Genomic DNA, 144179 nt, shown 5'->3' with positions numbered 1-144179 from the left:
GAGAGAGAGAGAGAGAGAGAGAGAGAGAGAGACTCAGTGCTCCTATGCCTTGTTTGTGTTAGGCTAGAGCCCTCTTGCTGAGCTACAATTCAGCCCTATACTCTGAGTTCTGAGCTTTTGCCAGCCTGGGATAGTCATGGGAAGATGCATTGTCAGGGCACCATGTATCTTCCAGAAGCTGCAGCTCTCAGTCAGCCACACAACCACCAGGGTACACAACACTCTACAGTGTGCTTTGCTGTGGAGGACAGTGTTTAAGTTGCAGTATTCTTTTAGAATGTAACTTCATCACAGGTGGGGGTTTCACAATTATTCGGCAAAGAGCTGCCACTGTAAAATCCTCTATTGGCAGGATATGAAGGGGTCACATGTATTAAATTTTCAATTTGCAACATCAGTTTAGGGTTGCTTATCAGAATCAAAGTTCTGGTTTATCAGAATGGAAGTTGAGAAACATCATATTCTGTTTAATTTTTGTTTTGTTTCTAATTTTTATTTTTAAATTAAGATAAAACTTCTTTCTCTCCAGTTTCTCGTATTCATATCCCACTCCTGGCTCTCACTCAAATTTGTAGCCTCTTTTTCTTTCTTTGTTTCTGGAAGCAAAGGGAACCTACCCAGTCCATTTAGTGCACTGAGTGTTGCTTGAATGTACACGATTTTAAGGCTGATCACTCAGTACTGGATAACCAATACATGAGTGTGCTTAATGTGCCTTTAGCTATTGTCTCATTTCATTGTGAAGCAAACACCGCCAACCTACCACTGATGAAATGTGTTTCACTGCTTGCTCGTCTGGAATTGACTCAGCAGCCCTACTGACCTCAGCTCAGAGACAACTAGCTTCTGTCTGAACCAATAATACAAGGCTGGAGTGACAGTCTGCCCACATTTCTTTTCTTGTGTGTGTATGTGTGTGTGTTGTATGTGTGTGTGTTGTGTGTGTGTGTGTATAAGTAGCATACATGGGTGCACATGCACAAGGAGGCCAGAGATTGATATCAAGTGCCTCCACTATCACTCTCTCCCCTACCTCTTGACATAGGTTCTGTCATTAAATCCCAAGCTCACCAACTGGTCATTAGGTTACAAGTGAGTTCTGAGGGTTGGCATGTCTCTCGTGCGTGTGTGTTCAACTTGTCAATTAGTCTTAGGATGTGCACAGCCACATTTAGCTTTTATGTGGATTCTTGGGACCCGAACTTGGGTCCTCAAGGCTGTGCAGCAGGCACTCTACCAGCTGAGTCATCTCCCCAACCCCTCTTCCTACATTTCTCAAACTCTTGACTCCCAGAGTCAAGAACAATGGTGTTCTCTTGGTGATGCAGAGATGCCAGAGAGTAGGCCACACGCAGCTTGCTCTCTTTCAAGACTTTTCTTATGACAAGTCCTAGAGGATCTTATTAGCCAAGGCAAGCCATGCAGCTAAGCCCAGTGCTAAGGGACTGACAGTTGCAGGACACATAAGCAGAAGTGGAACGAATTTCCTGACATTTCCAGAATATGAAGGACAAGCCTGCCTCCTTCTGTCTTCCCTCTTCTACCTAAACATAAGACCGTTGAGCATTAAAACATATGTGGTTGGATTATCAAGTGTTTAAGAAAACCAAAACACAAAATATGCAAGCATGAGGACATTCAAAGTAGTTTTGAGTAAAGCATGATAGTGCCCTTAAGAAGTGAGACAGGAGGTAAGGCTCATTGCAAGTCTGAAGCCATCATGTGTTACAGAGTGAGACTGTATCTTGAGCAGGAGGGGAGACCAATAAAATGAATATACAAAATAAAGTTTTATGCTAACATAAGTTAATGGACTCCTTAACAGTTGAGGGAAAGAAAATGCACTTGAGAGGCTGGAGAGGTAGTGCGGTGGTCAGCACTCGAGAGGCTGGAGTGCGGTGATCAGCACTTGAGAGGCTAGAGAGGTGGTCAGCACTTGAGAGGCTGGAGAGGTGGTGAGGTGGTCAGCACTTGAGAGGCTGGAGAGGTGGTGAGGTGGTCAGCACTTGAGAGGCTGGAGAGGTGGTGCGGTGGCCAGCACTTGCTGTGCAAGAACAGGACCTGGGGTTGACTTCCCAGAACCCACATACAAGCCAGATGCAGTAGGGTGAGGGTCTACAATGCCAGCACTCCATGGGACAGGAGGGATGGGGAAAGGAAGCTCATGGACTATTGAAGGCTGGCCAGGTGAAGTCAGAAGAGTGGGTGTTGACGCCCAAACTTTGGAAGTTTGCACTACTCCAACAAGCTTGTTTCTGCTTTTTACTAAAATAAACCCACCAATAAAATGTACACGGATGTTTCTTTTCCTTTCTAGCCTGTATTTATAACATTCTAAAAACAGCAAGCTACTTGTTTGTTGTGCTGATTTGTGTGAGTAAAAGCAAGGATTCCACAGAAAGTCCCTCCTCCACACTGATATGCTCACTGATAAAAACAATCTTTCTGAGTCACTACTTGGTGTAAATGTTTTGAGAACTTTAGCATCATCCTTCCCTCTAGTTCAGCTAGAATTTAACCTAAGAAGATAATCTCACAGTAAAAGATGATGTCTCCTCCAGAAAATGCTTCTCCTAGCACTATTTATTATAGCCCCAGAATGGAAACAAACTTTGTGTCTAAAAATAGAGACACATTCTTAAATAAATCATGTTTGCAACCACGTAATGTACTGTTCTGCAGAAAGTAAATAAATAATTTGTGATCATATTTGAAGAATCAGTTGAGGACTATCCTGGAAAGATTCAAAGCAAATTTACATTTCCCTTAAAACTAATAAAGTGATTTAAAAAAATAGGTAATAACAGGAGGGAGAGAATCCCACACTCAGACAGGAGGCCAAGTGCTGGCCATGCTTTAAAAGTAGCAGGCAGGGCCAAAGAGCACCTGGTGATCCATAAGCAACAGGCTGTGAGAGTGGAGAGAGCAGAGGGGAAGAGAGGGGAGGGGAGAGAGAGCAGAAGGATCCCCAACATGTCCTGTCACCTGCTCAGAGTGTGAGAGGATTGCTGAGATGTGGAGGAAGAAAGAATGTAGAGGGAGAAGCAGGAAGACCACTGGCAGAACTGCCGTGACTCACCATGCTGGTTGTTTCTAGACAGGGGAAGAAGATGCAAGGGCAGAAAGAGCCAATAATATGACACATAAATATAGCTCAACAATAAACAAGGCTTTACCAGGACAGAGAGTGAAAAAGAAAAAGATGAGCCTGTTAGTGGCAATGAGAGGGTATGGGAGTAAGAGCAAGATGAACTGAAGAATCTTCCCATTCTCATCTGAGAGTGCCCAGACCCAAACCCTTAGGATCTCACCTCTTAAAACTTCTGAGTCATTACAGCATTATCCGCAGTAGTGCAAGCATGCACTGACAACCCAGATGCTGCAGCACCCACACCGTGAGTGTCATGGGAATAGTTCTGAGTCTCATAATCACATGTTGGTCACCAGAGGACCCTACATGCAATACTAAATCATAAGATTAAATGGTGCTAAAAAAAATTCCTGTCATGTAATGATGTCATAGCCATCACAACAGCACAGTGCTATGTGTGACTGACATATCTGTAATGAGGTCAACAGCATTGCCAGGTATATGAAAGAACAGCAGGTACAGCTACAGACAGGGAAAACACTAAGGATAGAAACTGATCAAGGTCCTGGTGGATGCATATATCACACTTTGCTATAGAAAACTGTGCTGTATGACACTACACTATATTTCTACTTGTAGGTTTTAACTTCCATAAGACAGAATGCCAAGACAGCAGCAATAACCTCCCAGATGTTTCTTTACTGAGTCTCCAGATTATTTATTTTAGATTTATCTATTTTATGTACATAAATACTTCGCCTGCGTGCATGTATGTGCACCATGTATGTGTCTAGCGCCTGAAGATGGCCCCTGAAACTGGAATTGCATATAGAATGTTCTGAGTCACCAGGTGGCTTCTGAGAACTGAAGTGCATCCTTTGCAAGAGCAACAACTCCTGAGCCACCTCTCTAGTCCCAAAACTATTATTTTTTAAAAAGAGGAGAAGAAGGAGGAAGAGGAGCAGCAAGAGGAGTCAGGATGGAAGTTTTGCTGCTCACCTGTTATTCCGATTCTGGGGGAAAGAAGATGAGATCAGGAGTTCAAGGCCAGCTTTAGGTACACAGCAAACTGGGGGCCAAGCTGTCTAAAGCAATGAGGGAAGGCACGAGAGGGGTGACTGTGAGCACATGCGAAGGCAGTGCTTCATCCATGGCCTGGGCTGCAGAAAGGCTGGGTGGACACTCATGGACACGACCTCAGGAGGAAGATGTCAATGTCCAGAGGAAATGGGCTGGGTGTTAAACTGCAGAACCAAGGTAAGTCAGTCATTCAAAGGTTCTTTGGAGCCCATGGTGAAGAAACAGCTTATCTCAGATACTCTCACTAAAGAAAAAAAACTAGAGAGCACTATTTTAAAAACCTAAATAACCTAAAAGTGACCAAAAACTACAGCTTCAGCAGTACGAGAAAATCCTGTATAAAACAGGTCATCTGAGTCAGGCCCATGGTGCACACCTATAGTACGCACAACTGAAAAACTGGGGCAGGAGGATCACTGGGAGTCCAGGCGTTTGGGACAATCCTGGGCAACACAGCATGAGACCTGGCCCCTTAAAAAAGCACTGGCTGGCTGGGTGGTGGTGGTGGTAGCACACACCTCTAATCCCAGACAGCACTCAGAAGGCAGGCAGATCTCCGTTGAGTCTGAGGCCAGCCTGGTCTACAAAATAAGTTCCAGGGCAGGCTCCAAAGCTACAGAGAAACCCTGTTTCAAAAAACAAAACAAAAAAAAGAAGGAAGGAAGGAAGGAAGGAAAGAAGGAAGGAAGGAAGGAAGGGTGAATTTTTAGACTAACATGGCCAAAACAAAAACAAAGACAAACCAAAAAACCTAAACAAACAAACAAAAACAAAAACCAATGAGTCAATATAGGATAAATAGAGCTAAAGGTATTTAGCTAGTCAGCCAGGGCTTATTTTTCAGAAGACAGAAAAGTGAACAGCTGTCTAAACAGTTCATGGTGTTAATATTAGACAAAGCCAACAGGGTCATTAAGTTTTAAAAATAAAGTTCAACACGCAGATTAAAAGTAAAACCTAGCATATTGGTGATGCAGGGTAGAACATAGGTATTTTCGCAAAAGTCCTTTTTCTTAGCAAAAGAACCCCACCTAGCTTTGCTGTCCTTGTTTGGTAGTTGGAGTGTTTCTGAAGTACACACAGATTCTTCGACATTCCTCTTCCTGTGCCTGCCTTCCGTCCCTGTGCCAAAATACCTGAGATAGACAAGCTTTCAAGAGTAAAGTTAAGGCTGGAGCATTGACTCAGCAGTTAAGAGCACAGGCAGAGGACCGGGGTTTAGTTCGCAGCTCACTACAACCTGTAACTCAGCTCTAGGGGATCCAACACTCAGTTCTGGCCTCCGCAGGCACTCACACACATGCAGATGCATACCCATACATGTAAAAAAAATATTAATCTTTTGAAAGTAAGAAAATGGTTATTATGAATCACAGTTTCAGACTCCCAATCTATTTGGGACCTTTGGAACCACAAGTCATAACATCATGATGAGAGTGCACAGTGGAGGAGACCCTCTTTCATCATGGCCAGAGAGCAAAAGGGAAAAGAAAAGAATGGGAACCACACTATGTCCCAACCTTCTAGGGTGATCCCAGTGACCCCAGATGTCCCTCCTCTTAAAGGCTCTGGCATCTATCTCCTACTGGAACCATGGACCATGAAGCAAGCTTTTTTTTGTACATGTCTTTGGGTGCCATTTCAGATCCAACTTCCATCGTGCTGTCTTCTTGTTGTGGACCTTCTGATGAATAGTGAGTGTGGTATGTGTCTTGCTTGATTGGATGAGTCATGAACGGCAGTGCCGGCTCCTCTCCAACATCATGGTACCTGCGATAGAGGAAGCCAGTTGCCCTGTTGTGTACAGCCCTACTCAGAGATTCACAGGGCCCGTGGCCAGTGGCCATGCTGCTGCGACATCTCTGGGGGCAGTTCCTGTGGCCCACCTGTGCTTTCACAGGTCTAGTATTTTTACCCTAATCTGGTATTTTTGCTACAACTTCATCAAGATCCCAAGCAACAATAAGAAACTAACCTGTTGTAAACTTTGAACCCTCACTAAATGTGAGATTTGAAAATGTTTTTGTAAACAGGTAAATTTCTTTTATGGGAAAAACAATTTGTTATGCACAATGCCACAGGATTGGTACTTTCTAAACTGAGGGCAAATCTGTAATTTTTTCTGAAATTGACAAATGAAACTTACACATGCTTGTTGTGCACAACATGCTGCTTTGGGAGGTGTTCACACCGTGGAATGATTGATCTTCACCAACACCCTCACGTCTTCTCACAGTTCTGATTGAGTGCTGTTCTCAGCAGTTCTCAGCGCTTCCAGTGGCTCCGGGGAAATCTTCACTGAAGCAAGCAAGAGCAATCTTATCTTGCAACAGTTCAGGATGGTGAGACACTACTGTTCTCAGCAACAGAAAACTGCTGCTCACAGTTATGGAGGCTGAGGGTTGGATTCCACAGAGGACACTAGGTCCTTCCTCTCATGTCTTTACAAGGGAGAAAATAAGTAAAAAGGGGAAGGGGAGAGGGAGAAGAGACTGTCCTCTTTTCTTCTTAAGGACACTAATCCCATGATTGGTAGCTCTGCTATCAAGACTTCAACTAAACCTATTTCGCCCCAAACCCCCTTCACCAATTATCATCATGGTGGAGGTTAAGACTTTAAAACATAATGGGGAGCATTCTTCCTGTCTGACTTGGAATATCTATGAGCCCCACTACTCGAGCAATGGTCAGAGCAGCCAGGAGTGAGCACCCCAAAATATTTCAGAGTGAAAACATTTGCTCAAGTATGTGGAGGTCAGAGATTTACAATGAGTGTCTTCCACTATCACCTCACCTCATATACTGGGACAGATTGCCTCACTTGAACAAAGAACTGACTTATTCAGCTAGTTCAGTGAGCTAGCTTGCCCTAGGACCCCTCATCTCTACTTCTGGAGCTCTGGGGTTAGAAGTGGACTAATGCTTCCAGCAGCATCTATGTGGGTGCTGACTATCTCAACGCCAATCCTCTGCTTATGTAAAGATCATTTTACTCAATGAGACATCTTTCAAGTCCTTCTTTATACCTCCCAAGTTCCCCCACATCATCGGAGGAAGTCGGACTCATGAAACTTCATTCTCATCACAGAGGCCTCTGAGTCCCACTGCTGTCGTCCTTGAAACCCCATCTCAATAGAAATGTCTGCACAAGTGAGTATCTATTGATTTAGGATGTGGGAAACCCCACCCAGCCTGGACTGACCACAGGGTTCAGAATGCACATCCTATGGAAACTTTGTGAAAATCTTCTCTTTCAACATGGCTGTTAATACTAAGCCACATGAGAAAGTAATTCTCAAGGAAGTTTTCCCTCCCTCTTTGAAGTAGTTGACATTTGAAAGCACTCAAATTACTTCCCAATAAGAAAAACTGTCTCCAGGCAAAAGCTGTCTTGAATGTTAAGCCTACATGTTTTCTACGCTGCAACTTTTGTTTTCCAAAGTTCATTCTTCCACAGCCTGCCTCTGCTCTACTTTTTTTTTTCCAAGGTGTGTACTTTGCTGTTGGTATCTGTCTCATTGGTCTGGATGGGCTGGAGAAGCAAACCTGATGAAATCTGACTCAGCTCAAGGCTCTGTCCAGCTCATTATCTATATTTGGCATGTTCTCTCTTGTCTATCACTTTTCTTTTTCTTCCTTTAATTTTTCTTGTGTTCTTTGATCTCTATATGCTTTTATATCAGGATATAATTTGTCATTTAGACAAAAGGAAAGCCAGCCACTTAAGGATAACTTTAAAAGGTGGCAAGGAAGAGTAGGGAAAAAAATCTGTGCTTTGGATGTTCAGTCAGACTCCAAGGATAAAGATGCCACTGGCCTCTCAAAATTGCCTCAGTTTCTCATCCAAAGACAGGCCTCCTCCAAAACTGTTAGGTTCTGAAGTCAGTTACAGTGCCACTTGCTAGACAACTTTTTGTGAGGCAAGTCCCTTTCTCTGCACACTTAGAAGAATACTGGGCGAAACAGGCATCAGTGAGTTTTGAGAGCCATATCCTTAAAAGTCAATGTATCAGTTGGGGAGGGGGCTGTAAAATGACTCAGTCAGGAAAGTGTTTGACACATAAGCGTGAGAACTTGAGTTCAGTCCTCAGAATCCATGTGAAAAAGCAGGTGCAGTAAAGTGTGCTTACAATCTCAGTGCAGAGGCAGGAGCATTCCTTGGGCTCACTCTCCAAGTAGCCCACCTAAACAGTGACTTCCAGGGTAGATAGCTTCTGAGGAATAATTTTGGGAGGTCCCCTCGGAATCACACACACAGTCTGTGAATGTTCCAGCCTCCCCTACAACAGTGCGTCCTAGTAAATGTATCTACTGGTGGCTTTCTCTTAAAGGAGACTACCCCTGCTTCTGTTGGCTTCACAAAGCTTGGTTAGTAGTCCCTGCAAATGCAAAGTGTTTCTCGATTACTTTCTTTTACTGATTAGAAAGGAGAAACTGGTTCACTTATATTCTGAAATTGTCATCATATTCTATCAATCCAGACACTCTCAGCCTGCTCCTGTTACCAACACTCTAACTCAGAACCTTCTCTTGCCCCATGCCACCAGCTCATCACATATCTGTCTAACTTTCAGTATGGTTGGAAGTGACAATCCTACTGGAAATTTCACTACCGTGGAGTACAGACCTTTCTCCACCCCTCTAACAGTCTGTTTTCTCCACTGGGAGATGCTGTAAGGTTCCATCCAGGACAGAGAACATGGCCACATAATTCTAAAGTAGGGAGGAGAGGAGAGAAATGAGAAAGGATATTTAGTTTACCTCACTGGATTTCAATTGAGGCAATTAAGATATTTTACAATGTGTGTGTGTGTGTGTGTGTGGTGTGTGCATGTGCACGTGTGTGTGTGTGACGTGCCTATGTGGGGGTGGTGTATGTGTGTGGGGGTGTATGCGGAGGCCTGAGGATGTTGGGAACCATTCTGGATTGTTCTTCTTATTCAATGAGACAGGATCTCTCAGTCAAACCCAGAGCTTGATGATCTGGTTAGTCTTGTTAGCCAGTTTTGGGGATGCCCTGTGTCTACCTTCTGAGACTGGATGGCATTTATGAGATTTTGAGACCCTTAACTCTGTTCCTCATGTTTGCAAGATCTTTAACCTGAGCTTTTTTCCAAGCATAATCAAGGCATATTTATACAAACTTCTCTCATGCTGTCATGTTTATGCCAAATCAGAGCTCAGGATTCTAAGGTCTGCACTTCAGAATACAGCTTTATCATCATCTCTCAGTGACAGCACCAAACTCTAAGTTGCATATGGAAAGTGAACACCTGAAGACCATCATTCACTTCATACCCTTTGGGGACTTTTGGCCTCTGTCTGGGATACAAGTGTCATTGCATAGTAAGTCCATTTTTGCCCTTTTCCCAGTGACTCACCTTGACTGAGGTGGGCAAAGGCGACTATGGATGACTTTCCGGTGATAAATGTTTGATGATAAGGCAATCCTCCTCATAACCCAAGACTCAATCACATTAACCACGTTAGCATTATTTCTGGAGAAACACAAGCATTTTAAGATATTAACCACTCATGGACTCCCCAGCAGGTCAATATCCAAGCTGAGAACATTGATCTGACAGTTATTGGGGGTTTTAATAGCATGATTATTTTAAAGTTTATTCAAATTTTTTTCCGTTTCCTGCCCTCCCCCCCTTTCTTTATGGATTTGAGTACCTTGGCCCATGGTGAGCATCTGTGGTCCACTGTGAACATCTGTGGTCCACTGTAAGCATCTGTGGTCCACTGTGAACATCTGTGGTCCACTGTGAGCATCTGTGGTCCATGGTTAGCATCTGTGGTCTACGGTGAGCATCTGTAGTCCACGGTGAGTATCTGTGGTCCACTGTGAACATCTGCAGTCCATGGTGAGCATCTGTGGTCCACTGTGAACATCTGTAGTCCATGGTGAGCATCTGTGGTCCACTGTGAACATCTGTGGTCCACTGTGAGCATCTGTGGTCCATGGTGAGCATCTGTGGTCTACGGTGAGCATCTGTGGTCTACGGTGAGCATCTGTGGTCCACTGTGAACATCTGTGGTCCACTGTGAACATCTGTAGTCCACTGTGAGCATCTGTGGTCCATGGTTAGCATCTGTGGTCTACGGTGAGCATCTGTAGTCCACGGTGAGTATCTGTGGTCCACTGTGAACATCTGTGGTCCACTGTGAGCATCTGTGGTCCATGGTTAGCATCTGTGGTCTACGGTGAGCATCTGTAGTCCACGGTGAGTATCTGTGGTCCACTGTGAACATCTGTGGTCCACTGTGAGCATCTGTGGTCCATGGTTAGCATCTGTGGTCTACGGTGAGCATCTGTAGTCCACGGTGAGTATCTGTGGTCCACTGTGAACATCTGTAGTCCATGGTGAGCATCTGTGGTCCACTGTGAACATCTGTAGTCCATGGTGAGCATCTGTGGTCCACTGTGAACATCTGTGGTCCACTGTGAGCATCTGTGGTCCATGGTGAGCATCTGTGGTCCATGGTGAGCATCTGTGGTCTACGGTGAGCATCTGTGGTCTACGGTGAGCATCTGTGGTCCACTGTGAACATCTGTGGTCCACTGTGAACATCTGTAGTCCATGGTGAGCATCTGTGGTCCACTGTGAACATCTGTGGTCCACTGTAAGCATCTGTAGTCCACTGTGAACATCTGTGGTCCGCTGTGAGCATCTGTGGTCCACTGTGAGCATCTGTGGTCCACAGTGAGCATCTGTGGTCCACTGTGAGTATCCATGACCCACTGTGAGCATCATATGCTTCTCCTGCTTTCAGGAAGGATAACAGATGAACTCTATTGCTGAAATTATTTTTAAGCTGAGGGGTTTTCCATTATTTCCCACATTATCCTCACCCAAACTCTTAATGATGTATGTGTGATGGAAAGAAGACATTTTAATATGTAAGTGTTCACAGTCTACTTTATGCCTGCTGTGTGGATTCTACCCCTCTCCTGCCATTTTAGGAATTCTTTCTTGGCCAGTCTCATTCTTGGTATTTTCACTATATAAAATTTGGAGACAGGAGACAGTAGGTCAGAGGGGTGTGAAGAAAAGGAAGGGTTTTAGCTTTGGGGTCAGCTCTGAGCTGTCTCCTGTGGAGAATGCAGGTAACGAGCAAAGCAGATATGAAACTATAAAAAGAAGCTCAATTTCAAACTGATATATTAAGAAAGAGATGTGATGGGGTATGAAGAAGATGGAAAAGCCTTTCAAGACTGTTGTTGGAGAAATCTGAGGTTTTGGGGAGACTCAGTAAGAAACAGAGAGTTTGAAAGAAGTACAGAAGAACAGGGTTGCTGTGTGTTATATTGAAAGAATCTCACACATTCCTTGAGAAATGCCCTTACAAGACGAATGTTCTTTGTCAGTTTCTTCATATTAGTAATGTTATAACTGGTCCATGTAATCTGCTTTCCCACACAAAAGTGCTCGTGCACGCTCACACAGGCACGCGCAGTTGTGCTGTCTGCCACTGTGATGAAACATTCTGACAGAATAGCTTAGAAGAAAAGGTTCTCTTAGACTTACATGTTATGGTCTGTCAATGAGAGAAGTCAGGGCAGGAGCTCAAGCAGAAACTGTGGAGAAAAGCCATATTTCTATTTGGTTTGGATTGGTTTTTGTGACAGTATCTCTCTACGTAGCCCTGGCTTTCCTGGAACTCACTCTGTAGACTAGGCTGGCCTTGAAATCACAGCTTCCCAAGTCCTGGGATTAAAGATGTGAACCAAGATCAGTTAGCTTTCTCATACAAATTTTTCACCCACAGTGGGTTGGGCCCTCTTAGTTCAGTTAACAGTTGAGAGAATCTCCTGAAGACGTGTCCACAGACAAATATGATGTGGGCAGCCCTTCATTGTAGACTCCCTTCTCAAGTGACTCTAGGCTGTGTCAAGGTACTAGTAAACCAACTAGGACAAGTGTCTTCACCACATTTAGTTTAAGATTTTAAAAGTGAACTTGTATTTCAAGAATACAAAGTTACTAATACAGATAACAATGATGTTTTTGCTTTTAGACAGATTTCAAAATGTACTGTAGAAAATTTACACAAGGTTATTTTGGGCACACATGGTCAATAGTGTTGATAGTTGCTAACTGATCCTCCCGTCATTGAACCACAGAATTAGAGACTAGGCTTCCCATTCTCCCTTGCAGCTCTGAGCTGCATTGATGGGAAGGGGGTGCAAATTTTGTACAAATACCTGCAAGTACATTACATAGGCAGGCGTGCTGGCACTTATCTACAACCCTGGCACTCAGTAACAGGGCGGGGAAGATCATGAGTTCAAGGCCAGTAATAGAAAATCCCAACCATTTGGATGAGAATGTCATAGGAGAAACCCTGCGAGATGGAGCCAAGTCTCCACACATGCTGTTGCCCACAGGGTGAGTCTGAGTTTTGTCACCATCACAAGTGTTCAAGACACTCACCTTGTAAAGAGGAAAGACTGGTGTGAGTTCAGTTTTAGTAGTTTCCATCTATAATTGGACCTGTGGTGAGGTAGTGGAGCAGAACTGCTCATCTCTTAACCACGAAGTCAAAGAGAGAAAGAGGGAGGCCCAGCCACTTCTTCAGGACATCCCTCCCTACTGACCTCCCACTAAGATCCACCTCTCACAGTTCCACAGCTTCCCAATGGTGCTACCCTGGGAGTATAGCCTTTGGCATGCAGGCTTTGGGAGACATGTATGGTTCCAGTTTTAACACCTTCCTAAACTGGGTAGTTAGCCACTTCCCACCAGCCTGTATGTGGGAGACATATCAGAAGTCTGAAAGCTGCACACCAGTTCCATGGTGTGTCAAAGACATAATCTTGGCCATGGGTTCTGTTCATGTGAATCACAGTTCCAATGCTAACAGTTGTGCTGGCTTCTTGTGCATGGTACACCCTCACCGTGGCTCCGCCACACCCTCACCGTGGCTCTGGCACACACCACGCTTCAGTGGCACGACATTCTGGAGCTTGTACCAGAAATGAGACAAGTTTGTTGGTGTAGTTCTGTGCTGCTGCAGTGTGCTTGAGATTCAGTACAGTTTGCTGCCTTAGACCTTCCCCTCTCTCCACTCAATGTTCAAATGATGTTTCACATGTTTTCATGTCATGTATGTATACCTCTTTCCATAAAACCACTAGAGTGGACTCTTTTTAGCCCTGACTGTTTTACATCACAGACATGTCTCAATTACAGCTTTTCACAAAATAAAGAAGATACTAGTGTGTAGGAACACCAGGAGAACATCCTCTGTCTTGCTATTGTTGTGGAAGACGATGGATTTTAGAAATGAATGGTGCTTGTCTAAAGAGAAGAGAGGAAGGAAATAGCTCAAGAATTGTCGAAGAGCTACAACTGGATCAACATCCTCCCTTCTTTTGCACAAAGAATCAGCAAATATTTTCTATAAAAGGCCAACCAGAAAATATTTTAGGCTGCAAGAACCATGTACTCTCTTTTACTATAATTCAACTGTGATTTTTTTGAAAGGCAATTGTACCCATAGATATTACCCACACAGATGGGTGTAGATATGTCCTAAGAAAATTTTGTTCACAAGAAGAGGTAGTAGATAAATTTAGCATGTAGGTCACAGACAGTTAATCTTCCATAGTAATGTTACCCTGGATTTTCAGATTGAGAGCCACCTAAAACCAACACTACAATCCTCATCCTGTCATGTACCTGGTGTAATCTTGTGATTAAAGTTGGCCTAGGAGATAAAAACAGAGAAGATCTAGCCGGCTTCCCGGAAAGACCACCAAAGAGCCAGTGGGATAAGGACACCGTCAGCCCTCTCTCTCCTCTATTTCTGCTCTCTGAAACTCTGGTTACAATTTTATTTTATATTTTCCATCTTTATTTAGGTGCATATGTGTTTCCATGTGTGGACACACGTGTGGGTGTACTTAGACACACAAGCCTAAGGCTGATGTCAGTATCCACCTGATTCAGTAAGCAGGGTCTTTCAATCAAACCCAGGGCTGGCCAATAAAGCAAGTTTCACTAGAGAGCTTGAGTTGGGGACCTCCCACAAATGCCTTCTGAGACTGGAATTCAAGATAGGCATGTGCACTCAAGGTTATGTGCCTGACACATATGTGTAAAGATCTGAGCTCAAATCCCAAGAACCCAGGTAAATCTGACTAGGAGAGCACACATCTGTATTCCCTACAGTATTCTGACCACAAAATGGGAGATGAAGACAGGCGAACCCAAAGACGCTCACAGGTCAGCTAACCTGGCACACACAACAACAAAACAAGGAACCCTAGCTCATACAAGATGTAAGATGAGGACTGGCACCCAACGTGGTCCTTTAAACATGCATATACGATGGCACACACATGCCCACACTTGTACACAAGCAAACACACATCCACAAACATCATATGCATTTGTACCATGAAATAGAGAAAAGCAATTTCATGAAAAGAAACTAAAAGAAGTCTAAATTTAATATGCATTTTAGATTAAAACTTCATAATTGAACCGCTCAGTAACTGTCCAGTCAACTGACAGTACACATAGAGTCCAAACGCAATCTCTGAACTAGAGAAATAATTTTCTTAGATGGTTTTACAGGTATTTCTCTGATTTATATGTGTGTGTGTGTGTGTGTGTGTGTGTGTGTGTGTATCAGAAAACAGATTTTTTTTTCTTTCCTTCACAATACCCAACCCCATCTGCAAGGAGAAGGCCTTATGGGGCATTGTTTTTCCTTGTTAAGAGGCCTTGGCTAACCTAGGCTACAGCTAAGTTACTACAACTATGCTATTCAAAGTGTGGTCCCCGACTGGTCCTGTGGAGCAATAACTGCAGGAACCCCATGACTCAGAGCAACAGTAGGATTCCTGAGAGACATTTCTGTGAGAGTTCTCACAGGTGATGGTGTGCCAGAGGCCTTGAACCAGACCAATGATATCGCAATGGGTGGGGCCAATTGGACAAAGGATGTACTTAGTGACACACGGCAGCACCAATGCCACTAGGATGAATGAAGAGGTGTTGGAAAGACAGAAGACCGATATTTTCTGTTTGTTTGCTTTGTTTTTACTTGATTTTGGGGGGTTTCTCTTGGGGGGATGCTGCAAGGATAAGGGGGAATATTGAAGGAAGTGGGAGGTAAGGGGGATTGGGGTACATGATATAAAATTCCCAAAGAATCAATAAAGAATTATGCTATTAAGAAAAAAATGGTACCTGAATCATCCTAAGGACTTTCTGGGGCTACAGACTCTCCAATGAATATCTTAAAAAATATGATGGGAGTAAGGCTTCTGGTTTACCACAATGACATGAAGAAACAACACCCCCACCACACACCACACACACACACACACACACACACACACACACACACACTTCCAATTCTTTCAAAATACTGAGCTCCTAAGTAAAATTCTTCTGTATTTCTAAACTAGCAACCAAACCTAACCATTTTCAGAGGAAAATGAAAATGAAAGATGTCTCTGAGTATGACCTTTTCCTTTTATAGGCCCACAGCACCTGGTTGGGATTGGGCTCATCTCTGGTTCTAAGAATGAAGAATGAGCCTGGAGCAATAAATCCCAATGACAAAACTTCACACCTGCAGAACCACTTAGGGCTCCCACAGAGTCTGTTAAACTCTGATAAGTAAAACTAATCATTTTGCTCTTTGAAGAATCAATTTTATTGAGCGTCTGCAACAAGAAACTAGCATTTAATATTTTCACTGTGCATTTGTCATTTTATGAGTGCTAAAATTTAAAGACTATGTGCACTTATATTACAACAGATAAATTGTTTTCTTTTTGTCTCAAATCTCACCTTGCAGTCCTACTGGGTTAGTGCAATAAAACCCATGCTGCAGAGAACTGGAGGCAAGTCTCGATATCACTACAGTGTGATAATACAAACTCTAAAGAAAATCTGAGTGATGCTAGGGTTAGAATGTTAAAGGCAGTGCAACAAAACAAAACAAAGCAAAGCAACTTTGGTCTCTGTCAGAGAAGGACTCAACCTTGTCACAAGATTCAACAGCAACCAAGAAAAAAATTAGTCTCCTTCAAACAATGAGGATTTGGAGTAAATGTAAAATGAATTAAATGTCCCCTTCTTCAGAGGGATTGAAAACATGAGGCAGGTTCCTATTATAATTTGACTGTGGTCTTCACTAGATGTGAAAAGATATATCTTGCAACATCTCAAATATACTTCTAGGGGGCTGGAGAGATGGCTCAGTGATTAAGAGCCTGCTTGTCTAAAGGTCCTGAGTTCAATTCCCAGCAACCACATGGTAGCTTACAACCATCTGTAATGAGAAATCTAGTGCCCTCTTCTGGCCTGCAGGCATGCATGTAGGCAGAATGCTATATACACAATAAATAAACAAATCTTTAAAAAAAAAAGATCCACTTTTATCTACAGTTCAATGAATAATCTCGGAATAAATAGTATTGACTACAGATAAAATGCCATAGTGAAGGGTTACCCATCACATTGTTCCTTGCTATGGTCTGTCACCAAAGACTCATGTGTGAAAGGTGGTCAACATGGTGCTCATGGGGTTTGGGGGCCAATGGAAGGTCTGCAGATCACTAGGGTGTGGCCTTGAGGAGTGAGTGGGACTCCTGTACCCCGTCCATCTCTTTCCTTCTTTCCCACTTCCTTCACTTTGTTGTACTATGTTCTTTGTCATTACCATCAACAATCCCACCAGAGGTAAAACAATGGCTTTACCCAATCATGGACTGGAGTATCTAAAATAATGCTTTTTCTTTGTTAGTTATCACATGTATTTGTTGTGGTGATGAAATGCTAAGCAACAAGTTCTGCATCCCACCAAGTTTCTAAACTTTGGTTGGAATATTCAGAAATGTTGGCAAGTATATTTTCTCTTTGGGAGGAAAAAAAGGGGAGAGTGAGGTTCTCAGGACCATTAGTGCCTGGACTTGGCAGAATTTTAACGCATTTCCATTTCCTTCTTACAATTCAGACATAATCCTTACATACTTCCAAGGTTATTTATCATTAGTTTGCACAGTAAGTGACTAAATCAAAGATTTACTTAAATGCCAAGATCAGATAGGAGAGGATTCACCATGCAGTCTCTTATCTGGCAATATAAAGGCCCTCCATCCCGCTTGCCCAGGACTTACATGATATTTTCAGGGCTAAATTCAACTGCATTATACGCAATGCCTGCCTGTGCACCTCATGTATGCGTGTCTGCGTGTATGTGAACATGAGTGCTCAAATATGCATTGACATGGTTTTCTTCAGGTTTAATATTAGAGATTAGACAAATGACTATTCAAATGCTAAAGCTTTTTCTAGTTTGTCGCCTGTGCAAGGGAGTCAATAATGATCCATCAAATAAAAATTAAGCACAGAAAACTCCAAATTTCAATATCTGCGTTGTTAAGTGAAAAGGGTGATGTGGGATTTCCCTCTGTATGCTGTGATTACCACTGGTAAATAAAGGAACTGCTTTGGACCTTTAACAGAGCTATAGGGAAACAGCTAGGCAGGGAAAACTAAGCTGAATGCTGGGAGAAAGGAAGCAGAGCTAGGGAGAAGCCATGGAGCCTCTGCCAGAGACAGACACGCTGAAACTTTGCTGGTAGGCCATGACCTCATGGTGATGCACAGATTAATGGAGGTGGGTTAAATTAAGATGTAAGCATTAGCCAATAATAAATTAGAGCTAATGGACCAAGCAGTGATTTAATTGTTACCGTTTCTGTGTGATTATTTCGGGGCTGAGCACCTGGAAACGAACAAGCAGCCTCCTCAAAACAAAAAGGGAAATTCCCTAGATAGAAATGCCCCTATGAACACACAGATCCATGGTTCTTTTGAAATTCTGTTTTCCTCTCTGCTCTAGAAAGAGGGCTCAGCAGGAAGGGCTCATGGTGCAGACAAAAAGGAACTTCCACTTTCTTGTCAGGTCATTTTTCTAACTCTTCACAGGATTTCAGAATTGGCCTTAGCTGCTTCTTTAAAGGCCACAGACCCTGAGTTGTTTAGCCTTCCTACTGTGTGTGCTGTGTGTATGTACATGTGGTGTACAAACATCAGGCTGTGAGCTTGTACATGCAGGGGCCAGAAGACATGGGTGTCCTCTTTATCACTATCCACCTTACCGCTTTGAGACAGCCTCTCACTGATCCAGAAGCTGCCTGTTTAGGGCGGCCAGTGAGCCTCTAGGTCTGCCTGTGTCCACATTCAATGGTGGGGTCATAAACACTGCAGCTATGCTCAGCTTCTTATGTAGGTGTCGGAGACTTGACTCAGGGCCTCATGTATATGCACCAAATGCTCTTACCCACCAAACCATTTCCCCAGGCCCTAGCCTACAACTTGTTGGACCAAAAATATTAGAAGTTCATTTATCACCAGGACATTGACTATGAAATTTTTATAATTAAAACAATGAGAATCCATGACTAGATAATTTTTTAAAAGAAGCATTCCTACCATCATTTGAGGCTATAACTTAAGTAGGCATATTAGGAAATTTTAAATATTTATGTTTCATTTCTAGTAAAACTATATTTCAGTGTAACCAAAAATCCCCATTTGATAAGAGAAAACTTTATTTTACAGAACAATGGCACCTATAAAAAAAAAGAAATTGCAATCTTTAATGAGATCATTAATCCGAATAAGGGAATCAATTAGTTTTACAGGATTACCAACTTGTTTTAGAAGCAAAAATAGAATAGTTGTGAAGAATCAAGCATTCCCCAACCTCCAAAATCATAACAAAGATCTTTCTAGTACAGGAGATAGAGTAACCACGGAGAGAGTATATTTTTTGCACCCTGTCAATTCGGTTGCACTTATGGGAACTCCCACTGTGACAGACAATGAGATGGAAGCCATTCCCTGTGAAGGATCCTGCGAAAATGCTTAATGTGAATTGAGCAAATTTTAGGTCTAACTTGTAATATGTTAAAAGTAGGGGGGGGGAAGTGAAAGAATCAAATGGAAGAAACAGTATGCACAAAAAGAAATTAAGAAGGGAATTATTCCGGTGGGTCATTGGTCCAGTCAATGCGGTTACTCTGTGTGTGATGGGAAAACCTTACATATAATGCTGGCATCCAAACAGAGAAAAAACAGACAACAATCACATTCAAAGTGTGGCCCTGATTTTGACCCTCCTTTGGAGAGACTATCCATAAAGGGAACTTGGGAAATAACTGAGGATTTCGAAAGTGGATGGACAACAAAGATAATTTTTTTTTCAAACTTGACTGATTCAAGCATGGTGGTGCACATCTGTAGTCTCAGCACATGGGAAGCAAATGATCCAAAATTTCATCCTTTGCTACAGAGTGAGTTCAAGGCTAGCCTGAGCTGTGTCAGACCCTACCTTCATCTCTCCACAAGAAGCTTCATTTATGAAAATGAAGATCATTAACTTAAGAAAGCATTGAAAACTTACCTGTGTTTTTATTTAAATTTCCTGAAAGGATGATCAAAATCTTATTAGTAGATGATCCCTGGGTGGTGGAAAAGAGCTTTACTTTCTTATTTTGCTTCCCTAATTTCCAGTTTTCTCACGAACACACATGGTTTTTACAGCATTACGAACATGGAGATTTATTAAGAAAGTAAAAGAATTCTAGCTTTGGGGTGGGAGCTCATTGAAATTAGAGTTTCAGAGCTAATTACTGCAGTCATTTTTAATAACTTTAAATAGATTCTTTTTAAAAGCCAGGTGTGATTGCTCTCACCTATAATCCCAGGACTGAGAAGGCTGTGGTCACGCTACTTCAACCCTGGCATGGTCTACCTACTGTCAAGACTTGTAGTCCTACATGGTGAAAAACAAATAATCAAACATAAACGAGTATACTGCATGGGAAAGACTCTCTATCGGGTCTGCTGAGGTCGTCCAGAGGACAGAAATCCACCATTGTTGCAGTTAAAGAAAACACCCTAACCATTAATGTTACATCTTATATGTTTATGTGTTGGCAAAATCAAAAACAAATCTTGAAGTATGTAATATCAAAAGAAATTTTTGAAACTTTAAATGCTAGGGAATGTCCGTGAAGAAGTGTACAGACTATAATACACTAGTGATCTACAAGATCAGAGGTTAGCTTCAGCAGCTCCAACCTCTGGTCTGTTCTGGAGGCAAGAGCACAGAGGGCAGCTACTGCAGGAGTGAGCTCTGTTTCCAGGAAGATCAGTGGTCAGCACCAGGCTCTGGAGCACCTCCAATGTTTCAGTAAAGAGCTCCCTCTGGGGCATAATCAACAGGACTGGGGCCAGACCATCACTTCACCTCCTCTGTCCACCCCTGAAGTCATCATCTTCAAACAAAAATTCTTTTTTCTTTACTTCTTAGCAGCTGTCTGACCTTGAGCTCAGATTCTTAACTGTGGAGTCTATGATCAGGCTGGGCCTCAGACATTCCTGGGAGTTTTAAATGACGTGATAAACAAGAAAGCTCTGAACAGTGCTTGGTGCCCCAAAGCTCCGTGGATATCAGCTCTCTGTGCTCTTTCTTTTCTCCCACATGCAAGGACTCCATCATTCACCTACTCACTTCAAACTGTAAGTCTCCCATCAGCTCCCCACCTTTCCCAGAATCATGCTTGCCTGCAGATTGCTTCGTTCTGATTCGTTTATTCTAAATTATGTTTGTTTAATTACTCATTGAGGAGTCTCATTACTCATTGAGTGTCTCGCTGGGTGGCCCCAGTTGACTTTCAATTTGCAGTCATCGTCCTGTCTCAGGCTTCTGAGTTCTGGGATAACAGACGTATGCTACTACACCTGGCTCTGGCTGCTTCGTGGTTATATAATAAAAGCCAAAGTAACAGTTGTAAGATACAGAGCTCCTGTGATATAGCCCCACATGGCTAGGCAACCTCATAATGTTCACAAATGCTTTTATCTCCCAAATTTCAGCTTCACACCACAGCAAACCCTGCATCATCTTCTTCTTCTTCTTCTCCTTCTTCTTCTTCTTCTTCTTCTTCTTCTTCTTCTTCTTCTTCTTCTTCTTCTTCTTCTTTTGGATTTTCGAGACAGGGTTTCCTCTGTAGTTTTTGGTGCCCGTCCTGGAACTAGCTCTTGTAGACCAGGCTGGCCTGGAACTCACAAAGATCCTCCTGCCTCTGCCTCCCAAGTGCTGGGATTAAAGGCGTGTGCCACCACCGCACGGCACCCTGCATCTTCTTAAGACATGACTTTGAGCAGAAATTTAGCTTACAGATATTTGAAAAGAAAATAAAGGATATAAAACTCTCCTCATCTGCCCCCTTCAGGTAAAGAAACATTTAACAATAATTGAAGAAATTGCTGTTTCCAGTTACTGGTGACGTAAAATTGTACCCATCATTATGAGATTTTGCTTCTAAAAATAACCTGTACTACTAATTGAAACTCTTTTTAACTCTTAAAAAAAAATGGAAAATGTAACTCATGATTCGCTTTATACTCTCCCAAAGAGTTTCAGTGAAATACTGGCCTTTAATATAAAAACGAAAACATGGTTGCTCACTAGTTTAAAATAATTGGTTGAAGCCAGGCAGTGGTGGTGCATGCCTTTAATCCCAAAACTTAGGAGGCAGAGGCAAGGCCAACCTGATCTACAGAGGGAATTCTAGGATAGGCTCCAAAGCTACAGAGAAACCCTGTTTCGGAAAAAAAAAAAAAAAAGAAAGAAAGAAAAAAAGAAAGAAAGAAAGAAAGAAGCCCTGATTGATATCAAGGGAGATTTGAAGCTGAAGCTGTAATTTCAGCAAAACCTTTTGCATAATTCGTGGCTAGGGCTAAAAAGTATGGTCAGAAAGCCACTCCCTATGTCAATCTATTTCTTGCCTTGAAATGACTCTTAGGGATGACAGCATTGTGAAGTTAAAAATGTTTACTAGCAACAGGAAATATTAGACTATAAAACTCACTAGCAAATAAATTAATAAATTTAGAAAATCATAATCAAATTCATAATACATTAATGCTAACAAAATACTTAAAATCATAACAATTTGTTAAGAGTTATAGGATATAAAGAAATATAAATTATGATATCAAAAAGGTAGGGGTATCAAAGTGTAGGATATTGGGGATGTGCTTGTGTGCGTGTATGCATGTGTGTGTGAGTAGTTGTGTGCACATGCATATACTTTTGGGCACACTGGTATTCATGAAGTGGGCAGAGAATTCTTAAGAACATTCCACTCTCATTTTTTGAGACAGAATTTCTCACTGAACTTGATGCTCACCTATTCAGCAAGACTAGCTGGCCAGCGAGCCCCAGAGATCCCTCTGACTGCACCATACTAAACTCCGAGTGCTGGAGTTACAGACATGTGCACCATCCTGAGCGTTAGTATGTGTTCTGGAGACCTGCACTCGGGTCCTCATGTTTGTGCACAAACCCTTTAATGTCTGGGCCACCTGTCTCCCTAGCCCAGCTAAGTAATTTTGTGTGACATAATTTGTTATCCACTTGTTGGCCTGGCATAATTGTTATTAGATGTTTTATGGTAAGCTTCATGGTAACCACAAAACAAAAGTCTATGGGAGGTTTACAAGAGACGTCGGCACTGAAAAAAAAAAAAAAAAACAAGCCTTTATAATCTGAAGCTGGAGTCTAGTGTTTAAATCACTATTATACCCTGATTTGGATAAAGAGCATGAAACAATTAGATTACATTGCTTTTACTAAAGTAAATGAGTTGGTAATATTAACAGCTATTATTGTTCATTAACAATATTTTGTGGGAGCAGAATATTTTTGTATTAAAATACATAAATTTTAAGTCTATAGATAAAATATTTACTGTATCTTTGCTTTGATTCTCTTCTTTCTTTTGCTCTGGGGCTTGAACCCACAGCTTTGCACAAATAAGACAAGTAAGCACTCTGCCATCCAGCTATGCCTGCTCTCTGTCTTTGAGTTGTGAAAGATTTCCTTTTCACCTGCTTTAAAATCTGTGTAAAAAATAGTGCAGTGGTATGCCTGCTTACAAACAATTACTATAGGTTAGAGCAATATGTTTACTGATAAAAGTGCAATCAAAGGATTTGGTGAGCATTATTCTAGAGTGATTTTTCTCAATTTATGACTCAGGAAGTAGACTTCTGGTTGGGGTGTGCATGCTGCAGCCCAAAAGAACTGAATTTGGGCATGATAGGCTGAGACCTAGAACCTGCCTTTCTCATGGGTAGCCACCGGTTCCAGAGGCTCACGGCCCTCCTGTGGAGAAGCAGCAGGAGACAGGCAGGAGGTGTAGCTGTGAATATCTTCAGGTTCAAGCCACCTGCCTCCTACGAAGCCTACTTTATTCAAGAGCATGCACACCTGGTTGTCAGTGAAGACAAAGTTTCCCAAAGGATGATTCTGTAACCATCCCACACCCTTTAAAAATATAGATTGTGCCAGGAATATTTTACTGTTCTAGGGGTTCAGTTTGTGTTAACAGCTCTGGGACCATTAGAAGCTGTACATTCATGGAAAGCCTTCGTAACTATAATTTCAATTCACTTTTTTTTTCTTTTTTTTTTTTTCAATTCACTTTTTAAAGGGGCGTACAGGCGCTAAAGTGCACACAGAAGTCAGATGACAAATGACAGGATCTGTTCCCTCTGTATGTATTCTGGGGACTGGAAACAAGTCCCTTTACCTGATGAACCAGCTCAACAGTCCTAGATGTTTAGAAATATGGAAATAAGTACTATAACTTTCAAATGTTTTACGTAAACTTCATGGTAACCAAAAACAAATAAACAAACAAACAAAAACAACCATCTATTGGAAACATGCAAGGGACCACAGTTTTTAAAAACAAATCTTCCAACAAACATCCTGCGGAATGCTTAGGTACCTCTGCTGTCTGGGACTTTGTGTACCGCAGGACCCAGTGTAGCTGTGTGTGTCGTTGTTTTTGTTGTTGATCATGTGAGCTCAGACTACCTCAGGTGTCCATCTTTGCTTTTCACCTTGTCTGAAACAGGGTCTCACTGGTTTCCCTGTGCTCAGGCCAGCTGGCCCACAAACTTCCTGAGATTTTCTTGTCTCTGCCTGCCATTTTACCATAGGAACACTGGGATTATAGATCTACTGCTGTGCCCAGCTTTATATGGAATCTAGAAATTGAAATTTGGGTCTTTATGCTTGCATGAGCTTTAGTCATGGAGCTGTCTCCTCATCCCCACCACAGTGCAGCTTTAACCCCAGCATCTGTTCTTATGACTTAACATTCAGACCTTGAGGAAACACTTCTATGTATTGTTTGCCTTCTACCCTCAAACTCAAGGATGATCAAACCTGAAAAGATTACAACCATCAGAACACTGATGTTTCTAGCAGAGAAAAGCAACTCAATCGGTGGATAAACCCCATCACAGAAAGTATGGCTACAGCACAGCCTTGTCTCATGCAACACGATTCCCACCCCATCGCCCATCTGGGGGCTGGTGGGGCTAACATCATCTTCTTGCTTTTCCAATGCATGGTTCTGGAAGCATGGAAGTAATCTTTGCAGAAGCTGTACCTGGCAACAAAAGAACATCAGGGAATATTGAAGCTGGGGGTGTAACTTAGTCATTAGAATTCTAGCCTTAAGGCACAAAGCCACGAGAGTGCTTCCCAGCACTGCAGAAACCAAGCATGGCATGCCTGTAATCCCAGTACTCGTGAACTATGAACATGTCTTTATCCTAGCACTCATGAACATGCCTATAATCCCAGTACTCAAGAGGTAGAGGCAGGAGGATCGATGTCATCATCAGCTACATAGTCTTCGAGGCCAGGTTGGGATACATGCGATCCTCTCCCCCAGAAGACCATGATGTAATTTAAAACATAAGTAAATCAATAAATATGCAAATCTAGAGAAGACATTCATGATTCTGATACCAATACTATACACTGAAACCCAACTGTTCCTAAAGCAATAATATTGTAATAATTACATACATGCAAAACATTTTAAACTTAAATAAAAGTTAAAGAAAAATTCACCATTGCTTAAATTGTATGTTCATTATAATTTTCCTTTTCTTTTTAAATTTTTGTGTGCCATTTCACAAATAAATATAAAGATAGTTCTATGTTAAAATTCTTCATAATTATTTTGTTGTATATTCCTTGATGAAAATTCTCTTAAGATTTTGGACATTCTCTGGTTTCTAACCCTTTAAAACACAAATCATGAGAGAATATTTGCTCTGATAACACAATTAGTGATTTTTATTGAAAAAAACATATATCATGATATAGATACATTATAAATTATTATTTATGTGTTTCATCTTATTTCTCATCTTGTGATTATAAACTTAGCCACAAAATATCCAGAAACTTGCAATAACAAATTTATTGTGTCAGAGACTTTCTCAACAAAAATCTTAATTTCATATTGATTTCTCGGGGCTGGAGAGATGGCTCAGAGGTTAAGAGCATTGCCTGCTCTTCCAAAGGACCCGAGTTCAATTCCTAGCAACCACATGGTGGCTCACAACCCTCACAACCATCTGTAATGAGATCTGGTGCCCTCTTCTGGCCTGCAGACATACACACAGACAGAAAAAAAAAAATGAATCCCAGGAGCAGGGGCAGACCCAGGCCCTACAGGTCCCCCTTTAAAAAAAAGGTTTAAAAGAAAAATGTTCAGCGCTCACAAGTATCTGTAGCTCCAGCTCAAGAATCATATAGATTTCTCCCCAGAATAATGTTTTATTTGCTAAGACATATTCTCTCTAGTAGTATATTTATTTGATGTATAACTTGTAAAATTTAGGCACATGATGTGTGGGCTTTTGACTATTTTCTTGTCTTAGACTCCACAAACATTAGCTACAGGTCAGAGACAAAACAAACAAAAGAGACAAAACAATGTGAGAAGGCCCTGTGAGATGACAGAACTGCTTGGGAGCCCAAGATTCTGCTTCAAAACAAGGCCACTTGCGACCAAGGCTGTGTCTGCTCTTACAAGACAACGCTACTGCAGGATCTCCAGGGCCATTCCAAGGCATGCTATTCTTCATCTTCAGTAGGATCTCCTCCACTCTGCAGGAACCTGGATCTGGAGAATGAGCTCTGAAAGCGAAGGTGAAGTGTGGCTCTTGTTAGCACAGGGTTGGAGCTGTGCAAAGCCACCCTACGCCAGGTGACAGAAGCCTGCTCGCTCCTTACCTAGGCAAGATGTCACCCTGCAGAGTGAAGAAAGAAGTGCCTCCGTGACTTTTCTGCTGATATCCGCCCGAGGAGCTGCCTGAAAGAACGGTATCAGGACAAAGGCCCTGGAGTGAGGCTGCTACAAGTCCAGGAGGAGTAGAGACGTTTGAATATTGAAAGGTTCCTCTTATCCTAGACCTCAGGCCATTTCAGTTGCCCGTTACCCAGAGAAGAACCTTTTATTCTGGGCCTATGACATCACAGCACACTTAAAAATCACCAATGAAAACAAAATATCCAAAGACAGCTGATGGCTTCAGGTCACAGTGACTTTACAAAGGATTCCATATCTGCTGATGGTTCTCTGAGGGAAGTAGCCAGTCTCCCCATTCCAGGACAAATGGGAATTTCTCTCCACAAGCACCAAGGATTGTTTCACCACCACGCATACATACAAACAAGGCCTCTCTCCAATCCTGCTATCCCATCTATTTATAGGTACAAAAGTTTTGTACTAGTGAGTGGGGTGGGGGTATTAGGGGTAGAGAGTTTGGCATAGACCAGGGGAGGAGGAAGAAAAATCAGGACCTAAGTTCAGTACATTTTTTCTTACTGTACTTCCCCCCACTTTTTTATTCTTTCAACGGAAGCCCTAAAATCTCTCTGGAAACTCAGAGGGTTTGGGCATAAAACTTGAAAAAGCCTGATGTAAGAAATGAAAATACTGTTTTTCAATCAGGCTCAAATTTCTGAAATAACGTTCTCTTTTTGCATGTTTTTGGGAAGGATGTTGGTAATATGGTTACAAAATCTTTAGCAGACACATAAAATGGTCATTCTATCGTCTTTGAGTTCCCTCATGCCTGTGCACAGATGATTTGTAGATTGAGTGGATTTAGGCAATCTTTATATCAGATACCCTAAACCTTTGAGATGAGGTTTGTTTTCCTGTGCTTTCCTAATGGGGTTGCAAGAGAGGCCAGGCCTATGTCTTTCAAATCAAATTCAATGTCTTTCTTGGCACGGGGCTTTTCATGCAGTTGCCCCACAAATAGTTATGATTAATTATTAAAAAAACAGCAAAATAAAGTTTAAACTTTTGTGGGTGCTTTTCTGTCTTGGGACCTGGTTAACTAATCAGCCAGAAAATAGTAATTCCTAAAAATTAACCAACATTACCCATTTACAAAGATATAGCATTAAAACCTAGACACTTAAAGATATATTGAAAACTAATAAGAGAAGGAAGGGAAGAAGAAAGGAAGGAAGGAAGGAAGGAAGGAAGGAAGGAGAAAAAAGGGAGGGAGAGGGATAGAGGGATGAAAGAAAAGGCATGGGAAAAGAAGAAGGAAGAACGTATAGGCATAGGAAAAGAAGAAGGAGGGGAAGATGGAGGGAGGGAAGAGGGGGACAGAGTTTTAAAAATACAAGCTAAAACAATGTACCACCAACTGAGCTGGTTCTCTATAAACACACACAGAAAGTCCCACCAGTGGGTGGGAGAGCAGTTTCCACAGTTTCTCTCCCAGCTCTCCAGGTTGTAGCAGCTTTTATTATCTAAAAAGCACTTTTCTTGAGTCACTAAGATCATCTTGGTACAATATATTATTTAGGGCATTGACTAAGTACTGTAAACACAGAGGAAACCTCAAATATAAGGACCAAAATAAGATGTTTATTTGCTTCTCTTAGTAGCTCAAAGTTGAGAGCCAGTGAACATTGTCCTCTTTTGAGCAAATTCCAAATGACCTGGAGCTGCAGAGGTGGCTCACAGGTTAAGAGCACTTGATAATCTTGCAGAGGACACAGGCTTGATTAGCAGCACCCACATGGCAGCTCACAACCATTTCTAACTACAGCTCTAGGGCATACAATACCATATTCTGGCCTCTGAGGGCACCAGACATTCACATAATGTATATGCATGCATCCAGGGAAAAAAAACACACACACACACACACATACATACCTACACACACACACACACACACACACACACACACACACCACTGCCTGTTTTAGCTCCTGAAAATTGTTTTTATATTTTTACATAATTACAAAACCTGGAAAGACAATATTTGTAGCATGGGAAGACTATGACATTCAATCTTCAGTGTCTATTTGAATAAAATTTATTTGATTTATTGAAATATACCAACACTCCTTCAACTCGTAGTCAAGAGTGGCCAATAGTTGCTTTTGCAAATAATGGCAAAGTTGATTGATAAAACCTAGTCTGTGTGACCCCAGAGACTGAACAATGACTGTGCTGCCCTTTTACAGAAGCTGTCAAATCCAGTGGAACAGAAGGCTCTCTCCCATGCTGTGAGTTTCTTCCATCTCTGGGGATGCTGTTTGCAGCAGCAATGGTCATGGTGTGCTATGCACTGGATATTTTTTCTCAAAAATCATATGCTGAAGCCCAATGCAACTGAATTTGGAAATATCTTTGTGATTGTTAATATTGGTTGTCAATTTAATAAGACCTAGAATTCCCTAAAATACCAGCTCTGACTGCTATGAGATAGTTTATTCTATACAGGACAGGGATGCTGCACCCATAAAATCTCAATAACACAGTTGTCTAAATAGCCCACAATGATAGCCCCAGTTGACATGCCAATGTGAAAAGGGAGACACTCACAGACTCCACATCTAGAGGGAGAGCTGCAAGCAATCAGAGCTGCTGAGAGAGAAGACTCAGTCTTCTCCAGGGAGGCCAGTGGCCAACAGGATATCCAAGCTGTTTAGTCCTAAACACGTACACACATGAGCAACACTAAATGAAATCAGTAAGTGTGTGTGTGTGTGTGTGTGTGTGTGTGTGTGTGTGTGGTTTAGAGAGGGAGAAGGAGAAAGAGGCGGAGGAGCAGAAGAAAGGTTAGGGTTTGAAATAAAGTGATAGACTGGAGTGAACCTAGACAGAGGTGGAGGGAAAGGAGGCAGGGTGGAAATGCACTCACATGAGTTTTAACAATAAAAAGGTTGGACTTAAATTGAAAGGGAGACAGATTCTGAGCAAGAAAGAGCCATGAGCCACTGCTGCTGAGTTCAGTTTCAACTTTATATAAACCAAGCACAGAAAACAGTGCTACCTGCCTTTAGGTTGATCTCCCACCTTGATTGACAGAATCAGGATTAACTAGTTGTTATGATAGGTATACTCTTTTCCTTTTCTCCCTTTCTTTCTTCCTTCCTTCCTTCCTTTCTTTTTTTGTTGTTTTATTTTGTTTTTCAAAAACATATTTTTCTCTGTGTAGCCCTGGCTGTCCTGGAACTCACTGTGTCTGTCTGGCCTTGAACTCAGAGATCCATCTGCCTTTGCCTCCTGAGTGCTGGAATTAAAGACATGTGCCACCATGGCCTGGCAAATTGTCTTAATCTAGTTACTAGATTTAAATTCTAGTAGGATGGTTGTGCTTTAAGACAAGGACGACTCAATCCTTCCCTTCCCTCTCTCAACACAAAGGGAAGGCACTAGAAGTTTCTAGGCAAACTTGGGAGGGAGGGATAACCTGTAAGCTACACAGATTGATGCAGTCACAGTCACTTCACTGATGCTCTTACTCAGATATTTTATACATAGATACCGGTGCAACTATAAGATGAAATCAGAGAGTCTAGATTGGTGAGTCTTGTGAAATTCTGGCACACACTGAATTATATACACAGGAATTAAAATTTAAAATCTTGTTATCTGACATCCATTAGATTCCCTACTAGGCAGGGCTCAAGTTTTGCTATATTCATTACACTAAGTTTCTTCCTTCCTTCCTTCCTTCCTTCCTTTTTTCCTCCCTTTTGTCCTGTCGCCCAAGATAGGGTTTGACTGCACTGACCAGGCCTCCAACTCCTAGGCTCAAGTAATCCTCCCGACCTCTTCACAGTACTATAAGTATAACCACTTTTGACATAAAGGAAAATTGTTTTGCAAGGGACATAATTTTACTATTGGAGTGCTTCCAGATCCCCAAAGGACACCAATATAGCTGTGTTTTCTGTGCACAACACAGCAGACCCCAAGCTGTCCATCCTAAGTTCCTAGCTGTTGAATGCTGTGCAGGGATTCCCTCTGTCCTCTTTCAACATCTATGAAATAGAACGAGACACTGCATTTGGGCCTCAGTTTATTGATTTCTTATAATTTTTGTTATATATATATTTAATTACAGTGACAAAATACTTTCATTTTTAAATGGACAGGGTAAATTTGACTGACAAATATTCTCAAAGGTGTTTATCTTGCAGGCACTGTGGTACATAGCTATATTCAGCTCTCAGGAGGATGAAGCAGGAGGATCCTGGTTTTAAGGCCAACCTGGGTTACATAGTGAGACTCTGTCTTTAAAAAAAAAAAACTTTTCAAATTATTGGGACTGGAGAAATGGCTCAGCAGTTAAAAGATCTTGTTGTTCTTGCAGAAAACCTAGATTCAATTTCCAACAACCATAGCATAGCTAACAACCATCTGTGACTCTAGTCAAAGGGACTCTGATGCCCTCTTTTGACTTCTCAGGTACCAGACATGTATTTGTTGCACAGACATACATGTGGGAAGCAAATCACTTACACATATAAAATAAAAATCTAAAATTATAATACTAATAAAGCTCTTATCTTGATTAGATGCTTTGTGTGAAAAAAAAATAGCTAATGTCCATGGAAAACTAAGCAAAGAGAAGGAGGCAGTTTACTAAATACTGTAACAACAACCCCATCTTACCCCATATAGGGACCAATCACTTCCTTGTCACTGAAAATCTGAGTGCTGGTGCCCCTGACTTTCAGGAACATGCTGCTGAAACTATTGTCCTGCTTCTGAGTTGATAAAAGGCAAGCCCGAACATCTGCATTAGAGCCACAGACGGGACCCCTGCCAGTGCTGGGTCCTGATATGACAGACGGAATAATAGTGAACATCTTTAGAACATAAGACAGCTAGTAAAAACTGAAGAGTAAACGTATTAGAACACGCTGGTCATTCTGTGGTGTCTCTCAGTCTCATTAGGGTAGCCTACACCTGGAAAGGGATTCCCCCAAAACAGAAAAGTTACTTCAAATTAATGGGGAGAAATCCCCTAGTAAATTCAATGGGCTAACCAGGTACTCAATAGAAAACTTTTAACTATCAATTTGTGTCTCAATTAACAAGACAATTAAGTTTCAGAAGAATTGAAGAGCCAAATGTAAACAAATTTTAACCATACTAAAAGGAAGTGTAGGGGGCTACAGAGATGACTCAGTGGTTAAGAGTGCAGACTGCAGCAGGGCCGGGGTTCGGTTCCCATCACCTATGCTGAGTGTTTCACAACCATCTGACCACCAGCTACAGGGAGTCTAATTCCCATCACCTATGCTGAGTGTTTCACAACCATCTGACCACCAGCTACAGGGAGTCTAATTCCCATCACCTATGCTGAGTGTTTCACAACCATCTGACCACCAGCTACAGGGAGTCTAATTCCCATCACCTATGCTGAGTGTTTCACAACCATCTGACCACCAGCTACAGGGAGTCTAATTCCCATCACCTATGCTGAGTGTTTCACAACCATCTGACCACCAGCTACAGGGAGTCTAATTCCCATCACCTATGCTGAGTGTTTCACAACCATCTGAACACCAGCTACAGGGAGTCTAATTCCCATCACCTATGCTGAGTGTTTCACAACCATCTGAACACCAGCTACAGGGAGTCTAATTCCCATCACCTATGCTGAGTGTTTCACAACCATCTGAACACCAGCTACAGGGAGTCTAATTCCCATCACCTATGCTGAGTGTTTCACAACCATCTGAACACCAGCTACAGGGAGTCTAACAATCTCTTCTGACCCCTATGATAATTCCTCACTAATGTGGCATACACTTACTTAGCTACACACACACACACACACACACACACACACACACACCACGTAAAAATAAAATACATCTTTTTAAAAGGAAAATGAGAAAGAAAAAGTTCTTCAGTAAGAGATGTAGGCAGAGACTGCTCTTAGGAGACAAAACCAAACATTACAAAAAGAAAAACTGATATACGGGTCATGCTTAAACCTTCCAGAAGACAAAGAAAGCAAGGGTAAAAGGGGAGCACAGAGTCAGCAAGACATTTATTATATGTAACCCCACATACATACACACACATACATACACACACACATACACACACACACATACACACACAACATACATACACACATACATATACACATACACACATATACATACACACATATACATACACACACATACACACACAACATACATACACACACATACACACACATACACACACAACATACATACACACATACATATACACATACACACATATACATACACACATATACATACACACACATACATACACATACATACACAATACATACACACAAGCTCTCTAAATCAGTAAGCCATCTAAAAGAATAAGCAAATGTAACTTGATTTAAAAAATCAAAGAGCTTCTCAAGTCACGGTGCTGCATATCAGTAATTTTAGAAATAAGGGGTCTGAGCAAGAAGTCTCATGAGTTCAAAGCCAGCCTGGACCACAAAAAGTCAAAATACTTCTATTAACAATAATAATAAAGAAAAGGTTCTCAAACAATGAGAAACTTTTCACTATCTGTCCAGGCATACTATAAACATTGGATTACAGATACTGCATATTATACGAGGAAAGGGGTCCTCGGGGGGTTGGGGTGAGGTGAGGTGGGAAAAAGACTTAAAACGAAAAATAAATATGGAAATGTTGATTAATTTATAACTGAAAAACTGTCTACTTCAATTCTACTACCATGTAAGCTATTTATAGAAAAGATGCTTAAGCATGAATAGGAAGAATCATATACAAGAATGCATAGAAATTTTATAAAAATGAGAACTGGAGCGGAAATGTTTGTGTGGGAAGGACTGGATAAATTGTGGAGCATTGTGCGACCATTTGAAAGGATCTGCAGTTATATATAGTGTGTACAAAAGTTCTCTATGACATCAGTTAGTGAAAATGTAAGTATTTCAGTTTAATAGCAAGCAATTTTGTTCAGCATGGGTGTGAGAGTGCATGTTCTTGTATACAGTTTGGTCTAGTTTATTTACAGACTGAAAGGAAAACTAATGTGTTTCTAATCCTGTATGTGAAGGCATGAAGAATGTGTGTATAGGGCAGTACTCACAGTTTGGGGGTTCCTTTGAAGAATGCAAGGCCAACTTGGGCTGTCTGCTATTCTTAAGAATAACTTACGGAAAAGGCCCCACTCTTCCAGCCGTTGCTATTTATGCAGTTCAATTGGAAATGAGCCAAAGGCATCGAGGGACACCTTTCGGAGCCTACTCCTATGCCCACCTTTCCCATTGGACTACTCTCCCAGAGCACCAACTTCTGGATTCTCCAGTCAGCTTGGCCAACTGTGAAGTGAGCCTGGTCACTGTTCATGCCCTTGCTATCTTAAAACATTTGAGTAGAAATGGAGTCTTTTATAGCATTTGTTCATTCTCTGTCAGTAGGTTTTAAAGTGGGAAAGTGAGTTTAAAAACACTTTTTTCTCCCCAAGCACTTTGACCAACGATAATTCTGAAAGGTACCTTGGTATAAATCTCAAAACACCAAAAGCAACACCTCCACACACATACACACACACACACACACACACACACACACACAGTAAGGTGAAAATAACATATATCTGTAATTATATCCTAAGTTAAATAAAACAGTTAAAAAATTGCCCAATGTCCTTTAACATCTTTTTAATTTCAGAAATGGCAATGTTACTTCCACATTAAAAAAAACACAATAGAAATAGTGTAAGGAAAATTTATAATAAACTTATCATTATTGTTTTACACTTTAGTAAATTCAGGCTAAACCAACATCGAATTAACCAGAATTAAGTTTAGGCCTCTGGTTTTCTGCCTTCTGAGCTGGGGCTCGGTTTCCTCCTTCCCTAGAGCATAGGGCACCTTCCACATGTCCTTCACTCTTGCAACAGCTGCCTAAAAAGGCAACTTTCACCTCTGGGGTTGGCAATACAGCAAGCACTTCACAGACAGGAATGGTGAAACAATGTGAGAGTCTGAGTAAAAATCAATTTAGGAAAAGGTAAAATTTCATATGATATGATAAAAGTGTCTGGGCTGTTGTAAAGGAATACGCTTCCCACTCGCACACAGGCTGCAGCCTGGAACTATTCGGAAGACACTTTCATTTTTAACAAGAGCCCTCTACTGCCCCTCCATTGAAAAATAGACCCTAATCATTAAGCCCCGATCGAATGGAGATGTGATATTAATTTTCAGTGACCTCACCTGAGAGGAAGGTGTGTGTGTCTGTGACAAATAAAAGTTGCTTTTAAAAAAAGATGAAGGAGGAAGAGGAGGAGGAGGAGGAGGAGGAAGAAGAAGAAGAAGAAGAAGAAGAAGAAGAAGAAGAAGAGAAGAAGTCTGTATATCTAATGGGGAGGACTAACCAGCCAACGTATCGTGAAGTACCTGGATTTTTTAATGCATGTAAATACATTGAAATACTAAGAAAAACCAACAAAATTGCCTTGTTCTGCACTACAGTAGCATTACTGTAGCACACAGCTCCGTAAACCAGTAGGATATTATGAAATTATGATCACATTAGCCATCGCCCCAGGGAAAGGCAATTGACGAGGATGGAAGTCAGAAGGGAAGGTTGGAACTGAGTTCATACCAGTGCCTGCAGACCATCTCCGCACAGGGACCACGGAAGAGAATGGGCCCTTTCTTCCTATGGATTGTCAGCTGTGCCTGCCTCTGCTTTGAACTTGCCGGCAGAAAAGGGGTGGTTGAAATTGTTAAGATGTGTCCCTGCTGTTTAAGCCGCTGCGGTGGCCGCTGTGAACCGGAGAGCCTGTCCTTAACTTACTGCACAAGCTCAGAGCGAAAGACAGCGAATGCGACCAAGGAACGTTGTATAACAGAAATCCGGGAACAGCACAAAATGCGATCAAACCATAGTGCGCATCTGCCTGGCGCACAAAAATGAAAAGCCACCCTCCTTTCTGATTTAGATTGTGCCTTGCTGGGTTTGAGGAGATTGAAGAATAGAGAGTGCTGTTAGTCTTGGAAATAACCGCTTTATTATATACTTTAGCCGCTTCTAGAGCACAAAAAAAAATGTGGACTCTTAGGTGTGGCTCAGCTCTGCATGGCCATGTTAAGGCAGAAAGGTTCAAATGATGCTAATTCTGTTAGGCTTTCAAAAGTCTGCTTTAGCTCTTAAAAGAAATGACGGCAGCAAGAGCAGCAGAGCCTAGCCATCCTCGCAGGCGACTTGATGCTCCACTTCGCGGACTCTCTAAACTGCACAATTTCTGTGGCAGTGATTACAGAACACCGCATAGAGCTTGTGGTAGTTGCTCTTTCTCCTTACTCCAGATGCCTTCAGGTTCCAACCTGAAGATCCAACGTCCCAAGCTTGATCTCCTGCACACCTGGACTACAGCAGCAGGGATACCTGAGCTCGTCTCGCCCCCCCTCTACCTTTCCACATCCCTACCTCTTTAGAGCTTGTCCTGAGAAGCACGCGCTTTCCTGGCCTTCACCTCCATAGCCTGGACTTCGCTGGACAGCCCAATGACACCAAGAGAGATTGCTGGGTGCCAGAAACTCTAACCTCCAGCTAATCAGAAGGGAAACACCTGGTGCATCTCCGCGACCTTTTCGCGTCCAGCCACGCGTGGTGACATTTCCAGCACAGGGAGCAGCTAAGACACAGGATTTGCACCATCGCGACCTCTGGAGCCCCAGGCTTCGGGCAGCTTCTTGGATTACTCCCCTGAGCAGGAAGGAGAAAGCCTGCTTTCCTGGCTCTGCGAGGCTAGAGCAAGCGGAGCGGCGCCCCGCTGGGAGAATGCTGTTGCCTGGGGCTCGGGGAGCGGCCAGCCGCAGCTTCTCCGCGAGGGGTTAACTGCGGCTCCTGCGGCCAGGCGGGCGCGATCGCTTCCTCTCCTGCTGCCCCGGAACATGGATATTGCGCCCACAAGATGTTCGCGGGTAGAACCAGGCAGTCAGGAAACATGAGAAGGCCTCGGTATTCCGGGTCCCGGGCCGCGAGCGTGGCGAGCGTCCGTTTGGGTAAATAAAGCCGAGACGACGGCGGTGGCGGCGTTGAGCTCGTCGAAGCCTTCGCCGAGAACATGCGTCGGGGATGGGAGTGTGCCTAGCTCTGAAGAGGATCAGCCAGCCGCTGGCTGAGGGCTCGGCGGCCACAGGTACGGCCCTGGGTCCCCTCCCCTGCTCCCAGCCCCAGGCTCGCCCAGGCTGAGTCGCAGCTGCTCCCCAGCAATCAGCACGCCGGGGTTTGCCCTCCCCTCCCCCACCTCTGTCTGAGGTCGAGTGGGGGGCGCTCCTGGGTGTTGGTCAAGGCTGGAGGGAGGATCTGGGAACCAGTTGGCAGCCCACCTGGCTGCCTTTGCTTTGCTTTCTAATTATCCACGGGCCAGTTCCGCAGGGAGCGCGCTCCCCAGCACAGCTAGGAGAAAATCTGGGTAAGTGCAGAGCACAAGAGCAGAAATGGGTTGTAAGGGACCTTTCACGGGACCAAGGAAGAATTAGGAATTATAGGTCGTAACTGCCCCCACGCCCCACACTGACCCATTGTAATGGTTCGGATATCTAGGACGTGTGCCAACCTCCTGCCACCGCGCCCGCAGTTGCAGACCTGGACCATGGCGGTGTTTGCAGTCTGTGGGAAAGGTCCTAGATAGCTAACCTCACCATGACTTTGCTAGAGAAAAGGCGCTGTTGTGTCTAGTACTGGGCTGTGTGGAAAGAGGTGGAGTGTCGGGGAAGGACGCCTGCACCAGCAAAGAGGCGTGATCGGCAATCGTCTAAACAGGGGCGCCTGGCTCACAAACTTGCTTTGACTCTTATCGCCAAGGCTGTATGCGCACCCCGACCGGTACCTATCTGCTGAGGATTCAGCCCTAGGGCGCAACGCTGTGGCCACGAGAGATCTGACTTCACTTTCCATACCAACACTGACAGTGGCCGTCGCTTAGTCGCTGTGGCTTTTCCTAAGTATTGCGTGTGGCCGCCACTGCAGTGACTAGAGGGCGGGGCAGGGGGCGTAGGCGAGTGTAGGCGCTGCGCACTCGAGAAGCAGGATGTGTGTGTTGAGGAGGTGCTGGCAGCTCTATGTGAACGGCTCGGAGTAGACCGAGATACCAGGAGCTGCCCAGGGGGAGATCTGACCGCTGGGCATGGTCCAGATCTCGCGGCGATATTACAGTTTTTCTGCGGTGGTGCGGCCTTGCTCCAGATGCCCGCACCTGGCGGACTGAGGTCTCCAAAACGCTCCAACTCCAGAGGTGAGCTGCGAGCTGTCCGCAAGGCCGGTGGCCACAATCTGAAAGGTGCGAGGGTCACTGCCTGCTATGAGGCTTCAGACTTCTGAAATGGGCTCAAATTCCTAAGGACTGTAATCTTCAGAAACCCAGGTCCTGGCGCCTTCGCTTTGAGCGCCCCAGAAAAATTCGGGAATTTGTTATACATTTGACCTGAGACCATTCAGTTTTCTGTGTGGGGCTCTACTAACTTTCTCCGCTATCCTTATTTCAGCGGGAAACTTTAACCGAAAGAAGCAGGGGACTCCTCTATATGGTCCAAGATCTAGAAAACATGGACATCCATCCCTTGACACCAAGACCTGGGACCACTGACCCGCCCTTGTTGACGAAATTATTCGTGTTACCCAAAATCGTCTCATCCCTCCAACTCCTTCTGCTTACCCTAGAAGAGGCTTTATTCTCTGTGTGGTGCTTAACGAATGTCCCTTTCTCCTCCTTCTCCTCTTCCTCCAGTCTTCCTCCTTTTTCTTTTTATTCTAATTCTGTTTCACTGTCCTAATTGTGTGTCTATTAGAGACCGAAAAGTTCGTTTGGAAATTGCGTTCTTTACCTCGGTAGGTAAATTATTTCTGTTTGAAGTTCCTAGAGGTGTGGGAGTTTGACTGCCCAGAGGATAAGGGCAGGGACCTGTCCCAGGAGTGCTGTGTAGGTAGCCTGGTGCTGAAGAAGGCCGTTCACTAGTCTACTAGCAGCAATCCAGCCCTGGCCCTCAGCTCAGCAGCCCTGGAGTCCCCGTCAGGTTTAGGGCTCCTGAGCTGTGGGAACCTGAGCACAGTCGGGAGTAACGTGATGCGCCTTGATCTTCTAGAACCGGAGCCCTGCTGCGGAGTTCCTGGAGCCCGGCTCCAACGTGCTGCGGCAAGGCCGCGGATCCCTGCCAGCCCGCACCATGAACACCATTGTCTTCAACAAGCTCGGGGGAGCGGTGCTTTTTGAGGACCGAGGTACCCCAGAGCGGGAACGTGGCAGCAGGCCATACGGTGGCATCTTGGACAATCCACACACACGCCCGGAGGTGGGCATTCCAGATGGCCCGCCCCACAAGGACAACCTCGGCCTGAGACACCGGAGGACTGGGTATGCTCATCGGCCTGTGCGGACCCGGGAGTCCGGAGGGTAGGAGCGGCGAGTTGCGGGGAGGGTGTGTGAAGCGCAAACCAAAATTTGGGAATAGGGGCTCTGCAGCTTCCCTCCTGGACTCAAACACCCGATTCTTAAGGATTTACCTTCCCATAACGGGAGGGACTAATTCCGTAGAACAGTTCAAAAGAGACTTGGTGGAAATTGAGTTGGTGCCCAGTCCTCCCACACCTAGAGGTCCCTGACAATCTGGGACCTGGCGTAGTTTCTTGCTTTCTCTGCGTATCGAGGGAGTAGATTGAGTGCTGTACTCTGTGACTGAGTAAAGTCATCGAGTCAAACAGACAGTTGGTCCCAGGTAAGGTCTCCGTCACGGGAGGATGTCACCTTGGCCTCAAGGTTCCCTTGGCCTGGGACTAGGTCTGTTCCCATACGGGCGTCCCTGGTGCTCATAGCTCGGCGGAGTCCGCGGCGAGCCCGGAGGAGGAGGCTGCAGACCTGCCGGCTTTCGGTTTCTAGGGTTAAGAGGGTTGTCGTCGCCCGGGAGCTTTGGGGTGAGCCATCTGCAGAGTGGCAGTAGGGTAGTGTGTGCCTGGCCAGGTCTTGGCAGTTCCTAAAGCGGCCGGCCTCCTCCTAAACCACAACACCAGCTGCTTGTTTTGCCGCACTGATGCTTAGTAATAGAGATTAGGTTGTCTCAAACTGTTAAAACCAGTCAGCTAGGATGGAATTGCATTTCAAAGAGTTAGAAGCTGAGGTCCGGGAGGCAGGGGCGCAGGCGCTGGAGCGGGGACTGTGTTGGGAGCTCTCGCAGTTGTGCGGCGACACCTCCCGGAGCCTCTCGGGAGCGCATCACCCCATACCAACTCTAGAGTGATGGTTGCTTTATTTGCTCCTCTTGCAAGTCTGCTTTTCTAGCGTCTTTTACAAACCTTCACCTATTGGGACGACGTTTCACACGTTCCACTCTTCCTACGAGGGAAAGAGGCTCTAGACTGCTTTGTAGGGTCTGCTGTTTCCCCAGCTTCCCGCATTTCCAAAGGATCAAATGAAATAGGGAGTCTAGGCAGTTGTTTCCGCCGTTGGAGTACGTGTTCCCTGACCTTTGGCGAACCAGCAGTCCCAGGACCTTAGCAAGATGACTTAGAGGGCCGACCCTCCCGCTGAGGCCAGAGCCTCATAATGGTCTATAGAAGCAGGCAAAGGAAGGATCAGTTAGCTCTGGATCCAGATCCGCAGTCTAGAGAATAGTTTTCCACGTGGCATTCGCCCCTACCCCCTGCAATCCTGCCTTGCTGGGATCAAGAAAGCTCCCCTTTTCAAAATAAACGCAAGGCCTTGCACTGGCACAGGACCCCATGGTCAAACAGGCTATTTAGAGAGATGCACAGGAGCCACTGCTCTCACCGAGAAGTGAAAAGTAGTGGGTTTCCTTTTCTTGCTTTGCCTCAACTGTGGGGGCTCTTAGAGTTGAGATGCATAAGGATAGAGAGCCAGGATTGCTGGGGGTGGGGTTCAGTTAAGCCTAGGCTTGGTGCTGACATCATAGAAATACGACCTATCATGTAGTCCTTTGGGCCACCAAAAAGGTGCCACTAACACGTCCCTCTCCTCTCCTCATGTGCCAGGGTCCGACAGAATGGAGGGAAGGTGAGGCACAAGCGACAGGCCCTTCAAGACATGGCGCGGCCTCTTAAGCAGTGGCTTTATAAGCACCGTGACAACCCTTACCCCACGAAGACCGAGAAGATATTGTTGGCCCTCGGTTCGCAGATGACACTAGTGCAGGTAATCCAGACCCCTCAAACCGGGGTCTTTCCTCCTCGCCAGCAGTTGAGGAGCAGAAACGCAGTGCTACTGTGGTTGCGTCTCTCTCTAGGAAGGGTGGTGACCAGGCGGGTCCAGATACCCTGGTTTCTGTTGCGAAGGAGGATGAGGGCTAGGCATAGGTGCCAGGTCCTATCGTAGAAAAGAGATTTCACCTCTAACAATCACCTTGGTGCGAATGATTGGGTCCAGAAGGAGTTTGTGTGATGCGTTGTTGGGGTGACGGGAACAGAAGGCCTGCTGGAATGTAAGAAGGTGAGGGGTATGGGTCTGGAATCATAGCCGCGATGGATAAGGGTGGTGCAACCCACTGTGGTTTTCAGTCTCTAGTGTTTGTCAGTTACTAGGGAGTCTGCTTAGAGCACAGATTGTTGCATCCTGCTTTGCTCATCGTTCCTGATTGGGTAGTTCCGGGTCGGGGCCATAACATGCATGTCTAACAAGTTCCTAGGTGGTGCTGAAGATGCTTGTCCAGCTTTGAGAACCTGGGGCCTGAGGGTGCATATTGGAACCCAAGTTAAAGCACACTACAGATTCAGATTAAGTAAGAACAGCCATTATTCAGAGGTAAGCCAGAAAGCAAGAAAGCTGGGAAGAAGGCAGCCTCATCATGGCACACACTGTTTTCTCCTGGGCTGAGGAGAGAAGATTTCAGATTGTGAGTGGCCGGTTCACTTTGTCAATTGTAGAGAAATCATGCCAGCGTGTTTTTTCCCTAGTAGACAAACACTGTTTGTGTTTAATTAGCTTTTCTGAGCACAATCTTCCCCCAAACCATCCGTACAGAGCCATTACACCTTTTTTACCAAGGTGCAGGGCAGCTATGGGTAAAGGATAGAGGGACAAATCCCGGAGGGAATGCGTTCCCGTTACAGTGCAATTTTCTTTACATAGTGATGTGAACTTCGGTGTAAACAACAGATTTAGAAAGAGGAGGCCGCAGGGTGAGCGGGCAAGCTCCATATATTATAGTAGCACAAGTGAGAAAGTTTGGACATCTCATCAAACATATGAGGACACTGTGAGATCCAAAATAAAGCTGCACTCGATAACATAAAAATCTCTTTCCAGAGTATTTCCAGTTTCATTTAAGAATTACTGGAAAGTTTGACAAAGCATTTGCGCTGGCTTGTAACAAGTCTCCACAAAATTCCAACATGTATTTTTCTGCTTATTTTCAGAAAACAGTTTTAGAGAGAAACATCTGCTTTCTTTCCTATCAACAGGAAATTGTAATAATGGTGATTTGCCACAGCACTGGAGGCAGAAACTAATTCCTCAGTCTTGGCTTGAGATCTGTTTAACACAAAACTGTGAACCTTGCAAAAGCAGTTTTCTAAATAGTTATTACAATAAGAAAAACTTGACTTATGAAAACAAATGTATATGCTTCAATATTAACTTGAACAGGCCACTTACATACTCCCACTTACAGAGAAGCATGAATTCTAGCAGAAAGTTCTACAATCAATTACATTATTCTGGATAATCACGTGGCTTCACTGCTGTTCATATGTAAAACACATTTATTTGACATGTTTTTAAAAATAGTGTTTAGTCATTAAAAAGTAGAATTTGTAGCTATGAGAGAAAATTTATATTTTAATTGTTAGCTTGAATGAACTGAAATGCAAAGTTATACTCTTAATTTAGTTATATAGTTACTTGCTACTTGTAATCATAGCTTCAATACTGCTTTCACACTTATATCTTGGTAACATGACTACATTTTTCAAATTTATGTGAATTTTTCATTCAAAATTATTTATTCTTTTATACAGTTCAGAACATAAAATATGTAATTCTTAAGTGAGGAAAAGATTGTTTGCAATTAAATGATACACGTATAACAATGATTTTTTATTATTTTCAGTAAGATAAATTTCTTAAACTTTAAAATGATAAGTGGAAACTTGAAATGTATAAAATTTCCACTTAGGATCTTATTTATAATCCACCTTAGGTTCAGTTATTTTCCACCATGGACAATGGCATATGCAAAAGATATATGTAATATGTGATGTATACCCACACATCCACTTATATAGGAATTTATATGAGTCAAGCATGAATTAAACATCCAAAGTATAATCCAGCTTCATGGAAACTGTATAAATTATGCAAATACTTTACACTTTTGGAGGAAAAGCATCGAGCTCGTGTCCTGAGTCAGTCTCTCCCTGTGAGTCACTTAATCCTGTGGAGTGAGGTTTCTTCAGAAGAGTGCTCACGTCTTACTCATGGGGTTCACACCGTAGCATGGCTCTCTCCGGGCAGCACACTATCCCTACGTGCTTGTAGATCGATTAGCGTTCTTCTGGGAAATGGCATTTGAATCACATAGCTTTCCAGAATGTCTTTCTGACAATTGCAGGAAAGCTGGAACTCTTGTTTTAGTTTCAGAACATAGCAGAGAACACACAGCTTATTAACTTCATCCTACAGAGTGAAATCTTCAGAACAAGAACAAGTATGACTCATTTTGTTTTCAAAATGTCTACAAATATATCGCACATGCACGCCTGCAGGCAGATGTGAAAGCTGCCCTTGCTTCTGTCCGAACTCATGATTCTTGTTGAGTACAGGGCCTGCACTTGCTTCTTCCTCATGGCTTGTTACAACAGCTGTGACCATAACTATTTTATTCTTCAACAGAATATCTTATGTTTGAGCATTTATTTTACATTTAACATTTTCCTCTGAGTGTGCGTCAAACTGTTCCTGTACTGTAATTCTCCTTTCCTTTGCTCCTCTTGAACTGCCGAGGGAAGGTGTGAAACCTGGTCAGCAATCTCCCTTGAAGCACAGAAGTAAAAAGATGGAAATATGTTTTAGTACCTTTTCTGATACATAGAATCCTGGAGGACACTACAGGAGTACCTACAGTTTTTCATCCCTGAGAAAATGAATTAACTAATGATCATGTGACTCTCGCATATTGTTTGTTATTCATTCACCTTAACATTTTGGTCCTAATTTGCTATCACTGTGCTTAACTTTTCTTTGTACATATCATTTTTATGAGAGCATTAAAAGGAGAGTATTTCTTTATGACATGGTTTGGTGTCAACCAAACAAAATCTTATGCTTGATTTGGTTTGTATTATAAAAATATTCTATGTATTCTTAAAATAGGAATAGCCTGTGCTTTTGTGGAGCAATAACAAATAGTATGAGATGGAAAGTTTGTATCATCACAAGATATGGAGCTTCCAAAGAACAATGCTTGTGTGTTGAGACTGTTTTGCCAGTATATAACTCGCATTCCTGTGATGTATTCATGGACATTTGATAAAATCATAGCATTACAAAAAATTTGTTTACACCATTGGTCTAGTTGTTTTTGCTGGTAGTTGAGTACTTATTCTGAGAAAATACTTGTTACATATTCAACAAAATCTTAGACAAGGCCTTATATGTCATTCCAAGTGCTATTGGTACAGAGAGAAGATCCCCAGTATTTACGTAATAATTCAGACTAGGTTTGTTAGTTTAATATGTTCAAAACTGGAGAGACTCCAGCTCATTCCTTTGGGTTCACACTGCAGTTTCTCTGTTCACACAACACACCTAAGCACCTTTAGTAAGGATGTGTGGAAAATACTTTCTCTTCCAGCTTCTAGACACTTGGCTCTTTAAGCCTTTGCTATAAAATATGCAGTTTTAAAAGCACTTCTGACATTAAAATGCTGTTCCAGAATCTACCTTTGGTAAGAGAATATGCACAACCACATGAAGGAATCCAAAGTAAGTGTAAAATGTCGAAAATGGGAGTCTATATTTTTACTGTCAGTGACACAGAAATTTACATTTAGTCAATGAGGAAAAATGCAAAATATTCAAATTTACCAACCATTAGTTCTTCACAGAAGTCAATATTAAACACCCCAGGCTGCACTTAGCTGTTAAGCTGTACTATACATTTCTGGTGATAAAATACAGACAGCATATGTATGCTAGCAGATTTGGTGTTGGTCAAACTTATGAAACAAGTTTAGAAAAAGCCTATGTTAAAGATCACTGACCTTTCTGAAAAATCATGTGATGCCATTATAATAGGTTGAGAACTAGGAATATTTAACACATTAAAAAGTAGATGATCTCTTATTGTGAAAAGCCAATTAATTCCCTTTAACACTTAATATTCTTCCATTTTTATGCATTAGAATTATAGTACACTATGATTTTAGTTATTATATTAAACATAATTAGTGTATTATGTTTGTTTATCTTTTAACTAGAAGGCCATTTCACTTTTACTATATAAAGTGTCATGAGGATTGGGTTTGATACTGTATCATATGTGTATAACACATCAGGATTGGGTTTTATACCGTATCATATGTGTATAACACATGTTAGTGAACACTGGTTAAGATCTAGCTGAGTCCTATGAATGTGCTATAAACACAGGAGAAGTTGCAGGCTGAGTCCTGTGTGTGAGAGGTGTAAAGACAGGCCTACTCACACACCACTGATTCCAACAAACAGTGCTGGGACTAGGAAGCAGGTCGGACAGTGAGCTGCAGAGAGGCTGGTGGATAGACGGCTGCTTCACAGCTCTTCTCTTAGAGAAGATGAAGATGTTAGGAAACATCTGATCCATTTTACAACAGGTGAAGGGCTGTCTGTCTTTCTGTCTGTCTGTTTCACACCAAGGAGCAAACCCAGAGCTGTACATGTGCTAGGCAAATGCTCTCCCACTACGTCACATCCCAGCCCTGGATGAAGTATGTGAAGGTCAGGAAAAGTTGGAGTGAATGAACTAAATGTACATGACATGCCATGGTTTTAGATAATTCAGAACAGAAAACCAGGCCACTTTATACCACAGTCACATTAGTGATTAGGACATTAGTGACGACATGAAGAAGTAAATTGATTAAGTTAAAACATTACATCGCATTTGAATTTAATGTTCATTTTTAAGATCCATTTAAAAAAACAGAATGGAAACTAGGGAAGTTTGAAAGAATGTTTTTAAAGTTCCCAACTAATAATCATGAGGATTTCATGAAAATTTGGGCAGTGAGTGAGAGAACCAGAGGGGAGGGAGGGAAAGGTAGTGACCAGCAGCTCTTTGCTTCCACAGTGAATGACTGACCTTGGTCTCAGATTATCACTGTTGTTATAGGGGTTCAGGTGTGACATTTGTAGATTTGTGTGTGTGTGTGTGCATGTGTGTGTTGCGCACACGCGTGTGTGCATGTATGCGTGTTAATATTCTTTACAAGACCTGCACTTTACACCACAGCTAGTATGCAATAGCTACTCCCTGTATATTTGCTGGACGTTGCCTACGTGTGGAGGATGGAGAGACTGAGAATTTGAATCACTGAACCATAGTCATAATGGTTCAGCTTGGCCGGTATAGAAGTTGATGACTAAGACTTTTGAAGGGATCTGGTACACACTGTGAAAGAACAGCTTTTCAAGGTAGAAGGGGACAATGTGAATGCAGTCAATGTTGACTTTATATTTAAAAAATACATGCTAGACAAGGAAAAAACCGTAATTTTTCTTTTTTAAATAGTAATCACTATAGTTTAAGTAATAATTAGATATTGATCAATTTAAAAAAATACTTACTTGTATTTATAATACTTATACTCTACTATAAATGCCCTAAATAAATTTATAGTATGACTAAGAAACAAAAAAAAGAATTTTCTACTGAAAACATTAACACACAAACTATTATAGTAATAATATAATATTACTATATATATTTGTGTTCTGGAACAAATTCACAGAAAAATTATATTTGTATAGTTCATATTTTTTTTAAATATTTATTTATTTATTTATTTATTATATATACAATATTCTGTCTTGTGTATGTCTGCAGGCCAGAAGAGGGCACCAGACCTCATTACAGATGGTTGTGAGCCATCATGTGGTTGCTGGGAATTGAACTCAGGACCTTTGGAAGAGCAGGCAATGCTCTTAACCACTGAGCCATCTCTCCAGCCCCTATAGTTCATATTTTTAAAAGCAAATTTTGTCCTTTTAATTTTTTTAAAGAGCTATATGCTGTCCATATCCTGATAGCACTTTTTATCCTCTAGGAACCCAATGGCTTGAAGGAAGACTGAAGATCATTTCTTTGTCTTCACTGATGTTTCAACAGCAGATTTTTAGTTTCTAGCAGGTGTTCTGGCCCCCCTTCCCCACTCCTCTGATGGCTCCACCTTTGATCCTTTTCTACCTTCTATGTTAAGTGTCTAGTTTCCTTAATTGGCTTCCAGAGCTTGGCCCTGGACTCTCTTCAGTTCGCCTACTCACAACTTCGCCTGAAGGTGAACCTCTAAACCTGTTCTTTAAGTCTTATGCTCACCTTTTGTTTTCCTGTTGAACCTTCATCTGTGTGCTTCTCTAGTACCTTAGCTTAGACATTCCCCCAACAGGACACCGGCACATCTTCAGAAAGATTTCTTATTTTTTAAAATTTCAGTGCAACACAAGTTGGTTGACTCAACGTCACCATTAAATTTCCACTCATTGTATTTGTGGATTCTTGTATCATTTCTCCTCCCTCCCTTTCCCCCTCCCTTTTCCCCTTGAGATGGTGCCTCCCACTTTTCCCAAAGCTGACCCCAAATCCTGGCCTAAGTGATTCTCCTGCCTCAGCCTCCCAAGTAGCTAAGATCACAGGTGTATAGCAGCAACACTGGTCTTGGATCCTTTAAAAGAAAGTAATTGCATAATCGCCATGTTTTAATGCTTTGTTAATTGAAAAACTGATGCTGTTTTAGGTGTCCAATTGGTTTGCTAATGCTAGACGTCGGCTGAAGAACACTGTTCGTCAGCCAGATTTGAGCTGGGCCTTAAGAATAAAGCTATACAACAAGTACGTGCAAGGCAACGCTGAGCGGCTCAGCGTGAGTAGCGACGACTCCTGCTCTGAAGGTTCGTTCAGATTCTATGTTCCTGTCTTTGCTTTGCCATTATATAAGTCCACCTAGGTGCTGTCTTAATGGATGACCACAAATATTGTAATGCCACAAATTTATTTTTTAATGAGGCAGCTTCATCCTTACGGTATATAAAGCAACAGGAATTATAGCCATTCCCTCTGTTTGTGGATTTGTCATGTGTGGAGAAAGAATTTTCCTTAAAATTAAATAACCTATGGGAAATTACATAGGCTCCTGTTTCTTTTTACCTAAAAATTAATCTTGTATATTAAAAATACTTCCGCATATGGCATATATTCTTCAATTTTGCATATTTAATGACTGTGATAGTTGCGCAGCTAGGGAACGTATGTGCAAACACTAGTTGGTGATGTTTTTCCCTTTAGATGGAGAAAATCCCCCAAGAAATCACACGAACGAAGTGGGCTACAGCACCCCTGCCCATCACACTGTCATTAAAGGGGAGAACTCAGTGATAAAAGCCGGAGTGAGGCCGGAATCAAGGGCAGCCGAGGACTACGTGTCGCCTCCCAAGTACAAGAGCAGCTTGTTGAACCGTTACCTTAACGACTCTTTGAGACATGTCATGGCCACAAGCACTGCCATGATGGGAAAAACAAGGCAAAGAAACCATTCGGGATCTTTTAGCTCCAATGAATTTGAGGAAGAGTTGGTGTCTCCGTCGTCATCAGAAACTGAAGGCAACTTTGTCTATCGCACAGGTAAGTCCAGGCTTTGTTGTAATTATGGTAACCTGTGTAAGACAGAAATCTGTGGCAAAGGGATTTATTATAACAGATATAAGAAAGCCAGAAGATACTTGATTTGCATAATTAGCATAAGATAATTATGGGTTGCCATAATTAATTCTGGTGTAAAGCTTTTGATTTTTTAAAACTGGCAATGGCTAAATTTATTAGTCGATCATGGTCTCAGAGAGCCTGAGATACTTTGCTCTTTAATAGTAAGGCTAAAAATATTCATTCTTACAGATAATTTTAATCATGATGATGTGATAACAGTATTGATTAAGAAATCAATATTTTGTGTGTGCATCTGTGTATGGGCCCATGTGTGCCAGATACCTTCCTCTATTGTTCTCAGCTTTATTCTTTGAGATTTGGTCTCTCATTGGATCCAGAAATCCTCCTGTCTCTGACACACCAGCACTGGGGTTACAGGCACATGTAACCCCATCATGCTTAGCTTTTTTATGTGGGTGCTGGGGATCTGAACTCAGGTCCTCATGCCCATGCAACAAGTTTGCTTTCCCTCTGAGTTATTTTGCTTGCCTGACAATAACAATATTTAAGAGATGCCTATGCTTCCTTTATAAGTAATCATAAAAGGATTGTGCTGGACTGTGGCAAGCCATGCAAATGTTCCATCTTTTCTTTTACATGCTTTGAATTCTAGAAGTGATAGAAAATTAATACAAATTAACACACCTGCCAGTATTTTTAGAAGGAGAAACACAAACCTAGATCTACTTACTTTGGAAACTTCACTTTTATACCTAGAAAGTACAAGTTGGGCTGATAAGTAGTTTTGAAGATTTTATATTCATTCCAGAAATATTAAGCTGATTTCCACATGTCCAAAGCATTCAGTGGAGTAGCAGGTTGGTAAAAATTTCTATCTTGATTTTAGCTCAGCAGGACTTGCTTTTAAGGAGTCTTTAAGCAGAGTTACTTTGGAACAAGGGATAGGTGAGATTTACATCTAGTACTGATGCAGCCTGGCTCCTAAAAACACCAACGAATGAGTCTAATGTTAGATCTGGAGAGAGTAAAGCACTCAGCCTAGCCAGTTACACCACCATGAGAAAACCAGTCAAGAACACACAATAGTTAAGCATTGACTGAACAGCATAGCACAGCTGAACCTGCACAAGAAGTTTCAGGAGGGGCCCCTCTTGTATCTACTACCACCAATCATTGCCCATAGTTACCCAACATTAACCAATGTCTGTAGCTATACTACTGTCTGTATTTATCCTACTGCCAATCAGTGCCCATAGTTAACCTACCACCACCAGTCATTGCCTGTAGCTAACCTACCACCACCAGTCATTGCCTGTAGCTAACCTACCACCACCAGTCATTGCCTGTAGCTAACCTACCACCACCAGTCATTATCTCCAGTTAACCTACCACCACCAGTCATTACCTGTAGTTAACCCACCACCACCAGTCATTATCTCCAGTTAACCTACCACCACCAGTCATTACCTGTAGCTAACCTACCACCACCAGTCATTGCCTGTAGCTAACCTACCACCACCAGTCATTGCCTGTAGCTAACCTACCACCACCAGTCATTATCTCCAGTTAACCTACCACCACCAGTCATTACCTATAGTTAACCTACCACCACCAGTCATTACCTGTAGTTAACCCACCACCACCAGTCATTACCTGTAGCTAACCTACCACCACCAGTCATTGCCTGTAACTAACCTACCACCACCAGTCATTATCTCCAGTTAACCTACCACCACCAGTCATTACCTGTAGTTAACCCACCACCACCAGTCATTACCTGTAGCTAACCTACCACCACCAGTCATTGCCTGTAACTAACCTACCACCACAAGTCATTACCTGTAGCTAATCTACCACCACCAGTCATTGCCTGTAACTAACCTACCACCACAAGTCATTGCCTGTAACTAACCTACCACCACCAGTCATTACCTGTAGTTAATCTACCACCATCAGTCATTGCCTGAAGTTAATCTACCACCATCAGTCCTTACCTGTAGCTAACCTACCACCATTAGTCATTGCCTGTAGTTATCTTACCACTAACAATCATGTTCTATGGTTATGTTACTACCATTGACAATGATGTTATTCCCCCAGAATTTATTAAGTACCATGTGTCCAACATCATAGCAGAAGTGATATCTAAATTATATTCTTAAAGAAGAATGAGATAGATAATTTCCTGTCACTGGAAGACATTTATGAGTCAGTACATATGATATTTGTCTTTCTGGATCTGGGTTACCTCACTCAATATAATGTTTTCTAGATTCATCCATATGCCTGCAAATTTCAAGAAGTCATTCTTTTTATGCTGTGTAGTACTTTATTGTGTAAATATACCACATTTTCCTTATCCATTCTTTGGTCAAGGGGCATTTAGGTTGTTTCCAGCTTCTGGCTATGACAAACAATGCTGCTATGAACATAGCTGAGCACATGTCCTTGTAGTATGGTTGAGTATACTTTGGGTATATACCCAAAAGTGGTATTGCTGGGTCTTGAGGTAGATTGTTTCCTAATTTTCTGAGAATTCACCATACTGATTTCCAAAGGGGCTGTACCAGTTTGCACCCCCACCAGCAATGAGGAGTGTTCCCTTTGCCACACATCCTCTCCATCATATCATCAGTGTTTTTGATCTTGGCCATTCTTAGAGGTATAAGATGGACTCTCAGAGTTGTTTTGATTTTCATTTCTCTGATGACTAGGATGTTGAGCATTTCCTTAAGTGTCTTTGAGACATTTGAGATTCCTCTGTTGAGAGTTCTCTGTTTAGGTCTGTATTCCATTTTTTTTATTGGAATATTTGTTCTTTTGATGACCAATTTCTTGAGTTCTTTGTATATTTTGGAGATCAGACCTCTGTTCAATATGGGGTTGGTGAAGATCTTTTCCCAGTTTGTAGGATGTCGTTTTTCTTGTTAACTGTGTCCTTTGCTTTACAGAGCGTCTCAGTTTCGGGAGGTCCCATTTATTAATTGTTGTTCTCAGTGTCTGTGCTACTGGGGTTATATTTAGGAAGTGGTCTCCTGTGCCAATGTGTTCAAGTGTACTTCCCACTTTCTCTTCTATGAGGTTCAGTGTGGTTTGTTTTATGTTGAGGTCTTTGATCCATTTAGACTCAAGTTTTGTGCATGGCAATAGATATGGATCTATTTTCATTCATCTACATGTTGATATCCAGTTATGCCAGCACCATTTGTTAAATATTCTTTCTTTTTCCATTGATATTTTTTGCTTCTTTATCAAAAATCAGGTGTCCATAGGTATGTGGATTGATCTAGGTTTTCGATTTGGTTCCATTAGTCCTCTTGTCTGTTCTTATGCCAATACCAGGCTGTTCTTAGTACTGTAGCTCTGTAGTAGAGTTTGAAGTCAGGGATTGTGGTGCCTCTAGAAGTTCCTTTATTGTACAGGATTGTTTTGGCTATCCTGGGATGAAACTCATTTTTCAAGGTATGTCATATGACAGGGACCAAGTTAGAAAGAGTCCATGGTGAAACCTGTAGCTGAAGTGAATGACCTAAGCAGTCTTCTTAGAGGGTCAGCAAGCATATGATGGCACAAGGAGAAGATAAGGGTCTGAGGGTGCTACTTACCCATCAGCTCCCAAGATAAGGATATGGCTTATATATAGCAGGCTCTTCTCTGACTATTGAGTACCTCTCTTTGAAGTAATGGTATTTGTTTAATTCTTACCGAGTAGTTAGCCCACACCCCATTCATTCACTGAGTAGTGATGATACACTTGGCCCTGCTTTGGCGACCACACATTTCTGCATAACTTCTACATGAGGAGCCTGATATGGCAACACTGGAGCATTAGGAAGGAATCCACATTAGAACACCAAGTGCAGCCTTCAGATGGGTTAGTCCAAAATCTCCTCGATTATCTACAGATGTGAACAGTGTTATCATTCCAAAAGTGTCAGGACATCCTTAAAGAACTGAGTTGACATTTTTCAGTTTTCATCTCTAGCTCTCACACCATAAAGTAATTCCAAACACACACAAATATAAAGACAGCCTCAGAAGAAAGGTCTGGGTAAAGTTAAAAATAAAAAGCCATTTAGCCAATAATGAAAACAAAGAAAATCTATATTATTATCTGAGTGATAGTGACTGAGTGGAGATTGGAGTTAATTTAGAGTTTTAGAAATGTTTTCAGAGAAAGAAAAATAAAGAAATTCCAAATTCAGGTGTTTAAAAGAAAAAAGTAAAATGGGGATATAATGAAAGTCAGAAAATAAATAACCAAAAGTTTGAAAGCAATAATAAATAAACAAATATAGTCACAAATTAATATTGGGGATGACAAAGAAGGTTTATAAACAAGTGTATAGTGATCAAGAAGACTTTTTTAAATTATCATGAAGGGACAGGGTGGGTGGCTCTGTGGCTAAAGCATCTGTCACACAAGCAGCAGGCCTCAGGACCAGAGTTGAGATCACCAGCCCCTCATGAAAGTCTGTAATCCCAGCACTTGAAAGAGAGACTCTCCAGAGAAAGCCAACTAGTGAGACCAACTTGACCAGGAGGCTCTGGTTCAGTGGAGAGGCCCATCCTCAGTGGACAAGAGGCAAGTGACTCCAGATGTCAACCTCGGGCAAATATATGCACACAGATGCAGTACATACTAGGTCAACATGTGCATATGCAAGCATACCTACACACCTGCAACTGTGTATATGCAATAGATTAATATTAGCCTTGAAAATAAAAGATAAATTCACAAGTAAGAAAGTTTTATAAGTAGCCAATAACTCAGGAGAAATTCAGGTTTTCAGTAAATCCAGTGCCCCAAAATTATGAATTGATGGATCCATTGGGCTGTTTTTGTTTTTTCAAACTTTGAATAAATAAATCTTCAGTTTTATATATTTTCTGGAACATTTAAAATCATAAGAAGTTCTTCATTTTTAAAAATGTAAATGTAATCCTAATCCCAGACAAGATTAAGATAATAGATATGTCTCTTTAAAAAGAACATGTTGAGAGATTTTTCCAGTTCAAGCTATTCGAACTACAGAAGCATGGAATAAAATTTGTATACACAGGTATAGCAAAGGTTTCTTGGAAGAAAAATTATAATTAATGAGGTGCATTAGGTAGCAACTGTTTATTTAGAAAAAGGTGTTTCTTATAAACACATTTATGCTACCCAGTGAAAACAAGGTCATCTCCTGTAAAATCCCCATCGTGCTGACTCTTGAGAACATGCGCTCTTTTCAGAGGGGATGAAACGCTCGCTCAGAAGGGGGCTGCGCCTGTACTTGGTGCTTTTCAGACTTAGATCGTTTATTAGCTGCTTATTTTTCTTGAGCATTCTGCGAGCATTTGGTGCATACTGGGCACGACTCATCCGCTGGCTCCCTGTAGAAATAAAGCCCATGGTGCAGTTATCCAGCCGGTGAGAAAGCAACCTACACATGGAAACTTTCTCGTGCATGTGTGTACACTTAAAAAGAACAGTCTGATTTTTTCCTCTTAATGTCCAAGCTTGGAAAATTAAGAGAGAGAGACCAACAGCCTAAAAGCACTGTGCTAAGTTTCAGGCCAAACAATAAATGGGTGTCTTCAAAGGCACTGAGAGATAGCACTGTCGTAGCCAGGTTACCATGTGTGGCAACAGAAGCACAGGGCACTCTGAATGCTTTGAGTTAGCATGGTGGCTTTCCTTGGTGCCTGAGCCGTATTAAAGGCATTAACTCCATTTTAAAAGAACACTGCAAGTGTGCTTCGTTCAGTTGGCTATGCTAACATTTCCTTGTTCTCTGTGTAGACCAGATCTGCCTGCCTGCCTTCTGAGTGCTGAGATTAAAGGTGTGCACCACTACACCTGCCTCTGTCCTTTCTTATTAAGTCATCAGAGGGAGGAGACAGAAGCCATCAATGCATAAGTGTTTTGTTAGTTTTTACGCAAACACTATTTCTCTGTAGTTTGCAGCCTTGGGCATTATGCCAAAGCCATAATAAATCCTCAACAAATATTCACTGAAACATTTCCAATACAGAATTCTCACTGTGTTTAGTACAGTCAAGTGACATTGCAGGCAAGCAGTCACTTAGGGTGTCCATGGGAAGACATCTTGTGAGTTAAAGCAGCAATCCATTTTCCTCCTGTTAGGCTAATGAATGGGCATTTTCAGATGCTTGCTGGAGTAAGTCTCTGTTACAAACTGACACCCAGGCCTCTGGTGCTGAGGGGTCTGAGACATCACGATAAAGGGCATCGTTCATTCCTCTGTCGTCTCTCTTCCTTTTGTTCTCCCACAAAACCAACTAATTATTCCACCTTATAAAAACAAGTCCTTACTAGGGCCTTGCCTAGAGGATTTAAGTCTATCTTTTGCTTCAAAACCAAGTCTATTGAATTTTCTTCTCTCTGGTGAGAGGAAGAAGTTTCTAAGTGTGGTGATTAGAGGATATCAGGAAAGCCTGGAAATAAAACTTAAGACTTCTGCTTTCTACTTGGCTGGAGAACAAGGGCTGTGTCTGTCTGTATGTATGTGTCTGTGCACATATTCACAGCTCACAAACGAGCCTCTTTATAAGAAACTGGGTCATTTAGAGATTTCTCTGAACCCAACGTCAGTATGTAATTCATCAGTGTAACCTCCCAAGAGGCTGAGCGTTTCAAGTTCATCTTGTTAAACTGACTTAATTAGTCACATGTGTCCTAGACAAAATAGACAGGCCTCTAGGACTGCTGTGTGATGTAAATTAATCATGTTTAGCTATTTTCATGCTTGACTGAGGTGAATGTCCCCAGTAAAGGAAAAGTTTTGATGGTGAGCAAAAAGAACCATATTTTTGGTACATGGGACCAACACTTAAGATACAGGAACTATTTGGACTGCCTGTCACTGTTGCAGAATCGAAGTCAAATGAGAGCCAGTGGAGTTGCTGAAGACGTGCACAAAAGATCGTGGAGGACAAAGACCAGCTGCCATGTCTGAGTGTCTTTGTCTTAGCTGACAGTGGCCCTTGGAGGGATAAGATGTTCTTTTTTCTCTCTTTTCCCACATGTGGTTTTGGCCTTGGACTTTACCAATCAAACACCATCTTGGAAATTCCAAAACAGCAGAAATTTAAGTATAAATGTAAAAATACAGGGGTGTATGCTCCTCTGATGTCATAATTTTAAACACTGCTTTCAGGATGTTTTAAGGACTCTTTTTGTGTTTTCTGCCTTCTTGGAGAGCTTCAGTAAGTCATTATTTAAGGCTTGGATCAAACAAAGGTCTTTGACAGTAAGACAAATGGTCCTGCCCCTAAGCCCCACTCCCAGTGCTTTAAAAATTCATGCCGACTTTTCTATTCAGAACCCTCAGGTTTGCCACAACCCTAACTTCTCTTCATCGATGATTTCTTGAGGGATTTTGAGATTCAGAACTTTCCTGGTCGTAATTTTAATGCAGTAATATTTCCACATGAGATTTATAGACATTCTGGAGACTGGGTAAAATTATGACAACATTAGACAATCTGTAGGTTCTCAGTAAATGTTCAGTGAGCTTATGTGGGCAATTTCACTTGAAAAATATGAATGGAGTTACACAAAGTGTCTCCTTCAGTGAAGAACTTTAAGAGGCGCAGGCCAGAGGAGAGAGGAAGGGAGGAGGGAGGGAAAGACAGAGACTGACAGTCACTCACTCCCTGAGTGACTCATTCTTTGGTACTAAGAGAGCCAAAATGAAGATTTGAGACTCTCAGCCTCAGTAACCACATGGCTTGCTAGGGAACCCAAAGAGACTTCTTAGCTTAAGAATGCATAGATTTTGTCAGAGCTGGGTTTGATCCAGAATATCTGTCCTTTATTACATCGCAATACTTAAGACAGACAGCAATACTAATTTTATACTTGTCTGAATGCAAAACAAAATTGATTATTTTTCAAAATCCTTTCTCTGTGTGTGTATGCATGTGTATGTGTGTGTGCACTCATTTACATGGTAGGAAGCAAATATATGGTGACCAGAGAGAGAGTAATTTAGTGAAGTTTGATTCCTTCTACCTTTAAGTGGAACTAAGGTCGCTAACAGTGAAACTCAAGCACTTTTAACAGTTGAGCCATCTTGCTTCCACAAAGTGTGTTTTGAAATGCAGGCACATTCTGTCTGTCCATTAGGTAGTGATTCCCATTGCCTTAAATGCATTACAAGTTCTCAGTGGCCCTAAATTGGTGATGTATTGATTGAGTTTTCACAGACTCCCTAGTACTTCAAATAGTAATATATTTGTTACATAAATATTTCTTTCTTTTTTTTTTGACACATAAAGTTGTTTAATTAGGTTGTCAGCAATTTAGAAAACCAGTTTGTGAGGATACATCCCGTTGGTCAGACAGAACTGAGAGCGCAGGTAGCCCTGCAGCTGAGGAACAGCTTTGATCTTTGGCAGAATCTCTGAGTCCACCACTTTCTGATCAGCCTTGCGCTGCTCTGTAATCTCAGATTTCTCCTTCTCTGTGTCAAAGATCTCGCCCTCCTGATGCCTGGGCTTACGCAGCTGCTTTTTCTTGAAGTAAGCATCAGTCAGGTGTTTGGGGATTTTAACTGTGCTGATATCAACTTTTGTAGAGGTGGCGATGACAAACTTCTGATGTGTTCTTCTCAAAGGAACTCTGTTGAGGGCAAGAGGTCCTGTCACAAGCAGTAAACCACTGCCCAGTTGCTTCAGGAAAACCACTCTCTTGCCCCTGTGGCGCCCGGTAAGGATGATGAGGACAGTCCCAGGAGTGATGCTGGCACGCAGGCGTCTCACATGCTGACTGAAGGGCTTTTTGCCATGGCTCAGCAGCTTCCGAGGTACATCTTCGGTAGGATAATACCTGGGCATTTTTCGAAGCTTAACCACCCGGGTACCACCATTCTTGTCACCACCAACTGGTTTTGTGACAGTGGCAAGGACCTTTTCCTTTTTCTTCTTCTTTTCAACCTTGGTTTTTGCAGCTGTGTATTTCCTTTTGTACATGGCCTTTCTGGAATACATAGCAGATCGGGAGTACCTGCCAATTCCTCTAACAAGGACTAGATTTAGGCTGCAATGGGGCTTCCCCTTCTTGAGCTTTTTAGCCTTAGGGTCACTCTTTTTGGCTGCATCAGCATCAGGGGCATCACCGCCAGCCTTCTTGGCTGCAGGTTTCTTCTCTTTTGTATCAGGTTTCTTGCCTTTTTCACCCGCCATCTTGCAAGATGGGAAAGAGCACATAAATATTTCTTAAGTGAGTGATTGGTGTTTTAATGTTTTAGTGTAACTGCTCTTAAGATCTTGACAGACATTCAAATGTACACAAGTGTGCATTGGTCTTTATTTATTACCATGCCAAGAGAAAGAAAAAGATCCTGAATAAGTTACAGATAATAAAATGTAAATTTTTGAAACCAGGCAAAACTTAAATGAAATCAAGGTCAAAAGAGATTGTAAATGAAAGAAATTCAATTTTAAGTAAAAGAGGAACTTCCAGGAAATTCATTGGTAATAAGTGGGGAAGATTAGCTAGTCTGAAGAAAATCCAGCAGTGACGGAAACATCAAGCAGGTGGGGTTGTCACTGAGAGCACGGTCTTGGAGGAGAGGCTTCCGAAACAAGGTGAGATTTAGACCATCTATCAGGACACTTCTGGCTCTTTGGGGATTGGCAAGAACAAGGACAAAGTTTTGCCTTTTTAAGAATGACTGTTTGGAGTTGAGGATGTAGCTTAGAGTTCATGCCTCCTAAGGGTAATAAAGACTCAGGTCTGCTCCCTCCTCCCTCCAACTTACATCTCAGAATGGCAGACGACACATTACATTTCCCCTCTCTTCTTCTGTGTTCTCCTACTGAAGACATGGTTATGAGCAGGAAGCTCTGATCCTGTGGAGGTGTTCTCTATAATCTGTTCTGATTATTCTGCTGGCATATGTCAGCAGATCCACCGTGTTTGTTTCCTGATGCTCAGACTTACTGCAGTGGCCAGTCACCTCCTGGGCAGTTCCCTGGATGTGCTTGTCCATTCGCATCACTGTGTTTAAGACTGTGTCAGTGTTTCCATTCCCTGGGGTTTCTAAATGTCACTAAAATTTGAGCCAAATTCAAACCCTGGTGTAAAAGTGTCTTTTTTCCCATTTCTCCATGCATAATAAATATAAGCCAAAACCCCCTCCTAATGTGAAGCCCAAGACTGAAGACGATGTAAAAAAAATGTTTACTGCCTCTGAGAATAAGACATTTTTTCTGTTTAATGAACATGGATGTGTGTACTCTACCCTTCTCTGTTCCCCCATGTCTGTCTGTCTCTGTATCTGTGTCTGTCTCTCCCCCTGTCTCTCTCCCCCTCCCTCCCATCCTTTGATTAGTTCCCCCACTTCTACCTCTCTGCTTTGTTTCTAGAATTCAACAGCTATTTTTCTGTCTAAATTTCTCTGTGTAGCGTTGCTTTTACAGAAGTTTTATTCTGGGTAAATATGTACTTTCTGCCAGCCCTGAATATTTTGGTACTTTGAAGTTTTAAGGCCTCATGTATTTGTTTTCTATAACTTATTAGATTGTTGATAACTGTGAGTTTTCAGGAAGCAAAGGAGGATAATAAACTTGTGTATCCTAAGAAGTTGGGGTTTTTATTTGTTTGTTTGTTTCTCAGAACTTTTTTCTTGTTTTCCAGGTTGGTGGAGGATAGCATGTTTATATAGCAGTTTTGTACTGAACCGGCCCTCCCCATTGGCAGCTTTGTTTTAGTGTGGTGCACTAAAGGGCAGGTGGTCATGGACTTTCCTGAGGGACCCTCAAACCCCATTTCTTACTTCATGATGAGTAAATGGCTTTGTGTGTACCATAGGAACAACAAAAAAGTGCTTTTTAGACATGAATTGCTTAGTCTAATTGCTTTAGGTAATTCCAGGTACTTAATTGGTGTTTAAGAATTTTGAATCATTAGTGTTGAACTTTTGAGAACTTAAAATGGCTGTGTATACATTTCTACCAATTTCATTGAACTTTTAAAAAAATCACATATTATTATTGTGTGTGATGGAGTATGCATGTGTACTCAAGTAAAGGTGTGTGTGTGTGTGTGTGTGTGTGTGTGTGTGTGTTTAGGTTAGAGGACAATTCTGCAGACTGGATTCTCTCTTTTCATGTTTATGTGCATTCTGGCACTCAAACTCAGGATGTCAAGCTTAGTGGCAAATGCTTTATTCACAAAGCCTTCTTATGGGTCCCAAACTGTATTCATTTAAATACTGCTTGGCCCATTATATCTAGCCTCTTCTTGGCTAACTCTCACACCTGGACTAGCCCATTTCTAATAATGTGTGTAGCACCCCAAGGTGTGCTTACCAGGGAGATTCTAGCCTATGTCCATCCTGGGTCGGAGCTTCATCGCGTCTGCTCCAGAGAGGAGAGGAAATGGTATCTGAGCTCACTTCCTCTTCCTCCCAGCATTCTGTTCTATTTACTTCGTGGCACCCAAGCTTCTGTGAAGGAATTCCTCAGATGGAGAGTTCCCCATCAAGTCAGATTGGGAGCACTTTCTCAGGTCAGATTGGGAGCACTCCATCAGCACTTCCTAAGATCAGGGTCTAAGAGAACCAGACGTGAATAAACTTTACTGGCACAGGACACTAGGCAGCATCTTAACACACTGGCCCTATAGCCTCGGTGATCTCCAGTATCTTCCAGAACTGCTGGGCTGCACACAGTGTTAAAAACTACCTCATTGCTGACATTTGGAGCATAAATAAACATCTCTGGTGGAAACAATGTATTGGTGTGTGTGCGCGCGTGCGTGCATGTGTATAGATGTGTGTGATGAAGTAAACTTTGCCTTTGAGTAGTTTTCATTCTAATAAAGAAGTGAGATGTTTAACAATAGCAGTGCAAAGAGGATTATACTGGGGATGCAAAGCATAAACTGAAAACACAGAGAACTCGGATGAAAATGAACCCTTTAAACCACCGAACAGTGGTGGAAGCCAACTGTCCATCCAGTGAGAGTTCCAAGGGACAGAGTGCTCTTACATTTCACATAGCCACCTGTGCACTAAGAACGCATTGTCCTTTCAGCCGAGACAGACTCAGGCGATGGTGGACAAGGCTCAGTATGCAGGGCTGTTTGGAATAGGAATGCCCTGTTCTGCCAAGACTCATTATGACCCTGAAATGTGCCCTTTTTCAAAGGGCCAGAATTCAGAGGCTGTCCTTCCAGTTTCCACACTGATTTAGACAGCAGATGCATTAAAAGGCAGCGTGGAATTTAGAATCATTTGTCATATGGCTTCACGGCCAAAAAAAAAAAAAAAAGAAAAAAAAAAAAGGAATGGCTATTTGGCCAGAGGAAGAATTCCTTAAGTGTTACTATGTTCTGCATTTCTAGATGTAAAATCCTGGGCCAGAAGTTGTTGGGTGCCAAGGACCCTTGCTGTGGTGTCTCAGCCTAGTGTGGGGCTGACGGCTATGCTGTCGTGGGTGCTTGTGGTCCACATGGCCTTCTTGAGTTGCAGCTGAAGCCATGCCTGCGGATGTTATTGTTTTCCATGATCACTCATTGTTCTGGTTCCTTCCTACCGATAGTTCTCCTGTAAGCTGCTGCATCTGTCTAGCTGGACTGAGGTCCTGTCACCGCTGCGTCAGGAGGGTAGCTGGTCTGTTTTCACTTGTTGAGCCTCCTGTTTCCTTTATTTTAGACCTCTTAAGAAATATGGCTCCAGTTTGGCTAGCTTTCACATCTCACAGAGACCATAGTTTCTCTGACCTGTGTCCTTCCTCCTTCAGAAGATTTTTCTTAACGTAGACTTGCCCCTTACACTCTGCTTAGAAAATATAAGCAAAAATCATCTGGAATAGTAGTGGTTAACTGTGCTAACAGGTATTTGAGGACTGTTTCACCATTACTGGAGTTGAGCTCTGAAGTTTCTTTTGTACATATAGTAACTTTCCTGGCACTAGAGAAATGTTGTGATTTCATGACATCTTAACTACTCAGAAGACCATTCCTACCCTACCTGGAAACACACGAGAGGAAAGTATTCGGGGAGCTACAGGAACCCAGGGAACAGGCTTGGCCAGCACCCAACCTGCACTCGTTTGGCTTCACTTTTATTAAATGACGTTGCACAAGGCCCAAAGAGGGGCTCCGTTGACACATTCCAAGTCGAATCAATATATTTTTTTTTTTTCGAGACAGGGTTTCTCCGTAGCTTTTGGTTCCTGTCCTGGAACTAGCTCTTGTAGACCAGGCTGGCCTCGAACTCACAGAGATCCGCCTGCCTCTGCCTCCCGAGTGCTGGGATTAAAGGTGTGTGCCACCACCGCCCGGCTCTAATCAATATTTTTATGGTAGTTAAAACACCTGTAGCCTCTGCTGGAGTTCGGAAAACAATATCGTTGGGCCAGATTTTCTCCCCTACCAAAGCCTCCTTCTACATGAACCAATGGGAGGTCACAGACTGAAAGAGCAGAGGCAGAGGCAATGTCCTGGGCTAAGGAAGTCCAGTTGAGCCAGAACTGATAGCAGGGGTTTGTGTTCTGAGGTAGGTCCCTTCATCAGCCCAAAACTCCAGTTCCTTTTACTGTGAAATGAAGAAACATGATGAGGTGATCTGTAAATGACACACCCCTAAAAATCTGTGACTCTGTGGGAAGCATCAGGGAGAAGGAAACACAGAGCTCAGAGAAATGCGCAGGCAGAGGCCTACCAGTTATCCACCGTGAGGAAACATAGAGCTCAGAGAATCGGCCAGGTAGAGACTTACCAATTACCCACCCTGGGGAAACACAGCTCAGAGAACCGCTCAAGTAGAGGCCTACCACCTTACCCACCCTGAGGAAACACAGCTCAGAGAGTCGCTCAGGTAGAGACCTACCACGTAACTCATGCTTTGAGTACATTGAGCTTAGGGGGCTCAGAGGTCTCGGTTGTGTCTATCATGATGGGGATTGTGTGATGTATCATTCTAGAAAGATCTAGCCCAAGTTTATAGCCAATGCTTCTGTTTTCTCTAATATTTCAAATATTTAAATTGTATAGCACAGTTTATGATCTCTCCTTAGAATTTATTTTTGTAAATTACATGAGGTAATGACCTGACTTCTGTGTTTACTCATTTATTTTCTGAGGTTTTATTATATTTTTAGATAGGGACTCAAGTAATCCAAACCAAGAATAACCTTAAACTCTTGGACCTCCTTCCTTTGCTCCAAGATCTGGGATTTAACTTGTAGTTTTTTCTCCACACGATTGACTGAATGCAGCAGCAGTTTCTAACTGACTGGAAAAACTGCCTTTGTTATACACCAACTTTAGTAGGGTGCCCATTTCTAGATGCTATTCCATTTGATCAGACTTAATATATTTATTGTATAAGAGCAGACCACTCTCCCAACTCTGGTCATATAGACCTTTTGACATATAGCAGTATATGTCCATTTTCATTTTTCCTCCAGATATTGTCATCAGGTGCTTAGAAGTTCAATTTCCAGCTTTTAAGTAAATTTGGCAAGTTCTATTGATGAGTATTCTTGCTAGAATTAATTTGGTATCACTTTGAATGTCAGTCTATTAGCATTATTACTTTGGGGAATATTTTTGTTTTTAATATATCAAGTCTTCCCAGTAAGGAATTTTTATTCTGGTCAACTTTTATGACATTCAATCCAGTTTTATTCTTTACATGTATTTTGCACATTTCTTATAAAGTCAATTACTAGATATCTTATGTGTTCTTAATTGTTTCATTGTATGCAATTTTTGCCAGTTATCTGATCTAATAGTTAATTAACACTGATATATAGAAAAGCTACTGCACTTTGTATAATTTTTTATAGGGAAGTAGATTTTCAAAGCAACCTATAAGTCTTGTTCCAATATCATTTTATATGTATCCTCTTCTCTCCCTCCTCCTCCTTTTATTGTGTCATATTGGTGATTCTACAAAATACCAGAGTAAACATTAAATGTAATTTTTCTTATATTTTACCATTAATCATATACTTGCAGAAGGTTTTGGGTTATTAGAAACCAAGAATAAGGAAATTACTGAATAAAGGAATTCTTTAGCCATTCCTAGACTAGGTAGTAAGGGCACCCACCCCCATCAGACACAGTGGTACATGTTGTATTTACAGAGAGTTACCTCTACAGTTTTTAAGATCATTCTCCAGTTATTTTTTAATCTATTTGTGTTTTTATTTTAAAAAATTCCTATATTTAAATGTTCTTGAATTCTTGGGGAATTTTTCACTTCATCATAACATATCAATCTTTCAATATACTTCTGAATACATTCTATTACATTAATATTAATTCATTCTATTAATATTAGTGATTTTACATCAAAAACCTCCAGTGAGATTTGCCTATAATTTTATGTTATTTTGATGTTCTTACATGCTTTAGTAAAAGAGTTATATTCATTAGGTGGAAATAATTAGAAACTATTTTGCTGTCTTTTATTTTGGAGATTTTTAAATGATATATTAGGTCTTCTAGTCATAAAAGTTTATTAGAATTTGCCTATGAGATGAAGTTGGCCTGTGAGTCACTAAGATGGCCTTGGGCCGTGATCTGTTGGGATGACCTTGGCCTTGAATCAATGAGAAGAATTTGGTTGCAAGTCATTGCTTCTCTCATTTACTAGTCATCTCTCTCCTGATTGTGGTGAACAGTTTTATAACTTTATCTTTCAAATTACTGATTTTGACTTTAATACCACCCCATATATTGTCCAGCTTTATACTGAAGTTGGTCTTTTTAATTTTAGTATCTTATTTTTATTCTCCAAGAATGTCATCATCTTTTTATCTTCTGTTACAGTGTGGACCTTAAATTTCCCTCAAAACTCACCAGCCTAGGGGAAATGGTGGGACTTTTAAGAGATGAGGCACGGGGGTTAGGCCAGTAGGGAATTGCCTGGAAAGTGTCTTTGGGATGTTGGCCCTTCCCTTTCTCTTTCTCTTTCTCTTGTTTCCTTTCCTCCATGAGGTGAACAAATTTGTTCCATGATGTGTTCCCTGCTGTGACGCCTCCCTTTCCAGACTCCAAAATCATAGAGCCAAGCAAGCTCTGAGTGAAACTGTGAGTGAGTATCACAAAGTTTTCAGCCATTGGACTAGTTTTCTTCATGTGTTTTATCATAATGATGGGGACAACCAGAAAGAAACACTTGTTTTTCATAGCAGTTGAGAGAGCAGAAGTTATTTGAAAATATTTTTATCTCTCTCCCCAATTTTCCCCTTCCTGCTTCCTTCTTTCCCTTTCCTTTTCTGTCTGGTGATTGAACTCAGGCCTTCATACAAGCTAAGCACACGCTCTACCACAATGCACAGCCCACGTGAAACTCTCGATGGTTTTAAAGCCTTTGTTAAGAGTCCTTCTTGCCTTTTCAACAAGTCTACTGATTTGTTTAAGGAATATTTGCAATCAGGTGACCCATTAAGCCTCATTGAGTCAAGAAGGCAGAAAAGGCATGAACTTCTTTTGGTGAGTGAGCTTTAACTGGTGACTCTCCTGATTCCACTTATGTACCCTCAATTCTGGTTGAGAACTGCTAATCTGCAGTATATTATGTGCTCTGCTGGGAGAGCTTGTGAAAGCTCGTGCCGAGCAAGCCTGACATGGTGGGTCAATCATAGAATTAATGTAAAGTCACTGATCGTGGGAGGTCACATCTGTACTGCCAGCACATGTCTGATGAGTTGAGGTGAAGTCACTGGCTATGGGAGATCAGGTCTGCAATGCCAGCACATGTCTGATGAGACGAGATGGAAACAAGAGAATCTGGAAGCTTTAGGCAGGCTAGCCCAGGGAATGCAGCACAACAAACAGGAGAGACCCTACCACAACAGACTTAAGAGAGAAACGACTCTCCAAGGTCCTCCAGCCTCTCTACGCACAGCATGGTACACATTCACTGTGACACAACATGAATATACACATGAATAATAATAATTTTTAATTTAAAAATTTCCTGGAGAGATGGCTTAGCTGTTTATAAATGTCTGCTCCTCCTCCAGAAGACCCAAGTTCCATTCTGCTCACAACTACATGCAGCTCTAAGTTCAGAGAATCAACGCACTTTGGTTTGGTCTCTGTGAGCAGCCATATACACATGGCACACATACACACACATGCACAGATAAAGCCATTTTTTAATCTTTAAAAACATTACTGATAGGCTTCATCTGTATAAACATGACTTGTTCTGATAGCAAAGACTTCCTGAGTTACATTGTTTCTAGAAAAACTTTACATATAATTGAATTAAATAAATGTGCCTATAGTTATAGCATTGTGATGTGGGGCTACTTGGCAGATGTGCCCCTTAGAAATACACTCCTTGGAATGCTACTGAACTTGGATGCACTGTTCACTCTGTTACACATGTGACAGAACATGCTAGAAACTCACCACTTCCATGGAAACCTTTGAGCTCTTTGAGGAAACTGGTAGGAATTTTCTAAGTGAAAACAAGGAACTATGAATTCCACTACTTTTTGCTAACATTTCTTTCAAGCAAAATGATAATAAATGGAGCCTTAAATATCATATCATACACTTCAAAATGTTTTTCTACCCTTTTGTACTGGAGTTACTTTTGTGGTTTTAGCTAGTGCTATGAGGGCAGCTGATGAAAATGGCAGAGGAAGCAATGGAGGCAAAGCCTCACCGTGTTTGAAAGGCATTGTGTTAACTAAAAGACATTCTAAATGTGGCATGTATGTTTGATTTGTTTTGAAAATGTCAAAAGTAGATTTGCTTTCACTTAAGACTTATATCACTTTTTTCCTCTTCCTCTCTTTTTTTCCTGACAATAAAATTCATTGTGTCTTTGCGGAGTGTTTCTGCTTAGATAGATCTCCCTGGGTTGGTTTGACTGTGACTGGCCCAAGAGATATTTCATAGTAATTCTGAGTCTACTGGCAGTGTTAAACTGGCCTCAGGGTATTTTTCTGTGCGTTTTGATTCTCCTCTGTCAACACACACAGCTGCAGCAGCGCTTACACAGTGCTGTATTAGATAGACCACTGTCCTTAGGTCTTTCTTCCACAGTGCCGTATTAGATAGACCACTGTCCTTAGGTCTTTCTTCCACAGTGCCGTATTAGATAGACCACTGTCCTTAGGTCTTTCTGAGACTCATCCTTTCTTTCATTTGAACAACTGACACCTCTCACATCCTTTGCTTTGCAGTAAATTATTGTCACTGAGTGGCATGTGGTTTACCAAATGAGTCCCTGAATTACAATTGCTTTGGTTCATCCTTGAAGACGAAGGAGCTCAAAGACTTCGCATCCTTCCACCAACTAGTTCCACCACTGGGAAAGAAGCATAAGCAATGCCAGATCCAGTCTGAGCCAGTGACTGCAGCCTGCTCCTTTACTAAGCTTTTTCTAGAAGGGTGGGGATCTGAAGTAGTTGTTTTCTTTATTTTTATTTCCTTTAACTGATTGACAAACAGTAGTTCCACACATTTCTGGGGTACAATGTAAAGTTTGATGCATGATACACATGGTACAATCAAACCATGCTCACTAACACACATATCACCCCAAGAACTTATCATTTCATTGTGGCAAAAGCAGTTAAAAGTCTCAACTCTTCTGGCATATACAGCACATTTATTACTAACCACAGTTGATTCTCTATCTTGGAATGGCTGGATCTCATGGTAATTCCAACCAGGCTTTTTCTGGACTCTCTTGCTGTTTTTCCCGATGACTGTAGTAATTTACATTCCTATCAATAATGTACAAAGAGCTCCCTTTGTCCATGCTGTCTCTAATGCTTGTTTTTTTTTGAGTGTGTGTGTGTGTGTGTGTGTGTGTGTATGTGTGTGTGTGCATTTGCCACCAAAAGGATATGAAGGGATTTTTCATGGCTTTAATCTTATACTTAAGAGACATTGAACATTTCTTAATATATCTTTGATCATTTGTGAATCTTCTTTTGAGAAATAACTACACAAGCTTTTGTTGTTGTTTTGTTGTTGTTGTTTTAATGTAGTTTTGTTGTTGTTGTTGTTGAGTAGTTAGCGTTCTTTCTGTACTTTGGGTATCAGAATTTTATCTGACATGAGATTTGTGGGGTTTTGTTCTCCCTACTTATGGTCTGTCTCTTCCCTCTATTGTATCCTTTACTCTGTGGAACTGTTTTAATTTGTTGAAAATTCCACCTGTTTTGTGAATCATACCCTCATTGTGTCAGGGAGCCTTCCCCCTGTTTTTTCTTCTCGTGGTTTCATGGTTTCTGGTCTTTAGTCCTAAAGTTTCTGGTCAGTAGTCCCACACATCGTATGTTGGCAATGCTGCCTGGCAGTGATGCATCCCAACTTTATCATAAAAAAATAGAAAAAGATGCTTCTAAACCAAGTAGAGCAAGGCAGATGCCAGAGGCTGGCTTCTGATCATCACACACCTACCGCCGTGAAGAAATCGCTGGCATGCATCAGTCGAGGGTATGAGGTAGAGCATGAAGCATTGAGTGTTATCTCAACAACAATGTGGGGTTTGTGAGTCTAGTTACAAATTAAATAACAGTTTTGTGACTGTGTGTTAGTTTTCTACTTCACATAGGAAGTTGCCATAAATGTTATAACTCAGTACCATTATACGATGTCACAGATCTGTAGTCAGAAACCTGGTGCAGAACTGCTGGAGTCTCAACTCAGGGTCTTACAGGCTAACATCAGGATGTTAGTTATTTGGCTTCTTCAGCACAAGCAAAGAACCCATATGCAGATTTCCCCAACCACTGGCAGAATTAACTCCTGGTGGTTATAGGACAGGGATAACTATTTCCTATCCTTTCTGATTCTAGAGTGTTCTTTGACTTTGTGCTGTTTTCAGATAGCATCATCACATGGACTCCATGCCAAGTGTGAATTTCTCTGACTCCCCCTTCACCTTTGACCATCAAAACCTTTACATTTAAGAGTTGTTGCCACTCTACTGAACCCACCTATATGATCAAGAGTAATCTTTTTATTTTGGGGTCAACTAGCTACTGATTTTAATCAAATCTACAAAGTCCATTCCCTCATATGATATAATGTACTCATGTAGCACCAAGAACAAAAGTTCTGCTTTTTTTTTTTTTTTAATTTTTGAGACAGGGTTTCTCCATATCTTTTGGTTCCTGTCCTGGAACTAGCTCTTGTAGACCAGGCTGGCCTCGAACTCACAGAGATCCACCTGCCTCTGCCTCCCGAATGCTGGGATTAAAGGCGTGCACCACCACTGCCCGGCAGAACAAAAGTTCTATAGGGCAATATTTTCCTCCCCTGATGTCCACATAACAAGGTAATTTTGAAAGGTTTGTCTCATCTTTTCTCCTATGTATAGATGATAAATATAGGATTAATAGCAACTGAAACCTTTTAATTATAAGTTATCAAAAAGTATACTGCTTAAATGCTTTGGGAATGGACAGTCTACAAACTGAGTAATGAGACTCATCTAGATAAGTAAGTTCAAATTTATATTTCACTCATCTGTGCTCATTTATCTGCATAAGGGTCCCCATGTCTCACTGTCGTGTGTTCCTATATATCTGGCTCATTTTACTTTTTTTAAAAGTTATATATTACCACATTTACTTATTTATTATAAAGTAGGCAACTGAGCATGCAGTTGAGCACAGGGCCATTAGCAGTGTACTTCTGAGCAAGCTGGCTTGGGGATGCCAAGCGGCAGGAGGACCGAAGACGCGCCTGCATGGTGACCAAAGCTGCTGTGTGTCACACAGTCAGGCGTGCCTGGCCATGTGTGTGGTGCTTCATCTACATGTGTTACACTTCCTTTAGTCCTCACAACACCTCTGAGGTGGTAGGATGAGAGCAGATGTAAGTTAGCAGAATATGCATGTAACAGCTATGGCTGCAGAGCCAGGATTCTAAGTTTGACATGAAAACATCACCAAGCTTTGTGAAATTTTTTCACTCTCCTTTTCTAAGGCAATCTGTGCCTCCTGTATCTTTTTCCTATCACCATTAAAGATCTTGTGTCCTTATGAGTTTCTCAACCCTCCGCCATCAGAGTGATCTTCTGTGTCTCCATCGAAACCTACAGATTCCAATTCTGGGGACAGCTGATAATGGCAAGAGCTGAGAGCACTGCCAAGGGCATTGGAGGGACGGAAAGAGCAGTGTCCCTGAACACTCACAAGAGCCTCTCATTGACTTTTCCCCCATTGATTTCTTTACTCAACTCTCACTGCTCCATGAAGTAGGCCTTGTTCCAGTCCTCATTTCCCACAGAAGCCTGTGAATTTCCAGGAGACGGAAAGTGCTTCAGTGGACTCCTTGCCTACTGCAGGCATCATTCCTGAAGATTAGGCTCAGCCCTGGAGCTCATTCATTTTTGCCAATCACCTTTACTTTTTAGAATTTACTCCACCCCTTCTTCCTCTGACTGTTGAGAGCCCTTTGTGAGCATATGAGACTGAGACAATGAGATAGGGCCGACTTGGGCAGATGGTGGCCTTCTGTCCTTAGAACGGCAAACGGTGGTGGGAAGACTCAAGAACCTTCACAGACAGAACTAGGAACCTGAAGACATGGAGGAGCAGAGGGAGGCAATTGCCTTCAGGGATTGTCACATGAGACCAAGGTACCATGTTCCTTACAAGGGCATCTGCTCATCTGCAAGGGACAGCAAGTCTGTGGGGGGACAGGCATGCAGGGGTATTTTCTCCTTCTCAGGGTGGTCACAGGGAGACAGGTCTGCAGGGATATTTCCTCCTCAGGGTGGCCACAGGATACCCAGACCAGGCCTGAGACCAAGAACTTTGCTTCCTGCCTTGCTTTTAGGTTCAATTTAAAACTTCCATGCACTTCTCTTTAAATCTACAGTCCATGAAGCCATGGCTTAATTTTCAAAATAGAGTCCTAATTTTTAAAAAGCTGAAATGATGTCAAATTTCAGGGACAGTACAAACAGTATTTCCAGAGAACCCTGCAATGAAGCCCTTTGTCCTACACACAGCATATCTCAACTTGAGTGTTTCGCAAACTTCAGGTCTTAGATTTGGGACTTTTCTTAAGTTTAGGGTAAAGCTGCACGGTCAGCTGTCTTCTATTAGGTCTGTCACCGTGTCAGTGGTACCGCTTGCTAAAGCTTTACTTCCCGGGTTTAAATGTGTCAGTAATATAATATTGAAAGGAGGAAGTATGGCTGCTGGAGCTGAAGAGCAGCAACAGTGCTGTCTCCATGTGTGCTCCAGACCTAGGCCTCCTATAGCAGTGAAGATGTTTACCTTAATAGGATTATCTTTTTAAAATTCTGATGCCATCTTCAATGGTGAGACTCAATAGCCTTCCTCTGAAACACTTTTACTCTTAATCTAGAATTAAAATCACCATTTTATTTTAATTTTAAAAGCTTGTCCTTGAACTAAAATAACAGGGAACATTTTGAAACAGGGCTCCAAGCTGTAGATACATTTCATTTAAACCACAGAGACTGCAGTTAGATTCCTCAGTGCCAGACAGACTGCAAATTAGAACTGTGGGCAGATCAGCAATGACTGAACTTCTGGATTCAGTAGGACCAGTGGGGCTGGTTGGGACTTTTGGAGTTGTCCCTGCCTTTGGGTAGTATCCAGGGATGACAGGATCTTTGCCTGAGATCCAGCGGCAAGCCCTTTGCCATGTGGAGAGGCATGTGGAACCTCCTTTGCTCCTCACACTGTGCTCACCTCCAAGAGAAGAAGCCATGTGGAGAAAGCTACCAGACAGAAGTTGTAAAGTAAGGCCAGAACACACTGAAACTCTAGGCCTTGGATATGTGATAAAAAATAGCATTTACAGAGAAGGCAATTGCTTACTGTGGCAGGAAAAAGGGTTAGAGTCCATGACTGTACTGTAGAGATATTTTTTACAAAGTTCATTTTTATCCTTACTATTCTGGTATTTGATTAGCGAATCCCATGCCAGATTAGGTCTAATAATATCTTACATTGTGCTGCTCTGTGTACTGCAGGGCGCATGAACATCTGTTCTTCTATTTGATCCTCATTATGACTCTATGAGGTAAAAGTACAGATAATTATTCCCACTCCTGCAGGGTGGGAGGGAATGATTTGCCACAGCTACTTAATGGCAGTGTCAGAAAGAGACATGAACTCTCTCAGCACCTGATTCAGGCTCTTTCCATCCAATTTTATGGTGTTTTCCATCCTGGTTAAATGGACTAAAAATTAAAAATACTTTTAGAGAACTCTTGAAATCAGTGACTGGGAGTTTATCTGGAGCTATTATTTTTCTGGTAAACAGTCTGCTTTGAAAGTTGTGTAAGATGTTCCAGAAAAATGCGCAGCTACCTCCTGTGTCGCTCCCCACCCCCAACAGCTTGTGTGACATAAATGTCTCCGTGGCAGCTCCTGGCATAGCAGGGTTGAGTGCTGTTGTCACAGCCGGTGGTACCTGGATTTCCTAAAGCACACTTACCTTGTGGGTTCTAGCTGCTCTATACATATGCTCCTGTTCTGTAGCATGTTGATCCAAACATGTCTCCAAGTTCCAGGAGCCCCTACTCTCCAAGGCATGCACACAGTATAGAGGACTGGTCTTCCATCACACACCGACTTCCCCTGTGCCTAGGATTCTGCAGTCTCCCACAGCCTAAGCACATGCTCTACTGGTGAGCTGCATTCCAGCCCTGCCCTCGTCCCGTCTCTCTGTCCCCACATAACCTCACAGCATCTCATTAAGCCTACTCTTCACTCCTTCCTTCCCCTTTCTACTCTGTTGCCCACTCCAAGGGCATGGTAGACTCAGAACAGATGGTCCAGAAGTATGTGAGTGTCCACATTTGTGGATCTGTCAGTTCTCTTCAACTGGCTAATCAAGAGATAGAGGTAGTAGAGAAACTCCCAGTTTAAAAAAAAATAGAAAATTACTCAGACCAGGCAGAAATAACTTTGATTTATCCTTACCAGTCTATCTGGTCCTTATCCTTTATTAAAAAAATGAAATACATATTATAAAGAAAAGTGAAACTGTGTTATAGGAGTAGAGAATGGTATAAAGTGGCTTTATTTTTATATTTATTTTTAAAGCTAAATATAATATTTTTATTATGAAAATTTCATACCTTCATCAAACGTATTTTTATCATTTACCTCACCACACTCTTCCCTCTGACTCCTTCCAGCTCCACTCTCCTACACACCCTCCCTACTTCCTGTTTCCTTGGTTTGTTAATAGCCCACTGAGTCTAATTTGTGCTGCATATGCCCATGGGGCCATCAACTGGATCATAGGTGACCTACCAGAGACCACACCCCTAAGCAAAATTGATTCTCCCTCCTCTAGTTGCCATTAACTGTCAATAGCTCCTGATTTAGGAGTAGGGGCCAATACATAAGCCCTTCCTATCTCTTTGCTGGTATGTTGACTGGCCTGATAGTGTACAGTTCTTTTGAAGACAACATCCAGAAGACATTGTTTCATTCCAATCTTTCCTACAAAAACTTCTCTAATGAGATCTGAGAGTTGTATTAATATATGGTAAAGAGAAAAGAAGTTAGAATTATGAAAATAATAGCAGTAGGTACACCCCTGGATGCCATGAGCCCCCCAACCATGGGCAGATATATAGTGCCAGTGCTTCTTCCTGTAGAGTAGGACTTAAATCCATTAAGAAAGGAATTGGTTACCTCCGTTATATTTGTGCCACAATTGCACACATGGGCATATCTTGCCATCCTGGTCACTATTGCAGTTCATTAGATTCACAGCTGAGTAGCACCATCAGGTACTGTGAAAGCTAGCCAGCAGGAAAAATATTTCTAGTAAGTACCAAGTTGATTTCTCTTTGTCCTGTGACCAACTTACATGGTATCTTCAGAAATAAGGTGTGATAATCAAGTTCCAGTGGGCAACCAGGAGCAATGGCAATAGCCTATATTCTTTGGTGGGGGACATCTTCGACACCCTTGACCAAAAAAAAAAAAAATCACTTCAAGGGCAGGTATCCCATACCTGCAGTGCACTTTTTATTTGGCAATTTATGCCTTCTATAAGGAATATCGTGCCCTGTGTACAGTAATTCCAATGAAGGTTCTTTATAGAAATACACACATATACACATACAGGGTACACGCAACATACACATAAATGTATATGAAGCTTACAAAACAGAAGGTTTCTGTGGGGGTCCCTGCAAGCTTTATTGCTGGCAGTGAAGCAATCTGATCTACAAAGAGGCAAGAAGAAAATCTCTGTTCATCTCAACCTAGTTAGCCAGGCTGGATCAAACTTTTGGAATCTGACACCAGGCAGTTCATTTTAGACATATTTAAATACAGTATAATCTTGGAAAAAAGTGTCCTGGTAGCAATTATGCCACTTTGTGTACACGATATGTGACTCTACCATGAAGATGGGTTCTATAGCTTAAGGGCCTAGGATCTGTTGTGGTCTCTGATGGAGACAGTGTAGAGATCGGCAGGCTATGAAGTACACATGACATTGTCGAATGAGTTCGATTCACTGAGAAACAAACCTAAAGCTAAAGGTCTAGGGAGGGAAAATCTAGGATGAACATTCTGGGGGATTTAGGTGAGGTCTGGCAGGAAACAGGTATTCGTTTCTTCCACTGAGGTGACAACCTGCGTGATTAACACTCATGGTTTCTCCATTGCTTCTCTGTGAGCGCTGATGCCTTCTACGGGTTTCCAGGTTGCTTTTCAAAGTGCTGGGCCTGCTCCACCTTATGCCCCCATCTCTCCTCATTACTTTCCTTCCCCCTTCCACACCCTTCATGGTGGATATTGCAACCCTCTGAAGTAGATATTGGTTTTAATCACATTTGTTTTAAGTGCAAATGAAGTTCTTCTAAGGGTTCAAATGCATCTTAAGAGCATGTGTGACTGGTTGTCTAACCTTATATTTTCCCCTCTGTCTTCTCAACCCCCACTAATAAGGGATATTAAAATAAAGTAAGAGGACTTTGTTCTGCCGTTACAGGACACTGGGGCAGCATAGTTCACAATGATTCAGTGAGGATTTATAAAGGATTTTAGAAACTCTGAAAATAAAGCAATGGAAAGGAAACAAATAGTAACTATCCAGTTTGATCAGAATATGCTACATGTGTGTGTTGATATATTGCCCCGCCCTATAGATGAATACAGTCATTACTTACATACACCATGTCAGTTACTGCTCTTGTCATTGACAGAACACCTGATGAACACAGTTTGATGAAGGAAGTTTAGATTGTGCTCTCAGGGTATGTCAGTGCATTGTTGAAGAAGGCGGGGTAGAACGTCTGTGGAACAGTGACTTGTTCACATGACGTTAAAAGGAAACAAAGAAGTTAGCTAGAACCAAGTCTACGTATAACATTCCAAGGTCTAGCCCTGGTGATCGACCTCTGCTAGCTGGGCACCAGTTCCTAAAGGCCCCATAGCCTTCAAAGTAGAGCAACAAGCTGGGGGTCAAGCCAAGTCAAAGCATGAACTGGGCATCCCAGATTCAATAAGTCACGCTACTCCAGAATTTAAAAATTTCAAAGTCAACAAAGGGGAAGAAGGAAGGAAAGAGGCAGAGAGGGAAGGAATGAAGGAAGAAAGAGATATAGAGAATTAGGGATAGACAACAAACATCACACAATTACCGGTTATGATGTAAAAAAAAAGGTAGAAATCATTGAACTGGCATTTGGGTCCTGGTCCCACATGTCCCGCTTTGGAGTGTGCTTTGAAGCCCTTGGGGCTTTACTGTGTGCCCTGGGTGTGCTAATAGGTGCTAAATCATCCTGGTGGTTTATAATATACTTTGTCTGCTCTAGTGACCAAGATCAGATTCCTTCCTTTTCTTCTCAGGAAAACTCAACAGGGTCAAGGGCACTGAATTGTCTTTTTATACTTCTCAAGTGCCACTGAGTATTTGCATTTATAATTTAGAAAAATAATGTGTCATTTTCTTTCCTGGAATATATGGGGTGTTTTCATAGTTGTTTTATATGTCATATCAGTCTGCCTTGATACAGAAGTTAGAAGATCTGGCCCAGTGTAGTGGAAGCAGGAGGGCTGATAGTTCAAGACCAGTCTGGGTTATGACATCAGACCTTCTCTGAAAAAAAAATCTAACAGAAAAGTTGGAAGATCTGATTTTGAGACCGAATGAGTGAGAACAAAACACAAGGAGTAAATACAATTACCTGTGTTGACAGAAGTTTCTTTCCCAAACATCCCATAGCTGTTTAGTCCCAAAGAAACACACAGAAGCCTACATTAATTACAAACTAGTTGGCCTAGTAGCTCAGGTTTCTTATTAACTAACACATCTTAATCCATAATTCTTGTCTGTGTTAGCCACGTAGCTTGGCACCTTTATCAGTGAGGCATTCTCATCTTGCTTCTTCTGCATCTGGGTGATGACTGCAGACTGAGTCTTTCCTCTTCCCAGAATTCTCCTGTTCTGGTCACCCTGCATATACTTTCTGCCTGGCTACTATTTTAATAAAATCAGCATTTTTTTAAACTAATACAAGTGACAAATCTTTACAGAGTACAAGATCATTGTCCCACAGTATACATACTAGTTGTAATACATGATGGTAACTCAGAAATAGAAAGACAGAAGAAACATAATGGGAAAGAAATCCAGAGGTGGTAAAAGTTGCAGCCTCTTAGTGGGGTAGAGAAAAATACATTTGAAGAGTTGACTTGATTGAAGGAATAAACTCGGGGAGAAAAGGAGGAAATGGGAACCTGAGAAAAAGAGACTTTAGGAATTGGTCTTACATGCTAAGGATCAGTGCAGTAAAGTACAAGGAAGTAACCATTGAGAAATGGGGTTGAATGAGCATTTGGAGGAACTGCAGATCCCATGCTGGGTAGTTCTGAGCTAGTCCTTTAGCAGGATTCTCTACTGTACCACACTATAATGTCATAGTATAGTAGATACAGTACTTTAATACTGTTCTTTATTTCTTGAGTATTGGGTAGACTTGTTTGCAAGCATCATCCAGTCTTCTTCCGGAGTCCATGCACAAAGTAAATAAAAGGGGAATAATGTTGAGGTGTACCTTGAGTTGGCACTGCTGGAAAACAGTCAGCCCTATACCTCTCAAGCAGAAACTAAAGGTGAGTCATTGAGGTAGGAAATCCAGCCACCATGAACCTGAAATAAATTCTTTCAAAACCTAGATTAAAAAAAAAAAAAATGGAAAGCTAAGCGCTGGCAAAATGGCTCACATTTGTCTCCAAGTCTGAAATCCTGAGTTCAGATCCTGGACCCACATAGTAGAAGCAGAGAACTGTTGCTAACCTTCCTTCGAGTCTGTTCTCTAAGTGAAGAACTATAGGATGAGAAGTTTGCAGTCTCCTGGACACAGAATTTGATACAGCAGCTGCATCGCACACAGCACACACACAAAGTCAGAGCCCCCTGAATAGCCTGGACTGAGGTCTAGATGTGTGTGTGATGTGTGGTGTGTATGTGTGTGTGTTGTGTTACATGGGTGTATGTGGACGGATGTACATGTGTGTGTGTATGTGTGTGTCTGTCTGTGTATCTGTATGTGGATCAGAGTTTGGCTCCACTTTTTCCAGAATGCATTTAGGTCATGTTAAATGACAGCAGGGACCCAACTTCATGAAAGACAAGGGTGGGGTACCTTTGAAATTCCCACCGAGAAGAAATTCTGCCAAGCCTACAGCACAGCAGGGATGGGGGAGGGGCAGGGGGTTAACCTACTGCCTGGAAATTAGCCCAGAAGCCTGTTGGAGAGGAGTAGGCTGAAGAAAGAGAGGAGAGAGTAGGTGTTCTTAGCATCTCCCATCTAAATTGGAAGCATTCAGAGGTTAGAGGTCAGGCTGATCCCATGCCAACCATCTAACTCCTGTTGTCCCTCAGAACCGATTCCTGCAAGCTGTCCTCTGACCTACTCATGCTACCGTAGCATATGCCACCCTCTCCCACAAAATAAATACATGAAAATGTAATTTAAAACCCCTTTTTAAGAGTGGGAAGCTAAATACATGCCACAAATCAAGGTGAACTAGGTCTTCAATTTTTCTGCTGCACAGTGAGTCAATGATTTCACAGAGATGCTGTATGTAGAAGCTGACAGCCCTTCCTATAGTTTCTACTTCATTAGACAACTCTTGTGCAGTTCTGGAGGCATAAAGTGTCTGGAGTGTCAAATTCATAGAGACAAGAAAACTGTTGCAGAGCCTGGGAACAAGAAGCTATGGGGAGATAGTTGATAAGTGTGGACATTTAGTTTGGAAAATTGAAAAACTTCCTGAGATGGATGATGGAAGTGGGTGGATCATACCAGTGTGCTCAGTGCCCTGACTTGGACTCTTAAAAATGATTAAAAATGGCTACAATGATAAATGTTGTGGGGGAGGGGAGCTTTCATCAACTCCTTCTGCTCAGTGTAACAGAGCTACAGTTACTCCTCGAACCTGACTTCTTACTCATACTCAGCAGGTGAAGAAAATGTTGACCATAGTTTGTATTGTGTCTAGAGTCTAGAATAAAATAATTACCTTTTCCACAGCATATAAGACGGTGGCCTGGGAACTTCAATCCCTGTCTACTCCCACTAAGACTGTGGGTTTTAGTTTTGAAGAACTGGGTTCCAGTTTTCCCATTATTGTTTACTAACTTCAAAACATTAGCAAGCTCATCTGACTCCCCTAGTTTGTTTTTCTATATGCATATAAAATGAAGGAAATAAAAATATCTCATAAAGTTATCACGACAGGCACACATGGTCAAGACCTTGACAACCAGAGCTCCGCTGAGCTGTACAAGTGTCACGATCCCCATGCCCCTGCTGCCACTGCCCTCTGTGGATACTTCTCTTTCCGGAATTGTAAAAGCTGGATTCCCCTCTGTGGCTCTGAGCCTTTCTCTAATTCCACTCACCACACAGTCTCTACATACACTCCAAGTTTGGAAGGAAAAAATATGTGTTTTCAATGATGAGTGAATTCCTTTGCTGACATTCAACCAAGACATATTCCAAACCCGAAGCTTCTCGTGACGTTAAAAAATGTTGGTCACCTTCTTGTGAAGAAGTGAAATAAAATGTGCCTGTATCAACTCCTCGGTGAGCAGAAGGCAAGCGCACTGGGGCTTGTCACTTTGTGGTATTTCAATACCGGAAAAAAGGAAATCAGAAAATAGAGGAGATTTTTCAAATTTTTGTTGGGAAGCTTTTTTTTTCTTCTTTTTCCTTTGTCCTTTTCCTTGATTTTGTTTTGTTTTATGGTGTCTGCTAAAGCATTGCTTAATACTGTGAAAGTCCTAGAGCTCCGGTTGCATGCAGATATTTGGCAAACTAATTCAAGTTACTGAATCATGGCTTTTTTTCTGAATTAATGGTTTTAGAATATGGACTTGAGTCCATTTTTTGTCTGAGGTGCAATGCTGACTCAGGACAATCTCAATGAACGGAAAATAATTTGCATACATGGGAGTTTTGTGTTTCCGTTTGTAAGTGTCCATGTCAGGTTTCTGTCTGGAGTTGCGTGGCCTGATTCAGTTTGACAGTTGACTTTTTCTAATAAGCAATCAGCCATCAAAAGGATACTTTACTTTTTAAAGAACGTAGTTACTTTGAGTTTTCCTTATTACTGCCTCCTCAGCTCTCCTAGCAAGGTGAGTGGCTGTACCTTGCCAGTCTCTGTGCTTCCTTCCCACTCACCACACTTCCTTGAGAGGGCTCCAGGCTGTCCAGCAGAGCTGTAAAATTGAGTTTTTCTATAATGCAGCCTTGACCTTGCTGGCCTGCGAGTGGCTTCCTACCGTGGCCAGGCTTCAGGAGAGGAGTTCACATGCTCTCATTTTCCTAAATCTGGTCCTATGGTTATAGTTAGAATCTGAAGAATCTTCTAAATCTGGGAAGACTGGGGAATAAGTTTTATATTAAAATCTAATGAGGCCTCACTGCATTCTCTCATGGAAGTGGCATAGAGATGATGTTCTCGTCTTCCACACATGTTGCAGATTTGTTTGCTGATATTAAAGGCAAGCACATAGGAAGACACATCCTTTCTTTTTTACATAGGCATGTATGATCTTTTATAACCTTATATACATATATTCAATATTTTATATTGCTATCATCTTATATGTATCATCTTATATGTGTGTATATATATATCATCTTTACATATCATCATATATGTAAATTCATCTATTGTGAACCTCAGAGCAAAAGCATGGGGAAGACAATGTGGGAATGCGCCGTGAGTCTAGCCTCTATGGTTAAGTGCAGTAGCAAATGCTCCCGAGTAGCAAGGTTATTGCTTCATTAATTTAATTTACAGAATTCTTATCTAAGCAAAGCTTGCAAGTTAGGGTTAAAGTCAAAGCCATCAAAATGAATCATTGAAAAGCAGTTGTCCTCAACTCAGAGCTTTACAAGTGGATTACTAGAAAGCTGGAGTGAATGTGACCCCCACTTCACAGAGGACTTTGTGAACTCAACAGTACAGCAAGTGTCAGGAAAGAGAGTAGTTTCTGAGGTGGCGGGAGGATCCTCTTTATAATTTTATAATTGAAATAAGCAACCATGGAAATGATGGTCTGTGTTCAGTTTGTGATTTCTCTCATCTGTCACATGTCAGACACTCCCCGTCTTCCTATGTCCATGGAGCTAGCTGTTAACAACAGCAGTGCGACACGTCTGTTGATTGACAGATTTGTTGATTGAGCACTGGGGAATAGGAGTGCTTCCATCTTTGCTTCTGTCTCAGTTCGGAGAGGAAAGCATGTGTATATCTTTTGGTGTGCAAATCTGACAACAGGCAATGAAAATATGATAGGCCAGAAAAAAAACTCATCTAATTAGGAACAGAACCTATGCAAAGGAAATGGTTTATGTTACTGTGAAAGCAAAAATGTGCCTTTAGTGTCAGATACATTGGTAAGACCTGGAGCGTTCGCCTTCTGCCCCTAGTGTAAACATGACTCCAAGACGCCTCTGGAAGTCATTACTCCGTTCTTATTTCATATGCATGCTCTGTTCTGGGGCTTGGTGCAGAACTTGATGGAAAGTTATTTTCTTTAAGTGACAGCTTGTTTACAGAAATTCCTTGAAATCTGGATGGTTATTGAAAAGACTGAAATAAATGTTGCCTGCAGCTGCCTGTAGCAGAGCTTCACCACACCTTCCAAAGTGATCCCATGCCTTGCTAGTAAATCATCTAACATCCATAAAGGTCATGGAGACGGCTCCCTTTGTAATATAAAATATTTATGTTTCTTTTGCAAAAAAACATACTGTGAATCATTTTGCTGTGTTTAGGTTGAGGGTACATACTAAATTATTCCAAAATTATGGGGGCCAAACGCCATTCCCTCCAAAAGTTTGTGCAATATCTATTTATCTGAGGGCAGATGACTGCTCTGGATAACCAGTGGCAGACTTCATCAAGTTAAGTCTAAGTAAACACAGCTGAACATAAGCAAGTTGGACTACAAGGATTTCTTGAGCTTTGCCAATAGCATATGACCTTGGAGAATGCTGGGTTTTTTTAACTACAGTCTGCTTTCAGTGGAAAAAAAATCTTTTTGCTTCAAATTAACAAGTGATAATTAGAAGCTTATTGTGTTCTAATTTTTAGATGCAAGTCAAGTGAACATGGGTACATGCACCAAGCAGAGCCGCCCTCCTAAGGAAAGCTGTCTCTAGTCAGGGAGCAGAATGCAGCCTGGATAACTAGCCAGCCAAAAAGAGTTTGAGAAGACAAAAGGGGAGGGGGATCATGTTCACTTGTTTCCTTAAAGTCTTTGTGCCATTTCAACAGATTAAAATTGTGGTTTCCAAGGGGCACTAGCAAATAAGATGTGTGTGTGTGTGTGTGTGTGTGTGTGTATTCATCCATGCACATGCTACAACATGCTTGTTGAGGTCAGAGAACAACTTTCAGAGTTGGTTTTCTCCATCAACCAGGTAGATCCTAGGGCTGGAACTCAGGTCATCAGCCTTGCTGAATTGTCTTGCTGGCCTTGTTTATTCTCTAAGAAGTACCTGGACTCGGCAGGAAAGGAACCAATAGTTCCCAGCAGAAATGCCCATCATTCCTATACACTTTCTATGATTTCCTTTTGTGAGCCTTTAAAGCAATAATACATATCTTTTTACAATCGCCAAAGATTGTCATCTTTTCACATAGAATGAAATCCAATATTGAAAAAATGTAAAGGCCCTTTGTGGCAGAAGATAAGTTCCTCGTGTCAAAGGTGGGATTTGAATGAGAACTGAGGTAAAGAGTAGATTGTCTCAAAACTTTTGGCCTGGATGTCAGCCAGATGGCCTTCTCTGTCTTTCCTTCATTTAGGGTAATGGTTTCTTTTTCCTTTACCCTTTGTATGTGTTTCCTCCTGAGAATAAATGCAGTATGTATGAAGGGTATGTGGCTAATACAGATTTTAAAATAATTCATTTTTCGAGATGTTGGTATTTTATACTTAAAATCACATGTTGAATAATAGTAGATGAACGTATGGAAAAATGTTTAGCTCTTTGTATTAATGTATTATTCTGCAGTTAAACCCTTTATTAATTATTCATTAATTTATCCATCCACCTTTCCCTGAATTTCCACACAGAAAACTTATTTGAAGATTATTTTCAAATATGTTGCTAAGTAGCACAACATCAGTTTGACTTCACATCATCATCGATTTCTAATGGTCCGTTTATACCTGCACTTGAAAATCAAGACACATCATATTCTGTATATTCAGGAATCAAACACCGCCCTGCTTGCTGTGGAGGGGACCCTAGCCATCTTCCTCTCCTGTTGAACTCGGAGAATGCCATTAACAATAATCCGTTCTCCACAGGCAGGGTCTTGAGAAACAATCTAGATCCCAGTTCCACTCAGTCATTTAACAGTCCCCAGTCTATCTCCATTCCTCCTTTCCAGCTGCACTGCTACTTCCAGGTACCTCCAACCCCGCCCTCTATCTCCCTTAGGTCCCTGCCGGGATCCTCCCTGACTCCTTGGTCTTACACCATACATAGCAAGAAGAATCTTCCAAATGTCCTTACTTGATCCCACTTAAATATCCATGGTGTCTCCTGGTACCTTGTATTGCACACAAAGCCATAACTTTTGGCTTTTGTTAATTCCTCTTGATTCAGTCTCAGCTGACTCTACTCATCTGTAATTCCAAGGAGAGATTCTTAAAGGAGTAATGGCATGGCACCTTCACCAAGCCCTTGTCTGCCTGTGTAGGTTCTCTGTCATCGTTTTCAGCCTAGTGACTCTCTTTTTCTGTACCTCAGTGACTGCTCTCATGCCTTTACTGTATCTTGGCACTTGGATAATGCCATCATTAGTTAGATATAAGGCATGAGGAGAGGAGACTGCTTGTTGTTTGGGGTTCTGTAGGGTGTTGTCCCTCTGCTACAAGAGAATCATCCCTTCATGTCCTCATTGTTCCATCCTTTCACAACTTTCTTAGCACTACCGTAAGTTTCTGTCCTTCATTTACCAAGTGGTCACCAGCTTTGGGATGAGATCCTTCTGTAATTATCATTGCTAAGGTCTGTCACCATGGCTGGTACACAGCCTGTGTTTGGTAAGTGTTTGCTGGGGGAAATCAATGAACCTGTGAGTAAGTAACCAAAGGGAGATCTGACGCACCTGAAAGATAAATTGGGGTCCAGTCTATTCATGCTGAAAACTGGGTCTTGGACTGTCAGAGAGCTTTTCTGAGTTGTATTTCCTACAATTGGAAATGGAAAGTTTTCCCCAGTGGCAGAAACTGAGTCTAGGGCCTTGCTCATGCCAGGCAAGTGCTCTGCCATTGTGAACCTTCAACCCAGGAATATGTTTAGTCATGTCAGCATTCACAAAAAGAAATTAAATAAATCATGTGATTATGATCACGAAGTATTGGGTTTTTTCTTCTGACATTTGTTGATGGAGGTTGTTTGTTCATTCCTGGTTGTGCAGACCCTAAACAATCACACAGGAACTATATTATTTGCAATACTCTTTAACAAATAGTTAAGCATATTGATAGCTAGCTCTTATATCTTAAGTTAACACATTTCTATTCACCTGTGTATCGCCACATAGTTGTGGCTTACCAGTAAGGTTCCATCTGGCATCTGTCTCCTGCATCTGTCTATTGAAGCAGCTCCACGACTTCTCCTTGACTCTGCCTACTCTCTCCTCCTCTCTCTGCTTGGAATTCCCACCTTGCCCTATTCTGCTAAGCTACTGGCTAAAACAGCTTTATTTATTAACCAATAAAAGCAACACATAGACAGAAGGACTTCTCACACCAGACACTCAACAAAAGACAATTTGATTTTCACTCAGACCAGTTCAAATTCATTATACTATGGTTATATATTTTCTACCAAAGCACCAAGCATCCAAAGATGGGAAAAAAATCCAAGGGAGGTCAAATGTTGTACCTATTAGTTAAGGTGACTGTCAGGTATATTTGATACTCCGTGCACTTCTACTGCAGTCAGAAAGTTCCTGAGAACTGGCTTAGCATAAAACAATGGCACAGCTAAAGTTGTTTAGTTTTGCGTATGAATTTTGCAAGGAAAGTACAGTACTGGATTGGATCATCATAAGAATTCTAAACCGCAGCTTTTAAAGGTGAGCATTCTCAAATCTACTCTCTCTCTCTTAGGCAAAGTCTTCATAGTTGAAACTTTCTCCAAATAATTCAGAATAGGACACATATTGGGGTATAGCTCAGTAGTAGAGTTGGCCAGCATTCGAGACGCCCTTTGTCCAACCTCTAGTGTTTTGTTTTGTTAAAGTACAGCTTTCTAACACACTGATTGAATGATGTGTGTGCAAGCTGCTGGTGCAAAGACTGCTTCAGGCATTAAACCAGATAGTGAACAACAGATTGGCCACTGCTACAGTCTGTTATTTAATGCACCGATTCTGTCACTGAAGATTCCTTCCTAATGTGTTGCATATTGCGGCTATTCAACAACTGAAGTGACCTTCTCCAGGCTGTTGCAAAACTGAAGCTGCCATAATTATGCATCATGCCCTTTTGAGAATTTTCCACACTGCAGCTGCCTAGACATAACATGGCTTAGACAATTCAAACACAAACTATGAAGAACTGTTGTGTTTTTTATTATCTGTTCCATTTCAAGATAAGTCTTCAACGGGCTTCAATTTTTGCTACAAAAACTAGCAAAGGCAAGTGTAGAATCACTTTTTATCATTCCTGGGTGCTCAGTGGCTCACAGACAGTATTTCTGATTTTCACAACCATCCTGGCAGTTTACTCTTCTTACTCCCTCTGTACACATTCATAAAGTGAGACTAGTGACTTTCCTAGATTCATTCTAACAATTTGGTTGCAGATTGCAAAGAAAACAAGTGTATTTTTTGAAGTTCCACTGTCTGGGAATGTTCAGCATCCAGGCCCTGGCATCTAGTGAGGATTGTCTTGGTGCACCATCCCATGGCAGAGTCCAGGAGGGCAAGAGTTTATGAGAGAGCAGAACGAAGGGATGAACACGTGTTTTCTGAAGAAGCCCACTCATTCATCCAGGAGAACCAAGTCCTTGAGACCTAATCACTATTTAAAGTCCCCTCCTCCCAGCAGTGCTGCATGAGCTTCCATAGTGGGACCCTGAGGGATCATTCCAACCACTGCAGTACTCAGCCCTTCGGCTCCAAATAATAATAGCTCACTCTTTTCAAAACCGAGCAACAGCCTGTGTAGGAACTACTCAGTCCTCTTTCACAGCTAACTATAGTATCTCAATTCCTCTACCCCACGCACATATCTTTAGGATCAACAGCTGCCAAGTTGGTTTCATGATTCTGTATGAACGTTCCCCAGGGAAAGATATGAACAAAGGTTTACTCATCCCAGGGTACTAACAAACCAAAGTAACAGTTTCACCAAAGTCCAACTCAGTGAATCAGTGAATTTATTAGCTCCAAATCGCAAATGTTAGGGGTGACTTAAAGGTGTTGGATGACCCTGAAAGCAACTGCATCATCAAAAAGTCTCACCCTAGCATGGATGATGACTTTTCCGTAGTTGCATAACTCTGTAGCTCCTCCTCTCCCTGAACTCACCCTCTATATTTCTGTCACCTCCCAAGGACACAGGATCATACTCAGACATACAGTTGGAAGGGAAACATAGGAAGGAATGGCTTGAATCTCCCCTCCAAAAAGGGGATTAAGGGACACCCCAACCCCTCCTTTTATAAGGAATATCAGTGGTTTGAATATTAAAAGTCTTTAAGAGTAATTGGGAGCTGTTCTGATTGCCATGTAAAGCCTGACACATTTAGAGGACAATGTTCTACAACAGAGGGCAGTTCTAGCCTCTTCCCCTCTTCAGAGACCTGATAGTGCCAGCTACTTCTCAGGGATGCCATAGAAAAGACAGATTAAAAGTAACCCTGTTGGGAGATGGCTCAGTTGGTAAGAGCGCTTGCTGCACAAGTGTGAAGACCTGAGTTTGAATCTCCGGGACTCATTAAAAAGCCCGAAGCTGATGAGTAGGCCTGTAACTCCAGGGGTTCAGAATGATACTGCCCCAAGAGAAGAGGTCAGAAAGCAATAGAACAGGACAGCTGATGTCCTCTGGCTTCCACGCACCTATGTGGGCATGTGTACCCATGTGTGGTATACACACACATACCACACACACAAATAAAAATTGCAAACATATTTTTAAAAAAAAAATTTACAGAGCCTTTTCTTCATGTCAGTAGAAAGGGAAACCATGCTTTATTCTTTGGAGAAAGGACCAAATTAAATATCCAACAGAGGGCAGCAAAAAGAGTTTACTTTGGTTTACAAAAGCTGATTATCCTTCCTAGAAAGAATTTGTGTTTGAAGATTCCATGTGGATTACTCTCTCTTACACTATTTTTCCATAGAAAATATAAGATAATAAAATAAAAGACCTATACAAATAAAATCCTTACCAACACTATAGTATAAAGCTGGGCCAAATAGGTTTGAGTTCAAAACACGAATGTAGACATTGCAACAGTCTATTACCATGACTACACCAATTAGAAGACTGTTGAGTAAGTATTCTGTAGTCTAATGATAGCTTGAATTCTTTGATTCTTAAATTTTTTTATTACTAATGATTTCTTGTATACAATATCATGGCATAGAAAAATTATAATAATAGATCATAAGTTATACAAAGAGGGTGGATTGTTTGCCACCCAGGGAACATTTTCCCTGTTCCCAATCTGCCCGTGTCTAAGCAAAGGCAAATGTGAACAGGTGTCTTTACCCTTCCTTGAATCTACAACCTTAAACCTTATAGAACTGCTAGAATTGCAACTCACACTAAAGCAAAATCATGGACACAATGTGTTGTGCCCAGCCTTAGACTGAGAACCCAATAATGGTTTTTCAAAATACCAAAGAAATGCTGCCGTGTGTTGCCACAGTTGAGAGAAGGCCAAGAAATCTCTGCATGGTTTGACTAAAAGCAGCAGCTTCTGATTGCTACATTGGTCTCCCACTAGGTCACCCTCTGCCTTCCATGTCAGGGCTTCTGAGGTACTTTTTCCTCAGAGCCATCAGTCCCAGAGATAGGAACCAGGGATCTGTCCTTTGGACACCCAACCCCTGCTGCTGGAGTTTAATTCTCTTGTTTACAAAATTCTATGAAAATGGACTATAGCCCTAAAAAGTGACAAAGGGGACTCAAGAGCAGTCTTGGCACCTCCATGGATGTGGGCAGCCTCACAAAGCCAACAACAGTGGAGCTCATAAGAGCAGGAGTCATAACACCACCGCCCCAACTCCAAACCACACCTGTCCAGGAAGCTCTGTTTCTGGTACATTGTCCAAGATGGACAGGCAGTCTTGGGAATGAGATGCTATCATCACCCATTTTACAGGTGAGAAATGCAAGCACAGTGTGTATAAGTAACTTGCCTGATATCACTTGCTTGGTGAGTCTGCTCATCATTTTCATGTGATCCCACATCAAATCCTGTGCCTTTCACAAATTATCACAAAGAATATTGTTTGTTTCCTATAAGATGCTTTTGCTGGGTCACCAGAATATAAAGTAAAGATGTTGGCTTCAAAGCCTGATGACCTGAGTTCAGTCTCCAACACACACATGGTAGAAGGCAAGAACTGTCTGCTACAAGTACTACTCTGACCTCCACATGCTTGCATGTAAACACACACACACATGTAATAACATTAAAAACTGTTTTATCTCTTCAAGACCAAATTGTTAGGTAAAATCAACTTACTTCCTACACTTCTTTTTTTTCTGTAGAAATTCTATGTATTCTAAATTTAGATGGTTATAGTGAAGTGAGCTCTATATGCCACTGTATTCAGTAGGTATTGCTTTGATTCAAATTCATATTTAATTTATTTGTAAAATAAAAATTGTACACATAGGGTACAATGTGATAATTGTACATTTAGAATGGAGTCAGTGTCTATTTTAGTTAAAATTTATTTTTATTTTTTAACTGGCACACAAAAACATAACAATTGTATATTTTTAGGGTGTACCACACACTGGTTTTGTTATTTACAAGGTGAGAAGGAAGGAACACAGTCAAACACGGCTGCAGCATCTGCCACCAACTGCTGGGTGCAGCCCATATAAGACATCTGCCACAGGAGTGCAGAGTGTGCTGCAGAAAGACCACTTGTTTGTTTCCCGCTGCCTGGCAGCTCAGGCTTGAAATAATCACACAGAAACTATTATTTTAAACACTGCTTGGCCCATTAGCTCTAACTTCTTATTGGCTTACATATTAATTTAAACATCTCCATTAATCTGTGGCAGTGGCTTACCGGGTAAAGTTCCCAGTGTCTGTCTCTGGTGGGGCTACATGGCTTCTCTCTGACTCTGCCTTCCTTCTCCCAGAATTTAGTTTAGTTTTTCTAAACTAATTCTGTTCTACTCTATCAGGCCAAGTCAGTTTCTTTATTAACCAATTGTATTCATAGCATACAGAGGGGAATCCCACATCACCTTCCCTTTTCTGTTTAAATAAGAAAGGTTTTAACTTTAATATAGAAAAATTACACACAACAAAACAGGTATCAAGCAAGAATTACAGTTACAACATTTATACCTAATTTATCATATCTAAGGAAAACTATAACTATGAATTCTTTGACTCCATCAAAAACTCCAGAAGGATATAATATTGTCTAAGTAAACAATAAGTTCATTGTAAACAATTTCCAAAACTCTAGAATTGATAGAGACATCTTGCTGCCTGGACAGTCACCCAAGTTCTTCTGTACCATTGGGGCATCCATCTTCAGCCTACAGCCCCATAGTATCCAGCAGACTTTTCCATGAAGCAGGAAATTTCAAAGATAGTTTCACCTATTTCTCTCTCCTACAGAATGTCTTTCAGACTTTCATAAAGCAGGAACCCTGAAGGATCGTCTCAACTTTAGGCAAGTTGAACAATCATTTCTTTGTGGGTCCTGCATGTCCAGTTTACCAAGTAGTCCAAGCAAGAGCAGTTTCTTGCCCAAATGGCTAACCAACTCCATAAGGAACCTCTTCAATGCCCATCTTCCTCTTGAAGTATCTTGGTATTGCCAGGAAATTATGATGTGTCTTACTGTCATGAAAAATTCTAAGTTCTTAAAACATTTTAAATACCATATTCTGAAGATCTCTGAAAGATTTGAAGAATATCTATCCAACTGAAATACATCTCTGTACATCTAGAAAATCTAACTAACATGATTACAAGCTTGACTATTATAGATGACTCTCTGTTTACCTATATTTCTTAATTATACATTGCATTTTTAAATGAGCTGGGTAAACACAATACATTAATTAATCAAATTGGCCTTAAATTTGTATCAATAAACAGAGATCCATACAAATGCAAATCTCTATAGAATATTCCCCTTTAAATGTAAACAAACATTTATAAACATTATTTGGGAACATGGGCATAGTTCTCTCTAAACTTCTTCCTGCTTTTTGTTGGGCAAAGTATTTTCTTTTGGGGGGTGTTTGTGGCAACCTGTCAGGGGTCTTGGTCCATCAAACCAATAGTCTGGAATGATTCCACAGGTTCTCATCTTCTGTGGAAACAAAAGAAGAACCTCTTTTCTAAAACAACATATCCTTAGACTCAAATTCTGAAATCAAAATACCTTTAAAGTATATATGTTGGTTTAGTTTAACAGTCTGTACAATGAAATATCTCTCTGTATTTGGCTCCTTCACAGTCAAAAAATTTAAAGAAAACACAATTATATACATAATCCAGACTCTGTGCATATATCATCTTTATGTGGCTTGTTTTTACTTTATTACTTTTTAATATTTATTTTATTGTCGTTACTCCTTTAATCTATGACTGTGTGTACTCTGTCTCTTTAAAGACTTTACCTTTATTAAAAAATCATTTACTTATTTTATAACTCTTTATACTCTGTTTTTCTCTCTCCCAAGCCTATGTACATTTTTTTTAAACACACTGTGTCTTATTTTGATGTCTTTTCCATCTGGATTTGTCTTTATTACATATCTGTAATTATTTTCTGACCAGAAGTGCTTCTAAAAATACTAAGTCCTTCTTATAAATTTAAGTGGTACCATTGCTAGGGGAAATACGGCACTGCCTGCATGCCCTGCCCAATCCAGCCTGGCAGAACTGTTTGCTGCCTCTGAGAGCCATGCTCACAGCCCCATTTTTAGGCACGCAGTCAGTCTATGTTGCCATTAAGCAAGTTGTAGCATATTGCTCACAAACCCCATTTAAATGCTCAGCCTCCTGAAAGAATCAGAGTTTGTGCTGGCAGCATGACTTAGGAAGCCACAATTTCAAAGCAGTGTAGCTTTTTTTCTGCTACCACTGAATCAAGAAAATCTTTCTTAAAGGAGCTATGATGTTAAGCTGTGCTTAACTCTGTTTTCTTTTTTCTTTTCTTTTCTTTTCTTTCCTTTTTTTGTGTGTGTGCCTAGAATTCCTTCCCAAAGTCGCTCAGGTTTTAAGTGGATTTTAGTTGCTTGTTTGTTTCCTGGCTGCTCAGCAGCTCAGACCTGAAATAATCACACAGAAACTATATTATTTAAAACACTGCTTGGCCCATTAGCTCTAGCTTCTTATTTGCTAGCTCTTACATATTAATTTAACCCATCTCCATTAATCTGTGTATTGCCACATGGCAGTGGCTTACTGGGTAAAGTTCCCAGGATCTGTCTCCAGTGGGCCTACATGCTCCTTTCTGACTCTGCCTTCCTTCTCCCAGCATTCAGTTTAGTTTTTCCCACGTAGCTCTGTTCTACTCTATCAGGCCAAGCCAGTTTCTTTATTAACCATGGTATTCATAGCATCCAGAGGGGAATCCCACAGCAGGAGTGACTCTCATCTGCATGGAGATGCTCATCCTTTTTTTCCTAGGGGCTTTCGTTTTCTGCCTGGCTTGGGATGTGTAGTCCTGGGAAAAATTTAGAATGGATCCCTCTAGCAAGACAGACTCAAGGTAGGAAGGATTTTTCAGTGTTCTTTTGGTCAAAATAGACCATAGAAGACCACTTAATAGAGGCTGTCTGACCTCTAGCCACAGCTATCACACAAAGACAAGGCAGTGGCCTCACCTTTATGCATGACTTCTTTTCACATCCATCCTTCAGAGTTACCAGAAACAATTCTGGGGAGAGTATCTACACAGCCCAGTGTGAGCATGAAGGTCAGAAGACAACCTCAGGGATAAGTCCTCATCTTCTGCTTTGAGACAGGGTTTCTGTGTTGTTTGCTGTTCTGTATAACAGACTGACTGGCTCTCAAGATCCTGGGAATTCTTCTGTCTCCATACCTCCTTTCTAGCCATAGGTGTGCTAGGATTACAGATGTGTGCTATTGCACCCATATTTACCTGGGAATCCTAATTCCAATCTTCATATTTGCATGGTAAATGGATTTTTGTATGGTCCTTCATTTTTCATTTCATGTGTACCTTCATTCCTGTTCAGACTTTACATACTGTTTCTAATTTAAAAACTGAAAAGACGAGACCCTAAAGGTCAAAATGCAGGAACAAAATGGTAGAGTAAATTCAGTTTTAAGATTCAAGTTTATCCAGAATGTTCACATGCATTTGGAATGTAGAAAGATTGGTGATAGAGTCCATCTTGTGTCAAAAATGTATTTTTTCTTCTGTAATAAATATAGCAGTTGAACTGTAAATATAGCACAACTGTCATTTGCTATTTTTCTGAAAGAGCCAATGACTGTGAATGCTGTCTTTTTATTGTGTCGTTTCTGGTGTTAATACAATCAGACAGGTTTAACCCCATGATCCTTCAGTCTGAAGTATCATTTCTGGAGATGGTGATGCAAGGAATTTGAACACTCTGGCAGCAGGCTGAGCCAACTCAAGATACACTGCAGTTCATATATCAGAGGAAAAATACTTTTTGATAGCTTTTCAGAGATACTGAAGAGTTTGAAAACGCACTGAGGGAGCCAGATGTTCCAGCCCCTTTCCAGATCATTACAAGTGAATATTTTTTTTTCCATTTAAAAGGTTTTTATTTTGCTAAAGGAAGCCATATAAGAAGTCTGTAGCCTAATACCATTCAGCTGTGTATTTAGTAAATGGCATTACCCTTCTAGAACTGCAAGGAACAGCAGTAAGCTTGCTTCTGCAGTGAACAGCCCTTGTGCTATGGAAGAGCACAGGGGATGAGGAGCAGTGTTAATAGGAGGGAATGAAATTAAGAGCAAACCAGTTTCAGAACCAGTTGCCCAATCTGTATGTAGAGTGGCTGCTTTTATAGACAGTGAGTGCTCCTGTAGCATGCAAGCACACAGAAGCAATTCATGCAGAGCTAGGAAGTCATTTTCTGAGACTTGGCTGGAAACCTAGCTTTCATACATGAAGCATTTTGGGTAGCATCTCCAATATTCCCCTTGAGAAAATGAAGTAACAAAACCCATCAGACACCCGAGGTCAGCAGCTCTTTAATGTGGCTCCAGGGCTCTTTGTCCTGGCATGCTGTAGTGTTCTGGTACAAAGAAAGCAAGAGCAACACCATCTTTGTCTTTGAAGATGATAGATTCTACACACTTGGTTCATTAATCTGAGTCGATGGGCTTTGCCTGGAGTTAAATATTCCCTCTTTACACAGAGGTTTTCATTTTAATCTCTAAACAGTACTGATTTTCTCAGTGACTACATTAAATGCTGCTTATAGATGGAAAATAATAAAGTGAGAGAGGAAGTTAGCATTTTAAAAATAAGGACCCTTATATGTATTTAAATCTCTTTTGATGTTTTACAAATATTGTCATGTGGTCTTTATAACCACCCTATGAATCTGTGATCCATTTCTAAATGAAAATGTAGAGACACAGAAAGTTACACAGCTGATGAGTCCTCAGATAGCTGTGCTATAAGGTGAGTCTAGGCTCTGCCTCTAAGTTACCTAGTGTCTTTGTGACCTCCTCTAGACCACCCTCATAGCTAATACAAGAGGTCAAGCAAAATGAGTATCCACCATCTCAGACCTTCTGGCTGATCACCCACCAGCTCCTCCCTCCCACAGACTGTATGCTAATCTTCAAAGCAAAGTTTCAGACTGGAAGCTTTTAACTTAGCAAGGGTGGAGCAACCTTGGAAGAGACAACTGTGCATCAAGAACACTCAAAATGGTTAGTGGAAGACTGAGAGTGAACAGAAACTGTATCATTGGGTGACACTCTGTATATTTTAGGAGGTTACTTTGAAGTCACAAATCCTGTTCCCTGCACTTTTAATGCACCAATCCAGATAGGTAAGAGCAGAATGGTCATGCATCCTAGAAGAAAAAAGACAACCAGGAATAATGGAGTGAGAGTAGTTGTGCATCCTACCAGCACAGTAGCACAGGGGACCGAACAAAGATCTGCGGCAAAATCCCATGTACTCTGCTGGAGTGAAAATTGATGAAAATCTATGATGGCTAGAGTCTGCCAGTAAGGGGCTGAGAAGCACATCTGTAGGGCGACCACAGCACTGGTGCTCCTGCAAGTAAAAGGATGCTGTGCATTGCTGTTAGTGACAATACTATGATCCCTGGAAGTTTTGACAAGTGTTCCCCATCCAGATAAAGAGCTCTTTACCATTGGCCCTGCATAGAGGAGTGCAGCTTCTAATTTTTATATTTTGATGTGACCCGAAGGGGATGATGCATTGACAGAAAGGCTGCTGAGGTGGGGATACTACAGATCCAGGACATCTGGGCATCATTAGCCTTAGCTGGAGCCAGCCCACATGAGAGGTAGCAGGAAGGAAAAGAATGTTGGGCCAGATGTGGGAGCCATGCTAAGGGAAACACTGGCTCAATTTTTGGAAAGATTTTTCCTCAAACTCTTAAATGATTTTGGAAGCCACCTAATAATGGCCCTGAGATGAATAATTTAGCTAGAGTATTGCAATGCGGGGTGGGGGTGGGGTGGAGAATCCATCCATAAAGATGAGATTGGTTTCATTTTCTAATTCTCACTAATTAGGTTTCCAGTGGGCCCCACCCCACTGCTGGCTCACAAAACCCAGACACCTCATGACTCTTCCAGAGGCAGCAGACTCGCTAGTGACCCAGTGTCACTCCTCCTTTTAGGGGAAAAACCCAAGTTTTAGGGAAAAGCTCTCTCAAAACTGTTAGAAGCAGCTTAGTCCTGAGGGATGAGTCTTAGACTGCTAGGTGTTTTCATTCTTTCGCTTCCTTTTTGGTCAAATATCATTTCAAATAATTTCCTTTGACTCTGTAAGAACTCCATCTGTCCCCGAGAGAGGATAACCACAATTTCTTCTGCAAGTGCTGGGACAATGGCTCTCCTGTGGTGATTTAGCAGTGATTCTGTCCAGCTTAGAGGAAAGTGATCACAAGGCTTAGGATGACATTCCTAAAACGTCATCCAATTAAAGCCTGGGGAATCTGTGGGAGCTTGTTTAGATTTCCTTTTCTGAGACTTGGACAGGTGCCTTGATCACAGACTAAGCCATAGGGATAGAAAGAAAGTTCTTGTTGTTCTTGTGTCCTTAGCCTACAGGCCTAGCAAAAAGTACAGAAAAAGACTTGAATAGTGTGTGCGTGTGTGTGTGTGTGTGTGTGTTCACTCATGTTTGGTATATTTAGGTTTCAGTAGTGCTGCAGATAAAAGCCAGGGCCTCATGCATGACAGGTGAACTTGTGTTTAACTCATGTCTGTTCCGTAATCACTGTAGCTAGTGATACATTAGACTCACCAGAGTCTCTAAAGGTCATTTGATCCAAAGAGATACCGGCATAATGGAATTCTGTAGCTGCAAACATGACCTTCAGTGTTAGCTGACTCAGAAGATGAGTTTTGTAGTCCCCACTTCCTGAGTGCCTTGCAAGTTGTTGGACCTTTTAAGCCCTAGTGTTATTTGTAAACAAAAGTGGTTATTGTTACCAGAGAACATTTAGAGAGTTCCTGGAATAATGGTTGACATAAGCACAGCAGTCAGTAAACATTAGCTCGTATTCTAATCACTTCTTCAACACTTGGGTTCTCTTTCTTCATATTCAAGTTTACACCGAATAGAGGAGGCTTTTGAGCTCATCTAAGATACTTGTGTTTCTCCCATGTTTTGCACATTAGGTAAATTCCAACAGTAAACTATTCTTTAGAATAGTTAAGGATAAGAAAAAGCAGAAGGGGTCTCTAAGACAGGTGCTGATGAGGCAGGAGTGATGGCCCAGTGGTTAAGAGCACTGACTGATTTCACAGAGGACCTAGTTTTGATTTCCAGCACCTGCATGGTGGCACACAACTGCCTAGAACTCCAGCTCCGGAGGACCTGAGACCTTCTTCTGGTCTCTTCAGGTGCCAGGCACACACATGATACACAGGCATGAATGCAAGAAAAATCCAATACACACAAAATAATTACTTTTAAAAACTACATGTCTAGAATATCCTGTTTAAAACAGATAAGCAGTAATCCCTTAGAAGGCCGTCTGCCCTGTCCTGGTTTGGTTTCTGTTGCTGTGGTAAACATGATGACCAAAAGTAGTCTGGGAAGGAAAGGGTTTATTTCATCTTACAGATCAAGGGAAGACAAAGTAGGAGATGAAGGCTTCCTAGAGGCAGGAACTGAAGCAGACACCATGAAGGAGTACCGGTTCCTACCTTGCTGTCCAAGTTGCTCAACTTGTTTTCTCATATACCCCAGGATCACCTAAATAAGGGTGGCACCACTCACAGTAGACTGGGCTCTCCCACATCAATCATCAACCAAGAAAATGCCCATTGGATATGCACACCCACAAGGCAATCTGATACAGGCAATTCCTCAGCTGATGGTCCCTCTTCCCAGATGACTCTAGTTTGTGTCAAGTTGACAAAACTAACCAGTGCACAAATGTTACTATTCGGTCTAAATATCCTATCTTAATTCTGTTTCACACCCTTGCCCAGGTTTTCCATGGGACCATTACTTTCTTTTTTAAGAATATGTGAATACTAAATTCATTTAATTTTGTCTACAAAAAGCAGAATAAAAATCACCACTTGATTTGATCGATTAGCAGTGAGAGCAAAAGCATTAATGTGCAATTTATGTATACTAAATGTTTTTCTTTCTCTAGAAATTACTCAGAATGAAACCTAATCATTGGGAGACTAAATCTGGAAAGATCTCAAATTGCGATAAGGAAAAGTCACAATTAGAGGGCATGCTTTCTACACCAGTGCTCATACATGCTAGTTGTATAGTCTTATGATCCAGAACCTTTTAGTTTTAGGGATCAATAAATATTATGGCATACTCTTTCCCTATTGCATTACTTTCTTATTAGTTAAAAATAAGAATAGCTATTTTTAAAAAATTACATGTATTTATTCATGTGTATTCAGGTGGGGGTGGGGAGCATCAGTGCCACAGTACAATGTTGTGAAGGTCGGAGGAAAACCCCCCGAGAGTCTGTTTTCCTTTGCCCTATGAGTTCTGGGTTCTACGTCAGGCTGTTAAACTTGATGGTAAGCAGCTTTACCACCTGAGCCGTGTTGCTGGCCCAGAGCTCTTCCTACAGAGGCCATGTGTGTGTGTATGGGTCGGCCCAGGCAGGTATCCTAATGTGGGGAAATGGGCACCCTAAGCATTGCAATGGGATGAGAATAATGGGTGCTGCTGCTTTTTTATAATGTCCTGTTGTACTGAGCAGGTGGTGTTGCATGTCCTCAAGGATATTGTCTCTCCATCCTGCTTGTTGGATCTTGTTCTTTTCACCCATAGCCCCAACCCTGTGAAAACCAGAAGCTGGTCTGGTGTCCCGTGTTTCTGGGATGCACACACTTAACTAAACCTTGGCTATTCTCAGCAGCTCTCATGAGAGATGGCTGCCAAACTCACTGCTTGTGAAAGCCTGGTATTCAGACATTGGGGATTTTTGGCTTGCTTTAGACCCTTGACATACACCCCAAAGTTTTAGTTTTTCTGCAGGGACATGAGGCCGGTGTGACAGGTGAGGTAGATGCTGTGTTCCATTATCTTAGAATATAAACCACAGCTTCCTCTCTCCACTTACCTAGTCCAAGTTGCCTGCTTTGCTGAACGATTTTCATGTTTCTCTTTCATTCTCCCTGCTTCCTATATTCTGCAGGAATGTCTTTCGCTCCTTCCATTTTAATTTAAAGAAATGTCTGTCATGCGACTTTCACGTTCCTTAATTTGAAAAATAGTCATAAGCTTAATCTTCCTTCCTTTTATTTACGTGGCAGGGACATAAGTACTCTTGCGTGAAACACTGAACAAAACAGTTCCAATTTGAGGATTTATTCATTAAACTTGAAAAATATATCACAGAGGAGAAATATTTGGCCATACTTTTCTCACTTTCTAGGCCTGCAGATGTTAGAAATTAGTAAGCTTCTGGTGGCTTTCATGAAAGCTGAAAGGGTCCTTGACTATTGAGCCCTGTGCTTAGACAGCCTGAATTGCCATGCAACTGAGTTTTTCATGTAATTGTTTCTTTGCTTAATTTTCTAAGGAAACACTCATCCAAACAGGATAACCCTACCTTAAGTTTCAACATGCTTTGAGTTTTACAGCATTTAAGATTTTCCTAACTGCCCACTCTTTTTTTCTTTCCTTTTCTTTTTTGGTTTAAAACAGGCTCTTTTGGCTGATTCAATAAGCAGTCCCTGCCAACCAGTTGCTTTTATGGTAATTGACAGCGTAGCTGATTTTTAGAGTCTTAGAACCTAAAAGGGCATTTTAGCTTAGACTTTGGGGAAGCTGAGCCAGCTACTTGCAGAGGGAGGTACCGCTGAGCCTGCTGTTGACGGTCAGAGCCTGCTCTGTGTGCATGCTCATATCACTGCGCCCAGGAGCCTGCAACATACCTGTAGTCTGGGCCTCTGCTTCTTCTGACTCTCAGAACTATGCATTCTGCACCTTTACTTCTCCTGCCTGGAACATCTGGCACTCCGAAAGATCAACTCTCATGTGTGAGCAAAAGTGACCTGAGCATCATGACTGCTGGTGATGGGGGACAACATCCCCAAGGTTCCTGAAGTACTGAGTATGGACTGAAAGGACAGCTAGTTCAAATGAAAAGGGGAAAGCAAGTATTTGCTTTGAAGGAAAAAAAAAACGCAGGAAAGAAATCATAGCATTTAGTAGCACCATCCAGTGTTAGCTGGGGATTATAAGCTTGCTGAGTTGTCCTCAAATGGTGTCAGTCTCTAAAATAGCTGGGATGTCCCCAAATCCCAGCTCAGCACAATAAATAGAAGTCCCCAAACTAGCAGATCTTTAGAGTTCTTACTTTCCAGAAAATGCACAAACGTTTCCAAGAAGAAGGAGGTTATTTGTGAATTTCCTTCTGTTGTTCATCTGCGAACTTGACTCCTCAGGGGTGGGTCTGGATCAAAATAGCCTTTTCACACTAGGAAGCCCCAGGAATATCCACACAAAAGCATCTATGCTTTAAGCTTAAGAGACCCTAGATGCAGAGAAGCTTCCAAGTGTTGACAGTCAGCTTTTGCAACTGGTCTGAAATCCTCAAGAGTGCACTTTAGGACAGTTTTCGCCTTGATAGAAATGCAAGATGTCTCCCAGCTGTACCATCTTATGCAGCTCTGTCTCTGTCTTCAGACCCAGTCCTACCTGAGGACACCGAGTACACCCACGTGTCTTAAATAAAGTGTAAAGTTCCCTCTTGAGACTCGTGCACAGAATAGCATCGTAAGGTCTGCTGAAAAACAAACAAACAGGGCCTAGTGAAATGGCTTATTGGATAAAAGTGCTTGCCGTGCAAGCCAAAAAACATATGTTCAAATCTTCAGGACTCATGTAAAAGCTAGGCTTTTAGTAGGAGCATCTGTAAAACCAGTGCTTCCATGGGGAGATAGGAGATAGAGACAGAAGAAACCTTGGGAACTGGAGGAACCAGCTAGTCAGCTATACAGGACAGTGAACAGCAATTCTGCTTTGAACAAGGCAGAACCAGCAACTGAAGTTGCCCTGTGATGGCTCCCTGTGCTCTATGCACCATAAACACACACATTCACACCTACAAATGTGCACATGTGTACAGACTCACTGTACACACATGTATACATACACAAGGTGGGGGGGAGAAACTAATAACTAATTAGAATGCCCAAACAAGGATTTGAGTGATAGTTTTACACATAAGAGATATTTTTAGAGGCACATTCATTTCCAAGTAAGTAGAATTTAATAATTTCACGTCTGCTGCTGGAATCTCCTCTCTCCCTGGCTTGACTAAGGAGCATCCACAGTGGTGCCAGCAACATCTAGCTACTCTGGGGGCTGCAGAACATTAAGCTTCCTCCTCATCTAGAGGAACCCCACATCCCTCTACATGCAGGCGACGTCACTACATGTCTGTCAGCTACAAGCTCTCTGCTTTTCCGCAGTCACCACCCTCCACTGTTCCAGTCCCTTCACCTGTGGGAAGTGGTTCAGCTGTGAGCCTGAGCATCAGAATGTGGTCTTTTCTTATTTCTCTGATGTCTGTAAGTTCATGGAACTTACTCTGCTTTTGAAAAATCTTTCCATTGACTAAACATCCAATAACCAATTGCTTCACTTTTGGCAACAGTTGTGGGAAAAATTGAGCAAAGACCAAAATATTAATTTTCTCTCTGTGTCTCTCTCCTCTCCCCTCTTCCAGCCCTCGGCTCGCTCCTCTCTCGCTGTAAAATGCCCAGTGTTGCCAGTTTTCCTGCCCAGAGGCCTTGACTGGCCTCTGCTCTGATTCATCTTGGCCCTGTCATTAGTGAGTGAAAACAGATACCAGAGGAGATTTGTTGTCACCAGATAGATATACACCCCAGCACAAAGTCACTAAAGCTGAAGAGTTTAGGATGGAGACCCCGAGAGGGCTCAGTGGCTGAACGCACCTGCCACCTTACCTCACAAGATGGCTTTGATCCTGGGACTCACATGGTGGAAGGAAAGGACAAATTCCTGTCCTCTGATCTCTGTACATGTGGCTCACACATACACACACCGTCGTTAGTGTATAAATGTGATTTTTTAAAAAAAAAATTAAAGCAACAACCAAAGAGGCTTGACTCATAGAAAGTTTCTATAAATCAGGATTATTGAGTTCTGCAGGCTAAAAATTATTGCTGTTTTATTTCATGTACATGAGTGACTTTCTAACCTCAAATTATCCAACATGGCAGGGTGAGCCTCTTAACTGTCCCGGCCAACCCAGCCGGGTCAGAAGATCCCAGGCTGACTGCACTCCAGACCCAAGCATTCTCCCCAAACCCTGTGAAATGTCTCACCCCTCAAGCTTGAGTCTCAGCAAAACGCAGAATATTAAGGTTGGGGAAGCCTCAGCAGCTTCTAGGAAAGTCCTATTTTGTAGTTGAAGAAAAGCAATCTGCCTTACGTAGTATGGTAATGTGTGGTAGTTGCTAATAGGCAAAAACAGAACAAGCCCATTGAGCGGCCCATTACAGTCAGTGCTCCTCCATGCACAGCCCTTCCCACGAAAGCTCAACTTCCTACAGCAAATTAATCCTTCTTGCCTTGATAACTACTGGAATCTGTTTTTAAAAAAAAAAAAAAAAAGAAAGAAAGAAAGAAAACTAATTTTCAGCCATCTTTCCGATTAAATTTTATTCTTGGCAATTAATGAAGGAATCCTAAGAACTGGTGGGGTGGCTCCGTGTTCAAGAGCAGTTTTTGCTCGTCCAGAGCACCTGCATTTGGTTCCCAGCACCCGCCGCTGGTGACAGACACAACTGCCTGTAACTCCAGCCGGGGGTGGAGATCTGCTGCCCTCTTCTGGCCTCCGTGGGCAGCTGCACACGTCTCTGTCTTTCACACACACATGCGAGAGAGCTAAAAATACAATAAATCTTTTTAAAGAAGTCCCAGAGACAAATAACTGAACTTGTGAATGTGTGCTTCTCTTTGCAGACACTCTGGACAACGGCTGGAATAAAGGTGGCAGGTGAGCAAAACAAGTTTCCTTTGCCGTTGGTGCCTTGCTGTGATACTGTCTCCAGTGCACACAGCAGCGGGTTTGATCCTTTCTCTTCTCTTTCGCTCACATGCAGTGCGGCTAACAGACGGGGCCCGAGCAAGGATGACACGTACTGGAAAGAGATCAATGCAGCTATGGCCCTAACTAACCTCGCCCAGGGAAAAGACGAAGTACAAGGGACCACCAGCTGCATCATCCAGAAGTCTTCCCACATAGCAGAAGTAAAGACAGTCAAGCTGCCTCTGGCTCAGCGCTTCTAGTGTGGCCAGGGGTGCTGCTGAGCATGTCAGTGTTTTTTGTTTTTTTACCCAAAATCCTCATCTTAAGAGCCAAAGCAGGTGTGAAGAGGACTCCCAGCCAAACCTCCTAAGTTCAGCTATCCTAAATATACCAGTTGCTTCTATAAAAAGACACATAAATTATAAAAAAGTCATTTTAATCAAAAACATTAACTTATTTTATGTTACTGAAACTATGCATCTGTGTCGCCATTACGGTAAGTGCCTTGCTTCCCTGAGATAAGCTCCAACGTGGGCGCAGTGAAGAGCTGTGCCTCAAACAGCCAACATCGACCCTTGCTGGACCACATGGTTCCAAACCGGTGCAGGACCGAAGCCAGAATCGCTGAAAGCCCTTGAAATGAATCCAATCACTCACGCACTGAAACTTGGAAATCTGTTCAACCCTGGTGAAGTGCTTTTTTCTTTTTCTTTTTTTTTTCTTCTTCTTCTCCCATGAATGCCTATAGGGCTAGAAATTGTTCTTTGTGCTTTCCAGGGTGACAGTGAGAATTTTATGTGTGGGTTTTGTTAGTATATCTGATACGTGAGCAGCTTCCAAAATGAAAGGTGCAGCCGGCTCACTTGATGTGAACGGCTCACGTGATGTATACGTTTAAGAAGAGACACTTTCAAACTAGTAATTACAGCATGCTGTAATCAGAAATTATTTTCCCGATCACTGTGGAAAGCATCCCAATGCCCTTTAAAACTAATTTGGATTTTTCTTTTTCGAAGTTTTGCAAAGAGCCTTATTATATAAATCGCTGAATTTTGTTCCTGTGCAAAATTAAACCTGTAGTTTAGTTTTAGGACATGATCTTGCTTGCATTGGTCAGTGTTCCTTTGTGGTGGAGACTGGCTTTCAAATGGAGTAACTAAGCTTTTTATTTGGTTTATTTCAAGTCACGATTCTAATGGACAATTTGTATTGCAACAAGAACAAGAAAATGAAGGGAAAATATCTGTATGTGGATATACATATATGCAGAAAATTGATTTTTAAAATTTGAAACATATGGGAAACAAAACAGGAACAGTCTCTGGTTTGTGCCAAGTAGGACATTCAAGTAAAATGTAAATGAAGTCTTGCATTGAAAGAAAGAACATTTTGTTTCTAACTGACACTACCACTGAGTGGAAACAGTCACTATCAAAGGAAAAGAGCGTCCTTGCCATTAAACATCCTAACCAGCTTGGGAACACTCGAAACCTACAGAAATGTGGAGACCCCCGAGCAGAGCAAAGCAAATGTCCAAGAGCAAAGTGAAAAGATGCCTAGTTTGGAGTGGGATTTTTTTTCTGGGTATGTAATCTAGTTCTTAGATTTTTTTTTTTTTGACTGGAAAGCACTTTTGCCAAATGTGAATGACATTCAGTAACATGGCATGTGCTGAAATCTTTCTTTATTTTACAAAAAGCTTTTACAAGTCAAAGGTTGCTCTTTGCTGCTGAGTGGACATGACTGCCTGGATGGCCATTGTAAGACACTTTTTCATGTATCATAGCCTTGTGGGGTGGGGTATCTAGTGTAATGAAGATCATTTGATATGGAAATATTTTGTATGTATTTTTACTGTTTTCTTAAGCGCAGTCTGCAGTAGCAGGAAGCCCGAGGTGAGGTGTTTACATGATGACCGTATGAGTGAATGAAGTATTGGCTTCTGCTACTGCATCCTCAGTACTCTCAGACCCAGGGTGCAAAGTGGCAGCCACCACAACGCCTCTGCCCAGACATGAGTGTGGCAGTGAAAGACAAGGACAAATACTTCACTCTTTTTCATACTATTATAAGTTATTCTGGTATTAAATATTTTAATAAAAGTGTTTTTGTTTTACCATGTTGCAATTATAAAAATGAATGCTGGTTGTATTTTATTTGAAATTGTCATGTTATATTTTTCCATCTTTTGGGAAAAAAAATCAGTGAATTTGTTCTGTATTATGAACACAAACCAATGACAGGACACATGATTTCTTTCAATTACCAAAGCTTGGAGTCCAGCCTGTACACACTTCAAAAAAACGTATCATTAGCATATCCCCAGCAATGTCTCCAATTACAGTTACTTTTAACTTATTCTTTTTCTTTCATTGCTGTTGTCTGAATTGTCTGGAACTCAGAGACCCCTTCACCCCTTAAAAGCACCTTAAACAACACTGAGCCAGCAGCCGAAAGGCTAACACATAATTTATATTGAAGAGAGAGACTCGCCTTCTTTTTATCTTACAATTGTATTTTAATAAAATTACTCACTGTCGGGAGTTCTTGACAGATTTAAAATAAAATTTCATTTCTAGACTTCAGTGATCATATGGGTTTTGTTTGCCTTTGAAAGCTGGCCAGTGGGAGGAAGCAGTAGACAGGAGCGGCTCGCATGTGGGTCATGGAATGGGGTGTGCTATAGTTGGATCAAGTTTGAATTCTTTCACTTGAGGCCACCAACCCACCTGTTAAGACCCAAGGACAAGAGCCCAACAGAGACTGTTCAAATACTGAATTGCACTGAATTCTTTTTTTCCATAGATAATACAATAGCAATCTTTTTCTGTGTTTGTTCATTCGTGGATTTTAATTATCTCATAAAATGTTCTTATTAGCATATAATATAATGGGCTTCATCATGTCATTTGCATACTTATATGTTTTTATACTGGGTTCAACAGCACCTCCATTCATTACTGTGTGTTCTATACGGGAGAGAAGCTTGGCTTGGAAGCCAGGCAGATCTGCATCGCCTGCTAGCTCTGTCCACCCCCACCATGACTGCAAGATCCAGACTCAATGTTCAGAGTTTTTATATGCAAAATATGAGGAAGGAGCTAGCCCTGGTAGACTTTGTGAAAAAAGTTGAAAGAATGGATGATACATAGAATACAGGAACCAGCAAGATATCTCAATGGGAAAAGACTTTGTTACCAAATCTGACAAGATTTTGCTCTCCAGAACCCACATAGTAGAAGGATAAAATTTACCCCTGTAAGTTGTCCTTTCATCTCCACACTCCTGAAGTGAAATAAACAAATACGAACTATTAAGATGCCTACTACAATAGCTGACAAATCACCACTCAGTAAGTGGAAAACACTACCACATAATTTGTCCATGTGATGTTTGTGTAGAGGATGAAAGTGTAGGTGGAATAGGAGACACAAATACCTTGACAGAAATCTCGAAGCATGGAAAACTCTGACTTGAAGGATGGCAGTGGTGATGTTGGTACCAGCGTTAGATATGCTCATTGGCATCACTTTGAACTGCTACACCAAAGCAGGAAGTAGAGCAAAAGCGAGGGAAACAAACACACCAAAGACAAGTGCACTTACTGGTGCCCTTCACTGGGGTGACAAGGACTGCTTTTCCTTCTGCCCCCTCTCCACACTGCTCAAGGCGACCAAACTCGACCTCATGTCTGTGTTCCCTGCATGCTCTAAATAGCAGTGTTTAACACACAACGCCGCTGGCCACAGTCCTCTTTTTAAATTCATCCAGCTCAATGATTGCAAACAGAGAATGGGGGCGAGGAAGGTCACCTGTGTCCTGGAAGGCCATCACGGGGCAGGGGTGGGGCTAGAGGGACTAGCAACTGGGAAAGAAGTATCACCCACCAAGGCCAGAGTTCCGTCAGTGAAACCAAGTCTGTGCAGTTCACTGAGATGGTGGGTGAAACACTTTGCAAGCTCACAAATGTGTACAAAGTTGTGATTACAAGTGTGTGCCACATCCCCATGGTCATGATAACCATCCTTCCTGACCATGTAGGTCATGGCTTCCATGGAGCATACAGAGTCCCTTGTTTTACTAGACACATGATGTACCATTCGGATCCTCCTGCGCACAGTTTCTTGACTTGGACATCTTTGTGACAACAGAACCAGAGTATGACAGCTGCTTGCTATCCCACAGGGATCCAGTAACAAAACCTGTCTAGGTTTGGGGGAAAAAAACAAACAACAGCAAAGTCCTGTATTTTCTAAGGTGAGAAGATTGCCAGGATTTGGGGGGGGGGGGGGGGACAGTGTGTTCTCACAGGTCTCTATAGGAATCTATCGCATGCAAAGACTGTAGGGTTTAGAAAACAAATAATAGTCCACAGTCAGTTTCTGCATATTTGGCCTGTAACACATCAAATACGATAGTTTTGTTTTGGCTTTAATCTAATTGATATACAATAGTTCATCAGTGGAGTGTGATATCTATCTACTGATATGTTATAGAATAATCAAGTCAGGCAACTAGCATATCCCTCTGAAGTTTCATTTCTTTGTGGCAAACACTCCAAGTCCTCTCCTCTAGATATTTTAAAGTATTTAAGTATTTTGAAGTTTCCAGTCAGGATATTATTGCCAACTATGGGGGGGGGCTCTAGAACACACCCTTCTTGTATATTCTGTCTTTGAACCCTGCCTCTATTATCCCTCTGCTTCCTCCATGCCTTCAATGTTAAAAAAATAATTATAAAACAATGTACTTAATTTTTTTTATTTTTTAGGGGACCTGCCACTCAGCTCCCAAATAAATACACAGAAACTTATTCTTACTTATGGACACCCAGCCTTAGCTTGGCTTTTTCTAGCCAACTTTTTTAAGTTAAATTATCTCTTTAACTATGTTTTCCCTCTGGGCCTTTTTACCTTTTTTATTCTATATATCTTTCTTTCCTTCTTACTCTGTGGCTGGCTGGCTGGCTGCCCTGGTGTAAGAAGTCCTTCTGTATGTGTTGCTTTTGTTGGTTACTGAATAAAGCTATTTTGGCCAGTGGTTTAGCAGAATAAAACTAGGCAGTAAGTCCAAACAAAGATACACAGAGAAGCCGAGCAGTGGTGGCGCACGCCTTTAATCCCAACACTCAGGAGGCAGAGGCAGGCGGATCTCTGTGAGTTCAAGGCCAGCCTGGTCTACAAGAGCTAGTTCCAGGACAGGCACCAAAAACTACAGAGAAACCGTGTCTCAAAAATCAAAAAAAAAAAAAAAAAAAGATACACAGAGAAAGTAGGTGGAATCTGAGAGACACTGTGTAGCCACTCAAGAAGCAAGATGTGAAGTAACAAGCCACAAGCCTCAAAGTAAAATAATAAACTAACAGCAATGAGTTAATTTAGAGAGGGCTAGCCACTAATAGCCCAAGCCATCAGCCAGACAATTGCAACAGATATTAAGCTTTGGAGTGGTTATTTGGAAACAGGCGAGCAGAAAGAAACAGGTCCAGGACAGCAGAGAGACAGAAAACCTCTGTCTACACTGTCCCCTGGTGTCCTCTTCTCTCTTTCTCTCTCTTTGCTCTTCTTCTTGAGCCTAGATTTCTCCTACTACCTATTCTTTGCCCACCAGCCCCACCTATTTCTCTCTTCTGCTTCACCATTGGCCATTCAGACCTTTATCAGACCAATCAGGTGAGTTAGGCAGCCAAAGTAACACAGTCCTGCAGAGTTAAACAAATGTGACAAGAAAGAATGCAACACTTGTTTGCATCATTAAACAAATAATGCACTAAACAGCATAAACAAATGTAACACACCTTAAACTAATATTTCACAACAAAACAAACATGGGAACACATATGTCTTCAATGCACCAATTTCATTTCATTCGGATATGTATCCAGAGGTCATAATTACATCATATTGGATAGCTATTCTTAAGTATATACTATTTGTTTTAATCTATTTTGTTTGAGAAGATTCCATCCTAATTTGTATAATTATCCTAATTTACCTTCCAACAGTATGCATGGGTTCCCTTTCTTTCACATGCTTGCCATCTCTTGCTATATTCTGTTTTCTACAATAACAATCTCTACTGGATTGAGGTGATGTCTCTCAGGGTATCCCCTAGTAATTAATGTCAAAAAATTGTTTTCATTCTGATGTGTTCTCTTGAGAAATGTCTATGTTGCTAAAATTTCTTCCCTGGGGAAGATTTGAACATCTACTTGCTCGTCCTAAGATTCTCACAGTAAACCAAAATCCAGATCTACCTCCACTCACCCTGGGAGCCAATGGTGTTATTGAGCTTTCTTGCAGAAAGTAGGTGAGGGGTTACTGACCAGAGCATGGATGATCCCAAAGCTACACTAGAAGGTCTTCACCCAGCATTGATAATACATCATAGATGGAGCCCATTTTCTCTTATTCTTACCTAGTCTTTTACTCTAATCTCTCACCCATACCCAATGATCATGTCCAAATAGGGAACAATTTCATCAAAACGTCTTAGGGGGAGTGGCTTGATACGGATGTGAGCACCTAGTGATCCCCCCAGTCCCCTCCTTCTAGAAACAAATGTCAACAGTTTGTATTCTCCTTGTATGGAGTGGAGTTCCTGTACCCGGTACATCTGGTCACGGGCAGTTTGCATGAATCTCCAAATCTGTAGATTATCTCTTCCTTCTGTTGATCAGTTGCCATGGGGATGGCTTTTTAGCTTGATGTAATCTCATACATTTTTACTGTTTTTTTTTTAGCCTGATTTTGGGGATTCCTGTCTGAAAAACACCTCTACCTAGTACAGTGTCTTGAAGTGTTCTTTCTACTAGTTCCATGGTTTGAGGTCTTATGCTCAATTTTTTAAGACTACTTTTAGTTGGTTTTTACATATTGTCAGAGATTCAATGATTTGTTTGTTGACTTTGAATAAAAGCTTAAAATTTAGTTCTTTACAAAATTGTAAATGTAAGTTTGTGTTAGTTGTAGAGATATTTATATAGTTTCAGGGGATAGAAAGTCCCACACCTCATTGAGAATAAGAAGTTCACACCAAAAGATAAATCAATAATACACTGTTTTCTCTATCAAGGTTGAATGTGAATCTGGGACCTTAAAGGGAGTAGACCTAAACCAGGACCCCTGTGGGTGTGGACATGAGTCTAGGACCTCCAAGGAACTAAGAAATATCAAGTCATATTTCAAAAGCCTGTACTCCACAAAATTGGAAAACATAAAGGAAACAGACAACTTTCTGGATAAATATCACTTACCAAAATTAAATCAAGACCAGATAAGCAAGTTAAGCAGACCTATAAGTGCTGAAGAAATAGAAACAGCCATCAAAAGTCTTCCAACCAAAAAAAAAAAAAAAAGCCTAGGACCAGATGGTTTAAGCTCAGATTCTAGAAGATTTTCAAAGAAGAACTAATACCAATACTCTCCAAATTGTTCCACACAATAGGAACAGAAGGAACTTTGCAAAACTCTTTTTATGAGGCTACAATTACCCTGATACCCAAACCACATAAAGACATTACCGACCTATCTCACTCATGAACATTGATGCAAAAATTCTCAATAAAATACTGGCACTTCAAATCCAAGAACACATCAGAACTATCACCCACTATGATCAAGTCAGCTTCATCTTAGAGATAGAGGGATGAATCAGCATATAAAAATCTGTCAATGTAATCCACCATATAAACAAACTAAAAGATAAGATCTACATGATTTTCTCATTAAATAAAGAAAAAGCTTTCGACAAAATACAACATCCCTTTATGATAAAAGTCTTGGAGAATGCAGGGATACAAGGAACATACCTAAACATAATAAAGGCAATATACAGCAAGCCAACAGCCAATTCAAACTAAATGAAGAGAAACTCACAGTGATCACACTGAAATCAGGAACAAGATCCACTCTCTCCATATCTATTCAATAGAGTTCTTGAGATCCTAGCTAGAGTAATAAGATACCAAAACGAGATCAAGGGGATACAAATTGGAAAAGAAGAAGTCAAACTCTCACTGTTTGCTGATGATATGATAGTTTACATGAGTGATCCCAAAAATTCTACCAGGGAACTTCTAAAACTCATAAACACTTTTGGTAATGTAGCAGGATACCAGATTAACTCAAAAAAAAATCAGTAGCCCTTTTATACATGAATGATAAAAAGGCTGAGAAAGAAATCAGAGAAGCATCACCCTTCACAACAGCCACAAATAGCATAAAATATCTCAAAGTAACTCTAACGAAACAAGTGGATAACTTGTATGACAAGAACTTTAAATCTTTGAATAAAGAAACTGAAGAAGACACCAGAAAGTGGAAAGATCTCCCATGCTCTTGAGTAGGCAGAATTAACATAGTAAAAATGGCAATCTTACCAAAAGCAATCTACAGATTCAATGCAATGCCCATCAAATTCCCAGCTAAATTCTTCACAGACCTCAAAAGAACAGTACTCAATTTTATATAGAAAAGCAGAAAAAAAAAAAACCAGGATAGCCAAAACAATCCTGTACAATAAAAGAACTGGAGGCATCACAATCCTGGACTTCAAACTCTATGACAGAGCTACAGGACTGAAAACAGCCTGATATTAGCATAAAAAATAGACAGGTGGACCAATGGAACTAAATCAAAGACCCAAATATTAATTCACACATTTTCGAACACCTGATTTTTGACAAAGAAGCAAAAAATATCAATTGGAAAAACTAAAGCATATTTAACAAATGGTGCTGGCATAACTGGATAACTGCATGTAGAAGAATGAAAATAGATCCATATCTATCACCATGCACAAAACTCAGGTCCAAATGGATCAAAGACCTCAACAACACTGAACCTCATAGAAGAGAAAGTGGGAAGTACACTTGAATGCATTGGCACAGGAGACCACTTCCTAAATATAACCCCAGGAGCACAGACACTGAGAAAAACAATATGGGACCCACTGAAACTGAAAAGCTTCTGTAAAGCAAAGGACATGGTCAACAAGACAAAACAACAGCGTACAGAATGGGAAAAGTTCTTCACTAACACCACATCAGACAGAGGTCTGATCTCCAAAATATACAAAGAACTCAAGAAATTGGTCATCAAAGGAACAAATAATCCAATTTTAAAAAAGGAGTACAGACCTAAAAAGATAACTCTCAAAAGAGGAATCTAAAATGGCTGAAAGACACTTAAGGAAATGCTCAACTTCCTTAGCCATCAGAGAAATGCAAATCAAAACAACTCTGAGGTTCCATCTTATACCTCTAAGAATGGTCAATATCAAAAACATTGATGACAACTTATGCTGGAAAGGTTGTGAAGTAAAGGGAATACTCCTGCATTGCTGGTGGGAATGTAAGCTGTTAGAGTCCCTTTGGATGTTAGTGTGGCGATTTCTCAGAAAATTAAGAAACAACCTTCCTCAAGACCCAGCAATACCACTTTGGGGTATATATCCAAAGGATATTCAATTGTGCCACAAGGACATGTGCTCAACTATGTTCATAGCAGCATTGTTTGTCATAGCCAGAACCTGGATACAACCTAAATGCCCTTCAACCAAAGAATGGATAAGGAAAATGTGGTACATTTACACAGTGGAGTACTATACAGAAGAAAAAAATAACCACATCTTTAATGTTGCCAGCAAATGGGTAGAGCTAGAAAACATCATTTTGAGTAGTGTAACCCAGAACCAGACAGACAATTATCACATGTGCTCACTCATAAGTGTTTTTTAAACATAAAGCAAAAAAAACCTGCCTACAAATCACAATCCCAGAGAACCAAGACAACAATGAGGACCCTAAGGAAGAGACATACATAGATCTAATATACATGGGAAGTAGAAAAAGACAAGATCTCCTGAGAGCATGTGGACCTTGGGAGAGGGTTGAAGGGGAGGGAGAGGCAAGGAGGGGAGCAAATAAAAATGTAGAGTTCGAAACAATCAAAATAAATTATGCCAATAGACCAACAACAATATCAATGCAAAGTATTCATGTATTGTATCTCCCTTATTTTATTTTATAATTGACTTTGACCATTAATCATTTATAACCAACACTTTTAAAATGAAAATATTTATAAACAATCATTGAGGGAATTTGGGTATAGTTTTCTCCAAACTGCTTCTTACTGCTTGTTGGGTGATATATTTTTAGTGTTCACAGAGACCTTTGTCGGGGGGGGGGGGGGGCGGGGGAGTCTTATTCCATCAAACCATGTTAGCCTGGAAGAAATCCACAGGTTCTCATCTTCTGTGGGAACAAAAGCAGAACCTCTTTTCCAAAGTAATATCCTTAGACTCAAGTTTTGAAATTAAGATACCTTTAAAATATATATGTTGGTTTAACACAGCAGTGCCTAGAATCAAGTATCTCTCTACAGTTAAAAAAATTAAAGAAAACACATAGTATACATAATTCAGACTCTCTGTGTATATTCCATCTTTATATGGCTTCTTTACTCTATTTCTTTTTATTATTTAATACCTTTACTCCTTTAATCTATGACTGCCTATACTCTTTTATATTACTTTTACTGTCTCTTTAAAGGCTTTGTTTTATTTTTCTATACTCATTTTTCTCTCTTTCCCCAAGCCTACATACATTTTTTAAATGTGCTATGACATATTCAGAGATTTATTTCTGTCTGAATCTGAAGATGGATGGTATAAAGTAATCCCACACTAGCTCAGAATTGAGTATAATAAAGTGTCATTTATTTAGGGATAGACTCACAGATCACAGTCCTCTGAACAAATTGGGAACAGGAACCCAATCCAGCAGTTGAGAGAGAAAGCATACAAGCTTTATGGCTGCATTTATAATATAAACAAACACATCCAAGTGGGTTGCTATCTTAAAGCCTATTGGCTGAAAGAGTTTCCACAGCACCTCCCCCTTTTGTCAAAATAAGAGAATTCTAAGCCTAATACAAAGCTATGTACAAGAAGAACAAATATCAAGCTTAAAAATTAGATTGTAACCAGCATAAACAATATCAAACAAGAAACATATGCTAAATGTTTCAATAATTATTCTATCTGAAGAAGTTTAAGTCTTGTATTAGAAATAGCTTGGCCAAGTCATGAGAGGAAAGTAATACAACTGCCTAGTCTTCATCCCCATAGAAGACCTAAGAAGGAAAATAATACTACTTGAGTAAAAAGAAAGTGCAATCAAGGAACTTCCAAAATGTGCAATAAATGACAGATACAACTGGCCACCTGGGCAATCGCCCAAAGTCTCATTTGTAACATTGGAGCAACCAACTAGAGTAACTGACAGAGCATTTTCAGAGGCATAAAAAATTTTCAAAACCATTTTACCCTGTCTTGGTAAGGTTTGACAGTCTTTTTCCTTTTTTCTTTTTCATTTAAAAAATGCCTGGCCCATTATTCTAGTCTCTTATTGGCTAACTCTCACAACTTGATTAACCCATTTCCATTAATGTGTATCACCACTTGACTATGGTTTACTGGCATGAGTCTAACCAGCATCTGTCTCGGGCAGGAGAATCATGGTGTCTGCCACACTTCTCTTCTTCGCAGCATTCTGTTCTGTCTACTCCGCCAACTTAAGGGCTGCCCTATCAAAAGGCCAAGGCAGTCTCTTTATTCAACCAATGAAAACAATACAAATACAGAATGACCTCCTACACCATTTCCCCTTTTTCTGTTTAAACAAGAACGAAAGGCTTACCATCTCTTTGCTAGGCCAGCATAATTCATTTCTATATTCCAAAATTTATTCTTATATTCAAAAATAAGTATAGCTACCCACTTCATTAAATCATTCTATCTTTACATTGAATGATGAGCATCTGATATAGAGATGAATAATTTACATTAGTATAAATATTGATTTATTGATACAAGTTTATGGTCAATTTTATTATATGCATATTTCTAATCTTGATTAAGGCATTGTGATTGTGTAGTTCATTTTAAAATGTAATGTATAATTAGGAAATATAGGGTTGTTAATGGATAATTATCAATAATAGTCAAGCTTCTAGTCATGTTAGTTAGATTTTCTAGATGTGCAAAAATATATTTCAGATAGGTATTCTTCATATCTTTCAAAAACTACAGAATATGGCTTTAAAAATGTTTTAATAGCACAGGACTTTTCATGACAATGAGACACATCACCTCCTGGCAGCACCAATCTACTTCAAGAGGAAGATGGGCATCAAAAAGACTCCTTATGGAGTTGGTTAGCCATTTGAGCAAGAAACTGCTCTTGCCTGGACTGTTGCATAAACTGGACATAAAGGACCCACAGAGAGAAGACTGCTGAACTTGCCTAAAGGTGAAATGGTCCTTTGGGGTTTCTGATTCATGAAAGAGTCTGCTAGATATTCTGCAGAATACAAAAGAAAGTGACTGAACTGTCCTTGAAATGTCCTGCTTCATGGAAAAGACTGCTGGATACTATGGGCCTGTAGGCTGAAGATGGATGCCCCATTGCCCCAACAGCACAAAAAAACTTTGGGTGACTGTCCAAACAGTAAGATGTCTCTATCATTTCTAGAGTTTTGGAAGTTGCTTACTTCTTGTTTACTTAGGTTTACATCCTTCTGGAGTCTTTGATAGATTTGAAGAATATATAGTTATAATTTTCTTTTGTTATAATAAAAGAAAATAGATATAAATATTGTAACTATAATTCTTGCTTGATAACTGTTTTGTTATATGTAATTTTACTATGACAGTCTTTTTTTTCTTGTATCATGTTTGTACTGTTAGGACACCATGAATTTTGTTAGTGGCCTAGGCATGGGCAGTTCTTTGCCCAAAGTCTAGTTTTACCAAGTAGAAAACAAGTTCCAAGTGGAGTGTTCACATTAACAGAACCTTAATATATTTAAATGCCATACTCTACAGTTCTTTGAATGATTGAAGATTACCTATCTATGTGAAATACAACCTCTATGTATCTAGAGAACCTGATCAGTCTAACTAAAAGTATGACAAACATGAATGACTATTGACCTATAATTCTTACTAACTATATAGCTTAAAGACTAAGACTTTATATAATATTAAACAATTTTTAAACAACTATGCAGCAAATGAGGGCAATGACCTCAAAATGTAACGAATGTACAAGTATCTTGATCAGAGGTCGAAATGTATAGGGCAATATGATAAATATATCCTAAAATTATATCAATATACAAAATGCCTTAAGCAGAGGTAGAAGCATGCATATATACAATATGACAAAATAACTTTGCCTAGGTATAAAAATATTGTAAACAGATATAGGAGCATATTCAATATATTTTGAATTTGTAACAATATACAAGAATTTATACTAATATAAATTGCCTATAAATTATAGCTCACAAATGTTCACTCACTATTATTATATATTAATAACTCACTGTTATTATAAGTGTGAATAAGCTAACACTAATCTACCAATGATCCCATCCAATTTTCCTTATTTAATCAAAGAGATCCCTGAGCCTACATAATTTCAACCCTGAACTCCAACCCAATAGCAGTTATCATCAACCCCTAATTGATGCCCCTAACCTTGAGGAAAACTTTGTTGAGAGAGGTGACATCATCTTCTAGAATTAATTCCAGCTGTTATGGGAGTGATGTTCTTTCTATGGGATCCTGTAAAAGTAAAATGATGGCTAAGTTTCAAGATTACTTTCTGGTATAATTGCAAATAGTCTTTGAGTAATCAATATGGGTTTTTTTTTTTTTTGAGGTTCCTATTTGAAGTTCTGTCCAGAACATTGTAATAAAGTGCACCATTTCAGCTAACCAAGTTGGAACCATCTTGAGTAGCTGGTACCCAAAACCAGTCTTAAAGCAGAGCTATCAACATCATGATGTCATATCAACCAGCTGAAGTCATTGTTGTGGAGACCCATCTTCTTCCTGGATACTTCAAAAATTACTTCAGGAAAAATTATTGTTCATTGTGGAAAACTTAAACATTATTTATATAGACATATATTCAATGAAAGGTATGATAGGGCCAAAAATAGGTATGGAGAAAAGTAAAATTTTTTGTAAATTCTTTCTTCTTTCTGTCCCATATCAGATGACTCCTGATATGAAACAGAAACTCTGATTTATTTTTTTTGTGGAATTTTTTTATTTTGCTTAAGCTTTAGTTATTGAGTCATAGAAGGTTTTTATAGTCTGGCTATTTCTTAACAGAAAAAGCCTTTACAAATGTTTTCTTCTGTAGTACTGGATGGATTTTCTTTTTTTTTTTTAATTTTTCCATTCAAAAGTTTACACTTCCTCCCGTCCTCCCATTCCCCTCCCTCTCCCCCACTAACTTTCCTTCCTCCTGCTCCCTCCTTAAAAGAGGGCAGGGTACCCTGCCTGTGGGAAGTCCAAGGCCCTCCCCTGTACATCCATGCCTAGGAAGGTGTGCATCCAAATAGACTAGGGTCCCAAAAATCCAATACATGCAGTAGAAACAGGTCCTAGTGCCATTATCGATGGCTTCTCAGTCCTCCCACATTGGCAGCCACAATCAGAGTCTGGTTTGATCACATGCTCGTTCAGTCCAGGTCCAGCTGGCTTTGGTGACCTCCCATTAGATCAGGCACACTGTCTCAGTGGGTGGACCAACGCCTTGCGGTCCTGACTTCCTTGCTCATCTTCTCCCTCCTTCTGCTCTTCAAATGGACCTTGGGAGCTCAGTCCATTGCTCTAATGAAGGTCTCTGTCTCTATCTCCACTGAACAAAAATTCTATGGTGATATTCAAGATAATCATCAGTGTGATAGTGGAGCAAGGCTAGTTCAGGCACAATCTCCTCTGCTGCCCAAGGACCCAGCTGGGGACATCCCTGTGGACACTGGGATCCCCACTAGAGCCAAGTCTCTTGCCAACCCTAAAATGGCTACCTTAATGTAGATATCTTCTTCCCTGCTCCTATATCCGCTCTTCCTCCATCTCCACCCTCTCACTCCCCCAAGCTCTTTCCAGTCTTTCCCTTCTCCCTTCTCTCTACACCTTCCCCCATCCCCCCACCCTTCCCCCACCTCCATGCTCCCAACTTTTGTCTGGCGATCTTGCTTGCTTCCAATTTCCAAGAGGATCTATATATGTTTTTGATTTTTTGTTTAAACAATATACTTGAATTTAGAGAAGGAAAGCCATTCTCCAACTTCAAAGCCTGCTATGATTTTTAAGTAGAGTTATATACATGTGCAGGTAATCAAATGTTACCATGCAGATGATAAGGCATCATAAGTCAGATTTCTCTTTGCTTGGTGATCCTTTCTAGATAGCTATCTTTTCTTCTTTAGCCATCTAGATGTCGAAGGTCTCTCAACTTTTTGAAGATGAATATTTTCCTGCAAAGACAAGAACAGAACACTGCCACCTATATGATTGTCATTTCTGTGGATAAGCTGTCATTTCTCTTTCTCAGAGATTTCTCTTTTTCAAACTGAATCTTTACTAATTTTGAAAATATCCATAGTTTTTCTTCTGTGTAAGCAAGAGCAAAACTCTTTCCCCAATGTAGCACATCTCCTGGTTTTCATTGTGTGGTCAACATATCCTTGAAATACACTGGCTTATTTAATTCAGAAATTTTTCTATTACTCAGTGTCTCACTGCTGCATTGGTTTTTTTTCTCAGTAGTGTTAAGAAAATTCAAGGTTAACAAAGCATTATGCAATCTAATTCTGAGGGTATTTTCTATCCTTTTATGTGTCTTAACGTGTCCTTTATACTTTGGTTTGATTTTTATATAACCGTCTGAGTTGTAGGATTGTTTGATATACCCGTAATATGCTTTATATTATAATAAGCAAAAAACTGCTTAATTTTCTTAGATACATATGTTGGACCATTATCTGTCCTTATTTGTGCAGGTATACTCATGATGACCATAATTTCTAATTAATGTATGATTACTGAATCAGCCTTTTCTGAAAACAAACAGTTGCCCATTAAAAACATGAATAAGTGTAAATGATGTGGTGTACATATTTTAATTTTCCCAAATCTGCAAAGTGGAACACATCCATCTGCTGGATTTCATTCCTTTGAGTACCCTTTGTGGTACTCCCTGTAGGTAGTGGTGTTTGGTTATAAGTAGAACATCTTTTAAAATCTCCTTAGCTGGTTGCCATGTAATAGAAAGCTCTTTCTTTAACCCTTTGCTATTGACATGAAGTTTTATAAAACTTTGAGGCCTTCAGCACATTTCCAATCAATAATTGATCAATTTCTGCATTACCTTGTAAACTGCATTTTCTGATGTATTTACATCAGTATAGAATATACAGGCTCCAGTTATTGGTGTGTCCCATACAATGTGGGGAAGAATCCAAGTAGTTCTCTTTAAAAGGTTAATTCTATGACTTTTGGGATAATTGCTATTAAACTCTTCTAAAAAGTTGCACAAGCTCTTTGTCAGGGTTCATTGTCTTCCCATAACTTTTTAATTTCACCAGTAGTAAAAGTCACTACAATCTCTGCTGGATCTATTCCTGCTAGTTGAGGAAGTCTCATTTTTCCTTTTATAATTAATTCAGAGACCTTTTCAAGAAAAGTTTTTAATTTTTTACTTGATTTATGTGGTAAAAAAAGATCCATTCTAAGATAATATCTTCCCTTTGCATTAAAATTCTTGTATTGGAAATTCTGGAATGTAATATAATTGGAGTTCAATTAAGATTTGGATTTACCCAATCCACATATGCCTCCTGTAATTTCTCTTTAATGACAGTTAATTCTTTCTCAGCTTCAGCTGTTAACTCCCTGGAACTATTCCAGTCTTTGTCACAATCTAAGATTTTATTTAAATGAACTAGGTGTTATTCCAACAGCCAGTTGTAGACTGGAAATGTCTCCTAACTTTGAAAGTAATTAAGAGTCCACAATCCATCTCTCCTAATCTGTGCCTTCTCTAGTCTAACTTTCTATAACCCTATTTTTTAAACTAGGTAGTTGACAGAATCTCCTCTTTGCATTTTTTTTCAGGAGCAATTTGTAATCCCCATTTAGGCAAAGCTTTCTCTACTTCTTCAAACATTCTTTTTAAAGTATCTACATTTGAATCAGATAGCAATATGTCATCCATGTAATGGTAAATTATCAATTTAGGAAATTGTTTACAAACTATTTCCAGTGGCTGACTTACAAAGTATTGGCACAGTGTGGGGCTATTAAGTATTCCCTGTGGGAGGATAGTCCATTGATATCTCCTATTAGACTGAGAATTATTATAAGTAGTCACTGTGAAGGCAAATTTTTCTCTGTCCTTTTCTTGTAAGGGTATAGTGAAGAAAAAAATCTTTTAAGTCAATAACTATAAGACACCATCTTTAGGCAATAGGGAAGACAAAGGAAGTCCAGACTGTAGAGAGCCCATAGGTTGAATTACCTTGCTGACAGCTTTTACATCTGTCACTATTCTCCCATTTTCCAGATTTCTTTTTAACAACAAATACAGGAGAATTCCAAGGGCTGCTTGATTCCTCAATATGGTGAGCATCTAGTTGCTCCTATACCAACTGTTCTAAAGCCTGTAGTTTCTCTTCTGTTAAAGGCCACTGTTTAACCCATATTGCTTTCTCAGTTAACCATTTTAAAGGCCATTGGTACTTCTAAAGGTTTGCTAGTTGCTTCATGTTTTTGTACATCCAGAATGTATGGTACTCTTTGTTTATAGTACCTTATAGTATCCATAACATGCAGGAATGTTAACCTTGGTATTCCATTGTTGCTGCAGCTCATGACCCCATAAATTCACTGTGATGTTAGCCACATATGGCCTCAGCCTTCCTCTCTTTCCTTCTGGCCACATGCATTCAATCCATCTCATGCTTTGTTTCACTTGAGATAGGGTTCCAATTCCTAAGAAGTGAACATCTGCCTCTTGAAGAGACCAAATTGTATGTTAAGATTCTGGAGTAATGACAGTCACATCCACACCTGTGTCCAGTAATCCCACAGTTACAGTGTTGTTTATATGCACTTTTCACCTTGGTCTTTGATCATTTATAAAAGCTGCCAAAATATATGTTTTCTATTTCCTATTGAAATTTTTGATTCATCCTCTATGTTTATTCCATCATCCAGTACAGTATGGTTTTTTTACAGCAGGCAATGGATTTTTAAAAATTTTCTTGGTGAGACATGTCCTCCATAGTGACTGGGATTGACTGGACAACATTTGACTAGGAGGCCTGCATGAACCTCCAACGAGTTCCTGATAGTATCAGGTTTCCTTGTCTGTCTTTTTTTAATCTAAATTCATTGGTCCAATGTTGGCCTTTGTCACATATCCTACATAATCCATAAGATTGAGACCTACTATTTTTGCCATTCCCAGAGGAGACATTATTTCTAGAAATTCCTTGTCTACAATCCCTTCTCAGATGTCCTACTTTACCATAATTAAAACATTTGGCATTTTGATGTCTCCTCATACCTTTAGAAATTGCTTCTCCTACCCAAACCTCAGTATTATAGTCAAATGTCTCAACATTCATTGTATGCAGGATCCATTCATCCATTGGGGATGATCTAACCTTTAAAGGTCCAAGTATCTTTTTGCATTCTAAGTTAGCATTTTCAAAAGACAGAGATTCAATAAGTACTCATCTAGCTTCTGGGTCTCTTAGTCCTATTGGTACAACCTTAGTTAATCTTTGTAAAAAGTCACCAAAGGGTTCTCTTTGGCCCTGTTTAACCATAATATATGATTCAATTATTTTTACTAGTTCTTGAACCCTGTCCCAAGCATTTAAGGGTATTATGTGGTATAGGAACAAGATGTTTTCATTGTAAAGAGCTTGAACCTGCCAAGAATTTGATCTTGGGAAGCCTCAAACCTTTTGCTTTTCCCTGTTGTTCTTTTTTTTTGTTGCCTCTTCTCTCTAATAGCATTTCTATGGTACTTTTGACCTGTCTTCTAGAACTGTACAAACTAATCGAAGCTAATTATGTGGTGTAGCCTTATTGGTGGAAGCCCATGTCTTTACCACCTCCATTAGTGAATACAAGCTATAAGATACAACTGTTTGCTTTTAGATCACTCATACCTATAGGTTTCCATCTACATTCTTTGGATCCTTGTGGGCATTAGACCTTGATGCCTTTCCAGAGATAACTAGAGGGTAGGAAGCTAAAACCCTGAGTAAGTAAGTCATCTCTGACACTGACACATATTGGCAATGTTAAATCCTGTCCTTATACCTTCTCTCCCTGTTCATCAGCTCTGATAATTTCCTCAATCATTTCAAATTCTTTCTCTACTGTCTTTTGTAAAACCTGAATCTCTTGGCCTATATATGTCTAGTGATCTCACTGATGCACCTAGCCTCTGGTCCTCATTCATCACATGTGATTCCAAGATATGAAGTTTTTCCTTTAAAAATAACACCTCATCCTTGGAGATTATTTGGATAGCATGCAGATTGCCATTCTGGAGAGATACTCTATTTGCTAATGCATCATAACTTTTTAACAGATTTTGATTATCAAATTCAACATTATGAATTCTTTCAGATAATTTCTCAGTACTCTTTAACATGGATTGAATTTCGTCTGTCAAATTAATGTTAACCTTTTCAATAGTATTAATTTTTTCAGCTAACTTTTGATTTTTGATGGTATTAATCTTGTCAGATAGCTGTTTATTATTAGTCTGTAAAGACTGTATCATTTCCAAAAGTGCTTCTTGACTCTGTTATCAAACCATTTTCTTAAGAATACAATATGAAAAACAAATGGATTTATCAGAAAAACCATATAAGCCTCACAGAATACCATCCATAGTATAAGCAAATAGGTTATTAAATTTCTGAATGATAATGTTGTCTGCCATTGTATAACTTTCAAATTTATTAATTTACTTACCTTCGCTTCATTTCAGTAAGTTGTTGTAGATTTAATAATCTTTATTGCCAGCAGGTGTCGCAGTTGCAGTGGCATGGAAGAGAGACATGACCAGTGGCAGTATGGGGCTGTTTGCATTGGTGCTTGATTAAATACTGATAAATATGCTTTGCTTGAAAAATTTAGAACAATTAAAGTACTTCTGTACATGGAGAGAAATTTTTGTGGCCAGAATATCAAGGAGCCCATCATACACAAACCAGAAGCTATACAAGTTGCCCTGTGGCGGGGAAGTGGGGGAGCATGCGCTAGCCTGGAAAATTACCAAGTCACTACACAGTGGTTCCACTCTGGTGGGGCTTTGGCAAAAAGCTACTTAGTAGATGAAATCAAGCCAGGCGGGCAGGAGTGGGAGACCTTCTGTGCTGCAGACCTTTTGGGCCTTTTTGGTCCAATTCCAGTAGGCATCCATGTTGGGATTCACGTGGGCACCAGGTGAAGATGGATGCTATAAAATAATTCCACACTAGCTCAGAATTGAGTGTGATAAAGAGCTATTTATTTGGGGGTAGATCACAGTCCTCTGCATGAACGAGAAACGGGAACCGAACACAGCAGCCAGGAGAGAGAGCACGAAAGCTTTACGGCTACATTTATAGTACTAAACCATGCCCAAGTCGGCTGGTATCTTTTTTTTTTTTTTTTTTTTTTTTTTTGGTTTTTCGAGACAGGGTTTCTCTGTGGTTTTGGAGCCTGTCCTGGAACTAGCGGTATCTTAAAGACTATTGACTGAAGGAGTTCCCACAGCATGAATCTTTCTTTGTTGCATATCTGTAATCATTTTCTGACTAGGAGCAGTTTTTTTTAATGGTAAATGAACATGGATAGGACCAACTCTGCAGCCCTGCCTGTTGGCTTTGTCCCATCCACCATGGTGGAGGTATGTCCACTGCCTCTGTAAGACATGCTCACTGCCCCAGCACCAGGGTCACCACTAAGCAATTTGTGCTGCTCTCAGACCCCATTTAAGTGCTTAGTAACAGGACTTCAGGGAAAAAAGTCAAAGCCGTTTGTACTGCCAGCATGAACCAGGAAGCTGGCTTTTAAAGGAGTCATGCGGTTTCCTGCTGCTGCTGAGTCAGGAAGCCTTCTCTTAAAGGAATCACACCTCTGCTTACCTCTAGCAAACAGAGCCCACCAGAGAAATTACTGCTACCAAAAAGCCATGCTTAACTCTGTTCTTTTGTTTCTAGAATTCCTTCACAAGCACTCTCAGGTTTTATGTGGATGTAGTTGATCTACATTGGCACCATTAGTAAGCAGAGACTGCTCATTCATTTTCTGGCTGCTGAGACCCAAATAATCACACAGAAACTATAATAATTACAACAGTGATTGGCCAATAACATAGGTGTATTCCTACCTACCTCTTATATCTTAAATTAACCCATTTCTATTGATCCGTGAATCAGCAAGAAGCTGTGGCTTACCGGTAAGGGTCCAGCATCTATCTCCTTTGGCCATTACATGGCTTCTCCTTGACTCTGCCCTCTCTCTCTCTCTCTCTCTCTCTCTCTCTCTCTCTCTCTCTTTGTTTGGATTTCCCTCTTGGCTTTACTCTGCCAAGCTATTGGACAAAACAGCTCTATTCATTAATAAATAAAAGCAACACATAAAATATAGAAGGACATCACACATCAGTGTAATGACATATTATGGGCATGTCAATAGAGTTACCCTCTTCTGAGACTCATCAAGACTCACAGGCTAATGGCTACTGCACACCATCTTTCTGGCACATGACAGTGTTGGCACATGAATGCTTGTGTACACACGCACACACACACACACACACACACACACACACACAACCTTCATGGAAATAGGAATAAGAAGCTTGCTAGCTTCCTGACTGACCTTGGCCTTGAAAGGCCACAGCCATGACTCCACACCTGCTAGGGAAGGGCATTAGATCATGGGACCAGACAAGTCAAGTCAACAAGTGGTAACAGTAGACCTCTAGCCTAGCCTCAACACATTTAAAACAAAATGAAGAGTTTGCTTTTACTCCATTTCCACAGGTGAAGACAGGAATCAGATGCTGTGAGGGTTGGGCTGGGCAGACAGCAAGACTGGGGCAGTCCAGTTTTCTCAAATGTTTTTGTTTCTAAAACACTATGCATGCAGAGGCATGGATGGCTGAAAGACCAATGCCAGGGCAGGAATGAAATCTGCCAAGGTAGAAAAGGCAGTAGGCAGGCTTGTGTTCCTTGTGTAGGAAAGAGGTAGAAGCTGGGAGATTGCCTCAGTCATCCAGGAAACCGGGCATCTGGGAAACTGATTAGTGGTGAAAAATGCTTTCATGAAGAAGGTTTGAAACAACTCAACAGTCTGTGGTACAGGGACCTGTGCCAGTTCACCAGCTTATTTTAAGTGTTCTCAAAATCTAGCAAGTGTTACACAGATGGAAGAAGAAAACCCTGATGTAATAATATGTGTGACGCTGTTTACCTAATTCTGAGTTTTCAAAATATGCATATGTCAGGACCCAGAGTTGTGCTCTATGACTCCTGTAGATGTTGATTTTCATTGCATATATCTTAGCATCATTCAGGTTCATGTGAGAACTCTCACAGAAGCAGGTGAAGCTACTTGTGACAAAGGAAGAGCCAAGAAGTGGCCAGACTGAATGAAGCAACAACTGGACTTGCCTTATCAGCCTAAGAAAACATCATTAGGGCCTGGAAAGAGGGCTATGTAGTTAAGAGCACTTGCTGCTCTTACAGATGACCTGAGTTATTTTGAAGCACTCTCACGCTTAGGTGTCTAACAGCCACCTGTAACCCCAACTTCCAGAAGATCTGAAACATTCTTCTGGCCTCTTTGACTATCTGAATCAACGAGTGCATGCAAGCATGAGCACATACACACACATGCATAAATAAGTAATCTTTTAAAATTGCATTTAAGTAAAAGAAAAAGAAAATATTATTAAGAAGGATGCTTTCCCAAACCTGGCCCTTGGGAGTATGTTTTGTATGGCTGAGGCAAATACAGGGGAAATGATTTTGTTTACCACTCTTCTGGTTCCTGTTGCTGAGATGAGACATCCTGACAAATAGGAAAAGAAGTCACATGACTCCTTTGTAGATAACAAGCCATTGTATAGGCGAGATCCCAGAACCTCCATAAGAAAGCTTCTAGAAATTGTGGGTACTTTCATCTAAGTGGAGCATAAAAAAACAACTTACAGAAGTCAGTAGCCTTTAAATACACCAACAACTAATGTGCTGAGAAAGAGATTGTGAGCACACACCCATTCATAATAGCCTCAGAAAACAAAAAACTTCAAGTATAAACCTAACCAAGGAGGTAAAAGACATATACAAAGAAAACTTTAAATATCTGAAGAAAGAAATTAAGGAAGACATGAGAAGATGCAAAATCTCCTATTTTCATGGATTGGAAGACTTAATATTGTAAAAATAAATTCTGTTCAAAGCAATTTACAGTCAGTGAAATCTCAATCAATATCTCCATGTTATTCTTCACAAAAATAGGGGAAAACATCCTAAAATTTTCACAGAAGCACAAAAGACCCCCAGTAACCAAAGCTATCCTAAGCAAACAGAAGGATGCTGATGGGATCATCATACATTGTAGATCTATAGTAATAAAAACAGCGTGGTACTGACACAAAAATGCACATGTAGACCAATTGAACAGAATAGAAAACTTAAACTTAACATCACAAAATTATAGTAACCTGATATTCGACAGGGATGGCAAAAAGACACATTGGAGGAAAATAATCTTCAACAATAGTGTTAGGAAGAGTGAATATCTACATGTAGATGAACGAAATTAGACCCATATCTATCACCCTAAAAAAAAATTCAACTCCAAATGGATCAAAAACCTCAAGGTGAAAGCTGAAATTGCTAGAATAAAATATGGACAATACCTACAAGATATAAGTGCAGGAAAGACTTTCTGATTAGGACTCACTCTTCAAAAATTAAAGTCAACAATTGAAAATGGAACTTTATTAAACCAAAAGGCTTCAGTATATCAAAGAAAGCAATCAATCTAGTTAAGAGGAAGCCCATGGAGCAGGATGGAATCTTCACTAGCTATAGATCTGATAATGAATTAATTAGTATTCAGAATATACAAAGAACTTACAAACCAAAAAATAAAACTTTTAAACAGGCTATAGATCTGAAAAGGGCTCTTAGAAGAAGAAATAAGAATGGCAACAAAGTGTCTGAAAAAGTATTCATCATTCTTAATAATTAGAGAGATGGAAATTAAACTACTTAGAGCCGTATTCTGATAAGAATAGTTAAGATTGAGTAAATAACTGACAACAAATGTTGGCAAAGATGCAGGAAAAGAGGAACTTTCATTCACTGTTGGTGAGATTGCAAACTGATGAGACCACTATTGAAAATCAGTGTAGAGAATCCTCAAAATGCTAAAAATAGATCTAACATATGACCCAGCTATATCATTCCTTAGCATATTCCCAAATGACTCCATATCCTACTAGAGGGAAACTTGCTTTTTCATGTCCATTTCTGTTTAATTCACAATTCCCAGGAAATGTAAACACTGGGTATTAAATGAGTAAGGAAAATGTACATATACACCATGGAATTCTACTCAACTATGAAGAAAAATGAAATAATGAGATTTTCAGGAAAACAGATGACACTGGAAAATAATTTATCAAGTGAGGCAACCCAGACAGAGAAATATCCCATGTTCTTTCTTATCTGTGGATTTTAGTTCTGAATCTTTAGATTTGTGTATTGTAATGACAAGTTTCATATTAACTTGACACAAACTAGAGTCATCTGAGAGATGGGTACTTCAACTGAGAAAATGACTCTGTAAGATCAAACTATATACAAGCCTGTAGAACATTTTGTCAATTCGTGGTTGATGTGGGAGGTCCCAGCCCACTGTGGGTCATGGTGGTCCTGGGTTCTGTAAGAAAGCAGGCTGAACAAACCATGTGGTGCTAGTGAGTAAGCAACACCCCTCTATGGCATCATCATCAGCTGCTGCCTCTAGGTTCCTGCCCTATTTGAGTTCCTGTCCTCACTTCCTTTGAAGTCAGTATAAGCAAAATAAATCCTTTCCTCCCAAGTTGCTTTTGGTCATGGCGTTTCATCACAACAATAGAAACCCAAACTAAGAAAGGTATATAACTTGAAGTAACTGAAGAACCAAGGAAAATAGAAAAAGGACAATGTGGGGGTGGAGGGAAGATGGAGTTTTAGAGATGGGAATAGCAGGACACAGGTGCTATGAAAGGGAAAAGGGAAATGAGAGGACTTTATTAGGGAAGGAGGGAAGTGAACGTAAGGGAAGAGAGAGCAGCGGGGATGAGGGATGTATAACACAAAAGAAGCTTTAAAAGCCACAAGGAAACATTATTTTGTAAGTTTACCTTAGCCGGGCAGTAGTGGCGCACGCCTTTAATCCCAGCACTCGGGAGGCAGAGGCAGGCGGATCTCTGTGTGTTCGAGGCCAGCCTGGTCTAGTTCCAGCTAGTTCCTGGACAGGAACCAAAAAGCTACGGAGAAACCCTGTCTCAAAAATCCAAAAGAGAAAAAAGAAAAAAAATAAGTTTACTTTATGTACATACATTGTGACAAATATCTAAGTGTAACAATTTCCAAAGAAGAAATAGGACCAACCAGATGACACTGTCAACATCAATGACCCAAGTTTGATCCCTGGAACCCACATGGCAAAGGGAGAGAACCAGCTCCCACAAGTTTTCTTCTGACCCCCACACTTGTGCTGTGGCACACCCATACCACAACCCCCAACACACACACCCCTGACACACACACTATTCATTCCAGGATACAGTTAAGGTATCTCAGTCCATGGTTGGCTCACTCAGTGAATCTGAGCTTGTGGTGAGACAGAACATCATGGCAATAGGGACATTGTATAAGATAGTTACTCGGCTTCGGGAGCCGCCGATTATCGTCCAGCCATGGCCAAGTCCAAGAACCACACCACACACAACCAGTCCCGGAAATGGCACAGAAATGGCATCAAGAAACCCCAGTCCCAAAGATACGAATCTCTCAAGGGGGTTGACCCCAAGTTCCTGAGGAACATGCGCTTTGCCAAGAAGCACAACAAGAAAGGCCTGAAGAAGATGCAGGCAAATAATGCAAAGGCCATGAGTGCACGTGCGGAGGCCATCAAGGCCCTGGTGAAGCCCCAGGTGGTGAAACTCAAGGTGCCAAAGGGCCCCACCCGCAAACTCACCCATCTGGCTTTAATTGCTCACCCCAAGCTTGGGAAGCGGATTAGAAGCTACATGGCCAGGGGTTGAAGGCTCCAAAAAACAAAGCCTAAGGTTCAAGCCAAGGCAGAGGCCTCAGCTGCAGCTCAGGCTCCCAAAGGTGCCCAGGCCCCAGTGAAGGCCCCATAAAAAAGGTCACAGTCTGCCAATGTGAAGACGGATTGACTGGTGTGAACACCTACACAGTATTTGCAGATGTTCAGGACCTTATGCTGTTTTTACAAATAAACTTGAGGCAAGTTCTGTTAAAAAAAAAAAAAGATAGTCACTCACCTCCTGGTGGCAAGGAAACATAAAAAAGTAATTGGAAGGGATCAAGGCTAAGCTATTCCCTTTAAAGCCACATTTTATGCCCATCTCCTCCAACTGAACACTTCCTTCCATGGCCCTATCACATCCAGAAGTCTACTCACATCTGATCTGAAAATGAATTAAACTCTCAAATTAGACACAACCCTCATACATAATCAAATTGTCTCTGGAAATACCCATACAGATACACCAAGAGATATGTTCCCCTAATCCCAGAGGCTGGCATCTCTCAATCTAACAAAGTTGACAATCAAGATTCACTTTTAGGGTTAAATTGAGAGAAGGTTGTACGTTTCTTGGCCTCAGCATTACAAGGCCTAATATGGAGGAGACTACTCTGGGATCACGCCTTATTGATGCCTACGACACATGGAGCAATTCAGTTGAACACCAGAGTGCCACATGGGGCTATAACCTTTGAATCACAAAGGTGACCTCAATTTTCTGCACATACCTCCAGATCTACGAATAAAGATTGTTTTTCTCAAAGAGTCAAAAAACCTTTTTATCAAGCTGTATGTGTAACTTTAGAGTGATTCCTTGGGAACCGCATGGCCTAAAAAGGAGGAATTCTGGGAAATACAAAATTGGGGTTGCTCTGGACTGGAGAACCTGTTCCCATGGTAAGGTATTGGGCAGATTTTCCTTGAGAAGTGAGAATTTCTTTTGCCTTTTTTTGCCCAATTCACTTACTGGCCTCATTCTTCCTTACCAAACACGTGTAATTAGTTATTAGTTTTTTCTCAATAGAATGAACTCAGTAAGAAAGAAATCAGATGCTATTCTAATCAGCAACCTCCCCCAACCCTCTTTGCCCCAACACACATAGAGCTACAAGTAGGATTCACTGCCACTAGATTTTTTGGTCAGTCCTGTGACTCTGATGTTAAATTAGTAGTTTACAAACCTATCTCAAAACAACTCTGAGATTCCATCTTATACCTCTAAGAATGGCCAATATCAAAAACACTGATGACAACTTATGCTAAGAGGTTGTGGGGTAAAGGGAACACTTATGCATTTCTGGTGGGAATGCAAGCTGGTACAGCCCCTTTGGATGTCAGTGTGGTGATTTCTCAGAAAATTAAGAAACAACCTTCCTCAAGACCCAGCAATACCACTTTGGGGTATATATCCAAAGGATACTCAATTGTTCCACAAGGACATGTGCTCAACTATGTTCATAGCAGCATTGTTTGTCATAGCCAGAACCTGGATACAACCTAAATGCCCTTCAACCAAAGAATGGATAAGGAAAATGTGGTACATTTACACAGTGGAGTACTACACAGCAGAAAAAAATAACCACATCTTTAATGTTGCAGGCAAATGGGTGGAGCTAGAAAACATCATTTTGAGTGAGGTAACCCAGACACAGAAAAACAATTATCACATGTACTCACTCATAAATTGTGTTTAAACTTAAAGCACAGAAAACCATCTCACAAATCACAATCTCAGAGAAGCAAGACAACAATGAGGACCCTAAGAGAGAGATATACATAGATCTAATCTACATGGGAAGTAGAAAAAGGCAAGATCTCCTGAGAAAATTGGAAGCGTGGGGACCTTGGAAGAGGGTTAAAGGGGATGGGAGAAGCAGGGAAGGGAGCAGAGAAAAAATGTAGAGCTCAATAAAATCAGTAAAAAAAAAAAAAAAGAAAAGAAAAGGAAAAATGAAACCCTGTCTCAAAAAAGAAATAAAAAAGGCAAAAAATATAAAAGATTGGTGCAGAATTCCTTTTTTATCAATGGGAATGTATTCCAGTATTCTCAAAGGGAATATTAAATACTGGATAGCCCTATATGGACTCCGTCTCCTGTATACAAAAAGTTTAATTTGTAAATGAAGCACAGTAAGAGAGTAACAATGATTAATAAAACAATTACAGCCATATAAATAAATAGATAAAACTTATCTCTGACCATCTAACTATGTCAAAATGAACTGAGCTCATTTATCAAATATAGATTCTTGGCCTTTGTCCCAGACTTACTCAATAAATTTTCTGAAGATTGAATTCATTAAATGTTTGTTTAATAAATTTTAGGTAAGTGTGGGTTACATCTGATCATCAACATTCTTAATATAAATACATATTTAGGTGTTGCTAAAAATTCAGCTGTTTTTGGTCAGTATCAACTTGATTCCTCTGTGTCCTACAACCAATGTGCATAATATCTTCAGCAATAGGGTCTTATCATCAAGTTTTGGTGGGCAACCAAGAGCAATGACAATAGTATATATTGTTTGGGTGTGGGGGGGGTCATCTTTGATCAATAACTCAAAGGGAGTTTCCTGCACCCAGCACTGAGTTTTTTATTTGGCAACCTATAGCTTCTGAGAGGAGCATCATACTCTATGTAGGGTAACTCCAATTAAATTATTTAATATGAATAAACACACACACAAAGTTTATAAATTTCTATATTGCTTTTTCAAACACCCCTCCCTTAACCCGAGGATTCCTCCCTGATATCTACCTTCCATAATACTTCAAGTGTTATGCAAGCTACTCAGAAACAAACCATAAATTAACATATGTTTCTGGGATTGCAGGAATGCTAATCTGAGTATTCCGTTTCTGTAACAAATCATGGACCCTCAAATTCATTGCTATATTAGCCATGTATGGCTTTAGTTTTCTTCTCTGTATTTCTGGCCTTATACATTTACCCTTTCACACTGTTTTACCTGAGATACAGTTCCAATGCCTAAGAGCTGAACATTTACCTCCTGAAGAGGACAATTTGGAGGTCAAGATTCTGGTGCAATTATTGTTACATCTGTATCTGTGTCTACCAACCCTTCAATAACAATATCATTTATTCATATTTTTAAATTTGGTCTTTGTTCATTTGTAGAAGTTTGCCAAAATACTCACTTTATGGCTTCTCCTGAAATTTTTGTACTCTCTCTTTTTTTTAAATTTATTTATTTATTATGTATACAATATTCTGTCTGTGTGTATGTCTGCAGGCCAGAAGAGGGCACCAGACCTCATTACATATGGTTGTGATCCACCATGTGGTTGCAAGAAATTGAACTCAGGACCTTTGGAAGAGCAGGCAATGCTCTTAACCACTGAGCCATCTCTCCAGCCCTTTTTTTAAAAAAAATAATTTATTTAACTTTATGTGCATATCCCCAAGAACTGGAGTTACAGACAGTTGTGAGCTACCATGTGGGTGCTGGGAATTGAACTCAGGTCCTCTAGAAGAACAGTTAGCGCTTATAGCTGTTGAGCCATCTCTCCAGCCCCCTGTACTCTCTTCTATAACTTTTCTATCATCCAGGGCAGTATGGTTTCTTAAAATAGGCATTAGGTTTTTTAATTGCTCTGGGAAGGAGTTTCCTCCACAATGACAGGAAATGACTGAACTGAATTTGGTATGAGGGTTTGTGAGAGACTCCTTATGACATTTCCCATTGGCAAAGGGTTAACTTGACTGCCCCTTCTTGATCTACATTCATCAGTTCAATGCATGCCTTTACCACACCTTCTGTATAATCCAGAAGGGAGGGGTGTTCTGTTTGAATTGTGCTTAGACAAAACATTGTTTCTAGGAACACCCTGTTTACAATCCCTTTTAAGGTGATCTTGTTTGCCACAATTGAAATACTTGACATTTCTTCAAACCTCTGGAAATGACCTCTCCTATCCAATCATCATCATGGTCATGAGATTCAATATTGATTATATCTCAGATGCATTCCTCCAAGGGTGCTGATCTTACCTTTAATGGCCTAATTGCCCATTTGCATTGTACATTAGAATTTTCAAAAACCAGAGATTCAATTATTATTTGTCTAGCTTCTGAATTTGGTGTCATTTTATTTATGGCTGAAGTCAATCTTTGTAAGAAATACATGAAGGTTTCCTTTGGGCCCTGTATAACTTTAATCAATGACTCGATTTTCTTTTCTACTTCTCCAGTACTGTCCCAAGCATTCAAAGCTGCTGCATGACATAAATTCATGGTGTGGTCATCATATAGAGATTGCATTTTTACATCAGCATAATCTCCCTCCGTAAGAAGTCGATCTTGGGAGATTTCCTCTAGCCCCACTCTGTTGTTCAATAATCTTAGCCTCATCTTTCCACCAAGTCCTCCATTTTAATTGAGGACCAGACCCTAAAATTGCTGTAACCACATCTCTCCAGTCTTTAGGGATAATTCTATTACAAGTTGACCAAGAGTTTAACATCTGCTTCACAAAAGGTAAGCGCATACCATATGAGAGCATTGCTTCCTTGGATCTTCTTAAATCTAACATTAACATTTAACACATATACTTGAGGATATCTATCATTTAGCAGTTGGTTGTTCAAAAACCTTAGGCTGATCCTCTCTAACCTTATAATGCAACACTGAAATAATAACCAGCTCTTTTAGAGGTAAACCAAGAATTATCAAGATGATAATTAACATTATGTCAATCCCAGGTAAGTTAATTATCCCTTCATTTAATGGATTTAATTGTTCCAATTTTAAATCCTGTATTGTGTAATCATACCTAATTCTATCATAATTGTGTTTCCCATTTTTTAACATGGGAAAAAACTTTTTTAAAAAACTAATTCCCCCTTTAAGAATTCATAGTTGTCTCACAAATTGTCTGATGGTGGAGTGTGACTGCGGCTGTGCAGCGTGTCTGAGCAGATCACACAGGCGATGATGCACAGGCTGACTGACTGATCACACAGATGATGCAGAGGCTGACTGACCAGAGCACACAGGTGATGATGCACAGGCTGACTGACTGAGCACACAGGCGATGCACAGGCTGACTGAGCAGAGCACACAGGCGATGATGCACAGGCTGACTGAGCAGAGCACACAGGCGATGATGCACAGGCTGACTGACTGAGCACACAGGCGATGCACAGGGTGATTGACTGAGCACACAGGCGATGCACAGGCTGACTGACTGAGCACACAGGCGATGCACAGGCTGACTGAGCAGAGCACACAGGCGATGATGCACAGGCTGACTGACCAGAGCACACAGGCGATGATGCACAGGCTGACTGACTGATCACACAGATGATGCAGAGGCTGACTGAGCAGAGCACACAGGTGATGATGCACAGGCTGACTGAGCAGAGCACACGGGTGATGATGCATAGGCTGACTGAGCAGAGCACACAGGTGATGATGCACAGGCTGACTGACAGAGCACACAGGTGATGATGCACAGGCTGACTGAGCAGAGCACACAGGCGATGATGCACAGGCTGACTGAGCAGAGCACACAGGTGATGATGCACAGTCTGTCTGAGCAGAGCACACAGGCAATGATGCACAGGCTGACTGAGCAGAACACACAGGTGATACACAGGCTGACTGAGCACAAGGTGATGATGCACAGGCTGACTGAGAAGAGCACACAGGCAATGATGCACAGGCTGACTGACAGAGCACACCGGCGATGATGCACAGGCTGACTGACCAGAGCAAACAGGCGATGATGCACAGGCTGACTGACTGATCACACAGATGATGCAGGGGCTGACTGACCAGAGCACACAGGCGATGATGCACAGGCTGACTGAGCAGAGCACAAAGGTGATGCACAGGCTGACTGAGCAGAGCACACAGGCGATGCGATGCACAGGCTGACGGAGCAGAGCACACAGGTGATGATGCACAGGCTGACTGAGCAGAGCACACAGGCGATGATGCACAGGCTGACTGAGTAGAGCACACGAGTGATGATGCATAGGCTGACTGAGCAGAGCACACAGGTGATGATGCACAGGCTGACTGACTGAGCACACAGGCGATGCACAGGCTGACTGAGCAGAGCACACAGGTGATGATGCACAGGCTGACTGACAGAGCACACAGGTGATGATGCACAGGCTGACTGACAGAGCACACAGGTGATGATGCACAGGCTGACTGAGCAGAGCACACAGGCGATGATGCACAGGCTGACTGAGCAGAGCACACAGGCGATGATGCACAGGCTGACTGAGCAGAGCACACAGGAGATGATGCACAGGCTGACTGAGCAGAGCACACAGGTGATGATGCACAGGCTGACTGAGCAGAGCACACAGGCCATGATGCACAGGCTGACTGAGCAGAGCACACAGGCGATGCACAGACTGACTGAGCACACAGGTGATGATGCACAGGCTGACTGAGAAGAGCACACAGGCAATGATGCACAGGCTGACTGACAGAGCACACCGGTGATGATGCACAGGTTGACTGACTGAGCACACAGGCGATGATGCACAGGCTGACTGACCAGAGCACACAGGCGATGATGCACAGGCTGACTGACTGATCACACAGATGATGCAGAGGCTGACTGAGCAGAGCACACAGGTGATGATGCACAGGCTGACTGAGCAGAGCACACGGGTGATGATGCATAGGCTGACTGAGCAGAGCACACAGGTGATGATGCACAGGCTGACTGAGCAGAGCACACAGGCGATGCGATGCACAGGCTGACTGAGCAGAGCACACAGGTGATGATGCACAGGCTGACTGACAGAGCACACAGGTGATGATGCACAGGCTGACTGAGCAGAGCACACAGGCGATGATGCACAGGCTGACTGAGCAGAGCACACAGGTGATGATGCACAGTCTGTCTGAGCATAGCACACAGGCGATGATGCACAAGCTGACTGAGCAGAACACACAGGTGATGCACAGGCTGACTGAGCACACAGGTGAGGATGCACAGGCTGACTGAGAAGAGCACACAGGCAATGATGCACAGGCTGACTGACAGAGCACACCGGCGATGATGCACAGGCTGACTGACCAGAGCAAACAGGCGATGATGCACAGGCTGACTGACTGATCACACAGATGATGCAGAGGCTGACTGACCAGAGCACACAGGTGATGATGCACAGGCTGACTGAGCAGAGCACAAAGGTGATTCACAGGCTGACTGAGCAGAGCACACAGGCGATGCGATGCACAGGCTGACGGAGCAGAGCACACAGGTGATGATGCACAGGCTGACTGAGCAGAGCACACAGGCGATGATGCACAGGCTGACTGAGTAGAGCACACGAGTGATGATGCATAGGCTGACTGAGCAGAGCACACAGGTGATGATGCACAGGCTGACTGACTGAGCACACAGGCGATGCACAGGCTGACTGAGCAGAGCACACAGGTGATGATGCACAGGCTGACTGACAGAGCACACAGGTGATGATGCACAGGCTGACTGACAGAGCACACAGGTGATGATGCACAGGCTGACTGAGCAGAGCACACAGGCGATGATGCACAGGCTGACTGAGCAGAGCACACAGGCGATGATGCACAGGCTGACTGAGCAGAGCACACAGGAGATGATGCACAGGCTGACTGAGCAGAGCACACAGGTGATGATGCACAGGCTGACTGAGCAGAGCACACAGGCGATGCACAGGCTGACTGAGCAGAGCACACAGGCGATGCACAGGCTGACTGAGCACACAGGTGATGATGCACAGGCTGACTGAGAAGAGCACACAGGCAATGATGCACAGGCTGACTGACAGAGCACACCGGTGATGATGCACAGGTTGACTGACTGAGCACACAGGCGATGCACAGGCTGACTGAGCAGAGCACAGAGGTGATGCACAGGCTGACTGAGCAGAGCACACAGGCGATGATGCACAGGCTGACTGACAGAGCACACAGGCGATGATGCACAGGCTGACTGAGCACACAGCCGATGATGCACAGGCTGACTGAGCAGAGCACACAGGTGATGCACAGGCTGATAGAGTAGAGCACAAAGGTGATGCGATGCACAGGCTGACTGACAGAGCAGACAGGTGATGCACAGGCTGACTGAGCAGAGCCCACATGTGATGCACAGGCTGACTGAGCAGAGCACACAGGCGATGATGCACAGGCTGACTGAGCAGAGCACACAGGCGATGATGCACAGGCTGACTGAGCAGAGCACACAGGCGATGATGCACAGGCTGACTGAGCAGAGCACACAGGAGATGATGCACAGTCTGTCTGAGCAGAGCACACAGGCGATGCGATGCACAGGCTGACTGAGCAGAGCACACAGGCGATGATGCACAGGCTGACTCACTGATCACACAGATGATGCAGAGGCTGACTGAGCAGAGCACACAGGTGATGATGCACAGGCTAACTGAGCAGAGCACACAGGTGATGATGCACAGGCTGACTGAGCAGAGCACACGGGTGATGATGCATAGGCTGACTGAGCAGAGCACACAGGTGATGATGCACAGGCTGACTGAGCAGAGCAAACAGGCGATGATGCACAGGCTGACTGACTGATCACACAGATGATGCATAGGCTGAGTGACCAGAGCACACAGGCGATGATGCACAGGCTGACTGAGCAGAGCACAAAGGTGATGCACAGGCTGACTGAGCAGAGCACACAGGCGATGCGATGCACAGGCTGACTGAGCAGAGCACACAGGTGATGATGCACAGGCTGACTGAGCAGAGCACACAGGCGATGATGCACAGGCTGACTGAGTAGAGCACACGAGTGATGATGCATAGGCTGACTGAGCAGAGCACACAGGTGATGATGCACAGGCTGACTGACTGAGCACACAGGCGATGCACAAGCTGACTGAGCAGAGCACACAGGCGATGATGCACAGGCTGACTGACCAGAGCACACAGGCGATGATGCACAGGCTGACTGACTGATCAAACAGATGATGCAGAGGCTGACTGAGCAGAGCACACAGGCGATGATGCACAGGCTGACTGAGCAGAGCACACAGGTGATGCACAGGCTGACTGACAGAGCACACAGGCGATGATGCACAGGCTGACTGAGCAGAGCACACAGGCGATGATGCAGAGGCTGACTGACAGTTCACACAGGCGATGATGCAAATGCTGACTGAGCAGAGCACACAGGCGATGATGCACAGGCTGACTGAGCAGAGCACACAGGTGATGATGCACAGGCTGACTGAGCAGAGCACACAGGCGATGATACATAGGCTGACTGAGCAGAGAACACAAGCGATGCAATGCACAGGCTGACTGATCAGAGCACACAGGCGATGATACACAGGCTGACTGAGCAGCGCACACAGGCGATGCGATGCACAGGCTGACTGAGCAGAGCACACAGGTGATGATGCACAGACTGACTGAGCATAGCACACAGGTGGTGATGCCCAGGCTGACTGAGCAGAGCACACAGGCGATGCTGCACAGGCTGACTGAGGGCAGCTGCTAGTCTGGACTTTTGCGCGGAGAGTGTGTGGCAAGGAGTGCTGGGTGGCAGCTGGAGACTTCTTTAGAGAGGCTTGGGGAAAAAGAAACGAAAACCTAGCAGGCGGGAGTGGTGGCTCTGTTGGGCACCCCACATGTGCCAGTGGCTACAAAGACACAGGCAAACACCTTTTTTTGTGAATTCATGCCATAAAGTTTGGCACCAATTGTTGCACACATTCTAATTAGTATTAATAATAATAACATTGGGTGCGTGGTTGGCTGCGTTCAGAACCAGAACAGGAAGGACTTTCGGCGGGTCACCTGTCCCGAGAATTGGGGGATAGCACAGGTGGACGGTGCAGGCAGACACTGGGAACCGGCGTGGCAGTGGACAACACGCAGGGGCCACAGGCGGCGGGGAACAGCGTGCAACACCGAGAGCAGATCGCCCCAATACAATTAAATCAAAGAGGTAGGCTTTTGATTGGCGAGGTCCTTGGCAAAAGCGGAGCCGGGTCCTGTTCCTGAAGACCCTCCTGAGTGGTGAGAGGGATCGAGGCCCCCCGGCAGGAGCCAGGAAACAGAGCGAGGGCATTTTGTAAGAAAAGCCCCTGGCCAGCAGGGAAACCTGAACTGGTTTTAAAAGACACATTAGATAGCATCAATAGGAGGAAATGGGCAGGCTCCAAGGCAAAAATTCACCCAATAATCTCAAAAACAACATGAAAACACCAGAACCCAATGATCTTACAACAGAAGCACTTGAACACCCTAACACAGAAGAAGTGGAAAAAAATGACTTTATGAAAGCAATAGAGTCCCTTAAACAACATGTGAAAAACACCCTAATAGAAATGGATGAGAAGTATAACAAAAAGTTTGAAGAAATGAGTAAATACGTACATGATACCCTGGGAAACAAAGAAAAAACGATAAAACAGGTAATGGAAACATTTCTAGAATTGAAAACTGAAATGGAAGCAAGGAAGAAAACACAAAATGAGGACCAGCTGGATAGGGAAAATCTAGGTCAATGAGCAGAGTCTACAAAAACAAGTATATTCAATAGAATACAAGAGATAGAAGAAAGAATCTCAGATTCTGAGGACACCATAGAGAAAATAAATGCACTGATTGAAGAAAACAGAAAAGCCAACAAATTCTCATCACAAAACATTCAAGAAATATGGGACACAATAAAAAGACCAAACCTAAGAATAATAAGAATAGAAGAAGGAGAAGAGTCACAGCTCAAAGGCCCAGAAAATATTTTTAAGAAAATTATGGAAGAAAACTTTCCCAACATAAAGAGAGATATCCTTCGAATATTCAAGAAGCATATACAACACCAAACAGACTGGATCAAAGGAAAACATCCCCTCGCCATATAATAATCAAAACACAAAATACACAGGTTAACGAAAGAATATTAAGAGCTGCAAAGGAAAAAAGCTAAGTAACTTATAAGGTAAACTGATCAGACTTACACCTGACTTCTCCATGGAAACCATGAAAGCCAGAAGGTCCTGGATAGTGGTACTGCAGAAGCTAAGAGACCATGGATGCAAACCCAAACTACTATACCCAGCCAAGCTATCGTTCACTGTCAATGGAGAAAACAAGACATTCCAGGATAAGAACAAATTTAAACAATACGTAGCCACAAATCCAGCCCCACAGAAAGTAATGGAAGGAAAATCGCAACCCAAGGAATCCAACACTGCCTACAATAACTCAGGCATCGAGCAACCCTTCACCAGCACAACTCAAAGAAGGGAGAAACAGAAACTCTACTACCAAAAACAATAAGAATAACCAGAGTAAACAAACACTGGTCATTAATATCACTTAATATTAATGGGCTCAATTCACCTATAAAAAGGCACAGGCTAAGAGATGGGATATGAAAACAGGATCCAACATTCTGCTGTTTGCAAGAAACACATCTCAACCACAAAGACAGGCATCAACTCAGAGTAAAGGGTTGGGGAAAGGTGTTTCAAGCAAATGGTCCTAAGGAAAAAGCAGGTGTGGCCATACTAATTTCTAACAAAACTGACTTCAAACTAAAATCAATCAGAAGAGATCGAGATGGACACTTTATACTCATAACAGGAACAATTCATCAGGATGAAGTCTCAATCCTGAATATCTACACCCCTAATATAAAAGCACCCACTAATGTAAAAGAAATATTACTAGAACTCAAGGCAGACATCAAACCATACATACTAGTAATAGGAGACTTCAACACACCTCTCTCACCAAAGGACAGGTCAATCAGACAGAAACCTAATAGAGAATTAAGAGAATTATTCGAGGAAATGAAGCAAATGGACTTAACAGACATCTATAGAACACTCCACCCAAATAGGAAAGAATATACCTTCTTCTCTGCAGCTTATGGAACCTTCTTGAAAATTGACCACATACTTGGTAACAAAGGAAACCTCCACAGATACAAAAAAAAAAATCAGTGTGAACCTGTGTCTTATCAGATCACCACGGATTAAAGTTACAAGGCAACAAAAATGCTACCTACAGAAAGCTGACAAACTCATGGAAACTGAACAGTCAACTACTGAACCACACCTGGGTCAAGGAAGAAATTAAGAAAGAAATTAAAATCTTCCTTGAATTTAATGAAAATAAAGAGACAATATACTCAAACCTATGGGACACAATGAAAGCAGTGCTAAGAGGAAAATTCATAGCACTAAGTGCCCACTTAAAGAAAACAGAGAAAGCATACATCGAGGACTTAACAGCACACCTGAAAGCTTTAGAAAAAAAAGAAGCAGATGTGCCCAGGAGGAGCAGAAGACTAGAAATAATCAAAATGGGGGCAGAAATCAACAAAATATAAACACAGAAAACAGTCCAAAGAATCAATGAAACAAAAAGTTGGTTCTTGGAGAAAATCAGCAAGATTGACAAACCCCTATCCAAACTAATTAAACAACAGAGAGAGAACACGCAAATAAATAAGATCAGAAATGAAAAGGGGGACATAACCACAGACACAGAGGAAATTCAGAGAATCATTAGATCTTACTACAAAAGCCTGTATGCCACAAAACTGGAAAATACGAAAGAAATGGACATTTTTTTAGGTAAGTACCATATACCAAAGCTAAACCAAGACCAGGTGAACAATCTAAATAGACCTGTTAGTTGCGAAGAACTATAAACTGTTATCAAAAATATCTCTTCCAAAAAAAGGCCAGGACCAGATGGTTTCATTGCAGAATTCTACCAGAACTTCCAAGAAGAGCTAATACCTATACTCCTTAATGTATTTCACAATATAGAAACAGAAGAGTCATTGCCAAATTCCTTTAATGAAGCTACAGTTACCCTGATAACAAAACCACACAAAGACCCAACCAAGAAAGAGAATTACAGGCCAATCTCACTCATGAATATCAACGCAAAAATTCTCAACAAAATACTGGCAAACTGAATCCAAGAATACATTAGAAAAATTATCCATTATGATCAAGTAGGATTCATCCCAGTGATGCAGCGCTGGTTCAACATACGCAAATCTATCAATGTAATCCATCATATAAATAAACTGAAAGAAAAAAAAACATATGATCATTTCATTAGATGCTGAAAAAGCATTTGACAAAATTCAACACCCCTTTATGATAAAGGTCTTGGAGAGAATAGGGATACAAGGGTCATACCTAAATATAATAAAAGCTATTTACAGCAAGCCGACAGCCAACATTAAATTAAACGGAGAAAAACTCAAAGCCATGCCACTAAAATCAGGAACACGACAAGGATGTCCACTCTCTCCATACCTCTTCAATATAGTGCTTGAATTTCTAGCAATAGCAATAAGACAACATAAGGGGATCAAGGTGATTTGTATTGGAAAGGAAGAAGTTAAGCTTTTGTTATGTGCAGATGATAGGATAGTTTACATAAGCGACACCAAAAACTCTACCAAAGAACTCCTACAGCTGATAAACACCTTTAGTAATGTGTCAGGATACAAGATCAACTCCAGAAAATCAGTGGCCTTCCTATACACTAAGGATAAGGAAACAGAGGGAAATCAGAGAAGCATCACCTTTCACGATAGCTACAAATAACATAAAATATCTTGGGGTAACTCTGACCAAGGAAGTAAAAGATCTATATGACAAGAACTTTAAGTCTTTGATGAAAGATATTGAAGAGGACACCAGAAAATGGAAGGATCTCCCCTGCTCTTGGATTGGGAGGATCAACATAGTAAAAATGGCAATTCTACCAAAAGCAATCTATAGATTCAATGCAATCCCCATCAAACTCACATCAAAATTCTTCACAGATCTGGAGAAGACAATATCAACTTTATATGGAAAAACAAAAAACCCAGGATAGCCAAAACAATCTTATTCAATAAAGGATCATCTGGAGGCATTACCATCCCTGACTTCAACTCTATTACAGAGCTACAGTATTGAAAACAGCTTGGTATTGGCATAAAAACAGAGAAGTCGACCAATGGAATCGAATAGAAGACCCGGACTTTAACCCACAAACCTATGAACACCTGATTTTCGATAAAGGAGCTAAAAGTATACAATGGAAAAAAGAGAGCATCTTCAACAAATGGTGCTGGCATAACTGGATGCCAACCTGTAGAAGAATGAAAATAGATCCATATCTAATACCATGCACAAAACTCAAGTCCAAATGGATTAAAGACCTCAATATCAGTCTGAACACACTGAACCTGATAGAAGAGAAAGTGGGAAGTACTCTACAACACATGGGCACAGGAGACCACGGGCCTCATTGAATAAATGGGACCTCCTGAGACTGAGAAGCTTCTGAAAAGCAAAGGACACTTCACTAAGACACAAAGGCAACCCACTGACTGGGAGAAGATCTTCACAAACCCCGCAACTGACAAAGGTCTGATCTCCAAAATATATAAAGAACTCAAGAAACTAGACTGTAAAAATCTAATCAACCCAATTATAAAATGGGGCACTGAGCTGAACAGAGAATTCTCAACAGAAGAACTTCAAATGGCCAAAAGACACTTAAGGTCATGCTCAACTTCCTTAGCAATCAGGGAAATGCAAATCAAGACAACTTTAAGATACCATCTTACACCTGTCAGAATGGCTAAAATCAAAAACACCAATGATAGCCTTTGCTGGAGAGGTTGTGGAGAAATGGGTACACTCATCCATTGCTGGTGGGAATGCAAACTTGTGCAACCACTTTGGAAAGCAGTGTGGCGGTTTCTCAGGAAATTCGGGATCAACCTACCCCTGGACCCAGCAATACCACTCTTGGGAATATACCCAAGACAGGCCTTATCATACAACAAAAGTATATGCTCTACTATGTTCATAGCAGCATTGTTTGTAATAGCCAGAACCTGGAAACAACCTAGATGCCCTTCAATGGAAGAATGGATGAAGAAAGCATGCAATGTATACATATTAGAGTACTACTCAGCAGTAAAAAACAAGGACTTCTTGAATTTTGCATGCAAATGGATGGAAATATAAAACACTATTCTGAGTGACCCAAAAAGAGGAACATGGGATGTACTCACTCATATTTGGGTTTTAGCCATAAACAAAGGATATTGAGCCTTAATTCGTGATCCTAGAGAAGCTAAATAAGGAGAACCCAAAGAAAAACATATAGGCATCCCCTTAAATATTAACCTTCATCAGACGATGAAAGGAGACAGAGAAAGTGACCCACATTGGAGCACCCGACAGAAGTCTCAAGGTCCAAATCAGGAGCAGAAGGAGAGAGAGTACAAGCATGGAACTCAGGACCGCGAGGGTTGCACCCACACACTGAGACAATGGGGATGTTCTATCAGGAACTCACCAAGGCCAGCTGGCCTGGGTCTGAAAAAGCCTGGGATAAAACTGGACTTGCTGAACATAGCAGACAATGAGGACTATTGAGAACTCAATAACAATGGCAATGGGTTTTTGATTCCACTGCACGTACTGGCTTTGTGGGAGCCTAGGCAGTTTGGATGCTCACCTTACTAGACCTGGATGGAGGTGGGTGGTCCTTGGAGTTCCCACAGGGCAGGGAACCCTGATAGCTCTATGGGCTGACAAGGGAGGGGAACTTGATTGGGAGTTCTGGCAAGTGCTAAAGCTGGCGTGTGTTCTAGGAACCAAAAGGAAGAGCCAGTTAAGATGTGATGTGATTCTTCATCATTATTCAGAACCACCCAGGAAACTGGTGAAGTTTATCAGAGGCTGTGGCCAAGGACCTTCACTGGAGGTGAACCCCTTCATCCAACTGGCTAGAGGCCCACGAAGGATCAAGGGCAAACCCAGAACAAGAAAGGAGATGAGTGCTTGCATTCATCCTACATCTTGCTGTTTATTGCCCATCAAGAATTTCCTGGGCCACACATTTCCACCACCACGGTGTCCTATCCAAGTTCACAGGGGCATGCACCCTAACTGTAGACTAAACCCTGTGAAGCCATAATTCATAACCCTTCACCCCTTAGGTTGTTTCTGTTGGTCACAGTGACACAACAGTTCTGCCTACACATTGTGCACATGTACAGATGTGGGGTTGTAGGGATGGTCAAGATTGGAGCACCTCTGCTATTGTAGCCACAGTTAGGACAACTGGATCCAGACCTAGCAAACTTTGTTTGGTGATGACAGCTGTGTTGGCCAAAGTCCCACAGGAGACAAGGTCCCTTTTGAAAAGAATGTGACAAAGTAATTGCTGAAAAAGCAAGTTAAGAGAACCAGTGTGGATGGCTTAGGGTTCAGATTCTTCAGTGAAGGAAGAGAAACCACTCATCCAGTTACTGTTATAGGATGCAGCCAGGGCTTACCCTGATGTGCGGGGGAGGGGAGGGTTGCCATGTTATCACTCTTTCCCACTCTCTTAACTCCTCCTACTTCCTTCCTTCGGATGATCCCAACAAAAGATAGAGCAGAGGGAAGTCACATGATGGCGTCTCTAATGGTCTTGTCTCCAAGGCCAGGATTTGGCCGAGAGATGTGATTTGGAGACTATGTGGAAGGGAAAATGACTTGGCTCAAATGTCCCCATATAGCATCTTTTACCAAACAGTAAGAGGCCACAGGGAAAACATTCACTAAAACCCATCTATTCCATTTCCAGTACATAAGTACCCAAGGTTCCTGGGTAAGGAAATGTAGTGGGAACACAAGCTTACACTTGTGTTTCAACGAGTGTGATTTTTTTTCTTAGAATTAAATATTTGGTCTTCTGTGACAATTGGTGGTATCTACAATTGATCTAGATATTTATTATAAAGAAGAGTGTCATTAAAATAGGTCAAAAATATAAGTTTACAGGGACTTTTCTAGGTTTGGTCCTGGGAGAGCTGTGATATTATTGAAAGTGGTATTCACATGATTTGATAGGTCATTTTATGATCTTGATCTGTACCATCCTCCAAGGTCTTCAAATATCCTAGTCCTCCCACATGTAATTCTTTACCTGTTCCCTTTGGCATGGTGAGTAAAGGTGGACCTCAAACCCACATACTCAACTGTTTCATATTTCAAATAGATGATAACAATGCAGGTGGGACACCTGGAATGTGAAATCTAAAATGCTTCATAATGTCAAACTCTTTGACTACTGGTGTAATGAAAAAATTCCACACCATGACAATATTTTATGTCAAAGATTGTTACAAATATTGCATATACTTCCCCCTTCAGACTGTGTGTATTCGTTCCTTTTCTGTTGCCATGATAAAATGTTCTGACTGAAAAATTTTTCTGC

The 144179-nt window shown here is 41.4% G+C and overlaps 2 protein-coding genes and 1 pseudogene across 4 annotated transcripts; 2 read left to right on the top strand and 1 right to left on the bottom strand.

Moving 5' to 3' along the window:
- Nucleotides 1-36040: 36040 nt before the first annotated feature.
- Nucleotides 36041-103503, top strand: Mkx (mohawk homeobox). 3 transcript variants are annotated; one of them, XM_041641545.1, is made up of 7 exons: nt 36041-36551; nt 38497-38765; nt 40397-40556; nt 47351-47504; nt 47899-48234; nt 100648-100681; nt 100788-103503. In XM_041641545.1, the coding sequence occupies exons 2-7, from the start codon at nt 38578-38580 to the stop codon at nt 100972-100974; spliced, it is 1059 nt and encodes a 352-aa protein (XP_041497479.1). In that variant the 5' UTR covers nt 36041-36551; nt 38497-38577; the 3' UTR covers nt 100975-103503. The 3 variants fall into 3 exon arrangements, with proteins under 3 accessions (XP_041497479.1, XP_041497481.1, XP_041497480.1); XM_041641547.1 differs by lacking the exon at nt 36041-36551 and adding an exon at nt 36626-36827; XM_041641546.1 differs by lacking the exon at nt 36041-36551 and adding an exon at nt 37472-37649.
- LOC121440726 (60S ribosomal protein L6-like) lies at nt 56566-57471 on the bottom strand. The gene has a single exon (XM_041641549.1). The coding sequence runs from the start codon at nt 57469-57471 to the stop codon at nt 56590-56592; it is 882 nt and encodes a 293-aa protein (XP_041497483.1). The 3' UTR covers nt 56566-56589.
- Nucleotides 103504-126573: 23070 nt separating the features above from the next.
- LOC121440692 lies at nt 126574-127022 on the top strand (annotated as a pseudogene).
- The last annotated feature ends 17157 nt before the right edge of the window (nt 127023-144179 follow it).

This window comes from Microtus oregoni, unplaced genomic scaffold, assembly GCF_018167655.1.
Source record: "Microtus oregoni isolate MIOR12 unplaced genomic scaffold, Mior012 000070F_ref0000104, whole genome shotgun sequence".
Classification (NCBI taxonomy): domain Eukaryota; kingdom Metazoa; phylum Chordata; class Mammalia; order Rodentia; family Cricetidae; genus Microtus; species Microtus oregoni.
This window is presented reverse-complemented; position numbering and strand designations above follow the sequence as displayed.

Excerpts from the sequence above, each read along its gene's own strand:
- Mkx (XM_041641545.1), top strand. The coding sequence starts at position 38,578 with ATGAACACCATTGTCTTCAACAAGCTCGGGGGAGCGGTGCTTTTTGAG. Across the intron at positions 38,766-40,396 it reads CTGAGACACCGGAGGACTGG|GGTCCGACAGAATGGAGGGA; the intron begins GTATGCTCATCG and ends CTCATGTGCCAG. Across the intron at positions 40,557-47,350 it reads CGCAGATGACACTAGTGCAG|GTGTCCAATTGGTTTGCTAA; the intron begins GTAATCCAGACC and ends ATGCTGTTTTAG.
- LOC121440726 (XM_041641549.1), bottom strand. The coding sequence starts at position 57,471 with ATGGCGGGTGAAAAAGGCAAGAAACCTGATACAAAAGAGAAGAAACCT.